The sequence below is a fragment of the Chelonia mydas genome, chromosome 7 (assembly GCF_015237465.2).
Source record: "Chelonia mydas isolate rCheMyd1 chromosome 7, rCheMyd1.pri.v2, whole genome shotgun sequence".
Lineage (NCBI taxonomy): Eukaryota > Metazoa > Chordata > Testudines > Cheloniidae > Chelonia > Chelonia mydas.
The window spans coordinates 85,402,354-85,546,532 of record NC_057853.1 but is presented as its reverse complement, the minus strand read 5'-3'; the positions used below and the strand labels follow the sequence as shown (position 1 = coordinate 85,546,532).

The 144,179-nt window shown below is 40.4% G+C and overlaps 1 long non-coding RNA gene across 1 annotated transcript; it reads left to right on the top strand.

Annotated features, from left to right (window-relative positions):
- Positions 1-1,466: 1,466 nt before the first annotated feature.
- On the top strand, positions 1,467-8,809 carry LOC122466639. The gene is made up of 3 exons (XR_006292314.1): positions 1,467-1,478; positions 6,677-6,679; positions 8,640-8,809. It is a non-coding gene; the product is annotated as an uncharacterized LOC122466639 (long non-coding RNA).
- The last annotated feature ends 135,370 nt before the right edge of the window (positions 8,810-144,179 follow it).

The following is a 144,179-nucleotide window of genomic DNA, read 5'->3' as shown; positions in this document are numbered from 1 at the left end:
CTCTTTGATAATCTGAATTAGTTATTTTAAAAAATTTCACTTGTAACAAATGAAAATAAAAGCAGTCCCTACATTTGAAAGCAGCTCTTCCAGCATGCATTTTTTCTAGTTATATTTGTATCGATTTTTTGTAAAAGGATTTTGAAATTAATGTTGCCTTTCTGTGTGATTAATTAAATTGAGGAGGAGCGAGGAACTACCTAGTTATTTTTCAAACCCATTATTGAATAAGTACATTAGATTTTGTAATGGGATTTAATTAAGCTGTGATTGTTCTATTCCCAACTTCATGCTTTTGAATATATAACCATAACCTACGCAAGTTTTAGTGAACCAACATAGTTCCGAACATTAAGTGAATTGAGCCTCCTTTTCAGAACTGCAGTCGGAATGACAGAATATGTGCCTCTTTCTTTACTTTTTTCTATTAAATATGCTAAAAAGAGATCTCAAATCAATTATAGAATAGCTAGATAAAGGTGCTAATGACTTTTAACAGATGGAGCAGCATTTTTACTCAGAAGCATTTGGTAGTACTGTTTTGCTGTCTCCTTTCCACTGCCAAGATAATTACATGTGAGAACCATTTTGTATGGTCTATTCTACAAGGAATCAGATTCAAGTGTTAAATTGTAGTACCTGTTAAACTAATCTTTTGTCTGTGAATCAGGTTTCTTTTTTTTAAATGAAGCTCATATCCTCAGCAGCCTGACTTCTGGCCAGTGGTGATCATTAGTGTGTTTTGTGCCACAGTGCTCAGAGTTAGTCCTAGTCTATTTTACAAATCTCAAAGAATGGCCTTCAGTAAGAGCTCCAGTAGTGGTCTTTCCTAATCCACTGCTAGTTTATGATAGTTTGATGGAATGGTAGACTTTTTCTGTGACCTTGATCTTTTGATATTTTTGTTCTCTATCAATACACACACTCTTTCCTTTTTAAAGGACCTTAAGAACATCTTTATGCTTGATGCACTACAGAAACCAGTCTCTTGAAGCTACCTTGTCAACCTGTTTAGACTCACAGTTGGATGACCAATTTTGTCCAAGCAATGTTTTTTTTAGACCTTTCAAATAGCAATATACATGTGCCACATTGTTCCTACTATCAGTGATAAATTTTTAATTCATGGACATTTTCACAAATAATTTTTCCAACCATTCTACCTGCTCGCTCTCTCTCTTTAAGAGATCTCTTTCTTCCTGGATTAATGAAGAACAGGGGATAGTTACTCCAACATGTTTTGTTTCTTCCTTTTTTATTTCAGGATCCACTCTTCTGGATCAGCTGCAGTATCTAGTCCTGCCTCGCTAATAACATACTCCCAGAGTCAAAATCATCCCCATTGTATATCTACTCATCTCATCTCAATCACAGCAGGCATGAGTTTGGCCCTTTATTGTTTCAGTCATATGCAACCCAAAAAATAAGAGTTACTAGGCTGAATAATTTATTGTCAATAATGCAAATTGCAGTCTATGGTGAAAAATATGCAAAACGACACAACCAAATACGATCCACCACAAGGAGAGAAGAATACCTAATAGTATCTGCAAGTGCTGACAAACAGCAAATCAGTTCACTTTGAAAAACATTGCTTATTTAGGAAAATTTCATTATGTTTTCAGCTCAAGGTGACGATGACCAGAAAGACCAAAGAAGAATCTTGAAATATGGTTTTTTTCCATAGCATCAGCTCCAGCAGAGTGACTTCACTAAAAGATCAGATTTGTGGAAGCAACTTCTATTTCCTAGAAACAGCAGGGGATTGGAAGCATTTATCTAGTGACCCTAATACAAACGCATCTGTTGTCAGAGACTGTAATGAAAACAAAATAGGGAATCTGTTGTTGTAGTGGGATGACAAAGCTGTTAGAGAGTAAAACAACAAAAACTGTCTTGAACATAAAAAAGGCAAATCATTCTGCTGTGGATGAGACCCTACACCTGTTTTCCTGGGGCTATTCTCTCAGATCTGAGATTGTTCTTTCTATATATATCAGTGACTGCCTCCTTGTGTTAAAAGGAAAATTGATGAACTGGTTTTAGCAGAATAAGTACTGACCCATGCCTCCAACCAGAACTTCATCAGAATGTATCCTTTCCTAATATTTGTAAAAAATGGGTTCATTTTATTTTAAATTGTTTTTCATAGTTGCATGCATCTCCACATGGGCCTCCTGGAAAACAGCAGAAGAGGAAATGGAAAATTATCACACCAATGGCGAGTGTTGTCACCTTTCTAGACTGAGCAGAGAAAGTAATAGGAATCTCCCAAGAAGGCCTGCCCTCCTAAAAACCTAATTTTATAGTCTCTAGTGTGTTTGGATCAGTATCTCATTTTTTGCATGCTCATCTGAAGCAAACCTTAAAAATCTTTGGCTATGCACACAACTCTAGTGAAGACAATATTCCCATCTCCTACTGGTTTTATCAACACTTCCACCCACGCACACCAAATTATCAATAAGACTTGGCAGAAGTGAATTTGCAATCAGCAAAATAATCTGGTTGGTCCATGCCTTAATGAAAATACCTGTCCTTTGTCTTTCTGACTGGATTAAAACAGGGGAAAGCTGTCCATATTAAAAACTGGAGGGGAGGGAGGGGGGAAGGAAGGTAGAAGAACTGCAACTTTTGTACATCTTAACTTTTAATCATAGCTTGCAGTGTAAGTGGTCTGTACTCAAAACAAATTTCTTTATTCTAGTTTTCCAAGAACTCTCAAAGAATTAGAGAGTATGGCGTAATAGCTTCTAAACCATGAAATTAGGAAGCAAACAGAATTCCCCATATTTTCATCACCTGCTCCTGCTTTCACTGATAATGGAAAATCTTCCATAGACATCAATAAAAGCAGGGTCAAGCCCTCCCTCTTCCAGTATAACTGTCCTTTGCCTGCTATCTCTGATGCCCAAGAAGTTCACTAGCCATTTATGACTGGTTAAGATGACAATTCCCTTCATGGCCAAATGTTTAGATGTATAAGTGCTATGTGCTTAGTATTTCTGAAAGTCAGGCCACTTATTTAGGTGGCCAAATATGGATTTTAGGATCCACATTTGAAGTTTTGGCCTAAGTGCATTATAAAATATATTACATAAAGCTCAATGCTAATACAGTTTAAAATAGGACAAATCAAGGACTACATCCAAACTTTCAAAAAAGATGCACAGTTTTATTTGTTATGAGTGTGTGTCAAATTCAGATGTTTATTTTTAAATTATATTGGAGATACTAAGGTTTTTAAAAACCACCAACTTATTGAAAAAGACTTTTGTCATAATTAGGTATCTTAAAAAAACCCAACCAACCAACCATTATAAAGCAGGTTGAATAGTTTTCAATCCTCTTTCTTGCCCTTAGTTTCTGCCTTGTATTTCTGTCAGTGTATACAGCGTACCAACCATGGCAGTGACGCTCAAAACGTAATAACTCAATCCACTGCAACCATAGAGACACTGCAATTCATCTCATACTGCTTTGCTATGTTTATGCCACCGTGCTTATCAACATGATGCTGGTGCATCTTCATAACTCCATGATACTGTGTATTGATTCAACATCAGCAAGTAATAGCTTCGTGAATCAACAGTGTTTCTCTGCTCTTCCCTTGCCAGGTGAGAGGAAGAGGTTCTTCCCTCACACTCTTCCTCCTAGAAGGAATCTCAAGTGGGACCAATGGGTCTTGAAAAGTATCCTTGTTGCTTATTCAGTTTCAAAGTGATGTTCATACTATCATGCAGGTATCAAGCCAGATACAGAGTGCTTCTGGTAATCCAGCGTTCTGATCACTCTGCCTGAGTGAGATCCAGGCGGAGCAAGGTGGGAGATGATCAGAACTGTGATGTGTCTTTGTGACACCAATAAGTGTGACCCTGCAGATTCCCAGGTCAAGTACTACTTATTGACAGTACACATTTGCTAGGTCATATAAATGATGATGGGCTTGATCTTAAGCTCACACAAAACTATTTTATGGTTCAATATTACTCTCATTGTACTTGCAGTGGAAGATGTCAGTAGCCGAAAAATGAGGACCTATTCCTTTATATATGAGGTTAGCACCAGCATGTTTGCTTGACCTCTCTCAGCTTTAGTTCTGCATGATATTTTGTCATCATAGCGTAGGAAGGTTCCATCTACTTCCTGCTAAGGATGTGCTATAGAATTTTTTCTCATACATGACTGAACTGTTTATTATATAGTGACACTATAACAATGGAATACTTCATTAATCCTAATGTAATTTTTTTAGTAGTGTCCAAGAGGTCTACATCCCATTGACTTTAGATGAGATTTAAGCTTCTAAGTACCTATCACTGAACCACTTCTAAAAAATGCTTACCCCTGGATTTTATGGAACATACCCACTCAACTGTTTAAGAATAAATGGCTTAAAATTGACCATTGTTTGTCTACAACACAGAAGAAAAAATGGACACGTTTCACTTAGAAAAATAAATGCAGTAGTTTGAGAACAAAAGGGATGAATGTGTGGTCATGCCCCTTTCCCTCCTATTCAACTCTAAAGTTATATCCTCATCTGTAGGAAATAAAAACAGAAATTTTTGTTTTTACAAATGAGACCAGATAAAGCATATAGTTATGTGTGCTTCAGCTGTTTTCCTAAAAGCTCTTCAGTGCCTCAGGTTCTGAGAGTTAAACTCTGACTCTTGTTCAGGAAAAGTGAAAGGACATCTTTTCAGAAGCCAAAGAGCATTATACAAAGGTAGCTTCCAAAATTTGCAAATAAAAAGTGAGAGGTGATTTTACTTCATATGTGATAAAAGAATACAGTCGACTTGCAAGTGCTACCTGTCCTTGAAGTAAGAGCAAGTTTAATAGACTGAAAAATATACACAATGCTATATATATATATATATATATATATATATATATATATATATATAAAAATATAGTGGGGGAAAATATAAAATATTTTCCCCCACTGTACTTCGTGTGTCGGCTCACTTGTTCCTTTGAGGCACTGCTTCATATTCGAAGTGCTACAGAATTGCTAGCCTGGTGGGCAGTTTGGGAAGCAGCAGTAGGGACTGCTACTGTTCCTGTTAAGGGGTGACATCAGGAGCTCTGTTCCACAGCTGACTAATTACTCAAATTAGAAAAAGCTAAATGGAAATATTTTTAGTTATTTATTGCTTTTTCATTGATGTCCCTTATTGATTTAATAAAAAATATGTTTCCACTTTGAGCAATGTGTATGATTGCCATTTCTTACCATTGCATTCCATAGCAGTTTTGCTATTAATGACTTTACATTTCTAGATTCTATTTCTTTCAAAAAAGGAAGTGGCAATTAAATGCATATAAAATGCAAGCTGGCTTTTAAAATAACATTTTCACTAGTACTGCATGTATTATAAACATAAGGCTTGGGAATCAGTACTAGGCAGGAGTTAGAATGAGACTTGGCAATGAAAACTACGCCAGCAGACTCTTTAATGAATTCAGTTTTGTGCCCTTCAGAGCCCTCATTCATTGTACATTGAGATATACAGTTGGGTAGTTTCCAGGAGACAGGCCCTTGCATACTCCATTGTATCACAATTTATCTTCTAGCACATTGTCATCAGACAGCCAATAGAATCAACATTAGAAGTTTTTCTCTTAACAAAAGATTATAGAGGCACTGGTAAATTCAGGCCAGATTTCATTGGACTGATTTTTGAGGCAAAGCAAACAATCTTGTCTAATTTTCTGTATATTGTACCTATAGGTTAATATACCATTCTCTGCGACCATCTGTTTAGCAGCCATCATAGAGAGAAGCCAGTCATCATCCATTAAAAACTGTTTTGTTTGTTTTTCAAATGATACATATTGTTGAAAGGTGAAGGAGCCATTCTTTTCATTTGAGGGATCTCCATTCTTGTACTTGATTGGTAAATACATTGTAGATGGACAGTCACTGGGACGAAACAGTTTCTAACTCTGAAAACCATTACAAAGACAATTCTCATTAGGGCGGTACTTCTTGGAGAAAATTGTCAAGCATGCCCTGAAGAACGAGCAGACTATGCTTTTTTAACAGATGAACAGCTGTTTGTGGTACACAGTGTTGTTTTCCCCTCTCCTCCAAAAGCCCTTAATGCTTCAGAAAAGTCAGTAATTCAATGCCACTGGCATTTCTTCCATCTGTGGAATCCTTCAAATTATGCACTAGATATTTCATGAACAGTTTTTATTTGTACTTTTATATGGAAATAATGCTTTTCTCTGTCCTCTGAAATCCTAGAGGCCTGACAAAGGGAGAAAGAGAAGTCTCAATTTGTCACACCATTAAATATTCTTTATTAAAATGTCTGCTTCTACCAGCTTTACTAATGTTGAATAGTTGTTTTACACCAGGAGTCATCTTATAGGACACAATCAAACTATTACTAGCAGAAAAAGGTAATACTCCATGTGAGTAAGAGTGGTAGAATTTGGCCTTTTAGAAATAAAGAACTTACAGCTTTATTCTTTTCTCTTTACTTGAGATTTCTGAGACTTATTTTGCACTGCCTATATTGTACAATTTCAAATTCCGTTATCTATCCTCAATACACAAGTTAGTGTCTCATATTGTGTACGCTATTAAGTACATTTTAAAAAATGGATACCATCAGAACCTTCAAATATAGAAAAAAACATAAAATTTAGTAGAAAATTTCAGTACGTTTTGAATCATGTAGAATTCAAATGAAAGTTAGAGCTGTTTTAGAATTCTATAATATAGTTCAACAAAGCAAAACCAAAATCACAGGTAAATTCAAATGGATTTTAGAGTAATTGCCATAGAGCCCCATTGATTTTACCCTGTTAAGTTCTGTAGAACTTTTCCATAAGGGTTTTTAGATGTATTCTTTTTCTAGTGTATGCTTGGGAATTTTCTAAATTGGGTTGATGTTTGGAAACTGCTTTTTTTCCCTTTCTTCTATTTCTTACTAGAGAGGAAAATAGTATGGAGACCTGAACAAAATTTTTCCAAACAAAAATTTTTACTGTCAGAAAACTCAAGTCTGCCAAAAAATTAAGTTTTCAATGGGAAGATATTGATTTTAATGACATGTTTTTTCATTTTCCAGTTGGAGAATCCAAAATGAAATATTTGAGTCAACATTTTGGAATAAAACAAAATTGAGTTTTGTTTCAGTGTGATGTTTCCACGCCTGCCTCAGTTTCTCCTTTCAGAGTCCCCACTAACTCCATATAAGCTTATCTTCTGTCAATCAACATGGTTTATTATGAAACACAGGTCATTAGAAGTCCCAAATGTAGTCCAGTTCCCACACCCAGTAAACACAGTCCTTAAAATCCTGCTTCCCCCAGTAGGCATCCCCATCCCACACACTGGTGGGAGTCCTTCCATACCACAATCCAATGCATTCTGTCACATGTAAGCTCCTCACTGGTCTTCTTTTGTCCCTTTGCTAAGACAGCCATCTCAGCCCTACCAGCTGCAATGCAACTGCACACTTCTCTGTGGAAACCCCCCACAGCCTTTCTACAGGGAAATCTTTACCAGGGAAATGGCCATCACTCCCCATGAACTTCTCACTGTTCCACTACATCGAGCTCTCCAGCCCCAAAGATGTCAGAGGATAAGCCCCACACTGCTCTCCCACACTCAGCCTTCTCTAGCCCTCAACTCTGGCTCTCAGCCAGCAGATATGTCTTTCTGCAGCTCCTCCTGCCTTCAAATCTCTCCAGCCCTCTGACCTGGGGAAGGCAACCAGCAATCCCCACTTGCGGCTCTCCTTACCTGTAGCCTTCCCTCAGCTTCCTTCCAGGATTGTCCACAGTGCCCGGTCTCTGATAGCTCCCATCAGCCCCTGATAGGACTAGGCAACACAGAATCACTGGAACTCTCCACTCACCACATCTCTCCCTGATCCTTGATAGCCCCTGGGTTATGCTCCACTTACTTATTTGGCCAAGTGAGAGCACTTACACTGGCACAGAGGAGTTGGACCTACTTCATTTACTGGGATCAGCCATTCCCTGGCACCCCCCACTTACCAGCTTTTTTCCAGTTGGTAAAGAGATTTTTTAAAAAACAGTGTGAAAAGTGGGATTTGGGCAATCAAGCTGAAAGGGGATTCTTTTTCATGGGAAAACTAAGTCTTTTGACCTATTTTAGTAACATGGGAAAGCATTTAAAAGTGCCCCCTTTTATAAGTTGAGAGAAATTTTAAAAATGTATATAGTATTGTGATGCTAATGTTAAAAGGAATAGAAGAGGACTCTGTGCACCTTTTTGGAGGGTTGGTTCCTCTTTATGTTCCTATTGATGCATATCATATATCACCTTAGGGGATAGTTGATCACTTGATGTTACTATGTTAACTTGATGTTACTTTTGGCAGAGTGACTCTGCTTGGACTTCTGGGTGTAAGGAAGCTTAAGTGGAGCACTTTCCACAGTGCAGAGCATCCTTAGTTAAGAGTCCCAGCAGTGTGGAAGCTACTGAGTCCTGTAGGAGGAAAGAACCATGGAATAAACATCCATAAGAAGTACTCCATAGATCCAATTGTCCTTTTGGAAAGAAATATTTTCCTGTGATTGTGGGGAGGAACAGTTGTGGGTTTTGAGATGAGTTGAATGAAGAAAGAAGCTAGGAGGGAAAGAGGGGAGAGATGTTGTGATGTTCCCCTCTAGCGTTATCCGGACCAGTGATCTTCTAGGCAACTCCAATCCTTGACTCTGGGAGCCAGCCTTACCCTGCTCTGCTGTGAGAACCCTCACTCCAGGGCTGATCACGCACAGCCTCTGGCACGTAAGCTGCTCCCAGCTATTTGCAAGCGAATGACACTAGCCAATATCTCTGGTCCCAGACACAACCCTAGGAACCTCCATCTTGCAGTGTCCAGTTATGCCCGCTGGAGACTGCAAGCTTATATGAGTTCATCAGTTTAACAAAGAAATGGACATGTACCAGGCTTGATCTCCAAAGGGGAGCCTCTGACATGCTTCAAACCAAATGCACTGCTTCAGGTAGAACAAACAAGCAGATGTATTAACTATAAAAATAGATTCTAAGTGATTATAAGTCAAAGCATAACAAGTCAGATTGGGTCAAATGAAATAAAAGCAAAATGCATTCTAAGCTGATCTTAACACTTTCAATGTCCTTACAAACTTAGATGTTTCTCATCACAGGCTGGCTGGTTGCTCTTCAGCCAGGCTCTCCCCTTTGATCAGTGCTTCAGTCGCTTGGTGGTGGTGGTGGTGGTGTCTGTAGATGTAGGTGGAAGAGAGAGAGAATGGCAAATGTCTCTCCCTTTTATCATGTCCTTTCTTCCCTCTTGGCTTTTCCCCGCCCCCTCTTCAGAGTGAGGTGAGCATTACCTCATCACAGTTCCAAAAAAGTAACTAACCAAAGGAAGCGGAGTGATTCCACTGAGAGTCCAACAGATTCTTTTGTTGCTGCCTAGGCCAGCGTCTTTTGATCCTGTGAGGTTGGGCTGGGTTTGTCCCATACACGCCCTGATGAGGTGTAACTGCCTCTCTGCTCTTGGAGAGTTTTTTCGATGGCTTATTTTAAGCCATGAGGCTACATTTTCAGCCTCATAACTACATACATGAAATTATAACCTCAACCTTACTATGACATTACTGTAACAACAATGCTTAGTGCATCATGAGCCTTCTGAAGATACCCGACATGACAAACTTTGCATTGGATACACCACCATCATTTTAAAAGGTGGAACATGGCGGTGCTGGGTGTTCCCCCAACGTACAGAGCATCACGTTGGGGAGGAACAGTTGTGGGGTTTGAGATGAGCTGAAAGAAGCTAGGAGAGAAAGAGGGGAGAGACGTGTATTTTAGGTATTCATAAAGCTCTTATTTTTTTAGTCCTAAGGCACAGCAGTAGAAGTGGAGTCCTAATGTCCCGTCCTATATAGCAGCCACCAAAGAATACATCCCGTCAGTGCTGGAAGCACTAGGATATTTTAGGTTATAATGGTTAACCCTTCATTAATTTAATCTATTCCCTCCATATATTGTATTTCAGAGATAAAAACACTTACTTCTTTTAGTATCTGTCAAATAACCCTCATCTACTTCTCCCATCCTTTTTTTGCTAAATATAGTATAATTTAGATGAGACAGTCCCAACTTTCTCCTTCCTGATAAAGCTCAGTGAAGACTACTATACACAAAATAATTCTCCATTAAGTACCAGCAAAATACGTTGTTGGCTTATGGAGTTTGTTTTTCCTGTTGTAGAACTTTCATAATGTAATTTTGTGAGATGTCAGTGGAAATGCACAGCCCTATCTTAGCAGGAACTTGAACAGCCAGATGGAATGCCAGATGACTAGGAGAGTCATTCCAATGCAAAAATGCTTCCTGATTTGGGGGAAGAAATATTCCATGATGATGATTCTGATTACTTCTGGGGATTGTCAACTCTGACAGCATCTGTGCCAGCAGATCTCTGTTGAATCTACTACAATGGTAATCAACTGAAAGGCTTTATTTGACACTGGGGGTAGGGAAAGATAGCTCTGTGGCTTCTGGAAGCCTTACAAGGCATTTTAGTCTTCTTTATACAATGCTTTAAATAGTATTTTACTCCATTAGCATTTTAACCAATAAGACTAATCTCTGACTAGTAAAGTAAGGCAATCCTGACTAGTGACAAGGGATGCAAAACTCATTTTGTGTAATTCCAAATCCATTGAAACATCATGGGTTCAGGAGTTCAACTTGATTATTGAATTTGCATTGCACTTAGAAAAGATTGTGAAAAAGGAGAGTTTACTTTACTTATTGAACAATCACTAGGAAAAACCCCAAACTAAATTACAGGGGATGTATTACAAACAAACTAAATTTGCAAGCAATGCATATTGAAAAGATAAGTTGAGAGATCTGCACAGTCTCAGAAAGATCCATGAAATGTATTCATCCCAAGTTGTAAGTTATGTACATCAATTAATGCTGTATAATGAGTTAACTCGTTCCATTGCCAAAGCATGAGATGTCATTATTTCTGAAATACAAGTATAACATTTACATAATCCATCTGAAAAGATCAACTCCTGAGGCCATTCTGAAGAAGGGACAAGTTTTGAATCTGGCTTCTCAGAATTAACTGAGGAGGAGTCTCTAAAACGTGTCTCATAACTGGCATCAGTTTAAGCCTTCAAACAAAATAAGAAATCAAGAAAAATGAGACACAGGCAGCATATTGGTTTTGTGATTTTTGTCATCTGTTAATGGTCACAATGTTATCTTTTCTATAAAATCCACAAAGTGATCATCTGCTTACACTTACACTCCAACAATCCTCCATCTGGCCTCATCTCCTACTGTGTGACAAGAAGAGTCCTCTAGCTGTCAACCTCAGTATGAAAGAAATATCAGGGTTTCTTTCACGCCAAATCAATTCCTCCCTCCTTTTTTACTGCCCCCTTAAACAACAACACCACCACCACACAAAACAAGGATCTTAGCACAGTGCACTGAAAGGGAAAAAAAACCATGAAATTGATTTTACCCCCTTAGCTTCAGTGAATCACGATGTTAAAAAAAACAAAACACAAAACCACACACAACCTCCCAAATACAAAGCTATAGTAGAGGCAGCTCTCAGCTATAACCAGTGGTGAGCTGGAGCCGGTTCGCTAGAACCAGTTGTTAAATTTAGAAGCCCTTTTAGAACCGGTTGTTCCACAAGGGACAACCGGTTCTAAAAGGGCTTCTAAATTTAACCGGCCAAAAGGGGCGCCATGGGTGCTCCAGGGCTGGAGCACCCAAGGGGAAAATTTGGTGGGTGCTTGGCAGCTCCCTGCTCCACCCCCGGCCCCTGCTCCGCCTCCTCCCCTGAACGCACCGCCCCACTCTGCTTCTCCGCCCCCCAGGCTTCCCGCAAATCAGCTGTTCACGCAGGAAGCTGGGGCAGGCTGAGAAGCAGGCCGCAGCTTCCCACTCAGGCCCAGGGAGGCAGAGCAGAGGTGAGCTGGGGTGGGGGCGAGGAGGGCTGCCCGCGCCGCAGCAGGTAACCCGGGGGAGGGGGGCACGTAGGGGAACCGCTCCCCGCCACAGCTCACCTCCGCCACCCTCGACCTGAGCGTGAAGCCGCCGCCTGCTTCTCAGCCCTCCTAGGCTTCCCACCGAACAGCTGATTTGCAGGAAGCCGGGGGAGGGAGTGGAGAAGCAGAGCGGGGCGGCACATTCAGGGGAGGAGGCGGAGTGGAGGTGAGGTGAGCTGGGGCCGGGCGGAGAGCTGCTGAAAGAAATAGAGAAATTTCAGCTATTCCCCTCCCACATCCTACTCCTAACCCTGTTGTGCATTGGAGCAATGGTAGTGAGGAGAAAAAAAGCTTTTCCATCAGAACTGGAATGACATTTACAACAGAAGCTAGACACAATTGTAAACAAAAAAAACCTACCCTATGAGAGCTTCCGATAGCCCACAAAGGCAGAAGACTCCATCGAGTCCACTAGGGACTTTACTGTACAGATCTGATTATACGTGGGAAGTGCTTACCAGTAGACATTCCTGTAGTCAGTACTATAGAAACCCTTACAATCTTAAAAAAATTCTTCCGGCTAGCGGCCTGCTGCAAGATGTGTCAAGGACTGTTGAAGCAGATTGTACTTTTAGTAACTTTGCTCATCTGTCTGATGCAAAATAGACTGTTTGGGCTTTTTAGATTCCAAATGATCATGTGATGGAATGGATATGAGCATGTGACTGGGCCTCTTCTGGGCTCAGGACAAACTACCACTGATTACCCAGTCACGTGTGAGGAGACAAAGATTTCTTTTAGCTCTTGTCCCATTTAGAGAGGACCACCTGCAACAGGCTTACTCAGCACCAGCTGTTAAATTACTGACCAATCAAACAAAATCTCACATCAGGCCTACCTTCCCTCAGTGAGGCTATAGCAGAGAGCAGTCCCATCAAGCCATCTTTCTTTCCATCCATTCCTTCGTTTTTCATTCATCTTTCTCTCTCTGAGTGAGAGCTAGAAATCTGGTGGTCTACTTGATCAGCCCCCTAATGAGCTGTGCTCATCCCTTTAGACCCCTCCTTCCAAGCCTGGCATCTGATGCAGTTGTAGAATTGTGGAGCTGATTAAGCCTACAGCAGCTCATTAACCCTAAGTCTCCTGGCCCGGGTGGGGTTAGTAGACCCCCATCACAGGGTATAAATATCTTTAGCTGAAGAAGCAGCAATACTCACTTAAGCAAACTGGAATCTAAACATTTAATCAAAAATAAGCCAATGAAAGAATGACAAGGACTGTGGGCACATGAAATGAAGGGGGAAAAAATTCCACCAAGTATGCCCACGAGTTGAAAATGTTGCTTTAATCCAAGGTCCTGTAAGGAAGAATGAAGGGGTTCTAGTCAGAATTTTAAGGTCATTGTGGATTAAATAGAAATCTATTTCTAATGAACAGACAAAAGGATAGACTATGCAAAACATGTAAAGTTCAGGAAACGATAGATCATCTCTTTTGAAATTGTAATTACTATGCCAGTGAAAGGAAATATTTATCTGAAAAACCCAGAAGTCTTAGAGAAACAACATTTTATTTGCAACACCTAGCAAGAATTTGAGGAAAATGGGACCCAGTTAAAAATGGTAATATGTCATGCTCTAAGAATATTGGTTAAAGGTAACAGACTGTAGGTCATAACCTATCTACTAAACCCAGTAAATGGCAGTCATAGACTCAGGAAGTGAGTATGCTGTGCCATGAAACCCAAGAAGAAGCTGTCGACCTATTGCTTAGCGAAGTTAAAGGGGAAAGAGTGCCCAACCACTTTCGGAAAGCCATGACAGCAATAATATAATTAAACTCTTTGGGTACTGATGAACTATTTATAAATATAGCATGTATAATCAGTAAAGGCTGGAATACCTAGTAAGATAAATGCCTGCTGTTCGAATGCTATTTTATTGCCAGTAGAGGCATTTTCACATTTTTAGAGGTGGCAGCTGGACAGGAATTTAACCAGATCCCTATAGGATTAGATGTACTTTCTTGTCTAGCTATGAAACCACAGGTAGTAATGAACCTGATATACATTTCAACTAGTAGCATGATGGTTTTTCCCACCACTGGGATTTAATTGCATTTGCCAGTGGATTTAAAAGGAATGGGGAAAAAAACCCTACTTATAGTTCATAAAAAGAAAATAGCTGCGTTGTGAAACCGTGGTTGTTTTTCAGGGGGAAAAACATGCATTTAAACTGAGACCAATTATAGAAACACTATAGAAGCTCAACTCAGTTACTAAAATTTAGAACTAATTATCAATGCAAAAAGTGTCTTGACTTTATCAGTACGAGAGAACAGTATTGCAGAGAATGAAAGTGATACTAGAATCACAAACTGATTATTTTTCCATATCCTGTTTTGGTTCATTTAATCTGCTAATATCATGTGTTAATCTCCAAAGAATCAGACAAGCAATCCATCACAAAGGGATTTTATTAAATTAGTCAGCTTCACTGGATCCTAGAAGACTAAGGTGTTAACATGCACTTAATACTTTAATGAGGGTATATCTACACCCTAATTACTATTTGTTGTGACTCTAAAAGACACATTTGGAGAATAGCGTTGGCATTGTGAGAGAAAGTCCTCCATGGAATTGGTCGAAATTACCCAAGAGGCCACCTGTCTCCCTCTGATGATGATGATCGAGACAGCTACATTCCTTTGACACTATGAAACTGTCATCCTGGAGGGTGAAACTTGTGTAAGCAAGAGACAGAGCTCTCCCAAAGGCTAGTCTATGGCTATGAAACTCACTTCCAGAGGAGATTAGAATGAACGCAAGCGTAAAACCCACTCCACATTCAATCTAGCCAAATCAGAAATAGCAGCAGAGAGGAAACTGAACTTTGAAACAGTCTGCCAGTTTCAGTGCAGGGTTGGAGGACAGTGAATGTACTTATTCCCTTTCTGTGTCCCTGACTAAGCAGTCCAGCTGTCACTCAGCCAGACAGACCCCACCCTGGAGGTATGGATGTCAGGGAAGGCACTACACACCTACATGACTTCCTGGCAACCTCATTGCACAGATGCTAACTTCGAGGGGAGGTAGGGTGTGCTGAGCAGCCATCAGCCACAGTGGCCTGTGCCTACTAGAGGCAACTAACATGTCCTGGCTGCAGAGCCCAGAAAGGCCACCGAGCTGCATATGTTGTCTGCAATGAAGAGTGCCAGAGTCACAAAAGCAGGAAGAGATTGCAATGTTGTGATTGATGTCAGCAGTGCACCTGTTGGAGAGTCAGTCTGCTCCCTTTCCTTTTGTATTATCAGGTTTATCACTTACTGCAGAGCCAAGTAAAAAGCTCTTTTCCTAAAGAAACCAGGTGCAATATATTTTCAGCCTCATCTGAATCACAAGCATTGTTTTTAGTAGGTCATTTAACTCTGCTCTGATGCAGCTGTTACATTTAATTGCCCTTTTACACAAATTTTTCTTTGCTTTGCGGAGCCTATTTCCATAGACAAGCTCACTTGCTAACTTTGCTTCTCACATAGAGCCTCTGCATCTGTTCTCCCTGAGAGGGCTGACTCCCCTTCTGTGGCTGTGGCAACAGCAGCAGCATTGTTAATCACAGGAGGTGACACAATCACTCTGTACAAAATTTCACTTGGTTTTGAACCTGCCCCTGACTATTCATGAAGGTCAGGGTGATTAAATGGCCAATCTTAGTCTTTAAAACCCAGGGAACTATCGTTTGCTTTGTTATGCTTAGGGTCCCAGGTTTCTTTTGTGTGTGGGGGGGTGGGGTAGGGTCTTATGTTCCTTATTTGCCCTGGCCTTCACCCCCACCAGCTGTTCTATTCCATTTAGGAATGGGTTTCTTCCTTTTCCTCCAAGTCTTTTCCAAGGACACAGGTCTGCTTCACAATCCCCAGATATATTTCCTTTGGTGATGTGGGAGGAATGAATCCCTCTAGGATTTCCTTGGGAGCTGTGGCTATCATTTACAGGATAATGGTGGTGGTGGCAGCTGGGGTGTATTGAAAAGTGTGTTGACATTATAAACTATCACTTTAACTTTCAGGGTTTGTTTCCTTGTACTTCTTGCCCACTAGGTGGGCTCTGTAGGGAAGTATGCATTTTGGGCCTAGCAGCAGTCAGTGAGGAAACAGCCAAACTATAGGGAGCAGCCTGGTTTCTCTCTCATAGTTGGGAGTCCTTGGTTGTTTTAATTCTGAATTCTGCGAAATAATGTAGTTTTGCATTACAAACTTCCAGCAAGGGTATTTTTGTTTTTCATCTAACTTCAGTGTATACGCTATGAACATAACAGTGGAGGTGGCAATGAGAGACAGCTGTGCATTTTTCCCCCTCTCCCTGTTTTCCTAGGACTGCTGCCATTACAAGCAGCTGCATGTTCTTCAAGCTGCTATGGATGCACCAAACAGCCTCACCCTTATACTGTAAAAGAGGAAAAGAAGAGAGAGATTCAGACAGGGGAACCTAAATAGACAAAGTTTATATTCAGCTACATATTTTATATTATGCTTCATTGTATTTTTTGAAGTGCTGCAGTCCTGGAGCTGAAATATCTCTTTGTAGCAGTTATGAAAAAGAAAGCCACTGCAACCCAAATTTATTCCCAAAAGGAAAGAAGAAAGGAACAAACAAGATGCTCAGATGAGAAATAAACAAAAAGAGAGAAAATCCAAAAGCAAAAAGGGAAAGGAATAGGAGAGCACAATTGTTACTTGTAGGCATCTAGAGGCAGAACTTCCTTGGGCATGCTACTAAGGTGACAAGGGCCCAGGACTGTATCACAACAACCTCATGGGGCATAAGAGTAGCTTCAGCTCTCTAATGAGAATAAGTGGATAAACTTGTCTGAGAAACTGAAGTGTGCACCACTCTACCCATTTTCTCCTGCTTTTATAAGCTGATGGAGTGAGATGTCTTCCACAAGTTTCTCACAATTGTTCCCACCCACAAAATGTAGGTGAAGGCCTTCTTTAAGCTTAGCCTTTGTGGCAGGCTGAGTGAAACATAAACATTAATAAAAAGAAAAGGAGTACTTGTGGCACCTTAGAGACTAACCAATTTATTTGAGCATAAGCTTTCGTGAGCTACAGCTCACTTCATCGGATGCATACTGTAGAAAGTACAGAAGACGTTTTTATACACACAAACCATGAAAAAAACCATGATCATGAAAAAATGGGTGATTATCATGGTTTTTTTCATGGTTTGTGTGTATAAAAACGTCTTCTGTACTTTCTACAGTATGCATCCGATGAAGTGAGCTGTAGCTCACGAAAGCTTATGCTCAAATAAATTGGTTAGTCTCTAAGGTGCCACAAGTACTCCTTTTCTTTTTGCAAATACAGACTAACACGGCTGTTACTCATAAACATTAATAGAAATTTCTTATTGCAAACCGCATGAAAATAAGTGAAATTAGCAAATATGCTAATTCATGGAGATGAATGACTGCAGACAAAAAACTAATAAAAATATGCAGATAATTGTAATAAAACAAAGTTTCCATTCTCTCCCTTATCTTTGATTTTTAGCTGGAGGAATACCAACCTGAATAATAGAAGGTTAGAAATAAAGAGTGGGGGAAAAAAACAACTGCATCATTGTCGTTTTTAGAAAAAGACAGATGGTGAAGAGTATGAAAGTTGCCTCTGCTCTGTGAAGGATGTGTCACTTATCAAGGAGTTATTTTGTCAGTACAGTTCAGTAGGAAGCGCTCATCCTTCCATGTAGTCCAGAAGGCCACAAGCTCAGGTCCAAAGCCAGAACCTTGGTTATTACTTAAGGGGCTTGTCTCCCATTGACATATAAGCATTGACACTAATGGAAGTTATGTTGAGACAGGCCCAAAAGATACCAGCTGTGATGTGGTATTTTGCTACATGACCACTTGTATACTAAAAACTGGATTGAGACCACCAGTTTATTTCAACAAGTCCACTTATCAATCAGGCATTAACTCTTCATCGCTACCCACTTCCTGGAGTTGAACCATTTAACCTGGTAAAAAGCATTGGATAAGTTATTTATCCAAGGAACAAGAACAGTCTCCTTTTAACCCTCTTACAAAGATTGCCAGATGCTGATCACCTAAAAGGGTAGTGCAAAACTCCAGGAGCCCCTAATCCTGGAGGGTAGTACAAGGTCTCATCCTTCACCTGTCCTCTAAATGTGCATGTGAATCCCATAGGAGGAAAAAGATTAAGGTGGTTTGTCGTACACTGTCATTAGTATGCTAACACCACTCCTTTCTCTATCAGTTTCATTAGACCCAGACATGGTGCAGTATCTGTGAATTTAGCAGTATCTGACCACAATCAAGATGCTGACTGAGACTCAGTTCAAATAAGACCGAAGAGATACTGATGGGTTTGGGAACTATTTTAAAATAATAGTGTATATTTTAGCCAATTGTGTAAAATGAATAATGATGTTTGAAAAAGACGAACATAGCATATCCGTTATAGACAAGGTTAAGAACGGTGTTTTGTTCACTGCTGGCCTGTAGTTCACCACACAAGATGGAAGAAAATGATAGAAAAAATCCTCATAGGGAGTATATTGTTTCCACACTTTTCCTCTTTAAATTTCGTATTCTCTATCTTCCACTGATTTTAGTTTGACAAACTGCTGTCCTTTGAATCTATGGTGGATTAGTGTTGATTTTACAGATGTTAACATACATAAGTCGTTTCATTGTGGGAAATTTTCATTAAGGCATACTATTGCTGAATGACCTAGGTTTAAAAAGGATGAATTCAAACTGGAACAGGTACAGAGAAGGACTACTAGGATGATCCGAGGAATGGAAAACCGGTCTTATGAAAGGAGATTCAAGGAGCTTGGCTTGTTTAGCCTAACCAAAAGAAGGCTGAGGGGAGATATGATTGCTCTTTATAAATATATCAGAGGGATAAATACCAGGGAGGGAGAGGAATTATTTAAGCTCAGTACCAATGTGGACACAAGAACAAATGGATATAAACTGGCCATCAGGAAGTTTAGATTTGAAATTAGATGAAGGTTTCTAACCATCAGAGGAATGAAGTTCTGGAACAGCCTTCCAAGGGAAGCAGTGGGGGCAAAAGACCTATCTTGCTTCAAGATTAAGCTCAATAAGTTTATGGAGAAGATGGTATGATGGGATAACATGATTTGGGCAATTAATTGATCTTTAACTATTCATGGTAAATAGGCCCCATGGCCTGTGATGGGATGTTAGATGGGGTGGGAACTGAGTTACTACTGGCTGGTGAATCTTGCCCACATGCTCAGGGTTCAGCTGATGGCCATATTTGGGGTCGGGAAGGAATTTTCCTCCAGGGCAGATTGGCAGAGGCCCTAGGGTTTTTTGCCTTCCTCTGTAGCATGGGCCAGGGGTCACTTGCTGGAGGATTCTCTGCACCTTGAAGTCTTTAAACCATGATTTGAGGACTTCAATAGCTCAGACATAGGTGAGAGGTTTATTGCAGGAGCGGGTAGGTGAGATTCTGTGGCCTGCATTGTGCAGGAGGTCAGACTAGATGATCATAATGGTCCATTCTGACCTTAATGTCTATGAGATAAGAATGAAAAATAACCCAACAATAATTGTTCAAATTTCCTCTGCCCATCTTAATTTCAGAGAGCTAACATGTATTAATGTGACCTGAGCCCATGCCAAAGAGTTTATTTATGGATATATCGCAATGGTGATATTTTTTTCATTATTAATGTCTCTCATAGTGATTCTTGCCTGAGGGAGAACAGCAAGACATCATCATGGAATCAGTCCAGCTCATGGGGCATTAAATGACACTGTCAAATCCTAGGCACAGTATATTTGATTAGAAAGATAAGGGCAATAGCTGTTTAAGAATAACTCAGACATCCATTTAACTCCTCTTATGCAAGCTTCGGAGTGAACACTACAAAATAAATAGACCAAATTAATATTTATTTATTTATATATATTATATATAGCTAAGTAAAATAAGTACAGTATCCATTAGCTTTTAAAATACCTAAGATATCAAAGTTTCAGTACGAGACACTAGATTTCATTACGAAAGAACAAATGCATAATTCATACCATAAGATATCTCCATTTATATACATAAAGAAAAAAAACACATATTGGCCCTGGAAGACCAAGAGAAACAAAAGAATAATAGGTTTCAGAGTAACAGCCGTGTTAGTCTGTATTTGCAAAAAGAAAAGGAGTACTTGTGGCACCTTAGCGACTAACCAATTTATTTGAGCATAAGTTTTTGTGAGCTACAGCTCACTTCATCGGATGCATACTGTGGAAAATACAGAAGATGTTTTTATACACACAAACCATGAAAAAATGGGTGTTTATCACTACAAAAGGTTCTCTCTCCCCACACCCTACTCTCCTGCTGGTAATAGCTTATCTAAAGTGATCACTCTCCTTACAATATGTATGATAATCAAGGTGGGCCATTTCCAGCACAAATCCAGGTTTTCTCCCCCCCCCCCCCCCCCCCCACACACAAACCCACTCTCCTCTTGGAATAACATTTGAGTAAGATATCATATATGTCAGAGAGCCAGAATTATTAAAAAATATCCTAAGTGTTAAGAATGTCTCACATAGTACAGATATCTTTTGAATATTTTACCCTACTAGTGCTGTGTGACTATGATTATTTTTTGAAATCTCATATTTTAAATTGATTTTTTTTAAATATAAAGTGTACATATTTATTATTTCATGGTTGGTACACATTAGTTTCACACATTTTGGAGGTTAGGATGAGCTGTATTCTATTGTCTAAAATATTTACAGAAATGTATGAATATTGTGTGAAGCATTTATGTAAATAATATATTAGAATTCAGTGTTTAAGTTATTCAAATTCATAGGCTACAGATGTTGTAGTGCTATTGGTTAGACCTTCATTTTGTGAAAGGAGAAATGTGAAAATACTGTCCTACCAATGTGCTACCTTGTTCAGGTCACATCCACACAAATGCCTCAGACCATTACCCAACACTGAAGACAAGATGAACTTTGAGAATCCCTGGCAATGGACAGTGATGCTTTCATTAACCGCCACAGAATCCTGTTCGTTCCTAGTTACCCCAGCTAAGAGATAAATAGGATTGGAGTCTCATTTTATTGGGTGCTATACCAACATAGATAGAGCACTTCAGCCTCAGAGATCTTAGAGTCAAGAGATGCAAGAACAGGCAAGCATTAGAAACAGGGATGTAATACACAAGCACACAAATATGGTGACGACTAGCAAACATGCTGGCTAGTCGCACATGTTGGGGGAAAAAAGAAAGGGAAGGCCAAGATTATCTAAATGAAGACATTCAGGGCCAGATCCTTTCTCTGGTAGCAAAAAGGAATCATAAATCTGCCCTAGCTGGGAAACTAAGGCTTCCTCGTTTCTACCTTAATATGCTTGCCCTTCAATTTCCTTCCTCCAGTTCCTTTCTTTTAGTCCTTTGCTCATCTGCCAGACTTATCCCAAAGTGTCCCCAATTTTCCTTTTCCGCTCCCGCTAGCCTCAAGTCACCCTTTCTCCTCTCCTGTTTCTCTATTGTCCCCTAATTTATCTTCTCTAGATCTTTGGCCTTCAACCCCTTTTTCTGCACATCAAACGAGACTGCTATCATCACATACTGCGGACGTGTAGGATGTTCAGGCCCTCTGAAGCCATTACTATATAAATTCTGGTAAACTGAAATTGGCTTCTCAAGCCTGCCACAGATCGTCTGGAGTAATGTGGAAGAAGCCCTGTAGAGAGTAGCCTGAACAAGCCACATTGAAATACCATTCATATTATACCAGCAAGAATGCAGAGACCTACAACAGTCAGAAAGACCATTAAAAATGGTAATTTCACAGTTGAGAGTCTTGTCCTAGACAAGGAGTGGGTTCCTGCAGAAAAGTCTAAGTAATTTGTGGATGCAATGGCAGATAGCAAGTACATAGGAGCTGGGAAATATGAAAGGGGGAAAAAATCTGTTGATATTAGCCTATGATGTGCTGTGGCTATGTAGTCAGAATAAATAGAAGGAACCCTGGACAGGCTGAGCAATAGCGATAGAGATGCAGAGAGTGTGGTTGATTTAAAAACAAAATAAAAGTATAATAGAACTGAAAATTTGCAGTAAAGATCTTTTTTGTCTATTTTAATACCTGCAGAATACAGACAGCTTGAGAGTATAGGAAACAACAATAAGTGTTATTGCAAAAGTAAGCCTATTCTTCTTAAGGCTCCACAGTGGCCAATGAACCTTTTGTGTATTTTGGCAAGTGAAAATACATAAAACACTTTCTTTTGCAAACCCCAGGAATTTATGTCTGCACTCAAACTTAGACCTGCAGTGTCTGCACTGTAAAAATGTGGCAAGAAATCAACAATCTGTTAAACTTGTTAAACAGTACCTTTTATTCTATGCACAGTAAATATCAAGATCAATTAGAATCCAAAGTTTACTGCACAGACTCAGAAAAATTGTTTTATGTTACTGTATGACTACCAGCTTTGTAGCCATATTGGACTCTCGCACACAGATCTACAGAGGAACAGTGCTAACTCATCTCTGTGTACCGATAATTTTAGCAACAGACTAAAATTTGGAAAGCAAGGAAACTAATATACAGGCAATTTAAGCACGACACCCAAAAGGACAGTAAATTGTACACATTCGTGATATACACAATGGAATGACATTTATTTTATTTGAACAGAAATTAAGTTTAGTCATATTTTACATGTTTATTTATTGCATTGTATATATCATGCATGTATAACATTTATTCCCCTTTTGGATGTCATGACATGGAGAGTTAATACTTCGAAGTACATGAACCCATTTGTTCTTGGATTTGTTTTTTCGCCCTCAATGTTAAGAAAGAATGTAAGATACATTAGCCCTTAGCAATGGGATAGTATCTTTATTATTACCACTGGATATTAATATTGGACATTATATTAATAGCCTGATATGAATAGATTTTCTTGTTACACCACCAGGCTCTGGTTCTGTGCCTATTGAAATCAGTGACAAAGTTTCTACTTACATTAGTGATGCAAGATCAGACCATTAGTTTATAACTTCTTTAGGGCAGGAGCTAAGTCTGTCTCTTTTGGTGCTTTTAGGTTAACTAGCACACTTTTGAAACTACTAGTACTGCTAATAAAAAAATAATTCACATTCCACAGGTTTGTGGAGGTCCTGGAAGTTCTCCCGTACATGGGTTCCAGTTCAAGGAAATATGCACCTTCACACCAGAGTTGAGAAGACACTATTTGAATAAGAGCCACATTTGTCCTGTTTGCTAAGGTCAGAAAAATGAAGATTTGGCATTAATGACAGGGTAATGATAACTAATATGCTATGATACTCATTAAGATGACATAATGTGTATCTAGGATAATTATATAGTTCCAGATGTTTTCCAAAAGAAAGGGACTACCCTTTTACAGTAGAAAGTTTTAGAATCTTATGGAAATGAACTAGAGATTTATAAATTCCCTATAGTGACTCATGAACTGGAGCCCATAATTAATGTATTTTGTCATAAAAAGGGAAGATATGTAAGCAGGATCGATATAGGGAAAACCCACTCAGGATACAGTCAGACGGAATGATCTGTAAAGTGCTGTACTTGAGCCAGGTAGTGAAGCATTTAAAAGGAAGCTATTTAACTTTGCTGAAGGACCTTCCTCTCCCCCACAACCCCATGGTCTAGACCAGATGAGGAAAGGACAGGGGCATTCTTTCCCATTAGGGTGTAACAAAAAGATTTGTGGCCAGTGAGCACAGGGCAGAATCCCAAAAGCCAAGGAGAATACATGTATTAGCAAGGATGCGAGTGCAATCATGAATGCAGCAATTTGCCTTCTCTGGCTTGTGAGAGCACTTCGCCCCATGCTCTGTTCAGTATGCTGGCTTCTTACTAAATACTGGGTCAAATACCCATGAAATTGACCCAAACTACCAAGGAGACGTCTCTCTCCATGACAACAATCTAGCTCAATAGTTAAGGTTCCCAGGAACTATGAAACTCAAAGACAAAATTCACATCATCATCAGAACACTTTCTCAATAGATGGCCCAAGACTTGGAGCACACTTCTGATGGATATTAAAATAATCACAGACCTCTGCACTTTCAGAACAAAGTCTAAAACTCACTCTCTTGACATAACTTTCCCAGAACATCAGAAAGGACAACAAAGAGAAGAAAGAAGCCAGAGAATGAGAAAAACATTTCAAATGTAAGCCTTTATATTGTGGTGGTGGTCAACTTTGTTGCACATTCAGATACTGTGGTGATGACATCATTTAAATGCTTAGACACAAAGCCAGTTATCCATCCAACAGCACTGTGCAATTACATTCTTTTGTAGAATCATAGAAATGGAGGGCTGGAAGGGACATTGAGAAGTCATCAAGACCTCCGCCCTGAGGCAGGACCAAATAAATCTGGACAATCCTTGACAGGTGTTCTGAATTTCTAATGATGGGGATTCCACAATCTGCTTTGGCTTCCTATTCCAGAGTTTAACTGCCCTTGTAGTTAGAAAGTTTATCCTAACATCTAACCTAAATCTTCCTTGCTGAAAATTAAGCTCAGTACTACTTGTCCTATGTTCAGGAGACATGGAGAACAATTGAACACAGTCTTCTTTTTAACAGCCCCTAATATTATATGAAAACTTATCATATCCCCTACTGATATCGTTCTATTTCTATTTTTTCTATTACAAAGCTTATATACTATCATTTAGTTTTTAAATATATTTTACTTTTTAAAGGCTGGTAAAACAAACTGCAAAATGTATTCTGTGTTGTCTGGGACTGGTAGGTAGGCCTGTTGTGTTTTGGTTTGTTCGTCAGTCAACAAGGTTAATGTTCTAAATATTCTTTTTCTCGTGAGCTAGTAGGTGAAATACAATCCATACAGGCATTTTTTTTTGAGAGAGAGAGAATTGATAGTTGCCATGTCTATGTATTTCCTGCAGTACTGATGTCTTGTTTCCCATTAAAATAAAGTGTCATTAAGAATTCAGTGAGATAATGTATCAACATTAATTTCCTTTCTGTTCTCCACATTCCCGATGGAGTACAAAGATTTGGATTGGTCAGTCACTGAAATCAAAATACTGCAAAGAAATTGACTAAATGTAACCTGTTATGCTTGCACTGAATGCAGGTCACTGTGTGCAGATATGAATTTTGTAGACTGGCAAAGCTTGTGGTACAATGAAGCATGCAGACATACTATGGAGCTGTCACTACAACAGGTTTTCATGTTTAGGCTTCAATTCAGGAAAAATATATAATCACATCCTCATTTCCCATTGACTTAGATGGGATGACTCTTGTCCTTAAAGTTAAGCATGTGCTTTAGTGTTTTGCTGAACAGTGCTGAGATTACTCGTGTGCTTACAGTTAACACAGGACTTAAGTGCTAAGTAAGAAGTAACAGACAGTGAATTAGTGCACAGACTTTTCGCCTGGATATACCTGAATTCAAACTGCAATAAGGATCACAAGTGCACATAAACTCAGTGTCCTAGTATAGGCTGTATTTGTGTACACCAGAAAAGCGACCACACAACAATGCAATTTTTTCTTTCTGTTCAAGAGAAAAATAAGGCATGATTAGCATGTTGGGGTGAAGTGCAATGACAGCATGAATAGAACTTGTCTGAGCAATGTCTACTTAGACTGATGTTAGTTTTTCCACTTTCGTAAACACCAAATTCATTCACATTCTATTTAAAAAACCCATAGAGGTTTTTTAGTCTAGAACATGCAAACTAGAAAGATAAGTTTCTCTTTCAAGTGACAATTCAGATAATTATTCTTTGCATAATCTGAAATGTCATTTACATTTTGGCTTGAAAGCTAGTGTATTATATTTAGCAGACACCCTTTATTTTAGTGTCTTGCAGCCTTCAATATAATCTGAATTTTCTTTATCAAGAATATAGGCTGATTTTGCAGGCCTTTCCTGATCACACCCCTTCCCCTCTCCCCCGCCAGGTGTCCATTAAATGTGAAATTCTCTCAAATTAAAATCCCAAGAATTTGCAGAGGTTGTAGAAAGAATTAAATATGTATTTGTTTGTATTCTTGTCATTCTTCAATATGGTTTGCATTAAGTTCAAGAGGATGCACATTAATAAATGTTTAAAATGGATTGATCTATATTAAAATATGTAACACAAACATAGTACTGTGATTTCTGCAGCCCTTTAAAAAAAATTGAAACGTCTTTGAGGAGATAGATGTAGCAGATATTTAGACTTCGCTCTGTGCCTCTCCAGAAAGAAGGGATGTAATGTCTAGAAAAAAGAAATGTTGGAAATATTTATAAAATCCTCAAGGGGGAAATTGTTTTCCTTTTAGTGAAAAGTCTCACACTGCTCAGAGCACCAGTGATTACAGAGAGCCTGTCACTGGACAAACTCTCATCTTTGTGGAGAAGACAAAATTCCTGTCTCTCTCCTCTCTAAGCTGCTTCTCTGGAAACAATCTGAAATTTGAACTATTGAAATGCAAAAGTAGTAGTAAATAGGCGGTGCTCTTCAAATCCCTCTTGAGTCCTTTACTCTGTGGTGAGCTCCCATCTGTGCCACCTCTACAAAATGCGAGGCACTGTCCCCTGGTCTTTTCTTTTTTGGTATACCCTGTGCTCTTGATATATCCCCTCAGCCCTCATCCTGTTACTGGCAGGCTGTAAGTACTGAGCTTAGAAAAATAAATGTGTTATTGCACTGAAAAAGCAAAAACTTCATCTCACATTCCTCTCCATTTGGAATATGAAGAAGGACCAGCATGACACTGCTGTAATTCGCACAATGAAATGCACCTATTGAGGAAGAGCCTAGCTTGCTTGAAAGTTTAAACTGAATAGAAATATACTATAATTATTACATAATAATGCTGAGAAGGAGAAAGACTGTGTGGAGATGGGGAGTATATGTAGGAAAGTGGTGAGAAATCAGGTCAAAAGAGCCTTCAAAGAAATATGGGGAAATTAAAATAGTGAAAGGAAACCTTAACTTTACAATAAAGGTCATCAGATTTATATACCAACGGTTAGGTCAATACAGGGGATTTAGGGTTGCTCTATATTGCCCCGCAGTTCAGATTACAGAGTGGTGACTAGCCGTGTGCACCAAAGTTCTGTGTGGTAACTCCCTGTGTGGACGCTGTGGGCATGAACTAAAAGGTGCCCAGTCCACATCCTCTTCAAACAGGATTACATTAATATGATCTAGGAACCGTTTGGTTCGCACCCCCAGCATCTACATGTGGGAGTTACACCACAGCACTTTGATGCACATTGCTCTGCACACCCCCATGGTCTAAACTGTTGGGCCAGTGCAGACATAGCCTTTAGACCATCATTGTAACACCTAATGTTTAGACACCCTGTCACCCAGAGGAATCCACAGGCCTGAGTCAGCTCCCAGGCTCCCTATACAATGCATGGGGAGAGCTAGGCAGCTAAGAAGGGAATTCACAAAAGCCAGCATGTGGAGTGGGGATCTGCCTATGCTAGCCAGAAGGAAATGCTGAGAAGGAGGATGTGGCTTAAGTCCTGCCCCTGGAAGAGAGTTAGGACCTTATTCTGGGCTTGCGGAAGGTACCTTCCTCTACTCAGGATCCACAGCCATGAAATCTCTCCTGGAAAGGTCAGTCCTTTCTTGGGGGGAAAGGGGGGGGGAGCGATGACAAAACACCAACAAAACACCACACAAGGACCAGGAGGCTAGAAGTTTCTATTCTGAATCAGCCATAGGAGGATTTGAACTCAAACCTAACCTACATCCCAGATAAGTGTTCCAATCACTGGGCAATAAAAAGGCATGGGGGTCATCACCACCTCCTCTGCCGTTCTTTGGGCAGGGCCTGATCCAGTAGGCAAGCTTCTGAGAAGACCCTGCAGGTGACATAAATGGGCAAATGCCTAGTTTAAGAATGCTGCTGAGCTGCTTGATGGCATCAAGATTTAGGCAACTTAGCACATGGCCATTGGCAGAAGTTTAGGCACCTAGGGGACTTTACCTGTTCAAATGTAGCACCTGCAGGGTAAGACAGCCGCTGACCAGGGGTTTATAGGATCTACATTTTGGACTTAAATCCTGATTTTTAAAGCAATTTAGGCACTGCTGCACTCAGATTTGAAACATCTAACTGATTTAAGCAGCCTTTAAAAAGCCTTCAAAAGTGATTTAAGTACTTAGGGGCCTAAATTCCATAAATCAATGGGATTTAGGCTCTGAAATCCCTTTTGTAAAAGAGATATAGTCTTCTAAATCAGTTAGATGTTGCATTGCTGAATGCAGCAGTGCCTAAATCACTTTAAAAAATCTGGGCCTTAAATCCCTTTGTGGCTATAGCCCAAAATTTGCTGTAAAGTCAGGTAATATTAAACATCGGTCACACCCTTCTTATGAAGACAATTATTTTTCTAAAATCTCCTTTGGAGCAATGAGTCATCAACAAAATACCTGATCTCATCAGTGGTATGGCAGCTAGTTTACAAGAACTGTCATAGCTCCTGCTCAACTATAATGCAGCAGCTGGAATTTGTTTTAAATGTACAAAGGAATAACACATGAGAATCGCTGCAGGAGAAATATGAACTACCTAATCTATTTATTAGTAATTCTGAAAAATCCTGAACTGCCAGTCACTGACTCACTATATACCAAAAGTGTGGAACTCTGACTTTTCTTCTTAAGTAAAACAGAGTTTGGCTATAAAGAACTGTAACAAGTCAGGATGTTCTGTCTCAGATGTTGGAATCAGATTGTCAGTTTGATTAGATTCCTCCAGCCACTGGAAACACAGCCAAGTGAAGCTAGCTGCAATAACCCACTACCCTTAGCCAAGAAATCAGGTGTTTTTAATACTTTGAGCGATCAAATTAAAATCCACTTTAAAAAAGAAATTACTAAGATTACTCTAGCAGAAGTCACGGTCTCAGGTTCTGTTTTCACTATGGAAGAAATGAAAAAGGATGATGAAAGGAAGAGCATGTGTTCGCAACACTGTCAGATTCATATTTCAAGAAGGCAATGAATCTCCAAACCAAAGTAAAAGTGAATGACAGAAATGGAATAAAATGGTAAGTGTTCACAGAATCTATATAGCACAGAGTATTGCACTCTGCCAGCTGCGTGAATTATTTACAGATCGTTTGACATGCTTTCCTCTGCTGATTGTATACTATCCTTTTTAAAAGCATTGTAAATGAACAAAACTTCCATCTGTAACGCCATGATGCAAACTTTTCTGAGTCACTTGGCACAATAGATATTGTGGTACCCCTTCTCCCCACCTCACTTTTTCCCTAGATCTATATCTAGATTTTATGTTTTTGATATTAACAAATCAGCAGAAACATGAAATTCCAGTAGAGGATTTTGTTCCAAATGCTGATTTGTGCATTTTAAAACTTCTCTATGATAATGGGGGTGTGGGAGACCCCTGGTAAATCAGAATATCTTATCTTTTTAATATCACTGTCTTGAAGGTTGCAGTGATCAAAGGAATCATCAGGTGGCATTTGAATCCCTTTAGATTAAATGGCACTGTCAGCCTGTACTCCTTAGTCTGTCTGTCAGGACAGAGAGGAACACTGCATGAAATCCCATGTGGCAGCACACTGATGAAGTGCACAGCACAAAACAGCAATTCTCAAAAATCAAATAATAGGAACAAAGGACACCAGCATCAATAGACCTCTGGTCTGAGCTGGTATGGCAATTCCTATCTCTGACAGTGGTCAGAGCTTCAGAGGAGCATGCAAGGAACTCTATTATATGCAATCAGGGGAATAAACTACTCACAGAGGAAGTTTCTTGCTGTCTCCCTCTGTTAGTGATTGATTTGATTTATGCATTGAAGCTTGAGGGTGTATGTGATGGTGCCCCCCATAAGACTTTGTGGAAATATACTTATGAATGTAAATATGACATAACTAGAATATGTTTTATGCTACATATGCCATGAAACATAGCTCTGTAAAGGTTGTGGTCTACCGAATCTATTAATCCCATTTGTATGCATGTATCATTTTTGTATTCAAAGTTATGAATATTGGCTGCATACTTGTTTGATTCTGAGTAGGTTTTAGTGAAGCAGTTGGTCAGCTTACTGAGAATAGTCTTTTCTCAGAAAGTGCCCAATCAAGAAGCCCTTAAGTCAACAATGAACTTGGAGACGCCAATCCACATCTGGGCTTTCCCAGAAATGTGGCTTGGCTTGTAAGGAACTCAGTCATGCATGGACATGTGACTTGCCCAGGTGACTCCAAAACTCCATTTTGTAGCTGGACTTTGCATAGGAGAGAGAAGGGGGGTCTCCACCCACAAGAGGAAGTCTATTTAAGCCCCTGGGAGACCCCTCCATTTTGTCTTCAGCTGGCAAAAGAGAGAGCCTCTCCACCCCCAAAGATACCTGAAAGAAACTGGAACAAAGGACAGTAACTACAGTGGGTGTGAGTGATTGCTGGACCCAGACTAGAAGGAGATTAGTCTGTAAAAGAGAGCTTACTGGAACTGGTGAGGTTTTTATCTGTATTCGGTTTGATTAGACAGACTTGTGTGTTTTATTTTATTTTGCTTGGTAATTCACTTTGTTCTGTCTGTTACTACTTGGAACTGCTTAAATCCTACTTTCTGTATTTAATAAAATCACTTTTTACTTATTAATTAACCCAGAGTATGTATTAATACTGGGGGGGGGGGGAAGCTGTGCATCTCTCTCTCTCTCTATCAGTGTTATAGAGAGCAAAAAATTTATGAGTTTACCCTATATAAGCTTTACACAGGGTAAAACGGATTTATTTACAGTTTGGACCCCATTGGGAGTTGGGCATCTGAGCGTCAAGAACAGGAACACTTCTGTAAGCTGCTTTCAGTTAAGCCTACAGCTGTTAGGGGACATGGTTCAGACCTGGGTCTGGGTTTGCAGCAGCCTAGCGGGTCTGGCTCAGTGCCCTGCCTGGTTTGACGTCCCAAGCTGACAGGACAGGAAAGCAGGAGCAGAAGTAGTCTTAGCACATCAGGTGGCAGCTCGCAGCGGGTTTCTGTGCTCTAACCTGTCACAGTGTCTGTGCACAGCTGATTGCTTTGAGATACTGGTAGTGATTTTAAGTGAGTTTTAAGTGTGGTGGCTGGAGAACAGACAAAGTGGTTACTGGTTTGTTATTTTCTGTATGCTTATTTTGGGTAAGGGAAGTAGGGACAAAAAAAGAAGCAAAATAAGTAAGAGGGAAGGTCAGAAGAAACTAAAACTGCACAGGTTGCAAATTACCCAGAAAGTCTGAACACTGGGCGCTGGGAAAGTCTCTGTTAACTAAGAAGCCCCTGAGCTGAGTGCATCCCCATTTCAGTGAACTGCAGATGGGGTGTGGCCCAGCACAGGAAAGCAGGAAAATGACTACCAGCGAAGCAGCTACTAAACTAGAGCTGGCTAGACAGAAAGCAAAAGAGAAAGAAAATGAACATAAGTGACTGATGGAATTAAGACAATTAGAAATTAATGTAGAGGAGGCTGCCCACAAGAGAGCTATGGAGGCAGAAGAGGCTGCCCACGAGAGCGCTAGAGAGGCCCAGAGGGCGGCCCAGAAGCATGAACTGGCTGTTATGGGATTGAAGGGACAAAACCCTTCAGCTGCTGGCTCCACTTCCCCAAAAATCCACAAATGGGAGCGACTATGTCCACAGTATGACATCTCTTAACTTTGATCATTTTGACCCTTGCCATCTCTCTCATTTTTTTCATAACCAGTTTCTAATCCATGCCAGTGTTTAACCTCTCCCCCCAAGTTATTTAGGCCAAGATCCACAAAGTATTTAGGCTCTGAACTTCCACTGAAATTAGCAGATGTTAGAATTCTACATACCTTTGTGGACCTGGGCTTTAGTCCCTAAATGTTCTCCTGTGATGGTCTTTTTCGAGGTTTCCCTATCTACCCCAAATGCTAAATAAATTGTTTTAGCTCCTTTACTCTATCTTGTTAAAGAATTGTAGTAGATTGGAGAAGCATAATTAGCTTATACAGAAGCTACATCTTTATCATATCATTCAACTCTGGAAGAATAGATGTTTGATAATTCCATTTTTAATTATCAGTGACACTGAGGACGGTTCCTTGGTCTCTAAATCCCTGGATCACCCTGATTATTATTTTTAAGATGTCGTATGCATTATTTTCTGAGAGTGGTATAGTGTGTTTAAGTTTAAAGACCTTAAATTAATAACTTTTGGCTCCAATTTCTTTTTGACTAGCTTCCACATATTTTTTGAAATCCTAAATTTTCATGTCACATTGCTAGTTTTTGGTTTGAGTCTTCCCTAGATGTCTAACTCAATGTGGTCACTGTTACTTAGTGGGTGGACTATTGCTACTTTTGTTTACTCTTGGTTCATCCCACTACGTTTATAATTCAATCTGAAATGAAGTTTCATTTCAATTTTTCCATTGGGAATATTGATTTTTTCCCCCCCAAAAACTCAAAGTTTTCACATGGAAACTATTGATTTTGCAGAAAGTGCATTTTCCATTGAAAATTAATTCAGACAGTAAATTCCCAACCAGCTTCATTAAATACCTCTGAAAATCTAGCTCTTGGTGTCCAAGAACACACTAAACTGTCCCTAAAGCATTCCAAGCCCAGGATTGCTTTGGAAGCAAAAGATAGGGATGAAAGAATAAAATCATACTTGGGGCTCATCCACAGTGGAGCAGAGAATAATTCTCTGGCCAAGGCTTGATATGGTTTACCATAGCTAAAAATGTAGAAAAAATTAGGGTTTTTCCCCCTCTCTTTTATTTTAGGAAACAAAACCATGACTAAAACTGAGTATGTTAAGAGTAAAATACACTCTTAAGCTTTCTTTTGAGTTACACATTAATCATTAAGCTTTTTTATTGATTAAGCCAAGAAGGTAACATTGTACATTCACAGAACTACTACTAATCAGGCTGCATTCTACAACTGTGTTCTTCTTAAAGTGGTTTTCGAAGGTTAACAACTTGGTTTATCATTCTCATAAAGTTAGTGGATCTCAGTCACATGGTATCTCATGACAATATATGCACTAATGACATGAATGTTATAAATGCATAAAGAAGTAAATACAGCTACATTTTTTCTACCACTTTAAAGGATTTTTGCCGTTCAAATCATTGGGTTTGATCAAGGTCTGAGTGTAAACACTAAGGTAAACTTATCTAAATGAGTTAGTCTATCATTATACCTCAAGTCAAAACTACAAAAGTTGGCACTCACATTTGCTATAGTAGTACATTACATAACCGTCCTTGTTTACCTGAGGTAGCTAATAGATTCTTAAAATTTGAATTGTGTACTAACCTCAGATAAGTGAGGGGAAAATGTAATTTGTTCAATTACCAACAGTAACCTAGAGCTTGGCAAATATTTCCAAAATATTTTTATGAATATTCCTTTGAATAATTGTAGTAAATTTTATTCTCCTGCCGTCATGTTTCCTTTTTTGTTGCACTCTGTGAACATTCATTTTACTGGCAAAATGTTGAATTTCAAAGTTATACGTGCAAATCTCAAACCAAATTTTAAATGCATGTAGTGTATTCACCTTGAAAAGAAAAACTATGCATTCATTAAAGAGCAAAAATACCCACAGATAACTTGAACAATTCCAAACAGGCAACAGTTCTTGCATTGGCAATATTTATAATCAAGCCATAGGACTTTCTTTTAAAAAGAATTATTTACCAAATAAACTCTAGAGAATAGTGATCGGCTCACAAATGTTCTGCAAATAAAGAGGTTAGATTTCATTAAAATTTAGCGGTCTTTTTGCTCTTTACAATTCTAGTGAATTTTAAATGGTACAGAATGTTTTGTGAATCAGAGAATGCAGCATCAATTTAAGCAATGGTATGCTAGTTAAACATACTGCCTGCACTTTAATGGTAGCAGATTATTCACCTATTAGTTTTAGCGATAAAGATAGCGTAACAAAGTTCCTCCTCTGCCTTGGTGGGTCCTGCACTTATTGGCGGATTTGCTCGCCTCAGAGGTTCACGGCCGCCCTCAGTTTGGCCACTTTTGTGGTTCAAATCTGCCGTTCACTCAATTAACCTCATCACTGGTCAGCATGGGGAAAAGGAAGAAGAACAATTCCCCACAGTCTCTGCTTATCCACCTAGTGGATCGGGGAACAGGCCAGAGACCTTCCCCTCTGGTGGAACCCACAGTCCAGTTCAACTCCTCCAGTATCAAGTAGTGAGTTGGGGGATGGGGGAACCCGGGCCCACCCTTTACTCCAGGTTCCAGCCCAGGGCCCTGTGGACTGCAACTATTAGGTGACTGCCTCCTATAGGTATATAAAACAGAAGAAACTGATAGAGCTCAGCAGATCAGTGAAGCCCAAATGCATGCAAATATCTTCGTGTCTACGAATTTTACAGTTATTTTGTACATTGTCCAATAACCAGTTCTCTGTGCAAATGCATGCATGTGAACTTATTAAACCAAAAATTACTTGGATTGGTTAGCTGAAAAGAAATTCACAGTATTATTAACATGTTATTACGGTTGAGAATTTCTATTGAAATCACAGAGTCACTGTTCCTTGTTGAGTTTGTGAGGACAAAGAATAAGGCTTCAAGAGAACCTGTGAGAATGTTAACAGTATAACTTAGAAAAGATAGGTGGTTTTTTGAATTGGGACTGGACTTGGAGTTGGGAAATAGAATCAGGTTTCCTAACTCAGTCACAGACTTGCTGTGTCACACAGTGCAAGTCATGTAATCGATCTGCACCTTAGCTTCCCCATTTGTAAAATGAGAATACTTCCCTACTGCACAGAGGTGTTGTGAAGATGTAATCCATCATGCTTACTGATTCTATGGTGATGAGGGCCACAGAAGTATTTAAGATAGATCTGGAGAGAGGGTGCGTCTGTGGAACTGGCATAACTAGTGGAACCTAGAGGTGTGTAATACCCAGTGTTTATAGTTCAGAGACTTTCAATTAATGCATGTTGATTTTCAGATTCGAATGCTAAATGAAAAAGTGAAACTCAGCTGAAATAATACTTAGCATTTATTTAGCTATTTATAAATATTAAGCCTCATGAAACCTCTGTGAGGGAAGTATCAGTGTTGAGTAAACATCACAAAAAGGTTTCCATGAGTGTTCACTCAGCTATTTAAGTGAGTTATATTTGGCCTTGTCCACATGCCTTTTCTGTGACCATTCAAGCAACCAAGTTCTCTTCAAGTACGTCTACACTACAGATACGAACGTGCTTCCCAGTGCAGGTAGGCAGACATGCAATAGCTCTGCCTGAGCTAGTGTGCTAAAAATATAATTGTAGGTGGGGGTAGTATGAGTGGCAGCTCAGGCTAGCTGTCTTGGTATGTGCCTAGGTATTTGTCTAACCTGCTCCTAAAAATCTCCAATAATTGAGATTCCACAACCTCCCTAGGCAATTTATTACAGTGCTTAACCACCCTGACAGTTAGGAACATTCCTAATGTCCAATCTAAACTGCCCTTGCTGCAATTAAGCTCACTGCTTCTTGTCCCATCCTCAGAGGTTAAGGAGAACAATTTTTATTTTTCCTCCTTGTAACAACTTTTTATGTACTTGAAACTATTATGTCCCCCTCAGTCTTCTTTTCTCCAGACTAAACAAACTCAGTTTTTTCAGTCTTCACTCATAGGTCATATTTCTTAGAACTTTAATCATTTTTCTTGCTTTTCTCTGTACTTTCTCCAATTTGTCCATTTCTTTCCTGAAATATGGCGCCTGGAACTGGACACAAAATACTCCAGTTAAGGCCGAATCAGCATGGAGTAAAAATCTTAGACAGTCTGTGGACCCTGAGGGTCCACAGACCACAGGTTGAAAACCACTGCACTATTGTGTTTACCCAGGACATCTGAGAGAGGATTTCTGTAAAAACAAAACAAACCCTACAGAGTGGTTACCTTAGTATTAAAAAATCTCTTGTCTACAAAAAGAACTTTGCTCAATTTCACCCTTTGTTACTCCTTCCAGTTAAGAATTACTATAATCTGAACTAACCTCCTTTAGGTTGTTCAAAGGGTTTGATGTTGGCTATAAACAAAACAAAAAACAAAAACACAACCCTACAATTTTCATTACTAGGGATTCATGCATTTTTATTTATAGTATATTCCTTTCTAAATACACAATGCTGCATATTCAGATATAAATTATAAACACATAAGGTGGTCAGGCACTTGAGAGGAAGAGAAGGTGAGGTGGTAATGGAAGATGATAGGAAAGCAGAGCTGCTCAATGCCTACTTTGTTTCAGACTTTCACAAAAAAAATCAAAACACATGTGACCAGACGACTAATGAACTTACCATAGACAATAAAGGGGAAGGGATGCAGATCAGGATAAATAAAGACATGTCGGAGATCTTTTGACTAATTTGAATGAATTCAAGGCAGAAGAGCCTGATGTTATTAACCCCAGGGTACTGAATGAATTATCTGGAGACATCTCAAAGCCACCGGCAATAATATTTGCAAACTCATGGATGACAGAGTAGATCCCATAAGACTGGAGATGGGCTAACATAGTGGCCATCTTTAAAAAGGGGGAACAGGAAGAGCTGGGGAATTATAGAATGGTCAACCTGACCTCAATACCTGGGAAGTTACTAGAGCAATGTATAAAACATTCAACATTCAATACCTGTGGGATGAAGGGGTGATCACTAGCACCCAGCATGGATTTTATAAGAACAAATCATGCCAAACCAGCTTGATTTTCTTCTTTGACAAAGTAACTGGTTTGGTGGATAGGGGGAATGTGATGGACATAATATACCTGGATTTTAGCAAAGCATAGTCCCACATGACATTTTGATAAGTAAGCTGGAGAAATGCAGGCTCAGCAGAACTACCGTTATGTGGATACATAATTGGTTAAACAACTGCAAACAAAGAATAGCTATTAATGGAATGATGTCAGATTAGAAGGCAGTCTCAGCTGGTGTTCCACAGGGATCTGTTCAAGGTTAAGTGTTATTTAACATCTTTATTAATGACCTGGATGTAGGAATAGAGAGCATACTGAACAAATTTGCAGATGCACAGACGTGGGGGGATGGGGATTGCAAACATGGAAGAATGGAGCTAAAGTTCAAAGTTAGCTTGATAAACTGGAGAACTGGGCTACAGACAACAGAATGAAATTCAGCAAAGACAAATGTAAGGTGCTACACTTAGGGGAGAAAAACCAAATGCACAAATATAGCATAGGGGATAACTATTGAGAAGGATCTTGGAGTTGTGGTAGATCACAACTTGAACATGAGCCAATAATGTGATGCTGTTGCCCCCCCCCCCCCCCCCAAAAAAAAAGAAAAAAAAAAGAAAATGGAATTTTGGGGGTTGCACTAACAGAAGCATAGCATACAAGTTACAGGAGGTAATAGAACCAGTACTGTATACAGTTTTGGTCACCAACATATAGAAAGGATGTAGAGAAACCGGAAGGGATCCAGAGGCGAGCAACAAAAACGATCAATGGGATGAAATGCAAGCCATATGAGCAAAGATGGAAGAAACTGGGTATGTTTAGTTTGGAAAAGAGGAGATTAAGGTAGGCGGGGAAAACAGGATAGCAGTCCTAAAATACTTGAAAGGCTGCCATAAAAAAAGATGGAGAAAAATTTGTTTTCTTGCCACAGAGGGCAAGACAAGAGGCAATGTGTTTAAACTACAGCATAGCAAATTTAGATTAAATCTCAGAAAAAAAAAACCCTTCATAACTGGAAGAACAACAGGACAATGGAACAAATTGCCTAGGAAGGTTGTGGAAGCTCCTTCACTGGGGGTTTTCGAAAGGAAGCTGGATAGCCACCTGCTTTGGATGGTTTAGATATAACAAATCTTGCATCTTGAAAGGGGGTTACCCTACACAATCCTTGTGGCCCCTTCTGACAACTATGGTTCTGTGATTCTAGTGACACCTCTATCTGGGACAGTTCCTCAGATTTGTCACCTAAAATGAATGACTCGGGTGTGGAGATCTCCCTCACATCCTCTGCATTTAGCTCCTCTGCAATGGCCTTATCTTCCTTAGGTGCTCATTTAGCATCTTCATCACCCTGTGGCCTCACTTGTTGTTTGGCAGGCTTACTAACAGTACTTTAAAAAAAAAAGTATTAGTTTGCACTTCAAATTCTTTTTTGGACTCCCTAACTATACTTTTACACTTGACTTGCCAGAGTTTATGCTTCTTTCTATTTTTCTCAGTAGGATTTGATTTCCATATGTTAAAAGTTTAGAGAATGTTAATCAGGTGTAGCCTGCTCTCACATCCCCTCACAGTTCTCCTGTTAGTTGCTCCTATTCGCTAGCTCCTCTGGTCACTTAGGAGCTGGCTTTTTAAACACTTATTCTCCTTGAGTAGCCCCACCCCCTGGTTAAGAGTTAATGGATGCTAACGGGATTAGGGATCAAAGCCGCTTTATAAAATTCTCAGCCTTGTCAAGCAGACCACGAATCTGAGCACACAACCTCCCAAACATACAGACCATACTACATGCTTCAGTCAAGCTGCAAGGAGTGTCACAGAATCATTCCTCCTTCACTCCAAATGTTGTCTTCTCTCATTGCATTCACAAACTCTCTTTCTGCTATAGTAGCCTAATTTTTCATATGTGTTTCTGAGGAAATGCCACTTTGTCTCAGAAAGAAAAACATCTGTAAGGGTTTCTAAAATTCTTAATGCTATTTAATCTGCTTTCTCTCCCTAAATTGCTGCCTTTTCTTCTTAAAAGCCTTGCTCTTGATTATGCATCACACTGATGCAATCAAGGGACAGAAAAAATCCTATATAATTTGTGACTAATTACAATGAACCACACATCTTAAATTTCAAATATTGACTGTTGAATATAGCAAATTTTGCATTAAATCCAAGAGGAAAACGTTCCATGCTTGATCTAGCCTGTGAGTTAGGCTTCGATATTAGAGATAGTGCTGTTTTCATCATTTGTCATAGTCAAATAGCCTCCTTTAGTTCAAGGTAACAGTTCACCTCACTGGCTTTATAATCCCATGTAGAACAGAACTGACTTTTAGAACTGTGAGGAAGAACAATGCTCAACAGATGAACCACTCTGTGGGTTACCAACTTGAACACGATTTTCTTTAGTTCTTGGCTACCGATGTGGTGGGTTCTCAGAGATCAGTATCTTATACAGACAACATGCAACAAAATGAAGCAGGAATCAATGAATGAGGCGGGAGCACTGGTGACAGAAACTGTGCTGTGAACCAGACTATTTGTAACAGATATTTAAAAAAAAAAAAAAAAAAAAAATCTTATGCTGTGACTTCATCCAAGAGTTAGGTACCCCAGCATAGCCGCCATGAACAGCTGATTTCTGGAATTATTTTTGGGTAGTAGATGGGCTAGTGAATCCAAAAACTCTACTTGGATATTTAGTCAAATGTTACAAGTGGTAAATCATTTTCAATGTACTTTAAAATCTCTGGGACTCAGACTTAATTGGTCTTCTACAAGATAGCATTTCTGTATCAGAGGGGAACAAACGAAATGTCGTCTCCACTTGAGCGTTAGCTATTCTTGAAAATATTTGGAGAGGTTTAGGTAGCAACTTGTGATTTGGATGTTTGTCCTTCATGGCAAATGGAAATTCTTGGGAAGACATTGGGTCTGCTCTTATGGAAGATTGTAAATGGACTTGTTAGGGCAAAATGTCTCACCTCAAACAAGTTATTGTTACGCCTTTTCTCAATAAGTAACTGAAAGTGCTAACAATGTCACTAAATATTTGCCTCTAATTTACTAGCGAGAAAGTTAAAGTAAAAACAATTCTGGTAGTGCGTAGAGGGGACAGATTATCTTGATCTGTCAATGTGGCTAAGCCTGGGTATGGAATCAACTGCTCATGTCTTGTTGGGTGAATAACTCTCCTTAGAAATAGGCTAAGTAGTGAGTTTGATAGCAGCCTTTAATACTGTGGGCATGTCAGTAGATACTGGCAAGGAAAGCTATAGTTGTGGTCAAGTGAGTCCATTCTTCTCTTGTTAAGAGGCCCAAAAGAGCAGCATCAGTGGTGATTGCTCATCTGCCACAATTTCTCCCTCTTGGAAGGTACCACATTCTTCTATTCTGATACCTCTTCTGTTCAACATTTCTGCATCCACTAAGATAGATAATGATATTGTACTCCATAAAATCTCAGCAATACGCACCTACCATTTCTGGGTCTGATTCACCCCATCTCAAAAAATTATAAATTGGAAAAAGGTACAGAGGTGGTCAACAAAAGTGATTAGGGGTATGGAACAGCTTCCATCTGAGAAGAGATTAAAAAGATTGGGATTGTTCAGCTTGGAAAAGAGACAGACAACTAAGGGGGCATATAATAGAGGTCTAAAAATCATGAATGGAGTGGAGAAAGTGAATAGGGAAGCATTATTTACTGCTTCCCATAACACAAAATCCAGGAGTCACCCAGTGAAATTAACAGACAACATGTTTAAAACAAACAAAAGGAAGTACTTCGTCACACAATGCACAGTCAACCTGTGGAACGCGTTGCCAGGGGATGTTGTGAAGGCCAAAATTGTAATAAGGTTCAAAAAAGAATTAGATAATTTCACAGATGATACATCCATTACTGACTACAGCCAAGATGATCAGGTATGCAACCCCATGTTCTGGATGTTCCTAAGCCTCTGATTGCCAGAAGCTGGGACTGTATGACAGTGGATGAATCACTCAGTAATTGCCCTGTTCTGTTCATTCCATCTGAAGCATCTAGGACCAACCACTGTCAGAAGAGAGGATACTGGGTTAGATGGATCATTGGTCTGACCCAATATGGCCGGTCTCATATTCCCATCCTGCCCCTCAAAAAATAAAATAATCTTATGTTCTGAATGAAGTCCATTTATAGTAAACATATATAGCATTTAACATTTGCTGCACAAACATTTTGTACATCATATTAATAATGCTTCATAATCAGTTCTTCAAAGTAGAAAAATGTGTTTATCATTCTCCAACATCAACTTTTAACAATGTGATGTGCTTCTGTGGTTTCATATTTGTCTTTAAAGAAAGCAACAGAAGTTCTGTGGGAATAGTAACATCATTTATATGGTGATTATTCACTCTGAAAATGTAAGATCAAGAGATAAATATTAAGAGTAAGCTATATATGGAATTCAAAATTACTTGGGAGCAATGTTTTCCTACATAATTTAACACATGGCTCGATCACCTTATTAAGTGTTATTGAGTTGGATTACATTCATTTGCAAAATCTGGGGGGGGGGAGGGGAGAGGAAATAAAACTCAGTAATTAAATGAGGTCCAATAAAGTTATATTCTCCTAACTACTTATTCAGTTACACAAGTCTACAGGATCTGCAGTACATATCAGACAAAGTGTTTCCTCCTGTTGTAACTACTAATATTTAAAAAAAATTAAATTAAATAAGCCACTGTATATCTAAGGGACAAGATTCTTAGCTGGTGTAAATTGGTACTGCACCACTGACTTCAATGGAGGTATGCTGATTTAACCACTGTTTAGAATACGTTCCAAAGTGAAGGAGCTTCCCTTGCTTCCCTAGGCAGTTTGCTCCATTGTCTGACTGTTCATACAGTTAGGAAGTTTTTCCTGAGACTTAATCTAAATCTGCTATGCTGTAGTTTGAACCCATTGCCTCTTTGTCCTGCCCTCTGTGGCAAGACAGAACAATCTTTCTCCATTTTTTATTACAGCCTTTCAAGTATTTGAAGACTGCTATAGTGTCCCCCTTTAAATTGCCTCTTCTCCAAACTAAACATACCTAGTTCCTTCAGCCTTTCCTCATATGGCTTGCATTCTAGCCCTTTGACCATCTTTTTGGTGGAATGTAGGGTGATTTACTTCCTAAGGGCTCACCTTTAATGAAGTATGTGTATTTCATATGAGCTAGTGAACAAGGGCCAGAAAAAGAGGGAGTTTGAAAGGGAGTTTGTAACAAGGCATTGTAATAGTATCACTACGGTTAGGAAAGGCTGCGTGGCCAGCATAAGTACTGCTCCCGTCTCCTCCCCCTGCACCTGAATCCAGACAGAGAACCTAACCCTGGATGCCTCTACCCAGATTCTGGTGTGGATTTGCAGAGACAGTGGCTGGCATTGCCCTTTCATAGAAAGCCAGGCTGGGGCGACCATCCAGCGTGAAAGCTGTCTGTTGGTGGAATTTCTCAGGAAGCAGGTGGGAGAGCTCCTGGAGGAGGTGGCTAGGCTGAGAAGAATCTGTGCACACAAGGAATTCATCAGAAGTATTCATAAGGAGACCTCCAGGGCTGAGGAGGCTAACCAGTTAGAGAGGACTGCTGTCACACCAGGGGAGGAGGACACAGCCCTGTCATAGGACAACACTGGCTGCTGTTTACTTCTGGTGGCAGGCAGTGCTCCAATCCGGCTCCCAACCCACTGAGCACAATGATGAAGAACACTTATGCTGTCCTGGCAATGAGGGATGAGGAACTGTGCCCCCAAAGGTGGAGGAGGAAAAATGCTGTACTCCCAAGGTTGGGAGGATCATGGCCACCACTCCCAAGAGGAAACATAAGGTAGTGGTGGTTGGTGACTCCCCTTTGAGGGGACAGAGGCACCCATCTGTCGGCTGACATGGCATCGCAGGAGAACATTGGGGGGGGGGCGGATTTTCAAGGATAATCTGGCCCTCTGACTACTATGCCATGTAGGCACTAATGATACTGTGAGGTATGACCCTGAGCAGGTCAGAAGTGACTACTTGGCTCTGAGAGCCAAGGTGAAGTAGGCGGGGGTGCAGATGGTGTTCTCTCTGATCCTTCCAGGCAAGGATAGGAGTCCAGGGAGATACAGGTGCATCCTGGAGGTGAATTCCTGGCTACAAGTCTGGTGTCACCAGGAGGACTTCTCTATTGAAAAAGGGGAAGAGCATCTTTGGAGACAGACTGGTTGACCTAGTGAGGAGGGCTTTAAACTAGGTTTGATTGGGGGCAGGAGACAAAGGCCCACAGGTAAGTCAAAAACATGGAGACCTGGAAGAAGGGTCAGAATCTTGGGGGGGAGGAGCATACACAATTATAACAAGGACAAGAAAGAGACAAGTGGGAACAGGGGGAAAATCAAATCAGTATCTTAAATGTCTGTATACTAATGCAAGAAGTATGTGGAATAAACAGGATGAACTGAAAATGCTAGTTAACAAACACAACTACGACATTGTAGGCATCACACAGACTTGGTGGGATTAAACACATGACTAGAATATTGGTATAGATGGGTACAGCTGGCTCAGGAAGGACAGGCAGGGAAAAAAAGAGGAGGTCTTGCCTTTTATCATCAAAAATGTATACGTTTGGACTGAAGTTAGATGGAAATAGGGGAATAGTTTAAAGTCTCTGGGTAAGGATAAAAGGAGTAAAAAATACTAAACCACCTCAGGTGATGCCATGATAGTGGTCGTCTACACTAGTGGTCCTAAAGCAGGAAGAAGAGGTAGATGAGGCTTTTTTAAAAAACAATTAACATAATCAGCAAACCACAGGACTTGGTGGTGATGGGGGACTTCAACTACTCAGACATCTGTCGGGAAAATAATACATCAAGGCACAGATTATCCAAATTCTTGGAATGCTTTGGAGACAATTTTTTTATTTCATAAGGTGGAGAAACCAACTAGTCGAGAGGCTGTTCTAGATTTGATTTTGACAAATAGGGAGGAACTGGTTGAGAATTTGAAAGTGGAAGGCAGCTTGAGTGAAAGTGATCATGATCCGATAGAATTCAAGATCCTAAGGAAAGGAGGACATAAAAATATCAAAACAAGGACGCTGGACTTCAGAAAGGCAGATTTCAACCAACTTGGAGAAATAGTAGGCAAAGTCCCATGGAAAGACCAGCTAGGAAGAAAAGGAGTCAAAAGGGGGCTAAATGGATGGGACACTTTGCCAGTGTGTTTCACAGATACTTGCTGACATCAGAGGAACGGTAAGACTCAGGAATCTTGGGTTCCCTCCAGAGCCTGGAATGACAGTGTGCTGTAGTAGCCACAAATCTATTCTCTCCAGCTCATCTCTGTCACACTCCAGTCTTTTCCTCCATACCCTAGCTCTTCCGGCCAGTCCTGGCCTCACCATCCAAGTCCCAATTTCCTGCCCATTATCCTGCCTTCTGGGGAGAGCAGCCCATGAGAGCTGCTGCACATGCTGGACAGCCTGTTCCCTTAGCATGTGAAGCAGGCACTGCTCCCTCCTTTTTGCCAGTCAGCTCTGAAGACAGAGGGCTAGTAGTGCTACTGAAGCCCTTTACCCTTTTATCACAGAAGCAGCTGAGGATCAGTTGCTGCCTGCCAGCTCTCATGCCCATTCTTACCCTATGTGAAGATTCTTGTACTGCCCCAACCCATTGGGCTGGGAAAGAGTAAATACCATGATGCTACCCCACACCCATATAGCCCGGGAGGAGAGGGATGATTCCTGGTTGTGCCACTCTCCAGGCCTTCATCTATCCCTTCTCAATCAATCCACACCTCAATAACATTGCTCCATGAAGAAAACACACACACACAGTAATAATGGATTAGTTGATGTTTAAGATGAATTCAAGTGCTGACATAATACAATACTTTTGGAAGTACATTCTTCCAGAGACCATACTACAGGGAATGACCATGCATGAAGGTCAGGACATCCCCTATGCTGGTAAATAATGGCTCAGGTAACAAGAGTCATCCAACCTGTTTCTGAGACCCCACCTTCAGGAGTCATCTGAAATCAGCCTCATACCACGGAGGCACCTTTATTTACTGGAGTACGTATCTATCTAGCCAAAAGGAGATTTTTACTGCAACTTCTTAACTCTAGAAAATCCTTGAGGCCATTTAGAACATTAACATTGGTATTTTCCTCTCATGATTTCATGTCTCAGAAAATGAAATTCAGGAAGCAGTCATCCCTTTTTGCTTGAGATCCCAATTTAGCAATCTACAAACATCTTTGAAGGCTGCTGTATTCTAAGATTACAGCAACTAATGTTTGAATTTCTCAGTAACAGTCTACTTAACAGTTAACAGTCAATTTACAGATACAGTAATTCTTGTCATTTTTCTTAAAACGGTCTTTATTACCAGATACTATAGCTTCATTTCTGAAATAGAAGTGACAAAGCAGATGATAAAGTATCTGTGGCATTGGCAAACCAGCAGCTATCCCAGTGCTTTGATCTTCTAAATTATTTGTAGGCAGTTCTTAATATTTTTAGTTAATATTCTTTGAGTATATAGCTAGATAAGAGTGTTTTCTGCAATCTATCTTCAATATTCTTGAGCAGATAAATGGGAGAGTCAAGGGAAGGCCTTTTTGTGAGTTATTTTGGCCACAGGCTAAATTATCTTCACGTAGATTTAAAATTACACACACACACACACACTCCATAATCCATCCCAGATCATCTCTTTTCAAGCCTTAGTACACTTGATGCCATCTGAAATCTCCTTACAAGTCTCCTTTGGGGTATCGACCATATTTACCTGTTTGTCGGAATAGCGCCTGGAACAATGAGGCCTTAATCTCAACTGGGGTCTTTGAATAAAACAGCAAGGTGAAAAAGGTGGGCTAATCATTTCAGATAAATAATTTTAATTTACATGCTGTGGTCACAGAATTTAAGACGCTTTACACAGAATTTTAGGTCCATCTTACCCTAGAGAGCCCTTAGACTTAATCACACTTTACACTGCATTGTAGAGACAAATCTACAATCTGAAATTCATGCTGTTACTAAGTTACATAATAGTTAAATTATCTGCAGGTCAAATGTTATTCTCAGAAAATGTTTGTGAATAATTGCTAATGACTAGTTGAGAATTATCCAATGAATTTGCAAATAGGAAGGAAAAAAAGGAAAAACATCACACAGTAAGTTAAATTAGGAGTTGTTTACTTGGTCACAAACAATGGATGTGGCCTTCTACATTTAATTCTCACTTTTGTCATGATCTTTCCAGGGTTCCATGTGTTGTAAAAATGGTGCTCTCCCTAATAGATTTTCAGCATTCAAGGGATCACTGTGCAATGAGCTCCTTGACAAGCAACTCAAGTACTCATCTGATGCCAGTAAAACTGGCTCAAGTGCCTTAAAATATGCAACAAATACATCCTTCACTGTATTTACCTTTGGCACCATTGTTGATTATTCTTAAATATAATGTTGACTCTGTTTCAGGGCTCATCCTGTCATGTTACATTCTCTAGAAAGAATGTATTAAGATGGGGCATGTTCATCTAGTCTATTCTGGTTTGTCAGTTTATTCTTATTGCAGATATATCAACAGCTTTGGATATGAAAAGATACCAGTCTTTAGCCTTGAAACTCATTGAAATATAGCTAAATCCATATTTTCTCTACAATATATACTACAGTGAGAATACAAGTTCTGGTGTCTTTCTTTCTTCCATTTTGTCATCCTTTCAGTAAGTTTTGTAACATCTATGCAGGCTAGAGCAGCACACTCCTTTTCTACCATTACCTCTTCAGACACAGGAATCAATAGTGTATATTCTGGGGATTTATACTGTGACATCGTACAATCACTTAGATTGCTGGAGTAACTATGCTGTGCACATATTGAATTTTCCTTAGCTTTTGTTGTCTTTCTAAAGGCTTTCCTTGGAGTTTTAAAATGTTCGTTCAATGAAGCAATAGCAACACAAGTTAAAAGTGAAGCCTATGTTGTCTCTTTTAAACCTGTCCAGATTTATGGTGAGAAGACATGGACATTTATTTGGTGATCGGAAAGGCTACACTGTCACATGAAGGCAAAATACCATTCTATATTTGGAGCTCCATTATCTGAATTTTGTTAAGCAAGTTTGGTACAGCTGCACCAGAAAAGAGTTTAGAGAAAAACAAGCGTCTTAAATCAACAAAAGGAAAAACGGAGCAAATGGAACCCATCACAGACTGATGTATCTGAAAGTGATGCAGTCATTAATTAGAGTAAAATTCACCCCTTGAAGAACAGCACAAGACCTATGCACTACCTAAGTCCTCTTTGAAAGGGTTGAGGGAGACTTTTGCGCTGTTCTCTGTAGAAGGGTGAATTTAATCCTTAGTGAAATGTCTTCACTATACTGCCACCCTGGAATTGCTTATAGTAAATATCCTATCGATTATTTAATATTTTTAGTGCAAATGATGTAATTGTTTGACTACTTCACACACAGTAGCAGTATCACTAGTATCATTCTACAGCTCTGTATTGTTATTAACTCTGTAATAATGTCTAATATTTATAAAATATGCATATATTTAGTTATTTCAACTTGCTAAATTCTATTCTATTAGACTATTATGGACACCACCCCCAAAGTGCTGCAGAAAAGGTGCCCCAGCCCTATACATCAATGGATCATTCAACAGACTCTGGACATCACAGAAAAAATGATTTGTGGCTTGCTGAAATGGTAACAACCAAGAATGTGGATGCCTCAATATCTTACGTATTATAGCTTTAAAGTAGGCTCTTGTGATGTTTTGGGCAAATACAGCTCAACTGATAGAAGCTGCATCAGCCAGAAACAACTATGAGGCTGTCTATAAAGAAATGTGCACCTTAAAAGCCAGTCCATGGAGCAAATCCTTGCTCAGAGCTGGATGTAGTAACATACTGAACACCAAGGCAGAAGGTTTGAGTAGATGGAAAGAATGCTTTCAAGAGCTTCTTAACCACCTCAACGCTACAGATCTGCAGTGCCAGTAAGATGCAAAGAGTCCAGTGACCGCTCCCTGCCCTAATGTAGAGGATGTCACTCTTAAAGTGATTCAAAACACAGCGGGTAAACTCAAGAATGCCCATGCTGCTGGTATTTGTGGGATAGCAGCCAAGTTGATCAAGCATAGCAGGGATTCTGTCTTGGAATAGCTGACCCATATTAATCAGAGTATGGATTCATGAGAAACTACTATACAACTGGTCCCGTGGGATTATTCTTTCATTCTGGAAAGGGAAAGATGTTCTGGTGTGTTCCAGTCACCACGGCATCATGTTGCTTTCCATTCTAAGCAAACTGTCCACTACTGCTTCTTCTTGAGCATGTTAAACCCACCTAAGGAATGTGCAATTTCTACAGTAAGCTGGTTTATGCCCAGCTGATCAACCATGGAGCAGATTTTTACCATTAGACACATCACTGAAAAAGCCCAGGAATTTCATCTTAGGAATAATGAGGTGTATATAGCCTTTACTGATTTAAAAGCTGCCTTAGATTGTGTTGATTGTCACTCCCTTTGACTCTGCCTGCAAGCACCTGGCAAGCTCTTCAACCTTCTTGTAGAAATGCACGACCAATGTGAGAGCTGTGTCCATTCAGATCTAAGGATGTCTAACTGATTTGAATACAACAGCAGCGTTTGTTAAGAGTTCAAGGCTGCCGCATATCCGTTCAACACCGTTATTGACTGAATGATGGAAACCATCTCTAGCTGCATACTGGGGGTGGTACTTCGATATATCAGACTGGAACGTGCAGATGACAGCTATATTCGCAACTCATGAACTAATCACATCAATGCTCTGAATATATTTATGGAAGCAGCAAGTAAGCTTGGTCTTCAAGTGGAAGAAGACCAAACTGATTGATGTGGCTGATGGATCCCTACCCTACACATCACAATCGATGGACAAGAAGTTGAATTAAGACCACCACCACCACCACATTGGGTCAGACCAAAGTTCTATCTAGCCCAGTATCCTGTCTTCCAACAGTGGCCAATGAGTGGGCCAGGAGCCCCAGAGGGAATGAACAGAACAGGTAATCATCAAGTGATCCATTTCTTGTCACCCATTCCCAGCTTCTGTCAAACAGAGGCTAGGGACACCATCCATACCCATCCTGGCTAACAGCCATTGATAGACCTATCTCCATGAATTTATCTAGTTCTTTTTTTAACCCTGTTATGGTCTTGGCCTTCACAACACCCTCTGGCAAGGAGTTCCACAGGTTGACTGTGCGTTCTATGAAAAAATACTCTGTTTTAAACCTGCTGCCTATTAATTTCATTTGGTGACCCCCTAGTTCGTGTGTTATGAGAAGGAGTAAACAACACTTCCTTGTTTACTTTCTCTACACCACTCATGATTTTATAGACCTCTATCATACCCATTAGTTGTCTTTTTTCCAAGCTGAAAAATCCCAGTCTTATTAATCTCTCGTCATACAGCAACTGTTCCATACCCCTAATAATTTTTGTTGCCCTTTTCTGAACCTTTTCCAATTCCAATATACCTTTTTTGAGATGGGGTGACCAGATCTGCACACAGTATTCAAGATGTGGGCATACCATGGATTTATAGAGAGGCAATATGATATTTTCTGTCTTATTATCTATCCCTGAATGATTCCCAACATTCTGTTCATGTTTTTGACTGCTGCTGCACATTGAGTGGATGTTTTCTGAATTCATCAACTAATTTGAGTATCTTGACCATTGTCACCATTGAGGGAGGCTACCTTCATGACATGAGCATTGAATCAGCAAGGCTACTAGTCCTATGTACACTCTTTGGAAGCCCCTGTGGCATCAATGCCATATATCAACTCACACTAAGATATGTATCTATCGAGGAACAGTGACTTCTGTAATGCACCGGAACCTGGGCCACCACAGACACAAATATGCCAGCTGGACACTTTCAATATGAAACAGCAATGACACATTGAAGGCACTGATGGTTTCATCACTTTATGAATGAGGCTGTCAAGCATTGGACCAGCCAGCCTCCAAGGTCTTCCCAGATGGCTCAATGATGGCTCAGGTGTCTTGGCCATCTGCATGCCAGGCTGCCAGCTTTGTGTGTTTAAGCCATGGCCTCATACACACTGGAAGGATGCTGTAGTTTGAGCTTCTCTGCCTCAGCTTTAATATAGAGCAATCTGCAACACTGGCTGGAGACAGGGCTCTCTGGAAACAGGTGATCTGAAATGTGCACTCTATGAACAGGAGACTTAATGAATAACTAATGAACCTGCTACAATTTTAAGAGGAGATAGTGTGGGAGTAGGATCAAAAAGGAAGGCGATTAGCCAAATAAAAGTGCTGTATAAGTGTCTCATTTCTTTTATATTTCCATATATTTAGTATATGCTAATAAGAGTGTTATTGGTGATAAAATAATCAGCAACTGTTCTGCAAGTGAATATGATTTTAAATTAACAAATTATCACATTTAAGGGGTATTGTCTCCTTGCTGCATTAAAAGTTCCCATTAACAGAGAGCAAGCTCTAGTGATAAAAGCAGGAGATGGGGAAATAAAGAATCCTTGGTTCTAGTCCCAGTGCTTCCATGTGCAAATCACACGTAAGTACCCCATGGCTTAGTATGGCCATCTGTAAAACAGGATAGTTGTACTTACCAGCATCACAGAAGTTTTGAGATCTGAAAGCACTTTTCAAACTTTCAGATGAAAGATGTGATAAATATTATTTTACAGTTCTAATAGAGTTGCATAGCGCTTTGAGGAGCAAACTGACATCTTTTTTCCCCCTCACACAAAGTATATATACTTTTGCCCCACAAAACCTCACAGTTATTAAAAATTGTAATTGTTATTTGATATTGAGCCACTGCTGTGTTGGTACCTGTTAGTAAATATCAAGTTTTTTTAGTCCTCTTTTGTTGTATATTAATTTGCATATTAACTGTTCACTCAAAGAGTGAACTCTAAAGTCAGAGTGCTGGCTTTTAACCTGTGAGTGACTCGTATGCAGGAACTTTATTTGATCAAGTATTGCTGGTGACTCCAAATCTGTAGGAATACACATGTCTAGGGAAAAAATGCCCCTCAGACTGATACCTCTGTAGACTCTATTTATGGTGTAAACATGATTGGGTGATTGTTAAGGGGTGACGATAAGTTTTATGATTGATAAGACGCACAATGGAATGAAATAAGGATCCATTGAAAGATGCATTTTTAACTCGTTAAGAACTGACGGGTGTCACAGCTGACACAGAGCCTTGAAATCTTGAACTTTTTCATTTGGTTATTTGTAATATAGAATGGAATAGGCAGATATAATCAACAAACTAGAGTTTTATTTTATGTATAGCCAGGGTTGGTCTGGTTGTTCATCTCGTACCACTAGGAAAAGGAGACATGTTAGCAAAAATGAGCATGTGACAAAGGAGAGAGTCTTATGTGATTCCTGCAACATGCAGGAATGTAGTCCACGGATGTGTCTTCTTTTGATAAATTACATTTCCTTTAACCAAGTCCTCTCTACAGTAATAGAAGGTTAAATATGTTTTTATCCTTTTATACTACATGTGCCATCAGAATTAATGCTTAAAACTATAGTAGCCTATAAGCCTATGTGTGTGTAACATTATATAGAGGACATCAGCATACTTCTAAAACCTAACCCTATTTTCTGCACATTAGAGAAAGATTAATTTCTTTAGAGAACATTTTATAGCAAAAGCTTGCAAATATGCAATATTTACTGTATTTTCTCCCCCACTCCTTTTTATTATCCCACTGGAGTCATCTGGTACAATCATTTTAGTGGAAAAAAAACAGGAGTGGAAAAATGTGTTTAGTCATTAAGGTTGCTGGAGCATTATGGAGTATACATTTAGAATCAAAACAAAGCTTTTGGGGCAAAAGGTCTGCTTACTGCTAGGTAATGAAAATATGGCTTATTGATGAGATTACAAAGACTCTCTTGGCTCTCTCTGGCTTCAGCATGACAGGATTTAGGACCTTTTCTGGGTTGGGGAGGGCAGTGGCCTCCTTTCCCCCTCAGTATCCCCTCCTTTGGCATCCACGGGCAATTGGCCTTCTCTACCATAGCAAGAATTTAGGGGTGAGGGAAATCAGGCCAGCTAGTTCAATCATACCCCTACGAGGATTTTTAGGAGTTGAGCATAATGCCCGCAACCCTTCAAAGACAAAGAACTAGGAACATGTGTCACTGCTGCTTCCTCTTCAGGACCCAGCTTTCATGAAGTGTTTTGTTTTTTAAAAAACTCAGAGGGAAAGACACAAAGATTCAAGAGGGAGCTCATTGTAATATTATACTAGTATTAAAGTAGTCTAAAAATAAGTTCAGATTCTCATGTGTGGCTAAGCTTGAAGTATGACCAGACAGAGGGTCGGCAAAGGTACCTTACTTTATCTCCACTATTCTAGGATACTAGCAAGTAGCCATTTCTGCTTCTGGTGTAAAGTTATCCTCAAGCCTGCCTTTACTTATACCCAGCTGCTTATGGCCTTAAGTGGCCATTATGGCAGCAAGGAATAGCTAGAGTGCAGTAGGACTCCAACTATACCCTCTTTAACTCAGCCATGTTCTCCACATTTCCTCTATGCCAGAGGTGTGAGAGAGAGAGGAAAAGAACTCTTATGGCATGAAGGGACTCCTGTATGTTGGAGAAATTCCTTGATGACCAGATCCTCACCAGGTGTATGGCCTTTTTATGCTAGCTCTGCCATCACAATGGATCTGTAATGTGACAAAGAATCCAGCCCAGTGTCTGAAATTAATTTGTTACAATCTTGCTTAAAACTAAACAAAAACCATACACTTATGGAAAGCTACAGGCACTAACTGCTGAAATGCACACACTTAAGTAAAAAGTTAGTTCTGAGACTACATAGGGTCCTAGGGCTTAATGCTATGGTTTTATCACCACCTTCGGTCTTGAAACTGGCATCCATAAAATTTTAGAGTCTAGTATGGGAAATGGGTGAATGTATTTGCTCTCCATTGATTTTAAAATGTGGCTATGAAAACAGTTGAAATGTTCTCAAAGAAATTTCCTGGAGAATGATGACTAAGGAATAAGAGTAATCAATTCTTGAGGAGACAAGGCCATAGGAAAGCGGAACAAGGGTCAGGAAAATTTGCTTCTCAGATGGAAAGAGGGGATAATTTCAATGCGACTTAAATAAGGACTATCACATTCCTAACATGTGGTTGTCAATGAGCCCCATTTATTGGTTGAAGAATCTACCTTTAATTCCATATATTCTTGGCTAACAAAGAGACTCTTAATTTTATTAGAATTAGAGATGGCAGGATTTAGGTTCCCCAGTGTTGTGGGCATATAACTATTTGAATGAGAGGACCTCTACACAGCCACTTTGACCAGTTGGCAGTGAAAAATGGATCACCCTGACACCAAACCAGATGTTTTTCAAAATGACATTGTACGTGTGTAAAATCATGGTGCGTGTTGCCTATTTCAACACTATGAGCTCAGTTCTCTGGGTTGAGTGGAAATGGGGGCAGTGGAGATTGTTGTATTTGCCCTTATGTTCAACAGTCTCTGAAAGAAGTTATTGCTACTGTGCTTCTATCTATATCACCAGGGTAAGGCACCTCAAGAACCTTACACCAGTGGACAAGTTCTACATCCTGCCCAACCCCAAAACATGCCCTCCTCCATCCCTTTATGCCAGGCAGGGCTGGTGTGGAATGAAGTAGTCTTAGCAGATTCGGGAATCTGGCCCAATAACTTTTGCCTGTAGATTTATGTGAAATATTGCACATTAAGATGCTATCAGATCTCTCAGCAAAGGATGAAAACCCTGGGAGTACAAACAAACCCCTATATCATCTTGAAGACATTCCCATAAAGTCTCACTCTCTAGTCTACTATTTTAAAAGTTCATTAAGATAAAATAATCTTAATCTATCCATATAAATGACTGCCATAACAAATATTAACTGTAGCTCTTCGAAGGCTCCCCCCCCCCCCCGCCCTCGCAGTCAAAAGCTTGAATACATTGTTTCAGAAAAGAATCAGGCTGGTGGTGGTTGGCGTTCTTATGCCATTTTCGAATATTCCTTTGCCAGGAAAGGCATAGAAGCAATCATATTAACCAACAAAACGTTCTGAAAGCTATTTGTTTAAGGAGTAAAAGTTAAAGAATGTTGGGAATTTCTACAGTGCAAGTAAGACGTTAACCCTGGTGATGAAGCAAACACTCCCAAAATTGTATTGTTTCTACCAGTTGAGCATCCTATATCATCTTTAAGGTGAATCAACTCTTGCCTGCAGCTAATTAAAAGTTTAACACATAACTGAGGCTTTGGAAGAGCAGGCTTAAATGTAACTGAACTCTAATAAATACCACTATTTCTGAAACATTTCAAGAATCAGTCTTCAGATTTAAAAAAAAAAAAAAAAAAAAAAAAAAAAGGAGAGTTAAGATCGTGGCACTGTATACAATGTTGTCTGCCATTCGAAAGATTTAAGGACTAACAAGTTTCAATAGAAAGAGAAACCTAAAAAAAAAAAAATAGTTAACTGTTGAGTACAGAGAGAATGCTGAAGGCAACACAGCCAATCAATTTCTGCAAATATCACTGTCAGCTATAACTGTTAGACTTACAGCCATGCAAGGTTGTTAATTAAGCCATGGGGAACAAGAGAACTGCTGTAGCAAGAATATAACTGCACAAAGGAGCTAATTTAATAACAATTTGAGCAGCATCCCATTGTAAAGAGACAATGCCGTTTTGACAGAAGTATGCAGGGAGTTTATTTGGGGTTAGTAAAATGCCAGTTGAGAAAGCCAAGATGTCATGTAAGTGACATCTAGGAGAGTCAGCTTTCTGAAGTATTCTGGGGAATGAAGAAATGATGTGCTGTTGGGAAAGAACATTGTTACCATGAAAAAAAATACAATGCAAACTGGCATCTGGATAGTGTCATATAATCTATGCTCCTTAAATTATGAAGGGGGTAGAGACCTACACCTTGGAATTAGCCACTTTCAGAGCATAGTAAAATTTCTTTGAAAGTGATCTAATTGATCTGTCAAATCTGATGCTAGAATCTTTGCAGAATAATGATTTTTGAGGAAGCAGACACAAATAAAGGTACAAGATACATATCTGAAAAAAAACGATTCCTTCTTGGTAAGCTATGAAATCTCTAAACCAAGAATAAAGTGGGGAAAAACCCTCTAAAGCAGAAGAGAACATGATGGTCAAACTTATAAATGCTGAAGATGAATGAGGATAAATCGGGTAGAGCAAGGATGTTTTATTGTTAGTCAAACTCATTCTTCTGGACTTTTTCCTTGGCACTATTCATTAATCTCCACTTTCAGAAGCTTTATTTCTACAAGTGTAGTGAGTTACTTAAATTAGAAACACCATTGTCAGCATCTCCGTTGCTGGATAGGTTTATGCGTGGAGGAGAAAATAAGTGTTGGAAAGGTACAATGGTATTTTTAAAAAAAGATATATTCTTGGCCAGTGTAACCAGTGCTGCACACAGTTTTGAAAGCCATGGTGTATTGGTATCTAATAACTAGCAGCTGTTGTTTCTGTAAGAGTGTCAGCTAGAATGGGTAACATGAGTTAATCCTCTTCTGTCCTAGGCTTGTGATTTGTTTGATGCCTCTTAAATGAAGGACAAAAATGCATGCAAATTTGTGGATGCTATTGACATGCATGTGTATCAGATTTCTCTCAACAAACAGAATTATGTACAATCTGAAGATTAGGAGGCCCCAATTCTCCTCTCACTAATGTTTGGTCTACGCTTAAAAGTTAGGTTGATGTCGCTACATTGATCAGGGGTATAAAAGTAACCCCATGTCCCTGACTGGTAATTATACTGACAAAAAACCCAGTGTAGATGCAGCTACATGGTGCAAGAATGCTTCTGTCAGTGCAGCTGACTTCATTCAGTGAGGTTATGTTCCTACACTCCTTCTGTCAGTTCAGCACGCATCCACACTGCAGAGTTATGTTGACAGAGCTACAATGACAAAGCTATGCCCGTATAGTCTCACTAGTGTTGTCACAGCTGTAGACTAGACATAGCCGTACACCAGTGTCAAACTGAAGTAACTCCATTGGTGTCAGTGGAACTATTATGGGATAAATGATGAGACAATCAAATCTTAACATATTTAAGAAACCCAAGTATCTGCAACACATAGACCAGCTGATTTACTTATATTGAAGACTAAGAGGAAGATCTATTAGGGAGATGCTACATGAGAATGACATTTCCTGTTTTTCCTTCAGTAAGTTTGACCTCAGCTTCTGAGACTATACTAAGGCTAATCTGCTTTTTCCCAATCATATTTTAAAAAGAGGTGCTTGCTTTCTAGACAGGTTTTTCCAGGTTTACTATTTCACCAAAAGTTTATTTCCTCTATCCCCCAACCCCGCAATTTTTCCCCTCAATAAATTCACTGGAATCAATTAGACTTTTGAAAAGATCATCTGTAGCATCAGGTCTTTAATTGCTGCTAGTAACATCAGTGCTTCAGCAGCAAATTCAAATACAAATGAGAGGAAAGAAGATAGTGTCCCTGCATTCTCCAGAGTATTCATTTGCATTGTTTCCATACTTACCCATGCTACACACCACACTGAGTTTTGGGGTGATCTGCATTAGATCCAGGTGAACAACTCGTAATGAGTAATTTTGATGTTCTTAAAATTGCCCATAAGACTGCAAACTTCTCAAGTGTGTTTGAATTTGCCAACTTTCTTCAAAAAATTATTAATCTGCAGAATGCCAATGAACATTCAAAATTTACAGTGTGCTACTTAGTGTTGTTTGTGTTCCCTGGTTTGATATTTCAAGCACAAAGCAGAATGGATTTTAAATTCAATACTCCAGTATCAAATTGGAAATTGGTACTGTTGCTTGGTTAACCAATTCAGAATTCACTTTCTGTTAAGTATTTACACTTTCTGTCTACAGTACTTACGGAAAGTGAACACAACTGTGCTGTGAACGCAGTAGAAGATAGAAGTATTTATTTGAATATGTAAACTAAACTGATCTTTTTGTTTTGCTTAGCAGCATTCACCAGTCTCAGCCTCTGTTGAAATTATGATATGTATTTCAAAGCTTTAACTGCCTAATCTTAGAGACTGGTTGAAATATAGTTTTCACTATTTGATCTTTTTACTCCCTCTCTTGTTTTCAAAACATGAGATACATGAATGAACATAAACATGTCAACATATAAAGTGCCAGTGCCTTTAGTTCCCATCCATTCTGTGAAAAAGGATGGTGTTTTTTTTTGCAGGCATTCCATGTTTTTCTAATAGAATTCACCTGCAGAATAGGTAGATTACATTTCTATATTGTAGATCACAATCTATCCAAATAGGGAAAAGATCAAAAAACAATTCATGTTTAGTATATACCTCAAAATAAAGATCTCAGTAAATTCCTGCTATTACATACTAATGTTTAAAAAGTTATCTGAACATGGCCATCAATTTATTTCAGCCTTTAAGCCAGTCCTCTCTTAGATTGGGTTCAGGGAAAAAAAAATATGTATCAGAGGGATAGCTGTGTTACTCTATCTACAAAACAACGATGTGTCCGGTGGCACCTTAAAGATTAATAGATTTATTTGGGCACAAGCTTTCGTGGGTAAAAAACCCCACTTCTTCAGATGCATGTTCAGTTGCATCTGAAGAAGTGGGTTTTTTTTAACCCATGAAACCATAGTCTTTAAGGTGCCACTGGACTCCTCTGTTGTTTGAGGAAAAAAAGTTTTCCTGTTACATGCATTTCATTTGGAGAGTATTTTAATATTGTGTTTTGGTTCTGTCTAACAAGTCTAAAGAACTTCCGACGACTCGTTTATGTATAAATTAAAAATACATTTAGTATTTTTAATAGTAAAGGAAAACTGCAGTGTCAGTCTTTAAGTAATATATCTCAGAGAGAAAGACCTTATGCTGATCAGGCATGCATTTCATACATCCAAATCCTTACTTAATTATAGGATTTTCTTAGCCACTTGTTTTTTGAATGCCTCACAAATATTAGTTTGTACAGCCTTACAACATCCCTTTAAGTAATGTCCTAATTTTACAGATGAAGAAACTGAGACACAGAAAGATGAAGTGATTTCTTCAGGAAGTTTGTGGCAGAGCTGGCAATAGAACTTAAGGCTTAGTCCCAGGTCTTAACCACCAGGCTGTCCTCTCACTTCTCTGAAGCCACTTACATGAGCAAGCGGCAGAATTCAGCCCCTCAACATTAAATAAGTACTATGTTTTTCTTGCTATGTTCTCTCGACATAAGAGGGGTCAAGGAGAGGGATTCTCAAAATGGAGAAATAGGAAACCTAGATTTGGTGCCCTCATGTGTAATAATTTTTCCTCCATTTTCTTGCCCAGTGGAGTTAAGCTTAATACATTGACTTCAGTGTGATTCCGTGTGGGTGCAGCAGTCCATCAGTGTGCCAGAAGTTGCAGGATCAAGGCATTAGTTGTTCCTACATTTTGCATTTGGAGGACACATAGTATGGTTTTTTCTAAGGCTCCTAGGAAAGTGAATTCAAAACCAATTTCCTCAAAAATGAAGGCTCTGCACTGCTTTTTCAGTGAGGGTTATTTCCATGCTCAATTTTCGCTTTTTACCCCAAGCACTTTCATCTGTTCAGCTATTCCAAAAAGGTTGCACAGTTTTTCCTTTTGCAATGGGGAATGTACTGGTAGTTTCTCTATTTATGCTGAAATGCTCTAACTTGAAAAAAAAAAATCATTTGGGCAGAGACCAAACCTAGAAAAAGTTTCTGCAAGTTACAACTTAGAACAGAACTTACAATGGGAGGCTGTCAAGTAACTTTTTACTATTGCAGACTGAGAATCAGAATCTTGCTCATATGAAGTGCAACATAGTGAAGGTTTTCTGTTTCTCCAGAGTCCTCTCCTTATCATCTGCTCACTTTTCTAGTCCCTTGGAGTAGAATCCAGGAAGGGTTTTTGAGCATCATGGTACTCTAACTTTTTAGTGCCTAGAAAAGTCACAGAACAACACTGTGATCCACAAAGCCAAGTTAGGTACCCTTTACAGGCAATTAGGGCCAATAAAGGAAGTCTACTATACAGTTTCTTCCATAACTCAGATCACCAATTGTGGTGCTGAGCAAGGGGAAGAATTTCCTTTCAGATACATTTTTGCAGTATGTTTGGATTTCTCTTGTCCAAATTTTGTTTGCCTGAACTTTGGGTATATGCAAATTTCCAATGTATTTACACTGTATGTATGTAGTGGACAGAAACAAGTTCTCTGTCTAGCTATACATCATAATTTACAAAGGCTTCTCTGAAACGGATACATTTCTTCTAAATCCTAGTTAGTTACTGGAAGCCAGCTCTGTTGTATTTGCATAATTGACCATGTCATAAGGGAAGGATACTGGGATACATTGATAAACTGGTTTAAAAACCTGCCTGAACAGTGCACAACACTAATGCTTGTTCAACTGCAACTTTCACTAATGCTGATTCTCAGCAAAGGGCTATTTTCAGAAGTGTAGACAAGACTTTACAAACAGAAAGCTGCCACATATTGAACACAGCTAGTTATAATTCACTTTAGAGAGGGAGATATGCTCCTGATAAAAGATGCAGAGAAGAGGTCCTGCTGCTACCACCTGTTATAAGATTCAGGTCTGAACAAACTCACTCAGTCAACGAAAAATTCAGCTGAATCCACGAAGTTTCACAGTGAAGCTACCTACAGCACAGGAAGGTACATCTCTGCATTGGTAGGAAGGTTGATTGGATGGTCTTTTCCATCTCTAATTTCTACATTTCTGACACGATGAATTGTACATATTTCTAACTGAACACCATAAGTTCTCCTTGGTTTGTTCAAAACAGGCTTTACTTGCACTTGAAAGGATTGTGAGCCTTAGCAAGTCATTGGAAATAACAATCTGAGTTCCCAGTTTTTAACAAAGGCCCAAACTAGGTGATAATGTCTTGGGGTTTCACTGAATTTTTCACAGTCCTGGCAAATATGCCTTGTTTAAAATAAATGCCAGGACTTAGGTACTTTCATATTTTCTAACATCTCTGCAAGGAAAACACTTGGTCTTCCTCCTAGTGCACAGTAACCATGGTTTTATCGTTGTTGCGTTGAGGACACCAATATTCATTTATAAACAGTACTGTAGGTCCCTCATCTAATCTCACTCCTACCTCTGGTATAGACTAATACCAAAAGACTAGATAGCAGCATTAAATCTCATTCCACAGTAAGGAATGGAGATGGACCTGCACCATTCCAGAGGTGACAGTGTAAAACCAACAGACCCTAGTCATCAGCAGGCAGGATTGAACCTGGGGCCTCTGGAGCTAAATGCATGAGCCTCTACTACATGAGCTAAAAGCCACATGGCTGTTAGTAAGGCTATAGAGCAGACTCATTAATTTCCAAGTGGTCTCAGTGCCACTAAATGGGACAGAACATCACACCCAGGAGGTGCATGGGTTACAACAGCATGCATCTTGAAGCTTCCCAAATGTGCTGGGGGCCCCTTTCTAGGGGTATATTGGTCCCCTTATACCTGGACAGCTCAGCTGGCTGATACACTGGGGACTGTAGCCATGGCTTTGCCTTCTCCCTTCTATGGTGAGTTGCTCTTAGGGGCCACTTTTCCAGGAAGGTACAGTCCACACAATGGTTCTTTATTTTCTCATTCCTTGACTGTGTAAGCACCACCCACAATCTAGGCTATAATGTTAATATGTAAAGGGCTTTTAAAATTCCATTGGACATTTTACTGATGTTTGAATGGCTAGACATTCCAAATCTCTCACTGTAAGAACTATAAAAAGAGTAGAAATGTTTAGCAAATTTACAATAGCAACAAATACAATATGGTTAACTTTAGTTATGTGTAGGTACCAAGTTTTGTATTTTTATTTGTAACCCTTGTCTGTTGTAAAGTGTCACTAATGCCACTTTTACAAAATGTGGAATTAATAAGGCAAATGACTTAAGGACAACTATTTTACATGCAAATGCAATTGCTGAGGTGTAGAGAGGCAGACCACCACTGAGTCTACGGCTCTGGTGTCGTATCATCCTTACTGGAATCACTGACTTGCACAGTCAGGTTCACAAGGAATAAAAGAGCTTCAACCCAAAAGGGACAGTTTGTCTTTTTGTGAGAATTGTGAAACAAATTTCAGCCGCACATGGAATTGACATCAATTATTATTCTGATATGTAGCCTTGACAACCAAAACCCACCGTTGGTACTTGTGCTTTATTTGTGTTAGGGCAGATGTCGCTTGTAGGCTATTGGACCAACTTTTGTTGGTGAGAAAGACAAGCTTTCAAGCTTATACCTTCTTCAGATCAGCTTCAACAGTGGAACCCTACAGATAACTATACACAAGAAACCCACAGATCACCATACCTACCTTCACAGATCCAGTAACGACCCCAAGAAATCTGTTGTCTACAGCCAGACACTCAGATACCGCAGAATATGCTCTGAGGAGGAAGTCTGGGACATACACTTTAACACACTTAAAACTACCTTCACCAAACAAGGGTGTGCCACCAGAGAAGTAGATCCCATCACGAAATAGGCCATCCATATACCTGCTTCAATACAGAAATACCACGCCCACCTCTCTGACCAGACACCTCTAATTGTCACATACCATTCCACACTGGAACAATACAAAGTATCATCAAATAAAATGCATACTAGGTGGATACCACATCTTCAAAGATGTCTTTTCTCAACCCCCTCTTCTGACCTTCAAATAACCTGCCCCAACCTCATCACCACAAGCAAGTTCCCCACACACCAGGGCACTCTAACTCAAAGTGGCACCAGATCCTGCAGACATATCTCCACTGCTATGATCATCAACCCCCACTCACCCCCTCCTGCAACATACCTTTCAAGATCCCTGGGTCCTACACAGGTCTATTACATCATGGACTGAATAGGGACTCTGGATTTATGGCTTATTGCAACAATCTATAACCCACTTACACTCCTTTTTGTCCTATGACTGCAGATGTATTGGTGGGTCACTTCATCTTGAGTGGTACTTTAGAATGTGTGTTAACTACTTATGCTAAATAACCTGCTCCACCTTGTATTTAGCTGTGACACTTGGAGTATGTTTCCCAGACGCAAAGAGCAGCTCTGTGTAATTTCAAAAGTGTCTCTCTCACCAACAGAAGTTGATCCAATAAAAGATACTACTACTAGTCTATTGACTGTTCTACTACTAGAAATTGTTTTTTAAAAAAACCTTTTGCTTTTGATGCTTGTGCTTAACAGATGGCATTAGTGGTATATTGTAATTCTGCATAAAAACAGCAGTAATTTGATAAATAAGTACAAGATTGTTAATTCATTATAAGTTAATAAATAGAGCAAGGCCATTCTGAGGATTGTTTTTAACCAGACAGAAGAGAACACATTGCTTGCCAAGACTGTAGTTTAGCAGATTATTCTCTTTTATCTTTTATGTAGTCTACAAGGGAGTCTCAGAGACTATACAGGTCTGAACATCATGAACTCTGGCTGGATATTTGAGGACCTCCTGATTTATAACAACATTGCTATGTCATATCCAAAGACTAGTGGATTATTTCCCCTTTCAAAACAAAGGCTGGCTATCCTGATGAAGAGCAATAGCAGGTCAATATTATTACACTGTGCATCAAAAAAGTAATTATTTTGTCTGGATTTAGAACACGGATACTTCCTAGCATTTTAATCTGTACTAAAGCCTCACAGCTCAACTTTATTAGGCTCTGAATAGTTTGAAAAAGGAGAATGTGTAAGACCACTGCAACATAGGGGTATATAGAAAATACACAGAATATTGCTGACAGCAGGGAATCTCAAATTGACTGCAATGACTAGAACTTTACTAGTTCTTCCCAGTATCGTCCTAACATACTTTTCCTGCCTTCCCACTCTAAGTGAGAATGCCAGCAGAACCACAACATGCCCTAAACAGAATCTAGCTTTTACAGCAACTGTCCTAGCAGCCAGAGATGTGTGTGCATGCAAATTACATCCAGACTTTGACCCACAGGAGCAAATAAATACCCCCACTTTTAAGATATACATTAAACCTTTAGTAAGTTGATTTGTGGTGTAATGGGTTGAACACAGAGCCAGGAGTCAAGAGACCCATCCCTAGTAACTAGTCTAGCTAGGAATTATTTCTTCGTCTTTGATGTCAGCGGTGTGTCATATTAAGCAAATTGCTTAAACGCTTTTTGACTCAATTACTTTGTCTGTACTCTGTGGTAATGTTTTACTCACCTTTATTAAGTGGTTTGAGATCTACAGGGGAGGGGGAAAAGACACTGCATACATGAAAAATAATATCAGCAATTATTTTTCTGAGTCAGTCTCTAAAGTATAGCAGGGAGATCTCTTTCAAGTAGAGTATATTCCTCATGCACTGAGTCTATGTTCCTCAAACATTTTTGTTGGCTAGAAGATAAAGCATATTAGAACTAACTAATACCAAAAAAGCAGGGCCGCCTGTGATTTTGTTACTTCAGGACTTGTGACAAATCACTGCCTGGGCTCAGGAGGGACAAACCAACTGGTTTATTGAGAGCAGTCGTCCCTTTCAGAAGTACGTGTCAACTGCAGCAGTCCCATTCAGACCATAATCAGGTCCAGGTAGACTAGACGATAATACCCTATATAACAAAGTAAAACACAATAGTCCTGCACCAGGCCTACCTTCCCTCAAGAGGGGGCCCTACATCTAGGAGTCTCTGGGTGGATCTGGCCCCAGCCAGGCATTCCTGTATAAGAGATCTGCTGTACCTCCCAGATTCCTCCCAACTGAGCTGGTTCTCTGCTTTTAATGGGCCCCTTCCAAGCCTGACAGCTCTTGTACAAGTGAAGTAGAGTGGGGCTGACTGAGACCACAGCACCTAATTAACTCTTCCCTGGCCAGTATCAGCTTTGTACACCCCATCACCTGCTCGTATTTTTAAATTGGTGTCTGTGTAGATTTTATATTAAACTGGCGACTTGGATCTGGATCATAAAATTATCTTCATGTCTGCGCAGGCATTTGAGTGAGTGGAGTCAACTGTAGGATTGAGGCCAAAGTTAAATCTAAACCCCCTCATGCAACTGAAGCAAGCGTAATACGTGTAAGATAAATACAATACCATTAACTAATCACTGCCCTAAATACACACCACAGAAACTAGAGATGTCTTACTTTATGGACATATTTGACAGAATTTTAAGGAGACCTGCCCTGCTGCTCTCATGGGAAAGAAATCACAAGTCAAATGATCATACATAACAATCAACTGAGTTTTAAAACATCCTCTTCTCAGTAAGCCTCAACTCCTTTCCTACAAGTTTTACTATTACAAAACATATGTATATACACATACTCTTTTCAGCTTCTTGTCTAAAAGAATGTAAAAGGAACTTCAAATTTCCATGGGGAATAATGTCCCTCTAATATATTCAGCAAAAATATGACTATCAGAATGAGTATTGGAGATACAGCTTCATCCAATGACAAATCAAACTGTTACCAAGACAGAAAATAATAAATATGCAGTCAGGAATAAATTATACTTTACAAGAAAAAAAAATGTCCTGTATAGCTACAAAATTACGTCAGATAGTAGATATAATTACCATACCTATGTATTTTGACTTGTGTTTTTATCATTCTCAACATATTTAAGTATGGGGATTTAGTAGCTGGATCCTCTAAAAGATACTCTTTAAAAAAAAAAAATCACTTTTGCAGTAATCGTTTCTAGACTAAATATCAACTGTTATAAAAGTATGATGCAGTGCAGTTGCAGTTAAGTTTAGCTAAATTAATTTCAGCATCAACTGCTGAAGTTTCCCCCAGAAACGTACATGAATGTTTTCTAATACACTGGTGATGATTAAAGCCAAATTCTGCTTTTAATACACCCGTGAAGCAACCTGTACCTATATTCAACACTTACATTAGAGTACAGAGTCTGTCAGTACAAAGGTATGCCTTAGATTAGCCAAAAAAATAGTTCCAACAGCAGTTACCTCATTAACATATGTTTAAATTCCCATTTCACATAGCAAGCAATAGTTCGGTGTTGGTTCCTATTTGCGTTTGTTGGCAAGTACAGGCTCGGTTTACCTGGAAACTAATATAAGTAAAGTTGTGAGTATTTTAAGGTGTCTTTTTAAAAAAAAACTATTGAATCCTATTAAAAAAGAAAAAAGGGAAGGAAAGCTATTGTTATGGGATGAGCAAGCACTCTGTAGGCCATCAGCAAATGTAGTTAAAATAAATGAGCATCCCAATGTTGCACAGACAACCATTGATCCACAGGCTCAGAAGTGCTAAGTATTGTTCCTTATTGGAAGTCTATTTCCCCCAAGCTCCTTTACTTGGTTCAACTATAACAGTTTCTTTATTATAACTGTAATTATAATCCTTTTATACTGCATTTACTTTGTTCAATCATCTCATATGTCAGGTGACTAAGTTATTGTTTAATCACAAAGAGAACACTTGGTGAACAAGGTTTGGGGAATGATTACAGCCTGTGTGAGAGTGCTGAGTGAATAAGGCAATGGAGACTTGAAGACACCCCTACCCTCTTTCCTCCCTGCAGGGCTGTTCTAACTCTGCAGCAATATGGCAATTCTGGAACATGTAGCAGGTAATATTTCTAAAATGTTAAAACATTAAGATTGGGGTGCTGATGCAGTATTTCCCTAGTCCCATCCCACTTCCAATGAACAAACATATAGGAAGAAATAGGAGCAGATTCGCTGGTATTGTTCAAGATGCTGGGAGGACGTTTAATTTGAGGTTACCGATATTGTTCAGAAGTCAGTTCTCTCTGAAAGTGCAAGCATTTCAACATAATATGTTTGGGAGTGTTGTTAACTTGGAATCTGAAATCAGAGCCCAGTTTTGCACTCCCTATGTATGTCAGTAGAAATTCTCCCCAAGTAGGAATGCAGGACTGCTACTTGTATCTCACACTTATAAAAAGATTCAGTGTTTGTTACTGCCATAGATGCATGGCAGTATCCAACTCCACTGCCTGGATTGCAAAAAATACATCTTATTTAACCATAGGAAGGATTATTGAGAGTTGTGGGAGGGCTTCCATAGCAAAGGGCCAAGTACATTTCATACCCTTCACAAGACTCAGATCTGGGACCTGCTGTAATAATTTGGCCTACAAATTTATCCTAATGGTGAGCTCAACATTAAAAAGTGTGAGAAAGCTCATTTGATGTCACAATAACTTATAACAAATATTAATGAAAAAAGGTACAAAGACAGAAATACTGAATTAATTTAAATAGAAAGGGTTTTACTAATACCACTCAAGGAATATGTTAAGATTATAATTTGTACAGCTGGAGCACCCAGGGAGAAAAGTTAGCAGGTACTTAGCACCCACCGGCAACCAAGCTCCCCTCTCTCCCCCACACTCTTGCCTGCCTGCAGCTCCTGCTGATCAACTTCTCCCCTCCCTCCCAGTGCCTGCCATGGAACAGCTGTTCAGCGGCATGCAGGAGGTGCTGGAAGGAGCGGGGATGGGGCGTGCTCAGGGCAGAAAGAGGCAGGGAATAGGTGGGGAAGGTCTGGAGCAGGGGTGGGGGCGAGGCCTGGGGCTGAGCAGGAGTTGAGGACTCCCAGAGAAAATTAGAAGCTCGCACCTGTGGCTCTAGGTGAATCCCAAACACTGCCTGAAATGTGAGACTTCATCTCCTCCCATCCCCGTGTGTGTCTTTTTCCTTCCCTACCTTATTTCTTTTTTTCCTATCCTTCTCCTTTTGCCTTCTGTTTAATAAGAGTCCGGCTTAGCCAGTCAAGACTGTATATTTTGAAACAGTGCTGTGAACGTGGGACCAGAGAAGCAGCTAAAGGCAATGCCCTAAACAGTCTGACACTGGTGTAAGTTTGCCAGGTCTCTGAGTGACTGATAAGACTGTGTGCTGGGCCTGGGTTCTTCCAGCAGTGAGGTTGCAAGTGAAAGTCAACACCAGAGGCAGAAGGAGAATTTTCTATCTTTGCTATTCTTATTTCTCCCCTTTTGTGTGTGTGTGTCTTGTTTTGTCTTTTTATGAAATGGGATCAGACTTTAAGAACTGCAATAACAGCTCCAGCCGATCTTCACTAATTTCGCACCGTTTCCTAAAACAGACACTTATTACCATCTTTAATACCACCTAAGAGACTGCCAAAACAAAGGCTCCCCCCCCCCCCGCCTTTTCTAAAATCTCTCTCCAGATAAAGGGAAAGGGAACAAGGTATGCTGTTAAAATGAAAACCTTATTTAATACTTTACATTAAAATGCATCAACTGTTTTTCCCCTTTTCTGTATCTTTAATAAAAGTTTAAAACTAATTTAATGGCATGTGTGCCATAGTACTAAGCTGGCTGAGGTCTCTGTATACCAAACTTCAAACCTTGTTTAAAACTGTTTAATGTTGGATAGTTAGAATCATTTTAGCACCTTTAATTCCTAGGCTTTATTAATCCCATCCAAATGAATACAACAGCCCACCTCTTATCTTACTATTCTGTGTTCAACCAGCAGCGCTGGCTCCCTGTGATCAAAAAACAAAAACTTTTATTTGGAAGAATAGTTCATTTTCTCCCTTACCTTAAGATGTCCCAGTCAGTCTCTCTCACTCACCAAATGGTCAAAGAGTCCATTGACTGGACCTTTCCTTCCTCCCATAGAATGCTCATCTCATGACCTGGTCACAAGTCTCCATCCATAGGATTCAGTTCCAACCAGGTTTAAGGGAGAAAGAACCTCCCTCTATCTGTGCAACTGATTCTTTGAAGAACTCTGCCCCCACATGTGGTACTGTATATGCAGTTGGGCCATGCTCTGGGCCCAAGCAGTCAGAACCCAGGTTGTCTTCTTCCCTGCTGCAGTGGCTCTGATAGGTTCCAGGTGTTCCCATTACAGCATCTGCTGATGGTGTTGCAAATGCATTGTCTATAGCACTGGAAGACTGGATTTAAAACTTTCACAAACTAAGTTATTTGCTTCAGTAAACTGTCAAAGTTTTCCTGAGTAAAGTAAGCAATATAGAGAAAAGGGTGGTTTATATCTCAGAAAAACTAAATGGAATTTGGGGCAAAGAAAAGGCATTTCCCTAGTGTGGCAAACTGCTGGCACGATTATGATGGGTCCCACGCTCCCTATTCTTGTGGTGGGGGGAGGGGTTCAGGGTGCAATTTCCTGCCCCTGAACTAGGGTATCTACTGTCCCACTAGTAACCCAGAGAAGGGTAGTGGAGAGGGAGGGACCCGGGCCCACCCTCTATTCCGGGTCCCAGCCCAGGGGCCCTAGGGAAAGTGGCAAACCACGTGAACTAGTGCTTCCTTCCCCTGGGCTACTTCCCTCTCCTGCTCTTCAGCTTGTCGGCTTCCTGCCCTCTCTCTGCACAAGCTGGGTGTCTCTTTACCTATGCTCTTGGTCTTGGTCTTGCAGCCAGCCACAGCACTTCTCCAAACTCTCCTCTGCTCCAACTCCTTCCCCCTGGCTGATTGAAGCAGGGGTTTTTTATCATGTGACTGCCTTCAGGTGCTTTTAATTAATCTATAGAAAGCTTTCTTCCCTCTACAGGGAATAAGGCTTCTCCTCATCCTGGGACTTACATATCTCTCCTTTATCACTCTCCTGCTGCCTTCTGGCCATGCTGTATCACGCTAGCCTAAAGTTATCCTTCCTGCTAAATGTCATGGCCTTCTGCAAAGTACATAAGTGATAAAGCATCTCAAAGATAAGGTAGCAAGAATTCTTTATAATGGAAAATTTTTGTCAACCCAAATATAAGGGTTGCTAGCAGCTCCCCCTATAAAGAAAGGTAAAGAGAAGGTAAATCAGGCAGGTGTTTCTGTTTACCCTTTCAGGCTTTAATAGGAGGATAGGACAACATCCAATGAAACTGAAAAGTAGCAACTTAAAACCAATCAAGGAAAAAGGTGAGGTTTTTTACACAACAGATAATTAACCTGTGAAGCCTATTGCCAAGGCATAAGTGAGGTCAAGAGTTTGGCAGGATTTAAAAGAGGATTAGACATTTATGTGGGTAATGAAAATATCCATGGCTATATTTTTTTATAGTATTAACATTTTATAAAGAGATATAAATCCTTATGCTTCAGGGTATAAGCAAGCATTAACTACCCAGTGTTAAAAATAAGAAAAAAGAAGAAACGTTCCTATGGGCAGGTTATCCCATTATTGGCTACAATGGGGTTTGCAACACTTTCCTCTAAAATCTGGTACTGTACTAAGCACTGTTCCAAGCTGGATACTGGACTAGATGGCCCACTCTGTTAAAACAATTCCTATATTCTTAGAGCCCATACCTCTGTTTCCACGGGGACTAATTTTTTTGGATTAAGCAAATCTGTTACAAGCCTGAAATTTGCTTTACACAAATATTGGTATGATTCAATTTTTTCTTACAGAGATAATCATTAACTGGAATAAGATCCTGAATTTACAAAAATGTTTTCAAATAGTAACATAAGAATTGTCATACTGGATCAAATAAACGGTGCATCTGGGGCATATCTTGTCTCTGACTGTAGCTAGTATCAGAAGTGTCAGAGGAAGGTGCTAGAAACCCTAAAGTACGCAGGGATAATCAAGGTCCTTCATTTCTGGTTTTCATTTTGTTTAAAATTTCCCAAGAATTTATTACAAAAAATTAAAAAATGGCAAATATAATTGAAAAAAAATTAACTTCCCAGTATTCGAAGTAAAAATCAAGGTTAATATTGGGGGATGGGAGGACAGATAAAAGCTACAAATAGAGAAAAGAAGGAGTATTAAAAGTAAAGCAGTTTAATGCAGTGATTTATTTAATTATACATTATACAGTACACACAGACATGCATGCACATGCATGTATATGTGTGTATCTTTTACTATATTGTCATACTTAACAGACTTTACACCTAGACTAATTTATTATTAACATTAACACATCTACTTAATGTAATGTATTGGATTTTCTTAACATAATCAGCATTTCTATGTACTTGTGTGGTCCAAATTTCAGGTAAAAATCATTAAAAATCAAATAAAGATTTTGTAAAACTTGGTAACTTTTCAGTAAAAATCAGGAGAATCTGAAAAATGAAGGCCCTTAGGGATAACCCACCCCCGGAGAAAGTTTCCTCCTAAACTCCAGTAGTTAGAAGCTGGCTTATGCCCAGAGGCATGAAATATTTTATTCCACTCCTCATTATTCATCCAGCTCAAGTACAGACTAATGAGTTGACTTCTATCCTCCTTTCTTTTTAATTAGCACTGAAATGATAGAAATTTATATTTTAAAAAATATGTCGCTGATAATTGGAAGCATAAAGGGGTGATCTACAATATAATACAAAAATAGACAAGATATGGAACTGGATGTTTACAGTAAAGAGCAAATTCTATTTATTTTATCAAGAAATGAAACAGACATGCACCATTATCTGAATCAAAAGCCTTCATTGATTATGTAGGAAACGCAACAGACTTGCATACCAAATTATTTGTGACACAAGCAGTAAAGAACTTCTGGTCAATGTACTATCTTTATTTGTTGCAGAGAAATCCAAGTTTTAACTTTGATTTATGTACATTGTCTTTGATTTTTCTTTAGCAGCAAAAATAATCCCCCTTGAAGCAAAGCAGAATTTAAAAAAAAATCCGTCTAAACAAGTCACCAACAACCCCGAGGATGAGACTCACTTCCACAGTCTGGGAAAGTTTCATGTATCAACAGGACTGCAGAATCTGTTGGTACAATTTCTGGAAAAGTTTTTTATATAGCAGTTCATGTTAATTATATACTGTACATTCAAGTGGCACTAGCACGCGCTATGGGGCAGATCAGAAAACAATATAGTAGCAAATGAAGGCATTGCAGCGCAAAGTATCTAGTCTTTCCCCTTTCCTCTCTATTTTTGCAGCTACAGTAAGAGACAACTCTTTCCACTGACACAACCGCTGCCTCCGGAAACCTGCATAACATTGATTCTCTATACCCCTTGACATTAATAATGTTATCCCTGAAGTGCAATAGCCCTGTTATCACCCATATGATCAGTTATAGGCTAATTGCATTCACTACCTTAAAAGGAAATTCCTTGAATTTCTTTGGTCAAAAGACATTTCCTTTTCTGCTCACCAAAGGGTAATGAACTATTTCATTATTATAATAATTAGGAATCCTCTGTAGATTAAAATCTTTTAAAGTTGCTATAATCCTTCCGAGCACTGAGTGTGTTTTCATTGTCTTGCATTAGTATTCTGACTCTTAGGCATGAAAGAAACCTTTAATCTCCTCAACCCCCAGGGATCTATCATTGTATACTAATAACTAGAATGGTCTGAACCTGTCTAAATATTTTAAACCACTTTAGCAAAGTAATTTCTAGATAACTTGACTATAGGCCTTGGGTCCTCTCCACAGGTGGCCAGTAGCACTTAAATGGGGATTAACCTCTTGGGGAGCACAGGTAGAAGGATGACTGCTGCCCTCAGGTGGAGAGGGCAGTTTTAACTTACATCCAGGGCTCTTTAGGATCCCAGCAGGGTTCCTTATGTGATCTGTATTGACATGTCCTTTTCCCAGCCAGTTTTCGATGCCTTGGCTCAGAACAGGGCTGGCTCCATTGTTTTTGCTGCCCCAAGCAGCAAAAAAACCAAAACAGAGCCCGACGTCCTGCCACCCCTTTATATTTGCCACCTCAGGCACCTGCTTGGTTCGCTGGTGCCTGGAGCCGACTCTGGCTCAGAATGATAGATAGCTTATGCCATTGCTCCCCCACTCCAGACAGGCTTTCCACTATGAGCCCAGAGCCAGAGTTTTGCTAGTAGCAGCCTGGTACGGGTTTAACGTCAGAAAGATCCTTTGTAAATCTAAAAGTTCACGTGGACTCTGTAATGCAATGCTTTATATGACCAAGGGCCAAATTCTGCTAAATTTACTCACATACAGTGGTACCTTGTCACAAGAATTCCCACTGACATCAATAGCACACTCAAACCCTATAGCACAAGGTGCTACCCAATGTCAGGGTATTAGAATCTGGCCCTAAGCGAGCGAGTGAAATTGCATTAGTATACATTAATTAGCACTAAGAATAGGTGTGTTTATGCCAGTCTTATCACACTGGGCTATGGACAGAAGAAACAAATGCATATAAGAGGCCAAGCTTCAATTCCTCGTGTAGAATCTTAAGGGCCCAATCCTGCAGTCCCAATGTAGGCCAAACTTCCCTCAATTTCAGTGGAAGTCTTGCCCACACAGGGACAGTACAATAAGTACCGTAATATTTTCTGTAAAAAGAAAAGGAGGACTTGTGGCACCTTAGAGACTAACCAATTTATTTGAGCATGAGCTTTCGTGAGCTACAGCTCGATGAAGTGAGCTGTAGCTCACGAAAGCTCACGCTCAAATAAATTGGTTAGCCTCTAAGGTGCCACAAGTCCTCCTTTTCTTTTTGCGAATACAGACTAACACGGCTGTTACTCTGAAACCTGTCAATATTTTCTGTGCAATTCTCTTTGTTTCATGCCATGTGTTCCCAGTGGTGGGGAGAATGTCAGAGTTATTTTGGAGAAATTCTATGGCCTGCATTACACAGGAGATCACTGGTCCCTTCTGGAGTTCAAAGCTATGAAAAGTCTCATTCACCATGTTGCGGCAGTCAGACTACTGTGCATTACAGCAAAATATACCATCACATCATGAAGATCTTGGGAGAGAAGAGAAATAGCCTACATGTGCTTTTGTCATATGTTGTTGCACTAGAAAGAAAAACTAAAATATACCACCACTGAGAAGTTTCACTTTTTGTTGGAAATGGTGATCATACAATCATACCTAATACTCCTCCTGCATTACTGGAAAATTACCAAAGTAATAAGCTTGCACTGTTTTTTGGACAGGGTCAATTAAGTGTCAGAGCTTATGACATTGTATGAAATAACACGGTTTTAGCAGTTTAAATCTAATCCGCTTCCAAATTCTTCCAAGTGTCTAAAATGGATTTATGGGGAGAAGTTTAACCATGTGTTATGAATAAGGATTTATTGTAAGTTGACAAAATGGAGCATTATTATGAAGGCCACCCACAAAGCCCTGCTCTACAGCTTGCAGAGCAGAAGGGGAAAGAATTCACCATGCGTGTGATCCCTACACAGCCTGGATGTCCCACAGCACTGGTTCTACTGTGTTTGAGCACTTCTGTTGATATATCACAACAGGGAAGATTTTTCCTTTAAAGAATAAAATGAAATAACTTTTTAAAAGAAAACGAACAGGTCTTAGGACCAATTTCCACACTCAAGTATTCATAGGTGATTTCCACTGACTTCCTAGGACGTCTAAGGGTATATTCCATGTGTCTTTAGGCTGTAGTAAACTAAGCTGCTCTGATTCTTACCAATGAATTGAGGGAGAACTTGGTTTTCCTTCTGGGCACACAAAAGGAATTGTGTGGAGGCACTGGAGGACTGTAAGCATTCAAGTGACTTAGCCTGCATCCTTACTGCAAAGTGGATAGACTACCAGCCCAAGTGTAAGCAGCACTTAGGTTTTAGCTTATCTTTTAGCCAGTTAACCAGCTACCTTGGCTGAAAAGCACCACCACACTCAGTAAGAGTTTTCTTTGTGTGAATAGGACTCAGGTTAGGGAAACACCTGAGTATGAGCCCAGATTAACTCTGCAGTGAGGATACACCCAAAATCACATGATCTAGCGTATGTCTCAGTTTCCCATCTGTAAAATGGGGATAATACTTCCCTCCCTCACAGGGTTGAGGAGTAAAAAAAATCCATTAACAAGTGTAAAACACTCAAATATGGTGGTGATGAGGGCCATATAAGCAGCCAGATAGGTGTGTGAGAGACAGTGGCTTAATATTTAGAGAAGGTACTAAACCATTTGCAGAGGATTTCATTATATCAAACCGAGTTAATAGTGGACTCAAGTTATGGCTGCAAATTTTATTCCTATTCTAGTTGTAAAGGCATAGTGCTATGCAGTACAGAATACTAAGAGCCATTTACATTTTGTCATGTCTGTAATCAATCCTATTTAGTCCAGAATAGAATTTTTGGGAATACCATCGTTTTACTATGACAGAGTTGTTAGCCATCTGAATAGAATCGATTAACAATGTGATGACATATAAAAGGCTGCAAATGTTCTCCAATCATCACTATTAACTGACAGGTTTCAGAGTAACAGCCGTGTTAGTCTGTATTCGTAAAAAGAAAAGGAGTACTTGTGGCACCTTAGAGACTAACCAGTTTATTTGAGCATGAGCTTTCGTGAGCTACAGCTCACTTCATCGGATGCATAGCATATCGTGGAAACTGCAGAAGACATTATATACACACAGAGACCATGAAACAAAACTTCCTCCCACCCCACTCTCCTGCTGGTAACAGCTTATCTAAAGTGATCATCAAGTAGAGCCATTTCCAGCACAAATCCAGGTTTTCTCACCCTACCCCCCCCCCCCCCACACACACACATACAAACTCACTCTCCTGCTGGTAATAGCCCATCCCTCTTTGAAACCTCTCTTTATAATGCGCATGATAATCAAGGTGGGTCATTTCCAGCACTAATCCAGGTTTTCTCACCCCCCCCACACACACCCCCCTCCAAAAACCACACACACAAACTCACTCTCCTGCTGGCAATAGCTCATCTTACAATGTGCACAGCAATAATCCAAGTTTAACCAGAACGTCTTGGGGGGGGGTTGTAGGAAAAAAACAAGGGGAGACAGGCTACCTTGCATAATGACTTAGCCACTCCCAGTCTCTATTCAAGCCCAAATTAATAGTATCCAATTTGCAAATGAATTCCAATTCAGCAGTTTCTCGCTGGAGTCTGGATTTGAAGTTTTTTTGCTTTAAGATAGCGACCCTCATGTCTGTGATTGCGTGACCAGAGAGATTGAAGTGTTCTCCAACTGGTTTATGAATGTTATAATTCTTGACATCTGATTTGTGTCCATTTATTCTTTTACGTAGAGACTGTCCAGTTTGACCAATGTACATGGCAGAGGGGCATTGCTGGCACATGATGGCATATATCACATTGGTGGATGTGCAGGTGAACGAGCCTCTGATAGTGTGGCTGATGTTGTTAGGCCCTGTGATGGTGTCCCCTGAATAGATATGTGGGCACAGTTGGCAACAGGCTTTGTTGCAAGGATAGGTTCCTGGGTTAGTGGTTCTGTTGTGTGGTATGTGGTTGTTGGTGAGTATTCGCTTCAGGTTGGGGGGCTGTCTGTAGGCAAGGACTGGCCTTTCTCCCAAGATTTGTGAGAGTGTTGGGTCATCCTTCAGGATAGGTTGTAGATCCTTAATAATGCGTTGGAGGGGTTTTAGTTGGGGGCTGAAGGTGACGGCTAGTGGCGTTCTGTTATTTTCTTTGTTAGGCCTGTCCTGTAGTAGGTGACTTCTGGGAACTCTTCTGGCTCTATCAATCTGTTTCTTCACTTCCGCAGGTGGGTATTGTAGTTGTAAGAATGCTTGATAGAGATCTTGTAGGTGTTTGTCTCTGTCTGAGGGGTTGGAGCAAATGCGGTTGTATCGCAGAGCTTGGCTGTAGACGATGGATCGTGTGGTGTGGTCAGGGTGAAAGCTGGAGGCATGTAGGTAGGAATAGCGGTCAGTAGGTTTCCGGTATAGGGTGGTGTTGATGTGACCATCGTTTATTAGCACTGTAGTGTCCAGGAAGTGGATCTCTTGTGTGGACTGGACCAGGCTGAGGTTGATGGTGGGATGGAAATTGTTGAAATCATGGTGGAATTCCTCAAGGGCTTCTTTTCCATGGGTCCAGATGATGAAGATGTCATCAATATAGCGCAAGTAAAGTAGGGGCGTTAGGGGACGAGAGCTGAGGAAGCGTTGTTCTAAATCAGCCATAAAAATGTTGGCATACTGTGGGGCCATGCGGGTACCCATAGCAGTGCCGCTGATCTGAAGGTATACATTGTCCCCAAATGTAAAATAGTTATGGGTAAGGACAAAGTCACAAAGTTCAGCTGGTTAAACTTGGATTATTGCTGTGCACATTGTAAGATGAGCTATTGCCAGCAGGAGAGTGAGTTTGTGTGTGTGGTTTTTGGAGGGGTGTGTGTGGGGGGGGGGGGGTTGAGAAAACCTGGATTAGTGCTGGAAATGACCCACCTTGATTATCATGCGCATTATAAAGAGAGGTTTCAAAGAGGGATGGGCTATTACCAGCAGGAGAGTGAGTTTGTATGTGTGTGTGTGTGGGGGGGAAGGGTGAGAAAACCTGGATTTGTGCTGGAAATGGCTCTACTTGATGATCACTTTAGATAAGCTGTTACCAGCAGGAGAGTGGGGTGGGAGGAAGTTTTGTTTCATGGTCTCTGTGTGTATATAATGTCTTCTGCAGTTTCCACGATATGCTATGCATCCAATGAAGTGAGCTGTAGCTCACGAAAGCTCATGCTCAAATAAACTGGTTAGTCTCTAAGGTGCCACAAGTACTCGTTTTCTTTTTACTATTAACTGAGCAGCAAGATGTAAAACAGAACCATCAACAGAAGTGGAGTGACAGTAATAGGAGCTTAATGGAAAAGTAAGCTCTACACTGTCTATCGTAATGAATGATTTTTAATTACAAAGCATGACAAATATTGTACTTTGCTACACTTATTTGAAAAAAAAAGTTATATAAAACTTTATGTAACATCAGCTTTAACATTATACCTGGAGTATTTATAGCCTTAGATATAAAGTAGAGCTTTGCAATTGTGAGGCTTTGGGCATTTGTGAACATTTTCAAAAATACCTGGCAAGTGTCCAAATATTTAAGAATAATGAAAAATACTGAATTAGTTAATACTTAACTTACTTTCCTTTTATTACATTATTTCATCAGTAAAGCCTGGGGATGTAATGCATTGACGGTGCCTGGTGCTGAAGGTCTTATTCTAGAAGGAAAAATGTATTTGATCTTCAAATTGTTTAACCCTGAGAATGTTGATGGCAAATAGTTTCAATCCCTTCCACACAAGGCTTCTTCTGCCTCCAACTCCCTATTAAGTGCCACAAACCAACCTTGCCCATTGGCTGACCCCTTTCAGCTTTTCCACCTCTTACCCCTCTGCTACTAGGGCTGTGTCTACATGTAAATCCCTACAGTGGCACAGGTGCAACACTGCAGTTGGACTGCTGCTGTGCTTCAGTGAAGACACTACCTATGCCGATCGGAGGCATTCTCTTGTTGGAGTAGGTAGTCCTCCTCCCTGAGCAGTGGTAGTTAGGTTGACAGGAGAATTTGCCCGTTGACCTATCACTGTCTATTATCTATCACTATCTGGGGATTAGGTTGATTTAACTGTGTCGAGCAGGGATGTGGATTTTTTACATCCTTGAGGGACAATGTTATACCGATGTCGTTCTTTCCCTCCCTCCTTTCCCAGGCTTGTGCTTCTAATGATTTGCCCCTCCCTTGCCCAGTGTTTCCAAGACCAGTGGCAGAGCCAGTAGCAGTGCAGTTCAGTCACTTTAGGATTGTAGCCTGGGGATGTGGGAGAGTGTAGGGGACAATTTCCTGGTGCAAGTGCTGGAGGAACCAACTAGAGGCAGAGCTCTTCTTGACCTGCTGCTCACAAACTGGGAAGAATTAGTAGAGGAAGCAGAAGTGGATGGGAACCTAGGAGGCAGTGACCATGAGATGGTCGAGTTCAGGATCCTGACACAGGGAAGAAAGGAGAGCAGCAGAATGCAGACCCTGGACTTCAGAAAAGCAGACTTTGACTCCCTCAGGGAACTGATGGGCAGGATCCCCTGGGAGAATAACATGAGGGGGAAAGGAGTCCAGAAGAGCTGGGTGTATTTTAAAGAATCCTTATTGAGGTTACAGGGACAAACCATCCTGATGTGTAGAAAGAATAGTAAATATGGCAGACGACCAGCTTGGCTTAACAGTGAAATCCTTGCTGATCTTAAACACAAAAAAGAAGCTTACAAGAAGTGGAAGACTGGACAAATGACCAGAGAAGAGTATAAAAATATTGCTCAGGCATGCAGGAGTGAAATCAGGAAGGCCAAATCACACCTGGAATTGCAGCTAGCAAGAGATGTTAAGAGTAACAAGAAGGGTTTCTTCAGATATGGTCCTGCTTTGAGCAGGGGGTTGGACTAGATGACCTCCTGAGGTCCCTTCCAACCCTGATATTCTATGATTCTATGACAGCATCCAGCAATAAAATATATGTCACAGTTCCAGACGTAACTGCACACCTGGACTGCTTTGTGGACTCCTTGAGAAGTTCTCAGGTCTCTAGCAGTCACCTTGGGATGTAGTCCCACAACTCCCTCGCTCTGTACCAGGAATTTAGGCTTCAATTCCCTGTGATCACGTGAGCAAGTCTGACTTTAGTTCAGCACCTGCCCATCCTGTACTCTGAAGGTAAGTCAACACTACATTAAAACATCTGCAGCTGACCTGAGTCAAGTGAGTCAGGAGGCGGGGAGGGTCCCAGACCTCAGACTCCAGTCTGAGCCTGGATGTCTACAGTGCAATTTTATAGCCCTGTAAGCCTGAGTCAGCTGACATGGGCCAACTCCAGGTGTTTTATTGGTGTAGACATACCCTCAGAGACACTGACAGGCAGGCCTGGATAAACCAATGTGCATTCAATGCACTTGCATAGGACCCCCACCTCAGATGACTCCTTGGCCACTCAGGAGAATAAAAACCAAAAATATAACCCATGGCTGTGAATGGGGTGGGGGGAACCTCGCCCGAACGCTGCTGCAAGAGCCTATGGGCCAGCCCTACGGGACAGAAGCTGCTGCAGAGTCAGTGCAGGGCAGGCTTGCTCCTGAACACTCACTCCTGCGGACTCTCCCACCCGGGGCCTCCCACTCTTGGGCTTTGAGAAGGTGGGGGACATCCCAATTGCATAGTGCACTGGGCCCCAAAATTCTTTAATTTAGCCCTAATGACAGGGTTTACGAGTGACCAGCCAGCCTTCGTAAGGCAAAGTAGTATTTATTCAGAACAAAAGCATTACAGAGAAAGCATATCTTAAAAGCAACAACAGCTTATGCTGTTTGTTTATCCTGATACCTTTGTTGTTAGTTTATTTCTTGTTTTAATACTATGTATTTGACTGATTCCAATAGGACTAAAGTTGATAATAAAGCTTCATCTTGCCTGACAATTAGGTGCAACTGATTAGTACTGAAAAAGAGTTAAGATGGGTGAAATTTTGCTGGCATCCTGAAAGTTATTCATAGTTTCTTTAAAGCCAAAAAGAACGTAAGCAACTATAATTATTACAGATCAGTTTCCATGTGAGTTTATGCTGTCATTTAGTACATTTTATTTTCTTGACATTTCACAGATTCTATTACGGATGCTATTCTGAGAGAGAAAAAACAGCATGTGGCTTTCTCACAGATCTGCTGGCCAGCTTTTTATGGAGGTTTGAACAGTTTAATGGGTTGTAAGTGGTGTAAATCCCCTTAGAAATGGTTCTTATTCATACATCTGCTCATCTGTAACCTGATAAAATCAAAACAACCACAGCATGGCAACAATTGAAATAATTAGGTAGGATAACAGGCATGAAGAGTGATATATGGTATGCTCACTTGTGCCTGTATGTTTCTTTTGCATATAGTAGTTTCCCATGATACTGTGATGTAGGTATTTGAAGACTGAATTTGACACATAGATATATATTCTTCTCTGTGGCAAGCTGGAAAATGCAAGCATTGCAGGAACAGAATACCCATTGATATACCTTAATATGTGAAGAAAAATGAAATTGGAATAGGGGGTGCCCAGTTCTCCTTACGTGAAGATCTGCTGGAACACCTTTGCCTTTATGGGACACTTGAAATGTGTAGGGTGTTACTGAGAAGAGTTCAACTCCACACAGGAGAACAAGAGAACAATTCCTTACTTGGGTCTGGTTTCTCATGCCACCTACTGGTTCAAATTCATAGCTACTGCCATCAGACTTATGAGACCATTGTTTCCTGTGATGAGCCTTCTGGATACTAAGAAGGCCAGCCTGGCAAACCACAGCTGCAAGGCTTTTATACGGGACTTTCCTTCCCTTAGAAACTGCATTTCCTATATGAAGGACTATGGGCTTGTCTACACTACCCGCTGGATTGGCGGACAGCGATCGAGCTGGGGGGGGGGGTCCAATTTATCACGTCTAGTATAGACACAATAAATCGACTGCTGAGTGCTCTCCTGTCGACGCCGGTACTCCATCAGAACGAGGAGCACAAACGGCGTCGACGGGAGAGCGTCGGCTGTCAGCTTACCACAGCAAAGACACCGCGGTAAGTAGATCTAAGTAAGTTGACTTCAGCTATGCTATTCACGTAGCTGAAGTTGCGTATCTTAGATCGACCCCATACAGTAGTATAGACAAGCCCTATGTCTACATTGCAGCTGGGAGGTTAATTCCCAGCCCAGACATGTCCATCTGAGCTAGCTCTGGTCGAGTTAGTATACTAAAAATAGCAGTGTGGTGTGGCAACACAGGGTAGCTTGGTCTAGAACCCAAGTACAACCCCCTCCAGGGCCTTAGATAAGTATTTGGGTGGCTAGCCCAAACTGCCACCCATGCCGCCACACGCACACTGCTATTTTTAGCACACTAACTTGACCAGAGATAGCATCTGTCAGTCTACCCCAGTTGAAAATTACACCTCCCAGCTGCAGTGTAGATAGATCCTGAATGAGCTCCCCATTCCATTAGGTTTCTGTTTGAGGTGATCTGCCCGCTAAGTGTGTACAGACTGACTGATACCTTCCAGCATAGAGACAGCTACATTTTGGTGGTACCATATTTAATGTAAGTGCTTTGATAGCCTTCAAGATGAAAGGATAAAACACAAATGCAAACATTACCCCCTTTATACTTTAGCCAGCTTATTCAGCTTAGGCTGAATTTAAATTGACAAATGACTTTGTTTATTCTGCATCAGTCTCCTTCTGGGTTGCAGCTATGCAAAGAACAGTGCCTGGATGTGCTATGTACGCAAGAGTTATGAGTCATGCTTGCTTTGGAAGACAGCACTAAATAACTGTCATTCATGTCTGAAGGACAATAGTTCATGAGTTTTTGTTGGTATTTATGAAAAGTGAAACAAATAAATTCACAGGAAAATACAAATATATTATCATTTCTCCTTGAAGATGAAATGCTGGAAAAGATCACATGATCATAATCATCATCAAACCTTAGAATTAACATTGCATTTGAAAAAATAAATAAGCCAATTACGATTGTTAGGATAACAAGGATGTTAGAATAACATGGCAAAGATGTTCAAACATAAGTGCCTAAATTTAGACACCTAAATAAATAGTCTGATGTTTTCAGTTGCTGAGCACTTTTTGAAGTCACCTCTGAAATTCTAGACACTTAGGGTCAGATCCAATGAGCACTGAAATGGAAAAATATTCATTGATTTCACTTACCCCTGGGTTGGGCCCTTACTTAGGCACCCATGTTTGAACATTTTGACTTACATGATAGCGTCTTACAGAAAACAGCTTCTATAAGTACTATTCATTTTCCTTTTTAAAAAGACTTTTCTTTCAATAGACATTTTAAAGAATGAATATTTATTTCAGTTGTGTCATTTAGCCAATTACTCTTATTCAATCATAAAAGGTTGTGGTTGTTTTTTTTTTAATTGCTAATGAAGGCCAGTTTGAACTCTGTCTTTTACAAATCAGGTACAGCAAATTCAGCTTGTTCGTTCTGCCTCCAAATCAAAATGACCATCATAATCCGAGAGCCAGGCCTTTGGCAAACTATTCTTTGAACTTTGATCACACTCCAACACAGCCTACTTCCTTGACATGCCTACCTCCCTAATTTCCACTTGCTGCAGATTGACCCCAGAAAAGACCACGTCTCTCTCAACAGCATTAAAGACTAAAAGATGCTATTATTACACAGAACCTGTTATTATTGTAGTGCATGTAAGTTAACCCCAGAAGTGCTTTGAAACTACAGTACAAGTGTATGCTTGATGTTAGCAAGGAAACACTAATGAATATAACAGGAAAGGTTTAAATGGCACAGTCAAGATAAGTCCCAAAATTTACCTTTTTTTCTTTCTAACTTTATCAAGTCCAAGTGATTCTATATACAACATTTATCTGTTTTTAAACCTGTATTTCTGTGGCTATATATATATATATATATTGTAAAATAGATTATTAAATGTGTCAAATGTTAACAGCTCTTGAACATATACTTCCTTGCATATATTATATTTCTACTTTGTTAACTTAATATCAAGCATTTAATACTGTCCAGAACCGCCTAGAAGTTTGTATTGGGAGGTGGGGAGGAGCAAGATCGTGGCAATTATTATTTTTTAAATTAAGGAAAAGAATGAGCATTCAGGACAACCAAAGTCTCCAAGAGAAGATGTAGAATGGGCTTGTCACTCAGTAAATGCCTTAATTTTGAACTCTCTCACACCCCTACCAGACAGGTTTCTTACATTTGAAGGTGCAGTACACAGAGGAAAATCATAGCTACATACCCCACCTAAAATACACAGCATGATGTGGGGCTGTCTGCATGTGGCGAGATTACACATCACCTCTGGAATTCTTCTGGGGTGGGTTCATGTGTACAGCCTGTTGTGTATAAGCACACAGAAGGGAACCGGTATGGAACTCTGACTCCCAGTGGAGCTAGAGTCTGCACATTCTTTCTCACCTCATCACCCCCACAATCTGCAAAGCTAACAGAGCTGAAGAGGGAGTAGACCCAAAAAGGCAACGGGGTCAGAGAGTCAGGGCTCCAGCTCCAACTCAGCTGCCCTTATGTCTCCTTCGTGCTCACCTGCAGCCGCCATCCTCAGACTTGGCAGGACTAGTAAAGTGGTCTCTTGCGCTATTGGCTGAAGTTCTTCTGCTGTGCTTTAACTCCAAAGAGGATAAAGCAAGAGATAATGCTCCCACATACTGCATGTTTTCCTATGCCTTATCTGCAGTCAGAGTGAGAGCGGATAAAGGAGGGGAGGACGGAAACATGTAGTGTAATGCTGCTCCCCAATAATGTGAATACTTTGTGGAGGAAAAGAGTGGCTAAGCAATTGGGAAGCATCCCTCTTAGCTAACATCGCCTTCCAGCACTCCATGCATTTGATGCACTGAGAGCAGTGACTCTAGAATGGACATAAAGTTAACGGCCCATATGCTTCAAAAGCAAAAATAAATCATTCAGATTATATACAAACTTAACTACACTTTGCTTCTAAAGCAGGTCAAATTGTGAAGTGCCACAACAAGTGGAATTCTAGCAACAAAGGAGAATTTTCATAAAGACTAGCAGTTCCAGCTACTACTATCTGTGATCTGATGAACAATTACTTTTGGGCTAGCCAGCTGGCTCCCCACATGGTTGGCAATACAGCTACTCAAAATATTTATTGAAACAATTTATTCCTCTGATTTGGCACTTTGCTTAGGATTTCTTACTTTTTTTAAATTTTCATTCTTCATTTATTAGGTTTTATGATCATATTTGCGACTATTAGGTTTCGTGAACTTATTGAGAGCTCTCAACTGTACTCCCAACCAGAAATTCAGTCTCTGATGTGTCAGTTAAGTCATATGGTTTCTATTTCCTGACTGGTTGACAAAGTGCCTTGAGAAATTATTGGGCCATTCAGTCAGGGAGTATTTCAGGGAGAGGAATAAACAGGCCTAGGAAATATTAGGCCATTTATTTATTTTACCAGAAATTGGAGATTTACCAAGGTTCCTTTTCCTTAGTTCAAATACAAACACAAAGTAAGTACACAGTTATTTGTGCAGTGTAGTGACCTTCACGTCACAATCCTGCATTCCTATCCAGCACATAAATTGTGACAAGTTCTCTTAGGGTGGTCCAGAACACAGTCTCAAGGGGTCTTTTTTTAAAAATGGCATCTTAGCCTGCCTTTACCAAGTGGTGCCCGTTATTGCCAGGCTTTGTCTTTGGAAGGACACAGTGGTCTCCACTATACAGTAGTCTGCTTTATACCCTAGATCAACTGCTATTCTGTCACAGTTTTTCAACTACTAAATATATTTACTTTCTATCTAATTTAACTTGCAAAAAGATTAGTTTTTAGTAAAATATACTCACCCCGTGGGTGGAAGCTGGCCACAAATGTTTCTTCTGATAGTTTGAGTCAACTTCAAGAATTACCTTATATGGTATACAGTCCCAACTATTTTACACTTGCTTAGAGATATTTTACTTCATTTTCCTTATAGTTGCTTCAGAAATTTTGACAGTTACCTAAACTGTCCATTGTGGAAGGACAGGGAAACCCTTGCCAGTTCTTCTGATTTTTTACCACATTTCCCTATTTTTAATAAAATTTCTCTCCATTTGCATGTGAAAGGTAAAGTCCATGGGCAATTTTCATATGAAAAAAGGAAACCATCTGTACTGAAACTAACTATACAGAAAGTGTTCTCAATTGCACAAAGTAAAAAAAACTGAGAAAAACCCCAAATAATAGGCTGAGTTGTCAGTCATACCCAATAAACAGCTGAAGGGAGGGGGCAGCAGCAGATAAACCATTTGTGGCTCTGCAATCCTGGGGCAGGTTTTATTCTTCAAGTCTGATCTAAACTCCAATAGCTATAGCTTCTATGGGCTGGTATGCCAGCAAGGGATGGCTGGAGCATAATGGCTATTTGTTCACAGCTTTTTCCTCTTGGCCATGAAGGAAGTTGTGTAGGAGTTGGCTACATGTCATTCAGGGCTTCCCTCATGCCTGGGAAGAGCCCAGATGGCTAGTTATGCTGGTTTTCTGACTGATGTTGTTCTTGTGATGCAAAGGGATCAGTGAATCTGGTCCAACAGGTTTTCCTCATCTCTTCCAGTTGATTCTTAGCAGATCTACAGTAGTAGTAGTAGATAAGGAGTTTTCAGACAAGAGTGTTCAAGTTAATGGTGCCCCTTTAACTCATTAATGTAAATATTAGACTAAATTTTCATACTATCACTGCCTTAATATTTTGTAAGGTGCCTTTACCCCATAAACACTTGGGCCACATTCTGCTTCATTACATCATTGCACCAGGAATATAAGAGGAGGAAGAGGATACAAGGAAACTGATCTCTCGCTCACCTGCCCTACAGCAAGACATGATTCTTATCTGGTACACAAGGGAGTGCTAGGAAGGAGACCACAGCTCAGCCCCAAGAGGGTGTATGGTCTGAAGACTAGCCCTGGGCTGGTTAAGGTGTACACTGTGTTTGGCAGCACATGCCTGTGAGGAATGCATATTGCTCTCTCTCTGCGGGGAGGATGGGGGGAGAGGAGTGCTTAGCAGTAGAGTGCACTTGTAATCCTCCCTCCCGCCATCTTGTGCCAGCAGAGTGGATCTTGGACCATACGTATGGCCAACACCAGTCTTTCTGGTTATAATCTTCTCTGGGCTAATGGAAGTTTTCTGTGTACTTCAGAGGGAGAACACAACACACTGGGAAATCTGTAGGGGACTTCATACAATATTTTAAATTGTCTTCATCTTCCAGTAAGAAAATATTCTCCAACTCCACCTGTCTGGGGTTATGTTAGTGAGCATCAGATGATGACATTGTGTGGATATATGGGACTAATAATTAAAGTGGCATGTCTGCTCACTGATGCTCTGCTGGCACAGGAGAATAGGTACCTTACTGTCAGAGTGCCATCACTCTGATGATGTATTAGTGTAAAACATCAGCAGAGAGACCTTTCCCTACAGATGTACTGTTCACACAGTCTCACGTACCAGGCACAAATTCTAGAAACTAAACTTACAGGAGTGTTTGTACACTAACAAAAACTCAGAACTTTGCTTTTTTAACCTTATTTCAAAACTCAACAGCTGTGATGCTAGTGAGTTAGCAGTCTCAGTAAAGCTTTAAGACATCATACATACTGGATTTTTAATTTATGGAAAGGTTTTCCACTTTTCCATAGGCCTATCCCAAAGAAGGTCCAGAGTTGAGGCAGGGTGAGCTGTAGTACCAGAGCTATACTCAAATTGCAATCCACAGCAATTTATGAATACAAGTCACATAAGCCTTAAGAGAATAAGTCTCAGAAGTATTCATAATTGCAAGACATTAAGAGATATCTCTGAAAGCTTCTTATCTAGAAAACTTTAGGGCTGAACTTAACCATCTCATTCTCGAGCTGAATTTCTTCTTTGCATTTATACAGTTTTGAAACCTCCTCCCAAGAGGCTAATGTTATCGTTTGCAAAACAAAAGCACCCTTACCCACAGCTTGTCTTTTTAAATAAATAAGCAAATACTCCTTATCTATTCATACACTAGCATCAGAGAATGGCACTACTTAGAGAACAGTGATATAGCTGCTAATAACTGAGTGTTTATTCATCCAAGAACTAAAAATGCTTTACAAACTTTTAATGAATTAAAAATCACAACAGACCTGTGAGGTAAACAGATACACATCTCAGCTAGTAGTATTTCTAGTAGTACAACTTTATTACTTACAAAACTCTTTACACATCACTTAAAGTTTAAATTCAAACCACTAGTTTGTGCCCACTTTGTTCATGGTACCTCCTTATGCTTTCCCACGTCTCATTTTGAATACTACACCACAAGTGTTAATAAGCCACAAGCAGTCCCTAACTGTACTTGGCAAAAAGTATTCTTGCATCTTTGCTCTAACAAGATTCCTATTTTTCATGGCAAATAGGACTTCAGCTTTGCAAAGTGTTGTGGGATACCTGATGTGAGTTGACAGAATTGTGGGAAGAGCATAATACATTCAGTTAACATAACTTCCCAACACACACACACATATATATACACATATACATACACACACACACACACACACAATGTATATTATATTATTACAAAGCACATAATACCTCTTAATGTGGTGTATACTATGCCTAACATATATGGACTATTATTATATAACTGTTTAAACCACAACAGGTACACATTTGAGATTTTCAAAGACTAACGGTGTTAGGCGGTTGAGTCCTATTGAATCCAATGGAACTTCTTAGGCTCTTGTGAAAATCTTAGCCACATAGGGAAAACATCTAAAGAACTGGGAAAAACTTTCAAACTAGTGTGTCCAGAGTATTTGATGAGGGTGTGTAGCAGAGTGTTGCACGTCCCCATTGTCTTCTGCCTCTGCTAGTTCAAAGTCACACGGAGACACTGGGTTTAGTAACCACTGGTGCACTTTAGTCTCAGGCTTGTTCCCACCCCTGTTTTACCATGTGCAAGTAACCCTTCACTGTCTGCAGGTGGGAGGGAGGGGAGAGCTACCTCCCTGCTTCCATTCACTGCCTTTTTTCTTTTTCTCCTTCTCCTCCCTCATGCTTCCTTCCCCTGAGGTTTTTATGCAGCCCCAGGCTAGTTAGGAAGCAGCTGTCTCCGCCTCCCCAGTTAGGGCCAGGTTACCTTCAGCCCACTCTAATTTTTTCCCCTAATGAGGGGCGGGCATGATAGAGGGCTAAATGTGCAACCTTTTGCCCAGCACCCTGTCACAAGGTACTTTAAATCAGGCATGACCCAGGAAGTAACTGGGTGCCAAATGCTGATGCAAGCTCTTCTGAATGGCTATTTATTTTCAGTTTCTTCTGGAAACTCATAACTCTGAGGCCACAAGTGATTTTATCATGTGGTGCTGAGGGCATGTTTTATAGCCACACCAATGTTTTTAACAAAGAAGCAACATTTTTTAAAAGGCAGTGTAAAGCCATAAACCTTGTATTTCACTTGAGGTAAAACTCAGGATCAAATTCTGCCATCAGAAAGTGCATATACACATTCACGATAGTGGCAATAATGCACTTACGAAGACAGACTATTCCACTCTGACAGCTTTTATCCTTTTCGACTGGTTTAGTGTGTATAGTACTGGAACATTTCCATAAACTGAACTCCACCCTACCCTGGGGAATCCAAAATAATTAAAGCACAAATTAATAACTTCAGATGAGAAAATAAATCATTCAACACAGTTTTAATTTATAAAAGCACTTCAGAAATAGATTTCAGAGTGGTAGCCGTATTAGTCTGTATCAGCAAAAACAACGAGGAGGCCTTGTGGCACCTTAGAGACTAACAAATGTATTTGGGCATAAGCTTTCGTGAGCTAGAACCCACTTTATCAGATGCATGGAGTGGAAAATACAGCAACAGGTATATTTATACATAGTACATGAAAAGATGGGAGTTGCCTTACCAGGTGGGCGGGAGGTCAGTCTAACGAGACAATTTAATTATCAGTAGAATACCAAGGGAGGAAAAATCAATTTTGTCGTGGTAAGGAGCGTGGCCCATTTCAAACAGTTGACAAGAAGGTGTGAGTAACAGGAAGGGGAAATTAGCATGGTAAAATTAGGTTTTATAATGACTCATCCACTCCCAGTCTTTATTCAGGCCTAATTTGATGGTGTCCAGTTTGCAAATTAATTCCAGTTCTGCAGTTTCTCATTGGAGTCTATTTTTGAAGTTTTTTTGTTGAAGAATTGCCACTTTTACGTCTGTTATTGAGTGACCAGGGAGGTTGAAGTGTTCTCCCACTGGTTTTTGAATGTTATAATTCTTGATGTCAGATTTGTGTCCATTTACTCTTTTGCGTAGGGACTGTCCGGTTTGGCCAATGTACATGGCAGAGGAGCATTGCTGGCACATGATGGCATATATCACATTGGTAGATGTGCAGGTGAACGAGCCCCTGATGGTGTGGCTGATGTGCTTCGGTCCTATGATGGTGTCCCTTGAATAGATATGCGGACAGAGTTGGCACCAGGGTTTGTTGCAGGGCTTGGTTCCTGGGTTAGTGTTTTTGTTGTGTGGTGTGTAGTTGCTGGTGAGTATTTGCTTCAGGTTGGGGGGCTGTCTTTAAGCGAGGACTGGCCTGTCCCCCAAGATCTGTGAGAGTAAGGGATCGTCGTTCAGGATAGGTTGTCTAAACCTACCTCTCCCATATTCACCTTCCACCAGCACTATAACCACCAACACACATCCTTCTGGGTTTTGTCTTTGTTTTGTTGTATGGGGCTGATCTTCACTATGGGGAGATCGACACTGCTGCAATTGATGCAGCCGGGATCGATTTAGCGGGTCTAGTGAAGACTCACTAAATTCATAGAATCATAGAATCATAGAATATCAGGGTTGGAAGGGACCCCAGAAGGTCATCTAGTCCAACCCCCTGCTCGAAGCAGGACCAAGTCCCAGTTAAATCATCCCAGCCAGGGCTTTGTCAAGCCTGACCTTAAAAACCTCTAAGGAAGGAGATTCTACCACCTCCCTAGGTAACGCATTCCAGTGTTTCACCACCCTCTTAGTGAAAAAGTTTTTCCTAATATCCAATCTAAACCTCCCCCATTGCAACTTGAGACCATTACTCCTCGTTCTGTCATCTGCTACCATTGAGAACAGTCTAGAGCCATCCTCTTTGGAACCCCCTTTCAGGTAGTTGAAAGCAGCTATCAAATCCCCCCTCATTCTTCTCTTCTGCAGACTAAACAATCCCAGCTCCCTCAGCCTCTCCTCATAAGTCATGTGCTCTAGACCCCTAATCATTTTTGTTGCCCTTCGCTGGACTCTCTCCAATTTATCCACATCCTTCTTGTAGTGTGGGGCCCAAAACTGGACACAGTACTCCAGATGAGGCCTCACCAGTGTCGAATACACTATTGATGGCAGAGTGCTTTCCGGTGTACCCCAGTGCTCCAGCTCTCCAAGAGGAGTAAGGGAAGTCAACCAGAGAGCGTCCCCCGTCAATACAGTGCAGTGAATGTAGTAGTAGGATTTTATGTTTGTATTTTGTATAATTTAAAATAAAAAATAATAATGTAACGTGCATTAAATGCAGTGGTGTATGATTTAATCATATCCTGCCAGCCACCCTTTTTCAATAGCAAAAAAAAAAAAAAAAATGGCCTAATGGGCCATTGTAAAAATGCATCAGCCAAAATCTGTGTCCGGGCTAATTTCACTGCAGTAACAGACCTTTTAGGGTCACCACTTTGTTGTAGGTTTAGCATTTTAAAATAAGTAAAAAAAAATGCAATGATTGTTTTTCTTTTGCATTTCAACTTAGTGTTCCTGTTCAAATGTTCGATATAAATCATTTCTGTTTTATATGTGTATAAAAGCCAATACCAAACCAAATGTTCTAAAACAAACCCCCAAAACAAACGCAAGAGCGCCCCATTAAAATATTTTTTTAAAAAAGCAAATTAACAACTCTAAAAATAAGACAGGCACCTACCAATGGGGACAAAATAGCTGTAATCAAAACCAGCATAAAATAACTCCCTAAAAAACTTAATAAAAAACAAAATTAAAAATTTAAAAAAAATTTTAAAAAAATAAGCACTTGTCAAACAATAATTAATTACAGCATAATGGTGCATCGTGCTGCAACAGACAAAACCCGGCTCCTACCTACCCGTGATCAACCTAACTGGCCACTAGATTGATCCAAACTCTAAACTGGTAATTATCACATCAACTGGCGGAACAGTATGTATGTATGTGTGTAATTAAATGCATATGCTAATTGTTGTATTTCCAATAAATACAGTGTATTGCCTTTTCCCCTGAAAAAGATCCCATGTGCTTCTTAGAAGCATAACATTTTTAGTGGAGAATTGAACATAACATGAAGATACCTGGGTAAGTCAACCTAAGCTACGACCTAACCTAAAGTTATTCACGTAGCTGGAGTAGGTCGACTTACTCCCTTAGTGAAGACAAGTGTGTGTGCACATGGGTGTCATTTCTGACTAGCCCCCTTGAAGATTTTCGGACCCAAGAGATTACTATTCTAACAATTGACCCTTTTCTGTTCCCTGGGAAGCTTTTTGTCCTTGAAGGTCTAAGACTCTATTTGAAGAGCTCGTCATGAAAAGACATTTGAGATTTCAACATTTCTTAGTGCTCCTGATCTACTACCCTCCACTCCTCATGAAAGACTGTATTAAAATCCTGAGCTGCCTCTCTTGTCTCAGACAGTTGTGACGCAAGACAGACTCAGCAACCAGGACAAGGAGAAAGAAGCAATTCTGAAAGCATTAAAATTCCCAGGAACCTCCCAAGAGATTTTGACTATCAATCAAGAGGGTGGGGGAGGAAAAGAGAGAAAGGTTTTTCCCAGACCTAGTAACACAAAAATGTGAAAAGTGCTAATGATCTGCTAACCCTTCATTTGCCAAGCAGTGTGGGCGACAAGGCCCGGGAGGGGAAATGTGGGTGAATTTCACAAGATGTAGTGGTTTTCCAGGTGAAGTATGACTCACATAGTGATGAATCCCTATATCTACTACTACTGAATGTCTCCAGTTTAGAGAAAAGGAGTACTTGTGGCACCTTAGAGACAAACAAATTTATTTGAGCGTAAGTTTTCGTGAGCTACAGCTCACTTCATCAGATGCATTCAGTGGAAAATACAGAGTTAGCTTTCAGCCAACTACAACACGAGTCTTTATATCTGCATTCCCTTAGAGCCAACCTGAGCATAAATGGCCAAGCAAAGTATAATCTTGCAGGGAGTGTAAATGGCCCATAGAGTATAAACCTGCAGGGAGCGGGCTAGGAAGGAGAAGGGAGCAGATACATTTTCCCTGACTTTCAGGCAGATGACCTGTGAGTGTAATCCAGTAGGGAGTAGCTAGGGCCCTTCGTAAGACCCCAGGTCAGGAAGAAGGGGAATGATTGATTCGCTGAGCATTTGTTATTCTGAAGAAATAAAAATGAATCCCTGAAGAAAATAGACTGGAATCCTGTGGCGGGAGAATGCTCTTTGGTGCACGGGCTGGGAAGATAGCTTGTGTAAACCAGTAGGCTAGTAGCAGAGGGAAAATAAATGAAACCCAGCAATGTTCTTGTATTTCAGTATTATAAAATATGTTAACATGAGCCCTGTGGGGATTTTCCTGCATCATACTCCTTCACCTTGCTTATATGGTATGACCTTACTTGTCTATTTTGCTATTTTAAGGGGAGACTTCAGTAAAAGAACAATTTATGAAAGTCACTGGCATGTACACTGTTTTGGGGTACTTACAGGGTGGCATAGGAGGCAGCTAAGCGGGAGTTGTGAGGATCTACCATTTGGACTTAGGCACCTAAAATGACAGTTCGCCTTTTGTGTGTCTAGCTGATGGCTAAGCTATAGCAGGATTCTCAGACTAGTTGTTCCCCTGCTTACCTACCCCAAGGAGCCTGCTCTGGTGGGTGTACTAAGAGACTGCCTAACAGATTGGACCCTGTACAAAATGCCATAAGAGGGAGCAGGAATGGTAGGCCCCGATAACTTTTAGCCCAGTGATTCGAGCGCTCATGATTCAGGCTCTCTGCCTGAAGTGAAGCAGGGATTTGAACTACATCTCCCACTAGAGTGCCTTAACCACTGGGTTTATATGGGCTATTCTGGGATGGGGCTTTTGCAATCTCTCCTGTTGAAGCTAGTCCACTCTGTATAATTAAATAGTCATTGGAGCAAGGACTTGAATGTGGGTCTCTCCCATCCCCAGTGAGTGTACTAACCACTAGGCCATAGTCATTCTCACACTTTCTTTGACAATTTATACAATGTGAAATGGCTTCAACAGGAGAAATTTAGGAAGATTTTCCCCCACAAACACCCCATAGCCCAGTGGTGAGTACACTCACCTAGCAAATAGAAGATGTGTGTTCAACTCCTAGTTCCCCATCAGGGGATTTAATCCCAGTGTTTTCCATATCCTGGGTGAGTGCTCTAACCACTAGGCTAAATGCTCCCTCCTCCTAATTTTTTGTGACAAAAGGCTTAGGCACCTCACTCCAGGAGAAGGTTCACTGCTGTGAATACCAAGCAGAGATAGACCCCTAATTCCCTTTCAGGGGTGGGGCTTAGGCCCCTCACCTCTGCAACTCTGCTAACTTAGGCAGCTCCCTGTTCCTAGTGCTGGCTTTCTTAGGTGCCTAATTCTAACCATGACTTGTATAGGGAGCCCTGGCACCTAACTTGGGAGTGTGGATTCAGACATGCAAAAAGCTGCCTAAACATTAGGCACTGCAACATTGAGTCTAAGTCCCCTTTTGTGGATCTAGCCCAAAATGACCACAAGTTTGGCGCATGTATGCATAAAATTACTTGCACTTATAAATCCCTTAGTTGCACATGCATATCAGCCATTGGGAGCTCACCCTTAAAAAATATGGGCATATGTGATGGATTACCAGATGTCAAAGCTCATTGTTCATCACAGAAAAAAAAAGCCAAAGGTCTAAAATACATTGTTAGGATTGTCCACCCAGTACTAGAGATAGTGGGGGGTTCCCTCTCTATAATTTTTGCCATATACAGACACAATTATGTCCAGGACTCCTGTGAGTCCCTTTCGCATGGTCAGGGTACACAGCTGAGGAAGGACCTAGTCAGGGTAAGGATGACCTTCATCATTTTCTCCCAGACACTACAAAAAAGCCAGCAAAGAGTTAATGCAAGCTGTACTGACTCTTCTACAGGCTCTCTCCACAGTTGGAAAGCCCCCCACTCCTTTGAGGGAAGTTGTGGTGGCTGGATATGGCTCTCGTAGAAAAACCTTGTCAGGGAGAGAATTCTGGCTGTAGTGGGGAAGAACAAGGCACCCGCACAGAAGGGCCTGTTCTGCAGCAGTTCTTTCAGGTTCCCAGGCTCTGGGAACAGAAATGCCAGCCAGTTCACAATAGGGGTATATGTAGGGGTGCAAATCCTGTCCCCACATCCAATAAAGGGGGCATCTGAAGCTTTGTCATCCAATATACGTTAAGAATCCATTTCTGATCTGGGACAGGCATCTGTAAATCAGCTCTAGGCTCATAGAATATGAAATGCAATAACATTTCTCCTCTATTTAAGATGAATTTATAATTTACATTTGCCCATCAGTCATTCTAGTAGGCATTTGTAGTAAAAATGACTAATAAAACAAATTCACATTACTAATTTATGTCCACGTTTACAACTAACATAAAAGGTTTAAGATGCCATTTGGATTGATAGCATAGGCTGCATGGAGAGATTATTACTGAAAATAGAAATATGGGGAAAAGGTTATTGAGAATTTATGAATAAGGCAATTTTCGCAGTCTTAATAAGAGTAACTCCATCACTTTTAGCAAATGGGAAATTGCATGAACGTCATATCACACTTGGTGGCATCAGATGTATTTTATGACATAATAGCAACCTCTGTAGCAACTGATGGGTATGTGTCTCCAAATTATTGTCCTGCTCAAAACACTGGGACTCATGCCTTTCTGTATTTGGTTATTCCCTCCATCTCCAATTTTCTCCATGAAGTCACACCTCTATTTTAGGGTATTTAGTAAAGTAAAATAAAGCCAGTTTGGAAAATTGGACAGCTAAGAAGAATGCCAAATTAGAGAAGTCTAATGAAATCTAGTTTAATTATTTATTACAGTGTGATGGGGTGACCACCCCACACAGGACTGAAAGGGGTTATGGTAGCCAGGTGGCCAATTAACTCCATAGGCTGCACCTGGAGGCGGAGCCAGGGAGCGGAGAACTAATGAGAAGCAGGTTCCGCTGTGCCAGAACAGGTGGGGCTAGGATAAAGCTAGGTAGCTGGCAATAGACAGGGCTGCTGTCAAAGGCTGCAGGAAGGCAGGCAGCAATCACTCCCTGGGGAGAGAGAGGAGGCTTTTGAAGCTGGCAGACCCAGAGGTGAAGGGGAACCAGATGTGGTAGGAAGCAGCCCAGAGAAAGAGCAGTGAGCGTTGACAAAGGAAAACCCACAATTGCTGAGTTGATGGTCTCTGCACTGGAACCCAGAGTAGAAGGCAGGCCTGGGTTTCCCTATTATCCACTGAGGGAGTGGCCCCATGGGACAGTGAAAGGCAAGACTGCCTAGGACTGCTAGGAAAAGGGACTTTGCTACCCCAGAAGAGGGGAATGCTGAGTGATGCAGCTGGAGGCCTGAGTCACAAAGAGTGGTTCCTGGAGTGAGAGAGGGGCTGCAGACCAAAGGAAGAGAGAGACTGATGGCATGCAAGCCATGGAAGGGGGCGTTGACCTCAAGAGCTAATCCCCAAAGTGACCAGGAGGCAGCATCAGCCCAATGGTGAGTGATCCACCATGTGACACAGAGGAATCTATTTACCTGTCTATCTAAGTACATTGTGAATGTTACTGAAGGTATGATTACTTGGCTATTCCTGCTAAAAATCAAAATGTATTAACAAAAAAGTAAGCTGTAAAAGTTGTTCACTTACACTGATCTGTTGATTACATGAATATCCTATAAAAATCTTAATGGAATAATTTATTATTTTATTCCAAATACTGGATTATTCTGGAAGCCTGTCCTCAATCTGTGTATGCAACTCTTACTGATATCAGTGGGAACAGCACAAACTGTTGAGAGGCTGAACTGTAAAGCATCCATTGAGAGTATTTGAGAATATACTAACCCATGTATTGTTAGAAAGACACAGGAACTTGTTTTCTCTTTCACAATAGTTCCATCATGTTTGCAGTTTGGGCAATGCTGTCCCACATCGTTTTGATGTCACCTGACATGTATGCCATTATATCAATACAAAAAAAACAGGGCGCATGGACTATGCATTAATACGTGTATCTTTTTTCATACGGCTGTCAATGAGTAAATGTTTCAAGCAAACCAAATGGACTGAAATGCAAAGACTAATGGTCCTGCATCACCTTTAGGGACAGTGCAGAGACGTCTATTAGACACACACTGTTTTTATGTTTGCAGTTATAAACCCATAACAATTAAACATACTATGAAAATCTAAGTACCCCGTCAGCTAAAATACTGGATTAACCAATCAGTATGGTATCAGATGGAACAGCTAAAAGGCCTGGATTCAAACTATTTAAGAGCTTTCTCTCTCTCTCTTCGGCTATATCTACACTATGAGAAGGTTGATTTCCAGCTCACATGCACAGATGCGCACTAGTGCTCATCTGAGCTGGCACACTAAAAACAGTAGGGTAGCCACGGTAGCATGGACAGCAGCACGGGCCAGCTGCCTTGAGTACAAACCCACCTAAACTACATGGGTGTACACTTGGGGTAGCTACTCGATGCCACCACTACCCATACAAACCATGCTATACTACTAGTTTTAGCATGCTAGCTCAGATGAGAGCTAGCACAAGTCTGCGTACATGCGCTCGGAATCACACCACGTGCTTGTGGTGTAGCTGTAGCTTCACTGACCCATTATAGCAGACATGATAAGATCAGTTAATTCAGATGGAACTGTCTGTCCCCAGAGCTGAACTCTTGGAAGTTGGTAGTGGGCAGGATGTGGTTGGGGCTCTCAGAGGGTACACATCAGGGTAATGGATACTTTGGGGGAGATACTTGGCTATGGAGTTAGTTGTCTCTTGCAGTTCACTACAGCAAGAGCCTTGCAGTGTTTAAGATGCCCTGTCAGACATTTCTTCAGTATGATTGTCTTTAGGCAGCGTGGGTCTGAGTACTGATGTGGCGGGAGCAGGTGGTTCTGGCTTTTTAAATTAAGGGATTTAATGTAGGAGGGTGAGAAGCTGTGGAAACAAAGGCCAGGAAGCCGCTCCACTTTTGTGAGCATATTATTAGACTTTAGGTATTAAACCCCATCAGGGTTGCAGTGCTTCTTTTCTGTGGACCAGGTTTTCTAAAGAGCTCAGCACTCAACATGCAAATGCTAGTCATAAGGCTCACAATGGGAGCTGCTGGCTGCTGAGCACCTGGTCCTAGTGTAGGTTCCTAAATGGGAGCTGAAAGTCCAGCTACACTTTATTGAAAGTCCAGCTCCAATTGTGCATGCCGAGTACTGGAAAATCTGGCTTTCAGCACCTATGAAAATCAGGCCCCTGGTTTGTACAGCACCAGCACTCTGGGGCCCTAATCCCAATTAAGGCTTTTATTTTAAACTACGATTGATCTTAATACAGTTATTATTTCCTTTGTGCCCACAAAATGGGCTAATAATAATAAAAATGCTATCACATATGGGATTGTGTTGCTAATTATAAGATCTGAATAGTTACTACTGTAATATTCTTAGGTGCATCTTTCTATTGAAAGAGAGAGAACAGATAAATTCTTCCCAGTTCCTGTACAAAGTAGGTAGTATTTGACAATTCTGAACTATAAATACACACACAATAAAATGGTGTGTATTAACTTGAAAGAGTTGCCAAAATAGGACAAGGTTTAAAAAATACAGAAGAGAGTGTGAAGAATGTTGGTAAATCATCATGATTAAAAGTAATGGAAGTAGCTCTATAAATCTCAGATAATCAATTTCTTTATGTCATGGCTAAAAAAGCTTTATTTTTATTGAAGAAACATATTATTTGTATGGCTGAAAGAAATTTAATATCCTTAAGAAACTTTCTCTTTCCAAAACATCTTTCTGATGGAATATTTCATTATAAATCAGTTTGGGAGAATGTAGTTTCTTATTGAAAACAACTTTTATGATCTAGATAATGAAAAGGCTGGTTTGAAATATTCCCTATGGACAGACACTCCTCAGGAATCATGTTTACCTTCGGTGTGTAGCACTTCAATATCATGGTAATGAGTATGGTCTAATAACTTAGAATAGATAGAGCCAAGAAAAAAGGAACTGGTTAGCTGATGCTTAAATCACAGAAGAGAAGAGTAGCATATTCCTCATTCCCACTAGGAGAGGCTCATTGTGAGCATAAATATAAGGGATGGAGACCTGGAGCAGCTGCCCTATGTGGCATGTTTACCTCAACTGGTGGATTTCCAAGTGGTAATATTCATAAATATTAATACTGCTCCATGCAGCATTGTTTTCCCCCCATTGTCACTTCTATCTCACCTAGTGGAGATGATAGTGCTTAGAAACTGTGAGGAAGTCAATGACCGCACTCCTCCGGAGAGTGAGCCATCCTGTCAAAGGAGGGACCAGTGAACAGTGCAGAGGAAATGGCTCCCTATGTAGATGCCCAAAGACTGCAGGGAAGGAATCTGGTTTCCTGATCTATCTAAAGGTATCAGCAGAATTCAGCTCCCCTTGCCTGGCTGTGAAGTGAGGGTCTGTTAGGTTATTTTCGTATGCTATTCCAGTTAATTATCTCTCTTACTTTATGGATATTTCTTTCACAAGCCAATTGCTTTTTCTTCCTCCTTCTCTGGGGAAATCTGATACAGTATTGCTCAATTTGTGACATCAAAATAATTTCCAGGGCTACAGAGTATCTTGTCATACTTGCTCAAGCAAAAAGAGAAGCTAGGTGGTAGAGAAAACAAAACTAGCAGGGAGACAGGCTTATTGGCAGTATATAATATTTTGTGTATAAATCATTAGTTCAAAGTATGCTCCGGTAGGAAAACCCAAACTTTGAGTCACTGCAAAGTTGGAAGTAAAGGGACAGATCTTCAGCTGATGTAAATTAGTATATGTCCCGGCACTTCAATGGACCCATGACCACTTTATACCAGCTGAGGATCAATACCAAATATTTTAAACCGCAAACACATTTCTTTACCTGTGAAACTCACTAACAGCACACAATAGATTATCAAATTGAAAGAATGTTTTAAAATCTGATTTTTCCGGTCCCTGTTAGTTTGGCATATTTTGTTTTTTGCAACAGCTTTTCCACAAATCTCAGACAGTAAACGAGACTGGTCAGTTAGCCGTTTGTCTATAGTCAATGAACTGAACATGAACTGAATTTCCCCCTCACTTGTGTCACATAATGCAAACTAAATATCCCTATTTCAGCAAGATCCCAAGTGCTGAGAGGAAAATCACTCCTTAGCCATACTGGCAGAGGAGGCTAAAGAGATGTACTGTATCAGCAAAATAACCAGTTGCCCTAATCAATCCATTCTTGCCCTCCCAGGCAGCTGCACCTGGTTTGAGGTCTGTTTCAACTTGCTTTGCCCCTACCCCACTCTGGAGAAAGTTATAGCCACTTTCTGCTGCTGCAGTCTCTCCTAGGCAAAAATTGTGCTAACCGGGCTCTGCCAGCACAGACTCCATTAAATCTGTCCATGTTTTTATTTATATTCTCAAAGCAGTCAGTTTAAAATGCTCACTAAAACTCTGAGCAAACTTTTGGGTCAGGGATCTCTCTTGACACTGACACTGGCTTTTCAGCATGTAACTCTGCTCTCAGTGCATGCTCAATAAAGATCTCTTTCCTGCAACTGCCTGCCTCTGAAATCACTTATTCTAATGAAACAGCAATAACTCTCAGCTAGAGTTGATTGAAACTCAGAATTTCTATTCTACAGGTAATTCCTACATGTTGAAATGTACCCCAGACACACACCCTGTGGGGAATACCCCCATGCCCACAGACAGAAAGAACTACCCCAGCAGGAAAACTCTGCCAGGGATCAGGGAACAAATGCTCACCCAGCCCAAGGGCCTGTTTCTTGTGTGGGCAACTTGGGCATCTGCACCAGAATTGCCCCTTGATTGAGTGTAATTATGGGAAGGTCTGGATGGCAGAGACTTGGGCTAGGGGAAAAAAACCTGCCAAGCTGGTGGTGGCAGTATAAATTAATGGGAGAGAGGTTACCAGGCTGGTCAACTCAGGGCATAAGCAGACACTGGTGAGGAATCAGTTGGTTAGTCTCCAAGGTGAGGCAGGGGAGAATATTTACCTGCAATGTGTCCCCGGTGATGTAAAGCCATACCCCACCAGAGAAGTACAGCTCACTATGGAAGGTCATACAGTGACCCTATGTGTGGGACTGACCTCTACCCTCACCTATCTAGTAATATTGGGGAGAGACTGGAAATACTTCGGTAAAGTTCTGAAGGAATGTGGGGAATAGCCACCTGATGAGATGGAGTCCAACTCCCTGAAGAGAGTTCAAGAAGAACTGACAGAGTTAGTGAGAATGGGAGAGGAAAAAGGAAGATGCTGGAGAGAGAACTTCTGGCCATGGTCAACAAGCCAGCAACAAACAGCACCTGAGATAGTACAGAAGGTGCTTGACCCAGGAAGCATATATCCTAGCACCAGACTCCAACTTTTCTTGGGAACACTCAAGCATGCCTTGGAACAATCTGCTGGGGTAAATGGAGAGGTGCTGTAACCCAGGCAGCTGAGAGAGTGGCCCCGCTTCGAGCTCCAGGCTGAACAGTTCTGCCATCTGGAACAAGATCAGGAGACAGAGGAACATAAGCCCCTATTGGCTGGGCCTACATGGGAACATAAGCAACTATTGCTCCTCCTGCCCGGCATGCCTCATGCCTAAGGGAATACCAAATGCACCACTTATCTTGCTTCCTCTTGCTGACACCCCATTTGAAAGGATAGGCATGGACTAAGCGTGGCCCCTAGAGAGAAGTTCTTCAGGGTATCAACATATCTTAATCATCCTAAACTATATAACATGATACCTCCAAAGCCATTCCCTTGCAATTCACCAATGCTTCTACAATTGCAAAGGAACTTATTAAACTTTTGTGGATGGGAATACCCCAAAGAATTCTTTACAGATCAAGGATCTAACTTTACTTCCTGATTGATGAAAGCTGAGTCAGCTACTGAAGGTGAAGACATTAAGGACATCAATCTACTGTTCCCAAACAGATGGCTTGCTAGAGCAATTTAACAAAACTTTGAAGGCAACGTTAAGGCAGTTTGTAGCCTCAGATCCCAAGCACCAGCTACTATCCCCACTCTTTGCTATTAGGGAAGTGCCTTAAGCATCCACTGGGTTTTCTCCTTGCAAACTGCTGTATGGGTGGCAGCCCCGAGGCATTCTAGACCTGCTTTTGAGAAACGGGAGAAAGAAGGGCCTCAGGTGACAAATGTAGTCTGGTACATTCTTCAATTATGAAATCACCTCAAGACTTTGAGTGTTCACTAATAAAACCTGTTAAATATACAATAGGTGCAAAAGAGAGCCTATAACAGGGGGACCTGACTGTGAGTATTCAAACTAGGTGCTCTTGTTACTACCCAGCTCAGAGTCCCAATTCTTGACAGGGACCCTTTGAGGTAGCGAGGCAAGTGGGCCCCATTGACTATGAGGTTCAGCACCCAGAGAAGAAAAAGGAGACCCAGATCTATCATGTGACTATTAAAAGCCTGGAAAGACCAGGAGGTACTCCTTATAACCCCATAACGGCCAGAGCCCAAATCTATGACCTCTAGGAGCCCATAGCACAAATGGAGTGACCAATACAGATGAAGTGTTGCAGGCTGAGCAAAGGATCCAGGTGCAGAAGTTGGATTCCTTTCCTGCTGTGTTCTCAACTTTACCCAGGCAGATCCACTTAACATATCACCATACTAAACAGCAGTGGCTCAGGGAAACGCTGCAGCTGCTCCCTTGTGGGACACCATGCAGGGTGAATGCCAAGCTATGTTAGACTCTGGAGTGGTTGGAAAACAACATAGCAAAATGGAAATGTCCCATTGTACTAGTGCCAAAGCAAAATGGTACAATTTGTTTCTGCATCAATTTCCAAAAGTTCAATGCAACACTGAAGTTCGATGCCTACTTGTTGCTGAGAGTGAATGAACTATTAGAACATTTGGATACAGACAGATATATATCCACTTTAGACCTCATGAAAGGTTACTGGCAAATACCATTGATGCCAGAATCTCAGGAGAAGACCTCCTTTTCCACACCCTTTAACTTGTATCAGTTCTGGACAATGCATTGTGTTCTCCATGAGACAGCAACTTTCCAGAGGCTAAATGACTGCATACTACAACCACATTGGCTGTATGCAACAACCGACCTGGACAACATCGTTACCTACAGTTCAGATTGGGGGAGCCCCATAAGGCAGATTGCTGCAGTGCTCCAGGCCTTCGCAGATGCCAGCCTAACAGTTAACTTGGTGAAATGTAAAATAGGGAACCACATAGTCATTTATTTGGGGTACACCATGGGAGCAGGCCAGCTGCTGCCACTACTCAACAAAGTCCAAGTGTTGACACTCAGTCCGGTGCCTAGAACAGAGAAACAAGTCTAGCACTTCTTGGGTCTGGCAGGATATTATTGGTGCTTTATGCTAGGATTTGCTACCATTGCAGCTGCCCTCATGGACCCTTTAAAGAATGGACACCCAAGTAAGTTCCTGTGGTTGGAGGCTTGTGATAAGGCCTTCAGAACATTGCAGGAGTGCTGGTCCTTTTCAAAAGGATTCATCCTGCAAACTGTAGAACTAGGTGCAGTCCTTTTGCAGGAGATTGAAGAAGAACACCCAGTACTTTATAAGCGGGAAACTGTTTTCTAGAGGAAAAACTATACTTCTTCATAGAGAAGGAAGAACTGGTGTTAAAATGGGCTGTGGACTCACTATATTTGCTAGGAAACACCTTTCCTCAGGTCACAGATCATGCTGTACTCAAGTGGCTACATATATGGAAGACACTAACCGTGGATAATGCTCTGGTACCTATCATTACAGCTTTGCAGTTTCCAGGTCCTTCACTGGGCTGGCAAGGAAAACCAAAATGTGGATTTCTTTTCACAAGAAGGTGGAGCACTAACTCTGATTACAACACTGCTACCACAGTCCTGAGGGGGAGGATATGTGATGGGTATATAAACCCAGCACTAGCCTGGAAGGAGTTAAGAAACTGTATTGGGCTGAAATGATCAGGGAACAGAGTTGAACCTTTCCAGCCCTGAAGAGAGAAACAGCAGCCTGCAGAGCTCCTACCCTCATTGAAGGGGGTGCAGGACTCCCAGGTTGAAGAGGAAAGAGAACTGATACTTCCACTGGATCCCCAATGGACTCTGAAGTGGGTAGTGATATTCCCAGGCCCCTTTGAAGTAAGAGGCCCATATCCTGGAGGGAGCAGCTTACAGGTTTTTCTCTTCCTTTCTTTTCTTTAATCCTGTTAATTGACTGTGGGCTGTTTAGTGGTTTCACCTGGAACGCCAAGCGGGAACAAGACTCTGGAGGCCTCAGCTAGAGTTTTGAATGCTGGCCCACTAAAAAGACATCCAGTAACATGTGCTAAGGTGGTGAATAATTGGACTCACTTGTACACTACCCAGGTAGCTCCTAGAGCAGGCACTACCACAGACAAATTCATCACATGGATCAAAAACAGATGCTAACTAATAAGAATGCAACTGGTGACCATTTTAATCCTATACTCAGATATTATCAATGCAACACTGCATGAACTCATTTTACAAATGTATTTCTTCCTGGCAGTCATTTCTGTAATTAGTGTATTGTTTCATTGATTATGACAAGGCAAGTCATAGCAGACCAATTGTTAAACAGCAATTTTTGAAGAGAAGTAATAGTGAACTCATATATGGGCTAGTTTGCTGCCACACAAACTACTTCTATGTACATGCACCTTGAGCAGTATTTTCAGAGAAGTTACTAACAGAAACCCCTTTTAGGAAAAACAAATCTGGAAAAGGCCAGGAAGAAGAAAATACAAGACAATATGGTTCAATGCCTACAGAGAACAGTGAACACTATTAGCATCTGAAATTCACATAGGCTCAAATCCCCAGATTAGCAACTCACAAACTTTATTGAAGTTTGGATCAGGCAAAAAAGATGAGAAGGATGGCCTTGCAGGTAAGGCCCTAGCCTGGGTCTCAACAGATCTGAGTTCAGTTCCCAGCTCTCCCACGTGCTCTGTGTGACCTTAGACATATTATTCCATCTGCGCTGGCTCATCTAAATGACAAGTTAGTACCTGGTAAACCAGCATGTAAATCTACTGCACAGTAATTTGCTGTGTGGACACTGCTACTGTGCATTACAAGTGTAGTAGGCTAAGCCACAAATCTAAGCCTTTTAACTTTTAGGAGCATCCACATGGCATGTTGGTGCACGGCAAGCTGGTACACTGTAGATTCACACCCTGGCTTGCTGCACAGTAATTCACCCTTTAGACAAACCCTATGTCCCTTCGTTCTTGCAGATGGGGGAAAACTAATTATTCATTTATCCCACCATGTGTCTAATAGACTTTGCCACCAAATCTTTTGGATCTCACATATCGCTGACTGGGTAGTGGCATTCCTTGGTGTTCACACACAATAGGAGGGTGTGGTTAGCTGTTTCAGACAATGTTTGAATTTTCCAGGCACTTGTTTTACATTTGCTACCAATGCACAAGATACCGGAATGGACTTTTTGTGATGCTCCATTGGTAATTTTCGACTCAGCAGCAGAGAAACTCTTGTCTGTTTCAGCTACATGGACAATTGACCTGATCATTGCAGGTAGTCAGCTTCAGTATAAATATACTCACTATGAACACGCTGACCCCAGAGGACAGTAACTAACCTGGCAGAACCCTAACTTTCCCTTGACATCTCTAGCCAGATATTGGCCTATCCTGCACCTGAATAGCTCGTGGGACCTGATGACTAGAGTTGGGTGAAAACTCAACTCTTGTTTGAGTTCATTAGTGATTCTGAAAAAAAAATGGTTTCGGGTCCAAAAATTTTTGGTGAATTGAAAATTTAAAAATCATTTTAGGATGAATATTTGATTTCATTTTGATGAAATCAAAACATCTTGTTTAGATTTTGGGTATATTTAAAAGTTTTGATTAAAAAATAAAATTAAAGGACACTTCGAAATGGAAAGTTTTTCATACTGAAAAATTTTTGTTTTGAAAATGTCAAAACAAGTTATTTTGAATTGTTTGGGACTTAAGCTTTTTTTCTCCCTAAATAAAATGCAGCAAAAGTGACATTATTTAAGAAAAGTTTCAATGTCATCAAATATGCATGTTTTGCTTGAAAAAGTTTTTTGTAAGAAATATTTCACCTATCTCTACTTCTGAGTTCAAAGTCCAGTTTAGCATGGAAAAAATTTCATATTCTGGTCTGAAAGCAGGTACAGAAAAGGGAACTATCTCTAGGTAACATACCAATGCACCATTTCCCTTGTATTCCTGGGAAGGAGAAACTATGAACTTCTTTGCATCTGATGATGATGATAACATCTGTGACTCCTGGTGTCACTAAATTTTCAGTGGAGACAATCATAAAATTCACTTCTACTTGAAAGGATCACAATCTCAATAGTTCATAAACTCCTCTGGCAATGGGCTGACTTTGCTAAGTCCTTTGCCATTTCATAAAGATGTCTACAGTTACTGTGAATTCACTGCCCTTCTTGTGATCAATTAGGGCAGCAATGGACAACTTTAGCAGATAAGAACAGCTGTGGCCACACTGGAAACAGGTGCACACAGCTGTCTCACAGGTTTTGCTCTCTCCTTTCTAGCTACTTACAGGGAGAGGTTTTTCTTTTTTTGTGGGCCCGATTCACTTGTGTCCTGCACCTTGAGTAGCTATTTACAGTGGTACAAAATTACCGTAAAATGCTACCAGATCAGAAGAGTAGTCACTTAACCCTTAGTTTGGTGTAACTAACTAAACGAGGTGCAAGGCAATGAAGAACATGGCCCTTTGCCATGTGGCTGCTGGGAATCCAATTATCACTTGACTGTTAAAGGGTTGGGAGGATTCAATGTGTGTTGCTGGTGCTCAGTGCCTGTCAGAATCGAGCCATATTCTTGATTTTAATACAGTATATTTAATAGCACATAACTGATTAAATGAAGTCTGATTTTGATTCTCTGCTATATTTTAGATTGAGAGTCTGCCAGAAGAGGTCTCCATGCCTCTCCATATCCCCATTCTGGACAGTAATGTGTAGGTGGAGCTGTATGTCATAGGAAAAGCAGTGAGAAGCAGCAATGGAATTAAAGTAGGAACAGGTCTAGATGCCACAACTGAGCAGTCTGCTACTCTCACAGAAGGGGGCATATTTATCAGTGCTCTTATGTAAAATAGCAGTAGGGCATTTGTATCTGTTTAACTCAACTATTTATTAAATGTTCTAGAACACACAGGTATAACGTCTCTCCTCTGAAATTAATTTACATTTTGTTAACACAAATAGCATTTCAGAATCATGGCAAAACACAAATGAACCCACACTGTCATAGCTACTGAACTCAGCATGTCTATCCTGTGAAGAGAGTATTTTACTAGTGGCTTGGCTGAATTAAAAATTTACCTTCAAGAGATTAAATCTTAGAGGTGATGAATTGGCAGAGTTGGAGAAAATGACAGAAGAAAAGTGATGGATGAGGTATTCTGAGAATTACTAACAAAAGATTATCCTTCTTGAAAAATTCATTGTTTTCCTCCTCATTCTAATGAGATAATAATAAGTATATGAAACACATTGATTGGAGAATGGGGACCAATAATTAAAATAGCAAATCAGAGTTTATTGCTAAAAGACACTATTATCTTAAATGACTTTTAAGTGCTTTTTTTATTAGGTATTAATGTTGACTGTCTAGAGAATAGCTTTCAATAAGAATATGTCATACATATGGATGGAGCTCTGGAGCAGGGAAAGCTCTCAATCCAGCTCCCCAGCAGAAATTTGAGGGCTGGATTAAAAGGGTCGTAGTCTACCCACCCCTGGATTAGATGATCACTGAGGTCTCTTCTGGCCCTACAATCTGTGAATCTCTCTGAGGAGTGCAGAACTGTACTCAGTATATTCTCCCACCCCCAAAGAGCAACTCAGTGTGAGGGTAATGCTCATAACTAGGGTGCTGAATCACCCCTACCTCCGCACAGCAAGGGCCACTGACCTGCACCCCAAAAGAAGCTGTCACACACGACTCTCTTCCCCACACACCCCAGTACATCTATGGGAGGCCGTGGTCCAAGAAGTCCTCTGAGGAACAATGCCTTTGCCATCTGCCTGTGGCTGTGCCTAAAGGCACAATCTAGCCTGAAAGCAATATTGAGGCACACATCCCAAAATATGAGAACAAATGTTTTTTCTCTGTACTTAATACTATGATTTTTAAATAATTTACTATAGAATGTGCTTGGTAATGCATTTAAACAGGGGAAGATTGAGAATGAGCTCTCAAAACTGGAAACTCTCCAAAAAAAAAAACAAAAAAAAAAAAAACCGCAATCTTCCACACAAACTGCCTTGTGGCTGGACTTTACAAAAACTAGACAAGCCATTTACAATACACACTTTGCTTCTCTACAGAGGAAAAAGGACACTAAACCATCTAAACTCCTACATACCACAAGGGGCCACAACAGCGGTTCCCTTAACTCACCCAACAATATTGTTAATCTATCCAGCTATACTTTTAGCCCAGCAGAAGAGTCTGTCCTATCTCGGGGCCTCTCCTTCTGCCCCACCACCCCCACAAACATGATACAGTTCTGCGGTGACCTAGAATCTGACTTTCGCTGTCTCCGACTCAAGGAATATTTCCAACACACCACAGAACAGCATACTAACCAACAGAAACCTTCCCACCAATGCTACAAAAAGAAGGATTCTGTGTCGACTCCTCCTGAAGGTCAAAACAGACTGGATTTCTAGATAGAGTGCTTCCGCTGACGTGCACGGGCTGAAATTGTGGAAAAGCAGCATCACTTGCCTCATAACCTCAGTGGTGCAGAACACAATGCCAGCCACAGCCTCAGAAACAACTCTGACATCATAAACAAAAAGGCTGACAAAGGAGGTGCTGTCGTCATCATGAATAGGTTGGAAGATGAATGAGAGGCTGCTAGGCAACTCTCCGATACCACATTCTACAGACCATTACCCTCTGATCCCTCTGGGGGTTACCACCCCAAGAGCCCCCACAAGGGGTATTCTATCTGCTACCCAAGATCCATAAACCTGGGAATCCTGGATGCTCCATCATCTCAGGCATTGGCACCCTGACAGCAGGATTGTCTGGCTATGTAGACTCTCTCCTCAGGCCCTATGCTACCAGCACTCCCAGCTATCTTCGAGACACCACTGACTTCCTGAGGAAACTACAATCCATCGGTGATCTTCCAGAAAACACCATCCTAGCCACTATGGATATAGAAGCTCTCTACATCCAAACATTCCGCACAAAGATGGACTACAAGCCATCAGGAACAATATCCTCAACGTCATGGCAAACCTGGTGGCTGAACTTTGTCCTCACCCAAAACTATTTCAGATTTGGGGACAATTTATACCTTCAAGTCAGCAGGACTGCTATCGGTACCCACATGGCCCCATAGTATGCCAACATTTTGATGGCTGACTTAGAACAACGCATCCTCAGCTCTCGGGCCCCTAATGCCACAACTCTACTTGCGCGACACTGATGACATCTTCATCATCTGGACCCAAGGGAAGGAGCCCCTTGAGGAATTCCACCAGGATTTCAACAATTTCCACCCAACCATCAACCTCAGCCTGGACCAGTCCAGACAAGAGATCCACTTCCTAGACACTAGAGTGCAAATAAGCAATGGTCACAAACACCATTCTATACTGGAAACCTACTGACCACTGTACTTACCTACATGCCTCCAGTTTTCAGCCAGACCACATCACATGATCCATTGTCTACAGCCAAGCTCTAAAATACAAACAGATTTGCTCCAATCCCTCAGAGACAAACATCTACAGGATCTCTATCAAGCATTCTTAAAACTACACTACCCACCTGGTGAAGTGAAGAAACAGATTGACAGAGCCAGAAGGGTACCCAGAAGTCACCTACAACAGGACAGACCCAACAAAGAAAGTAACAGAACGCCACTAGCCATCACCTACAGCCCCCAACTAAAACTTCTCCAGCGCATCGTCAAGGATCTACAACCTATCCTGAAGGATGATCCCTCACTCTGCCAGATCTTGGGAGACAGGCCAGTACTTGCTTACAGACAGCCCCCCAACCTGAAGCAAATATCACCAGCAACTACACACCACACAACAAAAATACTAACCCAGAAACCAAACCCTGGTGCCAACTCTGTCTGCATATCTATTCAAGGGGCACCATCATAGGACCTAAGCACATCAGCCACACCATCAGGGACTTGTTCACCTGCACATCTACCAATGTGATATATGCCATCATGTGCCAGCAATGCCCCTCTGCCATGTACTTGTTCCATTGCTTGTGCAGGGAAAGCCCCTGGTGGGCTGGGCCGGTTAGTTTACCTGCCGCATCCGCAGGTTCAGCCGATCACAGCTCCCAGTGGCCGCGGTTCACTGCTCCAGGCCAATGGAAGCTGCTGAAAGTGGCACGGGCTGAGGAACATACTAGCCGCCGCTTCCAGCGGCTCCCATTGGCCTGGAGCAGCGAACCGCAGCCACTAGTAGCCACGGTCGGCCGAACCTGCAGACGCGGTAGGTAAACAAACCGGTCCGGCCCGCCAGGGGCTTTCCCTGCACAAGCGGTGGAACAAGTTTGGGAACCACTGCACTAGAGCATCTTGAATTCTGCAGCAATTAATAGGGAGACTTAGATAATTTACTTTAATGGGAATCTTGATATGGATTTTAATAGTACAGGTAGTTTGTGGAAAAATAATGAGCAACACTAAAATAGATGTCGTTGAAGACTGGAGTGGGCAATCTAAAATAACATCTACAGTTTTTTCATTCTATCTTTTGACCTCTTATAGGCTCTTTGCAACCAATCATACTTCTTCCTTGGTAAGTCTTTAATCTTTAGCACAATCCTTGATACCATCTCAGTTATAGTGTGGCAGAAGCCTCAATGCATTAATATCCTGAGTTTGCCTCTAAAGCTATCAGAACAATTACTTTTTAACAGTACAGCCTGGATTCAGAAAAGAGGGCCAGGGTGATTGGATTTACACCTTTTCTGAACCAGCCTGGCCCACTGAGCCTCAGGAAGAATTCACTCCAAGTGAAGACCAGCTGTGTTATTACCACCTCACTCAGGGTTTCTATTTTAGAGAGGTGCAGTAGCTTTAAAGTGTAGCTAGAGTGCCATAAGGTTTTAAGTACAAAGGCAATGATCACAGAATAAAGCCCAAGGTAGTTGCATTAGATAGTAGCTTTCCCCCCACCCCTGGCAGAAGCTATTCAGAAGATGTGCTAAATCAGTGCATCACCTCACAGATAGAGACACACCACCAGAATAGTTCATTTCTTGGGATGCACTGATACAACTGCCTCCCACGTAGACTTACTGTTGCTGGGGACCTTTTCAATGGCTTATCCTGGAATAAGCTAGCCCAGACTGAACCTGGGCATCAGTTCACAGTATCTTAAATCCCTATACACATGGAAAATGTAAAGAGCCACATTAGCTTTTTATAGAAAACTATTAGGGTCTAACAATTCATTCAGTTTCCCAAATCTTGTATCTTTCTTCCTATATCCCATTTCACAGAGCTTCCTATTCAACATCACATGAACTTTAGACTCTCTTCACTTCTAACAAACTTATTTCCTAGAAATAACATGTAGGTGCATTAGGTATCTATCCAACAGTCCCATGCATGTTGCACAACAGGGCCCATGAGGTGGCTGACTTCCAGTGCAAGTATGAGCCGAGGCTATCCATGGACACCAGTAAAATTAAGCAGTATGGCTTAGTCCTCTGCACTAAGGAGTCTCAAGCTTCTGGGGTGAAGGTATAGAATGCATATATATCTGAAGAAACACACATGAGTGAGGCACTTCACCATGCATTCTTTACTCCTGCTACTGACTATCCATCCAGGTTCCTACATTGACACCATTATCTTAGTATTTTTGTGCATAGTGGATAGGAGTAAACTGGCAGCTGCATGGCAACACTTTCTTTCATGCAAAAATAGGTTTTCTTGTGCGCCCTCTCAACTCAATATTTTCCTTGTGCATATATGCCAACACTGCATATTTGTGATGGGTATGTACAACCCTAACGTTCTTAACACATATGTAGTTGCCATAGCTTATCCTAAATATTAATGATAAAGAGTCAGGGGGGTGGGTGGGGGAGGGAATATTGTTTCCTTTCCATGTAGGGTAAGACTGTAAATTCTTTCCTTATTGTTAATTCGGTTCTAAAGCATTAAGGAAAAGTTCTCCTTTCAAATTCATATGGTTGATCACTGACCTTCAGCATAGATTTGTTGCATATTATTACGTGTTCCATGTACAACATTTCCATTAAACATCAGTTACAGTTATGTTTACTGTATGTTAATAAGGGCCTAATACTGAGTATTGCTCAGCGCCTTCTGCTCTGGCCTTTGGCAGTCTGGCTGCTTCACCTTATAATTCACCTCCCCCATGGCTTCCATGAGCTCTTTGGGTCCATGCCAACTGGCCAGGAGTTTACTTTCTGTTGTTGGTACCAGCACCACCAAAGGACTTCAGCAGATGTTCAGCACCTCTCATAATCAGTCTTTAACATACAAATTACAACTCCAGAGAAGATCACAGACGAGAGGTTTCCCTCTTAATAAATATTTTGTCTATTCAGTATTGAGCCCATGCTCACAAAGCAGTCTTTTCAAATATCAAACTCTCATTATACTAAACTCAGAAGCAGTGTCATTTTTGCTGACACTGCTATAGGTTTAGTGAGTGCTAATCTTACTCAATCTTTTAAATCAGTGTTATTGAGGGTGCTAAAGCAATTTTCTTGTTATATCAGAATACATATTTTCTGTTCATAGTGATTTGTCTTAAACAAATAAATGCATGCCTTGATTGTCTAGCAGACTCCAGTTTCCTTCAACACCACATTTAAAGGTGGAGTTAAAATTATTCAAAGAGAGGCATGATGTTGAAAAGCAGATGGAGATATATAAATTGGGTATATCAGCCATCTCTGTTTATTCCCTGAATTGGCAATCTCAGCATCATATAAAAACCTTTCTCTAGTAACATGTAACTGCGGAATCTTGGAATTTTCCTGGAAGGCTGATGTTTTTCCATACTTGTGTAGAGTATGGGTACTTTTTTGGTCCAATGAAAAGTATCATGTGAAGTTTCTCACATAATTTTATTTCTAAAATGTTGTTTATTAACAAACTCTAAGCATATATATGGAGATTAAAACATAGACTGCTCACTAACTCCATGCACCCCTGCCATAAGTAATCCATATTGCTACTCTACTTGGGCACAATACTGAAATAATAGAGGAGCCTCGCACAGAAATCTGAGCAACAATAGCCTCCTATTCACAAGGAGCTCTGGAGTTCTAGTATTAAGGACCCTTCTCCAAGAATGTCATGCCTCCATTCTCCAGATGTTTAAATAGAAGGATTGTTACGTCAATAGACCTCAACTGTTACAGAGGCTCACAGAAAACAAGGCAGTCTCCCAACGAGCCAGGACAGAAGACATACAGATCAAAAGCAACGTTTTACTGGGCCTCAATTTCCCCACCTGTAAAATGGTATATCTATATCAAAGTAGAATCTTTAATCACCTTTGTAAAGCACATTTGATCATCCAAAGGAAGGTGAGCTCTGAGTGTTCTAGAACTAAGCAGGACCAGATGACAACCAAAAAACATCCAAAAAGCATGTTTTGATAATTAATTAATGGTATCCCTGAACAAAAGTAAAAGTATTCTAGTCTGTTTTGCTTTTAGTGGTTGAATTTTCAATTAACCTGGTACATTTTCACTTTCTTTTTCTTTTATATTCCTCTGGTGAGATGTCTCAACACCTCTTTCTCCCTGCCCCCTTCAATACAAATAAATCTTAGAATGGAGATATTAAGATATTTTCTGCAATAGCTTTCAGAGCTCCTCCCTGTCTATGTACTGCAGGATATTTCTGTTAAACAGACACTTCTTGTTCAAATACATATTATTACACATTCAGTCACATGGAACAAAACACTGTATGTCATGACAATCTACAGTGCTGATTATGAAAATTGTCGACATATGGTGAAGAATCCTGAGGTTTTGGTAGCTGTACTTTGAGAAGTCAGACAGTGCATTTTACCACACAGTTCTGCGTTTAGGTGTACCAGAGCTAAATGTATATTCTGTTCTAGTTGTGCATAGAGAACTTCTGATTACATCAGTGGGAGTTCTGGGCAGAAATTGAATATGCATAGAGATCCACAGTTCAAATAAGAGATCTGCGGTGCGGATCAGAGAGGAGACTATATGATCTGATGCAAGCTTCGACCATGAACACAAATATTAGTTTAGGCACTCAGATCAACTGTATCTTGGACTAAGATGAAAGAAGTAAGAGAAACATTGTTTGATAGGCATTCCAAATTGGAGGTAACTCCCTTTCATGGGGAAAGTGATAATTTCTAATTCACTTGAGCTAGAGTTAATTTGTAATGCTAAACCTCGTTAACAGTAAAGTAATTTGTGAGACCTTCACACTCACATTACTTATATTTTAGCTTGCAGATTCTGGATTGTTTCATATGAGAAGTTCTGAAAGTTACCCTGTTCATATACTCTTTAGCTAATTGTTCTATCTTTTTGGTTTTTAACTGTATTTTTCAGCTACCAGAAGACAGGTAACTTCAAAGTCAGTTTGCAAAATGGTAAATATTGTTTTAGAAGATTTTTTGTAGTGTATGGTAACAAAAAAAGGTGCACAAGACTGTCTTAGAGCTCTAGTGAGCTGCCCACCAGAAATTCAAACCTCTTGCTGAAGAAAAGTGAACTTTATCAGACTGGTGGTCACATTATTAGTATTCTCCAACTAAACCGACCTATATGTATTTATTTCATGTTTATAGATCATGTTTTAAAACATTGAACAACACCTCATTCTTATTGGCTGCAGCATAGTACCAGATGGGGAAACATGATGTATCTCACCAGGGAGCCCTTCATCATCTTTCCTGAAAAGGCATGCCTTCCTGTGAGAAGGGAAAAGGATACCTCTGCTGCCTCATGACAGATAAATAATGCAGAACATGTTTTGAAATAACTTGCTCTACTAAAGTGCAAGAAATTGTATTGGGTATTTCAGAATTCTCCATGGAAGAACTCCCTGGACGCTCTATTTTTATTATTTGTTTGTACATACAGCATGGGGTTACTCTATGCTGGTAAAAATCAGGTAGGGAGCATCAAGGATACGCTCCTTACATAGGCACATACACATACTTTGGCTTTCCTAGCTACAGATCTTGAGAACAGGAATTACTTTCAGATCCATCTCTCCTCAACATCATTGTCTTCTCCTTTTTGCATTCTACTACCACCAGACAACATAGTGCCATATCACCACTTAACATCAAGCTCTGTAACAGCCACTCAGGGCTTGTCTATTTATACCAATATAATTCCAAAATAAAAGCATCCACATAGGAAGTATAGCTATAATGGGAAATTTCTCCATTCAAAACCAATGCCTCAATATTTCAAAGCATCTTATGCTGGACACTAGTCATATATGACTTTGAGTAGATTCAGAATGAAATGTAAAGAGTTTTTTCAAAGGAAGGTGGGTTCAATACAGATTTTGCTGACAACAAACCAGGACAGCACTTAAAAAAAATCATGAAATCACAAACTATTCACTCTGAAAGCTATAGGAGAACCTGTCTTTATTTGAATTTGTCCCAACACCACTCAGCAAGTTCTGAAGCATTATATTCAGATCTAAAATTTATATTCTATTTTTTCTTAATGCCTATATTTTTCTAGTTCTTTCTATGCTTAAAAACTTGGAGAAGATTTTCTTTAAGCTCTTACATCTCTCATCTGTATTAAGATTTTTAAAGGTATAAAACTAAAGTACATTTAATGGATTCATTTTGGAAAAGGAACAAAACTCCACCAAAATGCACCCAAGCTGAACATTTCTACAACTTTCAGCTTGACACAACTTGCAACTCTTCATTTTAATTTGAGGTTTTAAAAACGTTGACAGATCCAATACTTGTGAAAAATGTACCATATCTCCTCAGAAGCAAGAAATGTCAAACTGAGGGGTGAACTGTCATAAGAGTTAATACCAGCTAGGAGAAAGGAAAATTCAGTAAGCAGCACCACTTCCAAAATGACCACTTTAGGGCTGTAGCTACTTGGTTCTGTCAAATTTTACGGGACAACTACCAGAAAGGCATGTTCAGGGCAGCGGGGCGGGGGGGCTTATAAATAAAGCAAAAAGAAAAGGAGTACTTGTGGCACCTTCGAGACTAACCAATTTATTTGAGCATAAGCTTTCGTGAGCTACAGCTCACTTCATCGGATGCATTCAGTGGAAAATACAGTGAGGAGATTTATATACACACAGAACATGGAAAAAAATGGGTGTTTATTATGCACACTGTAAGGAGAGTGATAAACACCCATTTTTTTCCATGTTCTGTGTGTATATAAATCTCCTCACTGTATTTTCCACTGAATGCATCCGATGAAGTGAGCTGTAGCTCACGAAAGCTTATGCTCAAATAAATTGGTTAGTCTCTAAGGTGCCACAAGTACTCCTTTTCTTTTTGCGAATACAGACTAACACAGCTGCTACTCTGAAACCTATAAATAAAGCAAGCGTCTGGTGACCTATGAGGAAAAGTTAAAAAAAACGGATAAGTACAGTCTTGAGAAAAGATGAGTTAGTGAGAATCTGATAACAGTCTTCAAATATGGTAAGGTCTGTTACACAGAGGAGGGTGGTCCATCGTTCGCCATGTCCACTCACAGTAGGACAACAAGTAATCAACTTAATCTGCAACAAGGGAGATTTAGGTTGGATATTAGGAAAAAAGCTTTCCTAAAAAACCCTATAAGGATAGTTAATTACTGGAACAGGTTACCAAAGGGAGGCTGTAGAATGACCATCATTGGAGGTTTTTAAGAACAAGTTAGACAAACACGAGTCAGGGATGGTCTAGATATACTGGTTGTAAGGATGGACTAGATGACATCTCGAGGTCCCTTTCAGCCCTACATTTCAATGAGGAGACATAGTAGGAGCTAGGTGCGCCTAAGGAAAAAGAGCTGCTTCTGTGTGCTATATGCAACCACTGCTCTAAAATCCTCTCTAAAATGTTTCTCTTATCATTGATGTTTAGCGTGATACGATTAGGAAAACTACTTCCTCGTATATAATAAAATTAATGACACTCAGGCACAGTGATGGAGCTCTTCCTTCCCCTTCTCTGGTGTAACAGTGGACAGCAGGACCAATCTCAAGCATTACAACCTCTTCTGGAAATATAAGTTCCTCTTGGACAGATAAAACAGTTGCCATAGATCTCTTCCCTTTTTCCTTCATCTATAAAGTTACAGTTCTGAATTGTTTATCCAGAAAATCTCAAACTCTCTGGTGACCAAACCCATAGGATTTTCAAATCAGGAATCTCACTGTCCTTCGGTGCTGAGAGAGGACTGTGCAAAAGTGAAAATCCCAGGTCTTTGGGTTAATTGAGATCATGTCCTACCTTCTCGTCCACTCTGTGTAAATATCCTGAAACACATGAAGAATACTGAACGGGTACAATGCAGGGGGTATGGCTTCACAGAAACATCTAGTCCCTGCTCAAGGCAGGAAGAAGGAGACACGCATCTTGAGAACTCCCTCCATATGCAGATCTTGGAAATGCAATCACTCCCTTAAAAGACAAATTATTGTACTTTAGGATCTTTTAACCAGAGCTACTAATTTTTCTCATAAGAGTGTTGCATGTAACAAATCCCTCAGCTGGTAGTTTATTATGTCCAGATTCCTTCCCATTCCCTGGAAGATAATCTACCCAGACACAGTGCAAGCAATTCAGAGAAGGAAGTTGTACAGCGAAACCTCCCTCTCCTCGTGCCACCAACAGGCGAAATCCTGAACTGTTACCCCTACATCTATCACTTCATGAGCAGCGAACACTTTGTTTCAAAAGCAGTTGTCAAATGTACTATGAAAATAAATGAGAAATGTGCACTAGACTTCCCTCTAACTTATCAGTTATTAATGGTCTTCTGCACCAAGACCAGCATAATCAGTATGATATATTACATATACAGATGTGCTAAACATAATGAGTAGTTGATGCCTGCTTGAACTGAAAATGTCATCTTTTTAAAAATCAACTGTGCATGCAATATCAATCTCCCAATAAATGCATGTGAAACACACATCCTGAATTGACTGTCCTGGTCACAGGATGTCACTATTGTTGCACAGAAACACAGATGCAAGCACACTAAATGGCAATAAAAAAAATGTCTCACTGGTGTAGAAAAGGAAGATCATGACTGTTTCAGGACTTTTGTATATATTTGATTTGAGTGATATTTATGTTTATTTGATAAATGTTTCATATTGTTGTAATACTGTGACGGAATACACCCCTCTATTCACACCCTGCACACTACTGTAATGTTCTTTGTACAAGGAATACCTTCTAAGGTGTCATTGGAAAACTCATAATTTGCTGCCCAGTATTGTCCTGATAAAAATATGTATGGCAACACTGTATGTGAAGTTATAAGATCCCCCTCTCCAATGTTATTAACACATGTTCCAAACCCCATAACCCTCCCTAGGCAGAAGTTGGCAAACAGGTCTGTCATAAACAAGGGAATTTGTGCATGCCTTAATTTGCATTTAAGCAGTAAATAGAGTCATCAAGCAGGAAGGGAAAACAAAGGAAGCTCAAACAGGTGGGAAAAAAAACCCAGCAGGGAACATCCTTCCACATACATTCTGTATCTTGGTTCTCAGATGGAAATATTTTTCAAGAGAGGGACTGGAACTACACAGAGGTAGGGGAAACACCGCCTGGCACCCCTCTCTTTCTCTGTCCATTGTATTCTCCGCACCTGAGAAGATAACAGGAAACAGCCGTTGGACTTTGGGGAGTGGTCCTGACCTGAAGAGTTTGGTCAGTGATCCTGCTGGAAGCATGTTGTGAGAAATTTTGCTTGAACCTAATATAGTTTGCTAAGTTAAGCACTAGTAAGCATTTTATTTTTAATTTTTCTTGTAACCATTTCTGATTTTTATACATCATTACTTATATCATTACTTGTACTTTAAAATCTCTTTGTTGTTAATACATTTGTTTTATTATTTCATCTAATCCAGTGTGTTTAAGATGAAGTGTCTAGGTAACTCCATTTAAGATAACAGGCTAGTGTATACTATTCCCTTAGAAGAATAACAGACTTAATATGTTTGAACTGTTCAGGAGACGGCTGGGCAGTACAAAACATATATTTGTGGGGGAAAGCCCAGGACTCGAAGTGTGTTGCGGTCACCCTGAAGTATAACTGAGGATGGTGACAGCCAGAGTGTAACAGACAGGCTGCAGTGACACAAACACATCTGGGAGTGACCTACATGCTGATGGCTGGTTGTGAACAATCCAGGTTGAAGGCTAAAACAGCAAGACATTGCAAGGCACCCCAGGTTACAGGGCAGGGGTGACAACTCCCCACTAGTCTAGACTGTATCCTGATATGTCACAAATACATTTCAACAAATAATTTCTAACCTATAGAGGCAGTTATAACAAATAGTTTTGCACGCTGAATATGAAATTCCTGGATATTTTAGAATGCTTGTGTATAGTTAAATATAATTCCCTACACTAAAACTTCAGTTTTGAGCTATAATAGTGAAAGGGAACTTTGAATAGAATTAAAATAAAGCTTTATACAATAGGGAACTGCAAGGGAGTTGAAGCTGACAATTTAATAAACCTTTTCAATTTTTAAATTCTGAGTTTGTGGGTAATGCTGAAAGATAAATTATGGCCCCTGATTTGAAAATAGATCCAAATCAACCATATCAGATCTTCATCGACTACACAGATTTCAGATTTCAGAGTAACAGCCGTGTTACTCTGTATTCGCAAAAAGAAAAGGAGTACTTGTGGCACCTTAGAGACTAACCAATTTATTTGAGCATAAGCCACAGTATGCATCCGATGAAGTGAGCCGTAGCTCACAAAGGCTTATGCTCAAATAAATTGGTTAGTCTCTAAGGTGCCACAAGTACTCCTTTTCTTTTTACAGATTTCAAAAGGAATCAAAATAGACATTAGTGCAGTTAACTGGGGATGAATTTGACCCATTATGTCCAATAGATGCTGCTGATTCTACTCTGCCCTCCACTGATAGCACAAAATCTACAAGCAGCAAAAAAAAAAAAAAAAAAAAAAGATTTTTACAACTCTTGCGGATTAGTGGTCTCAATTCACAGTGACTCAGGCAAGAGAGGCTCAGTTTGTGCTCTGCCTCTGAAGCTAGTGGGGGCAGTTGAGACCAATAGGGGGTTGGCTTCTGGGGAGGATCGATGGTATTGCTGCCATCCTCCCCCAAGATTTCTACTAGGGAGGGAAAATTTAAATTTCAGTAGGACTCTATTTGAACCCCCTATCAAGGAGTCTGTATGGGAGATGTATTGAATTAATATCTCTCTTGGCCTGCCTCGCCCTCACCCAGGGCTGGATTAACCATTAGGCTAATAAGGCTATAGCCTTAGGTCTCCTATTTTTTAGGCCTTACCAGTCAGGCAGAGGGCGCGGCCGGGGCCAGGTGAGGGGGGAGCAGACTTGCTCACGTAGCCCTGCTGGAGTACTTCTGCCTGCAGGAAAGGCAAAGAAGTCCCCTGTGGCTTGGAAGGAGCTCAGCCAGCAGCCAGTCAGCAGCCTGCTGAGTCTCCCAGAGCTGCGGGAACACACTGCCAGGTATCCGGTTAACACTGGTGACCAGACCCTAAAAATCTGGGAACCCTTGCCAGCTGTGGGTGTAGTTTGAGCAGGCATTGTCCCCCAGCTCCCCCACCCCCCATTTCTCAGGAGCTCTGCTTAGCTGTCAGGGAGGGAAGAGGCTCTCTCTGTCCCTCTCCTCTGCTGACGCTGGCAGGCAGCTCCAGGATGCTGCCTCCTGGGTCCTACTGCCTGTCATCATCATCTTCTATGTGTGCTGGGTCCCGTTTCTGGACAACTGGTGCCTGCCTGTGGGAGGGCAGGGCAAGAGGGTCGCGGGGGAAGAGGCAGTACCAGAGAGGTAGGGTGGGAAGCTTGCACAGAATCTGCACACACTCTATCCAGCTCCAGCCAGAACTATTGCCCCTCCCATGTACAAGCAAGGAATGCTCATACATTTGTAGGAAAAACAAAACAAAACATCCCATTCTGGATGCTAGTACTTTAACTTTTACAGTACGTTCTATCAAGGGGATTCAGATTTATGATGCACTGTGTTCAACACTGTATTGAACTGTACTAAATATCAAAGAAATCCATTTTTTTTCTTTGATGTATTTTTCTGTACTGGGATGCACAAGCAACCAATATCTTTCCTTATGCTCAGCCTAGTTCCACAGGCCAATGCATCTTTGTTCTTTTAAGGGGTTGCAAAAGCACTGGAGGAAACTCAACATACAATGTTGTAGGTTTCTCCCTCCCCTCTCCCTTAAGAATTTTAAATCCACTTCTTAGCAGGCTATGATAGAAAGACTGGCTGAATAGACTAAAGGCAGGTTCTGTCCATTTGCTGGTTCTCTAACAGTTCAATCCATCATAAAAGTACCTCGCATTTGATTTCTTTTGAGTTTCATTCCAAAAACTTAAAGCTACATAAACCTGAAGTTAGTCCACATTTTTCTGCCCCAACTCAAACTAACTTCTTTCCCAAGTGGCAAATGTTGCGTAAGCATGGAATGTGATTAGAGGAGGGAATGAGAACACAGGCCAGTTCCTCCTGACAGTACACCTGTGTAGCCCAGTGGTGGGCAACCTGTGGCTCATCAGGGTAATCCACTGGTGAGCCACGAGACAGTTTGTTTACATTGACTGTCCACAAGCACGGCCACCTGCAGCTCCCAGTGGCTGCAGTTAGCCATTCCCTGCCAATGGGAGCTGCAGGAAGCGGCGTGGGCCACAGGGAAGTGCTGGCTGCCACTTCCCGCAGCTCCCATTGGCTGGGAATGATGAACCGCAGCAACTGGGAGCTGCTGGAGGCCGTGCCTGTGGATGGTCAATGTAAACAAACTGTCTCACAGCCCACCAGCAGATTACCCTGACAGGCCGCAGGTTGCCCACCACTGGTGTAGCCTTATTGACTTCAGGGAGAACAGAGTTTTGCACAAGAATAGATTTTGGTCCTTTCTGCTTTTTTCACACCTGGTATAAGAAGAATCTCATTCACTTTCCTCCCCTAAACTCTGAGCACTTTAAGGAAAAAGAGATCCTTAACAGTTCTTTTAAGATGCTGATTTTCAATGAAGTCTTTTTGTTCAGGGGGGCAGAGACCAGAACAGGGAATAGGTCTGTTTTGTCAACTCCTCGTCATTCAAAAGCTGAAGGGCTTTAGATTAAGTTTGTTTAATATTTGTACAGTGATTTTGAAGAGCTAACATAGTACAGAAGTGCTAAATACTATGACTGGGCTGGGCAACCATCGAAAGATCTGTGTCACTTCTAGTTGTTACCTTTTTCTTACCTTAAAACAAACAAAGGCAAACCGCAGGGGATGGCACACACAGAACTCATGCTTAAAAAACCTCATGTCAGAGCTGCTGATCACACATTCTAGAATTGATAATACTTAGTCCTGTGACTGCCATGAGTGCAGGGGACCGGACTAGATGACCTCTCGAGGTCCCTTCCTATGATTCTATTCTATTATTCTAACTGTGGAAGAGCTTGGTGACAGAATGGCCTGATGTGGTAAATCACTGGAGATTAACTACACAATCTGGGTATCATCCCACAAATATTTGGGTTCAATGTGAAAACAGTCATTCAGCCAGCACAACATTGGGAGGCAGCTTTCAGCGCAAGACAGCCTAAAATACAATGCCACCCAATGTAATGTTCCCACTACTACTTCCTCTACTTCAGTGGATTTTACACCTGAGTGGTTTTCTTGTACATAATAAATGCTGGCTGCCTCCCAGACTGCAGTCAGAGCGAGATAGGGATGTGGCGTAGAGTCCGTAGCTTGGGGAAAACACCTGCAGGGCTTGGCTTTGCACTGTGTCGTGTGGAGAGCATAGGGTAGAAGAACAAGGTTGAAAGAGGAGAGCTGGATGGGGAATGTTGCAGTGTGCATCCTCATACAGATGAGCGCTCCACTACCTAGGAAGAAGGAGGCCTAAGAGAATGACATTGTAGCGTCCCTCATACTACGTCTTACTCAGAAGTATCTGTTTGAAGAATTGAGTGTAGTGAGAGTAGAATAAACTTGTTAATTTTACATAAATGAATAATATATAAATATATATGTAGATAAATGTTTGATGACTTCATAATTTTTTTTGCAATATGTAATTCATACTTAGGCCTTTCCCTCCCAATAGCCTTAGGCCCCTCATAACTTTAATCCTGCCCTGCCCTCACCCCCTTTCCTGGGTTATTCTTTAGCTCTCCCGCCCTTCCTGTAGAAGAGGAGGTTGCGGGTGGTTTGTGCACTTCAGGAAGATTTTCAGCTAAGGTCTGCAAACTTGCTTCTGCCAGCACAGTGAATAGGGTCTATTTTAAATGTGTATTTAGATCTTCAGATCTAAGTGGTTAGATTCATAGATTCCAAGGCCAGAAGGGACAATTGTTATCATCTAGTCTGATTTGCTGAAAAACACATTGCATAGAACTTCCCTAAAATCATTCCTACAGCACATCTTTTAGAAAAACATCCAATTTTGATTAAAAAATTATCAGTGATAGAGACTCCACCATGGACTTGGTAAATTGCTTCAACGATTACTCTCACTGTTGAAAATGTACGCCTAATTTCCAGTCTGAATTTGTCTAGCTTCAACTTCCAATCATTTAATTATGTTATACATGGTTCAGCAAGAAAACTGTGAAGTATTTTATTAAAATCTCATTGTAAGAACTCACATAGCCACCCTAACAACTCTCATTCTCACAATTGAAAGCAAAAGCTCCTATCATGGGTCTTCTTTAATTATCTTGTCATCACTGGGTAAAGCTCCTAATTCTATGAGCATGTCAGGCATCTACTGATTTACTAAGTGTGCATAATTTCTACAGTTAGTGGTGCCAATCTGAGCCCATGAGCAGGGCTGGAGATAAAGAGCTTTACCTAGGGAAAATGGAAAGAAGCTGGAGGGGAGTTGGGGGCATCTGCACCCATACCCTGAAGTAATACTCAGGGCATCACAACAACCGGGCAGCAGCCATCAGCTGCTGTGTATGGAGCAGAGTAGTAGATATGACCTAGTTCTCCCTCCCCTACGCTGGTTTGTGGGTCTATAAATCCGTGCTGTGCAGAAACTCACTGTCATATCTCACACCCATCCATAATATGTCTCAAACACTCCTTTTCCATCATGGGCTGCAGGCACGCACTGCAAAGCCTAGTCTCCAGAGTTCATTGGGGAATACAGAGCCCCACTGTGTGGAATTCTGTTACTTTGGTCCCCACACACACCTCACAGCAGACAATTCTTTTCAGATGCTTTTGGTCCTTCTACAGGCTCCTCAAGGTTTGCTTTATTGGTTTGCTTTTTAAGAGTTCGGCAAAGGCACTTACCATTCTCCTTATATTCCAAGCCAAAACAACAAAATAAAAAAAGACACATATCAAATAGTCCATTTGTATTACAAGGTGGCCCGTCTCATTGCCCTTTTACATCCTTAGGGAGCATTATCACAAGTTCAATATTGCCCAAAAGTCTCAGGCACTGGTCCAAGTTTTGAAAATCTATGATTTTTCCAATGGCCTATTTTGTCTGCTTCTATATGAAATTAAATTGAAGCCTGTTAAAGTTTCAGCCTTGGTGTCTGTGTTGCTAATGCCATCAACCTCATGTTGAACAGAATTCTGCATAGCTCAGTGACACCTACTCAAACTTATTGAAAGTTCCATGACTTCTGTCTGGTGAATCACACTAGTAATATAAATACATTGTAAGTAATGCCATATGGCATTATGAATGTCCTTTTAGAATTGGATACCAATAATTTTCCTACAGTGATACTAGGCCTTGGTCTATACTAGGACTTTAGGTCGAATTTAGCAGCATTAAATCGATGTAAACCTGCACCCGTCCACACGATGAAGCCCTTTATTTTGACTTAAAGGGCTCTTAAAATCGATTTCCTTACTCGACCCCGACAAGTGGATTAGCGCTTAAATCGGCCTTGCCGGGTCGAATTTGGGGTACTTTGGCACAATTCGACGGTATGGGCCTCCGGGAGCTACCCAGAGTGCTCCATTGTGACTGCTCTGGACAGCACTCTCAACTCAGATGCACGATTGTTCGCCGTTGCTCTGACGCAGGGAGGGGTGACTGACGACACGGCTTACAGGGTTGGCTTACAGGGAGTTAAAATCAACAAAGGGGGTGGCTTTACATCAAGGAGTATTTCAGGCAGGACTTCGCGGAGGGTTCCAATAAGAAATGGTGCACCTAAGTTATTGTTCTTATTAGAACAAGGAGGTTAGTCTGGCCTCTGATTGATACATAGCTAGATTTACCTCGCTGCACCTTCTCTGTGAGTGACTGCAGTGTGACCTAGAGGAATGAGTCCCCTAGACGGGGGGTGGGGGGGGGTTTGCAAATGAGTACAAAACAAATCTGGTCTATTTCTTGTTTTGATACACTCCATCTATTCTTTACATCTTTGGCTGGCAGCAGACGGTGCAGAAGGACTGCATGCCATCCACATCTCATGGCTGCTCGGCAGAAGATGGTACAATAGGACTGCTAGCCATCCTCATCTCTTGCCTGCCCGGCAGAAGATGATGCAGTAGGACTCCTAGCAATCCGTATCACCTGCCTGCTCACCATAAGATGGTTCAATAGGACTGACTGCAGGACGAAAGAGAATGACCTGATCAAGTCACTCCAAATTTAGTCCCTGCACCCATGTCTCCCCAGGCGCTCCTGATCGACCTCACAGAGGTGACCAGGAGCACCTCGGACATGACGATGACGACTACCAGTCCTATTGCACCGTCTGCTGCCACAAGGCAATGGGTTGCCTCTGCTGTGTAGCAATGCGGTACCGCGTCTGCCAGCACCCAGGAGACATACGGTGACAGTGTGCTGAGCGGGCTCCATGCTTGCGGTGGTATGGCGTCTGCACAGGTAACTCAGGAAAAAAGGCGCGAAACAATTGTCTGCCCTTGCTTTCATGGAGGGAAGGAGGGAACGGGGGCCTGATGATATGTACCCAGAACCACCCGTGACAATGTTTTAGCCCCATCAGGCATTGGGATCTCAACCCAGAATTCCAATGGGCAGCGGAGACTGCGGGAACTGTGGGATAGCTACCCACAGTGCAATGCTCCGGAAGTCGACTCAAGCCTTGGTACTGTGGAAGCACTCCGCCGAGTTAATGCATTTAATGCACTTAGAGCATTTTCTGTGGGGACACACACACTCGAATATATAAAACCGATTTCTAAAAAACCGACTTCTATAAATTCGACCTAATTTCGTAGTGTAGACATACCCTAGGTTTGTCATTACTTGTAGTTCTAATTGTGGGACCAGATGCTTGCAGCAAGTATCTTCAATAGCTAGTGGTATTATGACTTTTATATTTGTTTCGTGAATAAAATATTATTACGTAAATTGTACAAATAGAAATGCTACTAATATTTTTTAAAAGGGAAATCTGTGTGAATTTACAAGTTCTGCAGTTTTACAACACACAGGTGATAGTACTGCTTGTGTGCCCCTTAGAGCTTTCTTTCTGAAATAGAGTTATCGTGAGTTTTTATATAAAAAAAATCTAGTCACTATGGTAATTTGCACATTTTACTTAGGTTAGAAAAATACCAACTTCATCAAAATAGGAAATACCCCATGCCCCTGCAATCTCCCCAGAAATCTCATTCAGCGTAGCCATATCAGTGGATAGCAGCCATAAGTGATGGGAGATTCCCAGGCCTGCAGTTAGTGGAAAGCTTGAATAAAAGGATGTGTAAGACATCTTGCAAAAAACGCTCTTCCATAGATAGAGTCAGACCAAATTCCAGAAATTTTACTAGGAAACAATGCCCTGCCTCTAGCTTCTGCAAGCCATACATGTGGCACATATAGTCAGAGAATTCCTATAGAGCAAAGTTCTTACAGTAGAACAAACTGTTTGAAATCAGGACATTTTGGATGAATCATTCCCTGGAGGCATCCAGGGGGAAAAAAAATCTGGAATTGTAGTCTCTGAGGGATAATTCAAAGGGGAAGTAAACAAATGTTTTGAAACAATAATAAAGGAAAAATCCTGTGGGTATGTCTTAAAAAGAGTATGCCATTGCAGGAATTGACTTTACATTCTCATCTGGCACAATGTATTTAGTTTGGTCACCCCATCTTAAACATAAAATAAAAAAGGCGAAAGCAGAAATAGAAAGAAAGGCCCAGAGAAAAGAAAAAAAAAAGACAAAAATTATTAGAGGCCTTCTACAAGAGGAGATATTTCTAAAAATTAGGATTATTCAATTTAGAGATTAATAAAAATCAACTAGCCACTCTTATTTAGCTTTCATAATAATGCAAGAACATGAAATTAAAATGCAACACTATTTACAACTGATAAAAGGAAATACTATTTTTACAGAAAGCATTTTTGATTTGTGGACTCAGTACCACAAGTTACAACAGAAGTTAAAGGACCCAGTAGAATTTTAAAAGGAACAAAATACCCTCATTATGCTATCTAGGAGAAAAACAATTACAAAAGGATATAGGGATATTCGTCAGCCATTAAGTATGTGGGTTAAGAAGAAAATTCCCCCATACATATTTCATGGCATAATTGTCAAGTATGTGGGTTTTATAGGTTTGAAGCATCTGATTTTTGCCACTCTCAGAGACCGTACACTGGACTAAATGAACTATTAGTCTGAGCTAATAATGATAATTCTGATATTCACAGAAATTATTATTATTTCATAGGGTCCACAAAGTATATTGGGTACTTCCCCCTAAACACACAGAAGACATGCTCTTGCTCTTAAGAGTTTATAATATAAATGATAGAGAAGTGAGGATACAAAGACTCAGGTCACAGAAATATAAGAGTGGCGTAACTCAGTCTATACATATGTACCTTTTAGTTCCCATTACTGTAGAACAGAGGTGGGCAAACTACAGCCCGGGGGCCACATCTGGCCCACGGGATCGTCCTGCCTGGCTCCCGGCCAGGGAGACTAGCCCCCGGCCCCTCCCCCGCTATCCCCCCTCTCCTGTAACTACGCCACCGTGCAGGCAGCGCAGCTTGAGCCCCCCCACCTCCCAGGCTTTTCAATAAGCCTGTCCTGCTGCTCTGAGCGGCATGGTAAGGGGGCAGGGGGTGGTGGTTGGATAACGGGCAGAAAGGGGACAGGGGGAAGTTAGATGGAGCAGAGGTTCGGGGGGTGTTGGTCAGGAGACAGGGAGCAGGGGGGGTTGGAGTCCTGGGGGGGCAGTTAGGGACGGGGGTCCCGGGAGGGGGTGGTCGGGGGACAAGGAGTTGTGGGGGGGTTGGATAGGTGTGGGAGTCCCGGGGGACCTGGCGGGGGTGGGGGTGTGGATAGGGGTTGAGGCAGTCAGGGGACAGGGAGCAGGGGGGGCTGGATGCGGGTGGAGTCTCGGGGGCGTGATTAGCGGCAGGGGGTCCTGGGAGGGGGCGGTCAGGGGACAAGGAGCAGGGGGGGTTGGATGGGTCAGGGGTTCTGAGGCGGGCAGTCAGGGGGCGGGAAGTGGGAGGGGGCAGATAGGGGGCAGGGTCCAGACTGTTTGGGGAGGCACAGCCTTCCCTACCCAGCCCTCCATGCTGTTTCACAACCCCAATGTGGCCCTCGGGCCAAAAAGTTTGCCCACCGCTGCTGTAGAATGATGTTCACTTTTGTTTTAACAAGCTGGACTAATCAGAGTGCATCAGTACTATATTCAGGAAACATCATTTTACAAACAAGGTATTTTCTGGAAGAAATAACCTATTACAGATTACATTTGAAGGCATGAGATCTTTTTTAATATGTTGATTTAAAATGAATTTATAAAATGTCAGTTGAAAGATATCAGCATTTTTCTTAGGATGGCAGCAGCTCACTTTTGTTCTGCTTATTTTACTATATGCACACAAGAGGTCAAAGGCCTAGGGTCTTATATTGCATTTGATCTGCATGCAACACTTCCTTTGTACACTGAGTCAAAGAGCACTATAGTGAATGGTACTTAGGACCAGGATTTTGACAATCACACAATAATTGTGTTAGGTGAATTAAACAATAGAAAATTATAAACTATCCACTCAGGACCTTCTCTAGGTCAATTATTTTCTCTTCAGACCAGCAATTCGTGTTCTCAAGGACTCCAAAGAGCATTGGCTCGGGCCTTAGCAGAGTCAGCAGTAAACAGTTAATACATTTCCTTTCTATACACTACTCATTTTCACTGATTTTCATATCATACAGAAAGGAATAACTGGTAGTAACGTAATCCCAGAAGGTTCTACCATCTGTCAAGTATTAGGTAGTTTACACTGGCTCTCTAGCACTTTTTTATCCAGTAATGCTAACGGAACAAAACATTATAAAGCTTTTTTATTGTTTTTATTGGGACATTACTTTTCTTGAACAGATTTTAAGCTGTAGGCAATGTTGTTCTATAATATCATGGAATTCCCGCTGGTCGCCTTCTACTATATTAAAAAAAACACAATAAACAAAGGTCACTGGCTAGATCTTTTTACATAACAAATAAAATTTACATATCACAACAGGAAGTATACCCAGTTATCCCTAGGCTGCCTGTAGCATTGGATGCTACCAAGTAACTGATTTGCCCCACTCAGCTTTTAGAAATATCCCATAAAGAAGTGTTATCAAAGTCTCTGTGGGAGGAAATGAGCAGTATCACTTCTAATATTTCCTGACAGTTTATTCAGCTCCAAAATCAACTGGCTCTTATTGACACTTCCCCAAGATGAACAGATTCTGAAGCTAAAATTCATAATTCCAAATCTGGGCAACAGCAAATGCTGGCAAGAAATGCCACTGTATAATTAGTATACTATTTTGAGATGGGCCTACACAGAACAAGAGAGTGTGAGGCGCCTCTGTAACTGCTGTGTTAGATAATTACACCGTCTGCATAAGCCAGCACTGGAAAAACCTCTCAGAAAAACAGCCTATAGACGTCTATAACTCCTGCACTCTGTCTCTGAACCAGGTGACAGATTAGTGCCTTCTGTTGACCTGGCTCTACAGGAAAAATGGCATGCTCCCCTCCCCACCAATTTCTTAAAGGCAGGCAGTGAAAACCTTGCCTGAAAGGCTAACTAGGGCATTGGTGCCAAATATGACAAACGGCAATGTAGTGTATGAGAAAGAACCCCCAAACAAGCAGAGAGCCATTGAGTGCATAATAATGGAACTTATGACCAAATCAAACCAAAAGGAAAAGAGAAACATTTTAACAGACATCTGTGTCTCACTTCTCTCTTTTCTCTTATTTAGGACCCAAGCCAGCTCCCATAAAGTCAAAGGGAAGTCCCTTTATTTCAGTGGGATCTGGATTAGGTATATCCTGACCAATGGCCCATGTCATAAACATATTACTGTTTGAACCCACTTCCAGTTTGATATAATATTTAGCACTTACAATTTTCTCTTACACCTTCAAAGCACTTTATACATATTAATAACTAATTGTGATGGGATTTCTGACCTATTAGCTTTGTGTAGATAGCCATTTATATTTGTCACTGACTAGAGGCATTATTCATCATAGTTGCAAATTTTTGAAAATTCTAAAAGAAAATCAGAGTAGCAAGGCACTAAACAGAGACTACTCGATGAAAATATAACAAACAGAATAAAAAGAAAATAAACTGATAAGTAATTTTGCCATTTTTGTAAAGGTTGGGATGAAGGGCATTGGGAGGAAGGGATGTTAAAAACTAATACTTGCAAATGACAGTTGTGTCATGTTTATCCTTTGGGATTTTATTTGTAAAATTCAGTCCTTTTAAAAAAAAAAAGTAGGAGACAAATTCATCCATATGTTGGAATGTCAACAGAAAAATCAAGAATGATTTCAGGAAAGATCAAAGAAGATAAATAGAAGCAAGAAAATTCAACCTAGCAGTAGAACCTTAAAGCAAAAAGGTATTATATTTCTTCCATGGCTAAAAATTGAGACAGACACTTATTGATTTTAAAAAGAAGCCTGCAAGCTAATCTTTGGCAAACACTAATTTTCTACTTTTAAGCGACAGAGCATCAAGATCACTTAAGCTCCTCTGATAACTCACTGGTAGAATCATTCCATTCAAGATGCTCTGCTCAGTAGACTAGAAACCTCATTTTGACTGATAGGTTGTCCTTATGAAAGGTGATCCATACTAATAGTGCCAGCCACCAATAGGAAATGGTAAACTGTTTCCACCCTATTAAAAAACACTGAGTAAAGTGAATATTAAGACTAACATGGCATTGACTACACTATGGAAATTTGCTAAAAGTTTTCCACTATTGTTAACACTAGTTTAACTGAACTGCTGTTTCCAACATTGGGATTAGAGCTGGACAGGAAATGGAACTTCCTTAATGCAACATTTTATTTAAAATTTTTTTTTCTCATTCTGAATCAGAATGAAAAGTAAAAAACTTGACATTTTTCACAGGACTTAAATTATTCAGAAATATTTTGAAACACTGGGATGTTCCTAAAACTTCTGGACTGTTAACGCTGATTTTCAAGAAGCCTTGGAACACTTGGGACAGGAATTTGATAATAGAAGGCTCTTCTGTCTAGCAGACAAGAAGGCTCTTCTGTCTAGTTCCAATCGCTGGAAGTTGAAGCTAGATAAATTTAAACTAGAAATAAGATGCAATTTTTTTTACAGTGAAGGTAATTAACTTTTGGAACAAGTTATCAAGGGCTGTGGTCAATTCTCCATCACTAGAACTAGACAGATGAGAAGTCAGTCTGTTGGAGAACAGAGCTTTTCCAGGTAGTCTAAGGATCTGGGGAGCCATCTGCCTATGGAGCTTCGGAACTGGGCAGCCTACCTACTTGCCCAGCAGGGCTTGGGCAGCCCAGGGAGCTCCCCAGCAACCTTCCAGGCAGAAGGCAGGCAACTGGGGAGTGAGAAAGCCCAGCAGCCAGTAAGCCACACATCTGGCTCCCGGGTAGCCCAGGGAGCTGACTGTCCACAGAGCCTGGGAGCTAAGCAGCTGCCCATCCACCAGGCCCATCCACCACTGGGGGACCATGCAGGTTGGCAGATAACGCTGATTTCCTCCAAAGTTTTGACATCTTCCCACAAAACAGTTAAATTCCATCAAATGAGCATTCTCCAATGGAAATCTGTACTGCTGTAAAAATTTCAACCAGTTCTAAATGGGATATTTTTTGTTGAAAGGCTATAAGTGGTCAACACTGTTTTCAGTATCAGCCTGACTGGACTTGTTCCCAGAAGGGTTAGATGACAGCACTGAAAGTGCTGTCTACAGCTGGCATACTGTTTACACTAAGGATCCCAACACTGCTGGTAAATATTAAAAATTGTCCCTAGTTTAGACATGGCCCATGACTCAGAGTCCAGATTCATTACCACATGCAGTTCTGGTGTAAGCAGATACAACTTCTATTTCTCTCCAAGAAGAATTTGAGAATGACATAGATATCTGGAAAATGAGGTAATAATGTAAACTGCATTTCACCCTTATCTATAGAGGGTCTATAATATCACCACACTGAAATACCCCAGAATTTTCATGGGGAGCAGAAATGCAGCATATGCAGCATGCTCAATCAGTCGAATATATCAGTGTGAGTGGGGCTTCTTTATACATTCCATTATCCTGTTTTCTGTCAGTATTATATGCCTGAATATATCATCACTTAAATTGTCTCATTTAAGAAAATAATTAATGTACAAAACCAGCCAATTCCAAAATTAAATGTTAAGTATTGAAACATGTGAAATCTATATCTAATAAAAGCCATTTAATTGGCCAGGTTAAATAAAAAATTGCCTTCCTATTTTATTCTTAGGGCAAGTTGGCCTAAATTGCCCCAATCTTAACTGAATCTGACTAAATTTAACTAGGTGATTTAATTGTCTAATCCTTTTTTAACATGATCCTTTGTAGAATCAGTAACACACTTGTGTATTGGTGAGAGCTTTTTTTTAACCTCAACTGCTTCCTGTAGCTGTTAGTCTTCTGCTTAAAAACAAAGTCTATTACATAAACAACTGTGCTAAATAACTTTCTCATGATTCACCACGAAAAATTCCAGAAGGAGATCATCAGCTTGATTCCATTTAAAATTAATGACAGTTCTATAGCTAATACTCTTTGTACCTTAATGAAAATTGCCCCACAGTGTTCAATAGCCCTCGACATTTCTCATTTCTTACCTGTAGTACCAACTGCTGATAATTGGACAGTGCCACCTGCTTCTAATAGGTACTTATCCAAAGAAGAAAGGAGAAAAACAGAGTTTATAGAAGAGAGCAATTCCCTTCGTGGGAATTTAGTTTTATTCAAGAGATCCAGACTACTTTTATCTGTTTCTGTCTTTGCAGTACAATTTTTGGGCTTTGTTCTGCCCTTGTGCAAAATGAAATATAAATACGTATTGCACAGATTTCTTTCAGGTTGAGTATATGGGCTTATATTTATTTAAAACTGTCAGGGTTCCCTCCCCACTCTGAACTCTGGGGTACAGATATGGGGACCTGCATGAAAGCCCCCCAAAGCTTATTTCTACCAGCTTAGGTTAAAAACTTCCCCAAGGCACAAATCCTTTGTCCTTGGATGGTATGCTGCCACCACCAAGTGATTTAGACAAAGAATCAGGGAAAGGACCACTTGGAGTTCCTATTCCCCCAAAATATCCCCCCAAGCCCTTACACCCACTTTCCTGGGGAGGCTTGAGAATAATATCCTAACCAATTGGTTATAAAGTGAGCAGAGATCAACCCCTCTGGGTCTTAGGACACTGAAAAAATCAATCAGGTTCTTAAAAGAAGATTTAGTTTTTAAAAAAGGTAAAAGAATCACCTCTGTAAAATCAGGATGGAAGATAACTTTACAGGGTAACAAAAGATTCAAAAATACAGCAGAACTCCCTCTAGGCTTAGTTTCAAAGTTACAAAATTCAGGAATAAACCTCCCTCTAGCACAGGGAAAATTCACAAGCTAAAACAAAAGATAATCTAATGTGCCTTGCCTTACTTACTCTTTTCGCAATACTTAGACTCATTTTAGGATGGTTTATAGAGGAAGGAGTTTTCTGACCTGTGGCTTCTCTGATTCCCAAGAGAAAAAACAAACAAAGACTCCCTCCCCCCCAGATTTGAAAGTATCCTCTTTCCCCATTGGTCCTTTTGGTCGGGTGCCAACCAGGTTATTTGAGCTTCTTAACCCCTTACAGGTAAGGAAGAATTCTAGGCTACTCTTAGCTGTATGGTTATGACAAAAACATTTCTGACCAACTTCTTTAATTTGAATATGAAAAGCAGGAATAAAAGTCACTTGCAACCCTGTTATTCCACCCAGCCGAAAAATCTATATGCGTCTCAGGCTTTGTGGTGCTTTGAACGCTTCAAGGTGGAAAGGAACCTAAGACCTGTGAGTGGAATTCCTTCAGACTTAAGTCCAAATTTTACAATCTTCAAAACAAAACTTGATAATGGACCACAGAATATGGCCCCTAGATATGATGCAGAAAAAGTAATCCAGGGCTCACCTCTTTTTTGAAAATCTGAAATTCCAAACCTTAAGCATAGCCCTTCACAGGTCATTCTACACAGCTGCACTGATGCAGTGTTTTGCCACTGTAGTGCTTTAGTGAAGAGGCTCTAAGCTAACGCAAGAGAGCTCTCCTGTCAGCACAGTTAATCCATCTCCCTGAAAGGCAGTAGCTGTGTTGGTGGGAGAAGCTCTCCCACTGACGTAGCACTATCTACATGGTGGGTTAGGTTGGTATAACTACGTTGCTCAGGGGGTGCAGCTTTTTCACACCTTTGCGTGATGTAGTTACACCAATATAGGTCAGTAGTGTAGACCAGACCTTACTCTGACCTCACCTCAGAACTGATGGGGGGGGAAGGGGGCTGAGGGCAGAACTGATAGGGGTAGAGCAGATGTGGGGCAGAATAGACGAGGTTCAGGGGGACATGGAGATGTGAGGATAAATGAACTGAAGATGACAGACCCCCACACACTTTTTTCAGATCACTTTAAACACTGAATACAACCAGGCCAAATGCTACCTTGACTTGCACCCTGTGGAAACTCAAAAAGAGACAGAGAACATTAGAAAAGAAAGGACAATCTGTCTCTGGTACTCTTTTCCATAGGCTCTAAGTACCTCATAATCATTAACTGATTTTTAACCTCAAGGTTACACAGGAAGTCTGTGACTGAGCCAGGAACTGAACCATTGTCTCCTTCACGCTAATCCAGGGCCCTACATACTAGACCCTTAATCCTGCCAATATAAGAGTACATAAAGAAAACTGGAAGAATAAGAATGTAGAGAGTGGCAGATTCTGAATGGTTTCTTTCTTCAGAAGAAAGAACAGCTAAAAAGAGAACAGTCTTACAGAAGAAATAGATGACAATATTTTAAATATTCAGCTTCAGGTGTGGGGAAAATTTTAGTATACAGTAGTTGCACAAGTTAGTCTATTAAAACCACATCATTCTCTCATTAAGGAACAATTCCACTATTCACAGGACTATCAAGAAGCTGCCACTTTCAGTGAAACTATTAATATTCTTTGTTTTAGAAATAAACCTGATGTTGTTCAACTAATCAAGTTTTTCAGAATACATTTAATAAAAACTGCAAAGCGTATGTTTCCTAAGGTGTTACTTGAATTAGATAATGAAGTGTTTTTCAAGTTCTGGAGCTTTATAGTTATCATTCTGTAAAACGCCAGCAGCTTTAAGAATACATTTTGTATCCAACACAGGACAGGGTTTAGGAAATCTATACTTTTGAAAATCCTGCTTCCTTATATTTGACAATCCAGAAATGTTACTCTAATTTGAAGCCAAAAAACCAACTAAGGTTGTTTCCATAATCTGAAATATATTGACCTTGATATAGCTCACTATTATGCTTACAAGCAATAGATTACATTACAGAATAATTATCAAAATTAATTGTACAGGAGACAATTTAAAATGTTTTCAGTTTCTGCATTAATACACTGTAAAGTAAAGTAATTCTTACACCCTCATTTCTGCCTGTCCTCACTCTGGCCCACCCATACTTCCTTAGGGCACTGATTGGAAATTAAGTTCAAAATCTGTGCCATTCACAAAATTATACTGAAGAGGTTTTCTCTATGAGGTACTGTCCAATGACAATCTCCTGCCTACCAGTATAGAAGCTCCACTTCCCAGTGTTTCAAATAAAAGCATGGATTATTGGCCATAACAGAAACAAACACATAATAATAAAGTAAAAGAATATATACAGTTTATTATTAGTAGACATTATTATTTGTATAGTACCAGCGTATTTGGAACTAAAAGTCCCTTCCCTGAGGCATGTATTATCTATAACACTGGCCTGATGAGATACTACGGAAGGCTTTACTAGGTAGGTCATTAATTTATGGTACAAAAGTATTGTTTAAAATACCTGAAAATCTTACACGGTAGAAGAAAGGTCATACTTGCAGCCTAAATTAGGTCCACTTTTGCTGATCATCTGAGAGTTTCCCCCATACATCCACCAAAGGGTGAATGTGTGACCAGAGAGGTTTCTTCCTCTTGAGCTATGGACTTTCATAAGAAGATTTTTACACTTTTGGTTTTCATGATAATAAGTATGAACTGGCTTAGCTTGGGCTTTTAAACACCTCTTCATTTAGAGATCTATCTGGATGAAGATAATTCTGCAGCTGTAAGAATGGGTGCTCAGTTTTCTAAAGTGATTTCATATCATCAGTTTATGACCTACAATGACACTCCAGTTGGCTATGAATCCTAAAGTGGTGTTGGAAATATAGCTGCTCCATTGATCAGTGCTGGTTTTTGGCCCTCAAGTCTCTACAAACATGAGCCTAGTCTTCACTAAAAAGTTAGGTCAGCCCATCTACATCACTCTGGAATGCAAAAAATTCTACACCCCTGAGTGACGCAGTTAGTTTGATCTAAGCCCCAGCATAGACAGCAGTAGGTGGACAGAAGAATTCTTTCATTGACCTAGCTGCAGCCTCTTATGGAGGTGGATTACCTATGATATTGGGAGAACCCCTCCCATCTGCGTAGGTAGTGTCTGCACTGAAACTCTTCAGCGGCGCAGCTTTGCCACTGAAGCATTCCAAGTGTAGATAAGCTTTCAGAATGATTACAGAAGAACATTACTGAACCCAAAAGACATATCATCCTAGTTTTCTACTGTGATTATAAGCATGTTCAAAGAAAGAAGGTGATTACTTTTGTGTTAACCTTCAGAGAATGAGCAAGGTAATAATTCCCAGTAAGCACCTTCTAAATACAGCAATGAATTGGTGGCTCTTTCTGTGTGCCCTCAATGTTACTTCAAGTGCAATCTGATTAATCAGATTGTAAACTTTGCAGCAGAATTTAGATTTATATATTTGTTCTGTAGTTGTTTAAACTATAGGCAAAATATTCTTTACTTAGATTTACTAGGTTAATGAAAGCTATAAAGGCAAATTTGCAGATGAAGACAGAGTGAGCGATGTCAGAATAGAAGGAGGGCTGCCAAAAAACACACAAATTCTTAAGCAACATAAAAGTCCACTCTATCTTATATTTCATCCTACCTACACTTTGGTCCTAAATATTAATTTATATTGTAAGTTTCATCAATACAATACAATTTGAAATGGTAGTAATTGAAATCATATAAAAGGTTGACCATGAAGCTATGACAATCTTAATTATTGCTATAATAGGTATGATTATATAAAATTACAAAATAAATAATTTAAGATACTATTCATTGTTCTAAATTGCTTCTCCTGTACTCCCTAAATAAATAAATAGTTTACAAATATTTTTGGTAGAGAAAAGAGCTCTGCTCAAAAACATACAAACATCCAAAGATAAATGAAATCTTTTGCTTAATCAATTCTTTTCCCATATAAAGATTATTTTTTCAACTTCCAACTCGTTTATGCTGCAATAATTGCAGAGATAGTGTATGAGGCATATTCATGCAAAAGTTAAATGTATAGTTTAAACTAAAATGATCACTTTTTCTTTCCCTTAGCGTTATTGGACAGTTGTTTCTAAGTTACAATAAATACACATATGACGCTGAGTTTTAATGACCTGTTACTGAAGAAACAATCTAAAGCTAGCATGAAATTAAAACACTCAGTGTAAGGCTGCTACGACATTATAATTTGTGTAAGCGATCTGTTCGCCAGAAATTTCAACTGCAGTGTACAAGACCCTCCGGGTTTAGGCATACAAAGCTGCTGTGGTGTCTATCACTGTTAAGCTTGTTATACTGGGCTCATGAGGAAGAACTAAGACTCAGACCTCACTAGCTTTAAGCTGGAGGCTAAAATATAACACACATTCTTGTACACAGCTAAAATCACATCCAGAACAGGATAATGATACAACCTAATGATCTGAAAGCCATTCACATGATTGCATGCTGAGCAAATGAGACTCAGAGAAGGAGAGAGAAAGTAGAGTTTGACACAGGGAATGAGCCTAAAGAGAAGCATTCCAAAATACAGCGGGGAAAAAAGTAAAGATTAAAAAGACCTGCTATTATGAGTAATAATTTTGGGGAGGTCTTATTCTTCTTATAGTATATACTGGCCCATTAAGGTCAGAGGGGGGATGTTGGGAAACCAGGCTACCCCTTTCCAGGTGTTCTAGAGGAGAAGAAAGCCCAGGGAATAGTAAAGGGAAGAAGTGGTTCTGGGGTAATAGTTAGTGTCAGGTTAAGGGGGGGAAGAGGGAAAGGAGGGAAACAACCCAGTCTACCGTGTCTTTGGGTATGTCTACATGCAGCTGGGAGTGGGCCTCCCACCCCATGTAGACAGACTCATGCTATTTTTCATTTGTGTATGTAATTTCCATTCTGTGGGAAATTCTACCATTATGTAAAAGATTTTATCCTGAATTGGAATGAAAACTAGAAAACCAGAAATTTCAAAATTTTCCACAGAAGGGAAATTCTGAAAAAAAATTATTTCAGAAAAATCAAAGGCACAAAACCCTGGAAGCCTGGGCTCCCTAGCAGTCCATCAGGTGAACGGACAGGAAACCAGCCATGCCTCAAATGGAAATCTTCCTGAAACATTTTGGTTTTGATGCGCTGACATTTTCCAATGAAAAATACATTTCACTGGAAAATTCCCAACCAACTCTACTGACAACCCCACCCCTTGAAAAATATACAGTAATGGCAGCCCACCTATTGGTCATGATTTTATTAAAGACGTTACTAAAAATGCATATAAAATAAACTAGAAAGATTGTTTTGATACTATGGAAATGCTACATGTGTAATCTTTAGTGCACTGTCAGGAACAAACTATCTTGTATAAAAAAATACATTATTATGATTCCCTGTAAACATATATGGAGGAAAAAAACAGGCACAAAACAATCTGAGGAATTTAGCTAACTGAAAACCTACCATTTAAAAGCAGATGCTCAAGTGCCAGAGTTCTATAGTGTCACCTGTTGCATTCACAAATATGCAATCTCATTATATTACTCTGATGATTTCCTCTACCAGAAAGATCATTCTTAGTTCAAATGCTCCATTCAAAATAATTCTAACTAAAAAAATAAAATATTCAAAATTCACTGTATTTGCTGGTTTTAGAGTGGGCTCTCATCAATTACTAAAGAATAGCTTAAGCAGCATTCTTTTTTTTGGGGGGGGGCAAAGAATGAAAGAAAAGGGAAGAGTTTAGACGGGGTATTATTACAAGAACCAAGCACAAGGCTAACTTATGGCTAGTGAGTTAAAAAGCACAGTTTCTTATGTACAGCAATCAGCAATCATTCATATAGCTCCAAGATCATTTATTGCCTTTACTGGTCTTGTGCAAACATGTGTTTTTGCATAAATGAACTCCCTCACCTCCCCTGAACATTCATGTGAAGAAAACTTTATTCACATACTCTTATATAAAATGTATCCAGATAGGTACACCAAAGAACCATCTTGCTGACTCTCCCAATAATAGTCAGGCCAGGTGTGTGCCTGGTAGCATCATCACAATGGAAAGGAATCAGTTACACTGGAGCTCATGGCAAAAACTTGTTTTTAAGGCTCAGCCAAATGTGCTAAGGCCAGTTCTGATTGAATTTCTAATGATTCCAAGGGCTTATTCCTCCAGAATAAAAATAAAACAACACAGGGTTTTGGGGTTGTTGGGTTTTTTTGCCATTATAGAGTAAAAATAATGCAAAAAAGTCTGAAATATAAACTTGGTAGGTCATGAACAACTTGTGGCATAAAAGCGAAAACAAAATCTTACACTTCTCTTTGGGGCATTTCCTCTGTGTTTGTCAACCATTTAGATAATACTGGATGCTACCTACCATAATCTAAATATTAACTGGAAAATGGAGTAACCTAAATAACAGTGTGACCATATTGTCACTGTGACACTGACTTATGGGGTCTGTCAGTAATTTATATTTCATGGCAGGGAAAAATTGATAAATCCATGCAACCTCTGGGCTCAACTAAGAAAGAGCTAAATACACACAACAGCAGGGCATGATCTAATGGCAAAGATCAATGCACATGGAAATCAAACTCAATTACCTTGACTGGTGAGGAAAGTCTAAGAATGTGGAGATCAGAAATTCTGGACTTGGACATAGGAAGGTAGGGGACCTTCCCAAAAGGGGAGACAATAATCCTTATATGGAGACAAAGGCTGTGTGTGTTTGCTCCAGATGGTACTCATTAGTGCTAGTCAGGAGTTTTTTGACAAACCATTTTTTCCTCAAAAGGTGTTTGATGAAACCAAGACTATTCGCAGGAAAGGGTAAATTTTGATGAATTTCTCGACTTCAAATTTTTTTGAAAAGTTTTAGAATTTCATTTTGACATTTTCAAAATGAAAAGTTCATATTTTCTGTTTCAAAATGACTTTTTGTTTTGAAAATTAAGCTAATCATATTGTATTAAAAATATTTGCAATTAAAATGAAATTTTGGATTGACCTGAATCAACTCCCCCCCCCCCCCCAGATTTTGGGTTCATGATAATTTTGAGATTCTGACTTTTTGCCCTAAGTCAGGACAGGAAGAAAGTCCAAAATCTTGAAATATTTCTCAGGTTAGGAAAACTTTCTCACTCCACTCTACTCCTGGTAACATTTCCCCAGAGGAATGTTTTAATGTAACCTCATCCTGACATACTAGACTAGTTGGGTGACGGGTAGGGAGACTTTTCAACACATCAGAAAGAGGCTATAAGACTGACCAGGAAATGGTTAGAGAAGGGAACTTGCTCTTTAGAGACATAAGACTTTCTTTGCTTTTCTCTATAACTAAGCTAAGAAAGCCTACCTACCTGAGCCTTACAAAGTATTCAGATCAGAAATGTTATCCAGACTGTTTCTCTAGTTTTACTACCCTTTTCTCTGTTTTGAATAAATTTTATTTTTAAGGAGTCTAGTGCTGAATGGATAATTTCACACAGGCTGCCACAATGGGACCCCTCAAACACTAGAGATAAATGTTGAGGGGTAAGGAGTTCAGGCGCCTAACTCTGCACTCCTTGTCTCAATCAGATGGGAATGAAAATAAGTGTTTTTTCCCATTAAGATTCATAGATTCATAGGTATTTAGGTCAGAAGGGACCATTATGATCATCTAGTCTGACCTCCTGCACAACGCAGGCCACAGAATTTCACCCACCACTCCTGCAAAAAACGTCACACCTATATCTGTGCTATTGAAGTCCTCAAATCGTAGTTTAAAGACTTCAAGGAGCAGAGAATCCTCCAGCAAGTGACCTGTGCTCCATGCTACAGAGGAAGGCGAAAAACCTCCAGGGCCTCTTCCAATCTGCCCTGGAGGAAAATTCCTTCCCGACCCCAAATATGGCGATCAGCTGAACCCTGAGCATATGGCCAAGATTCACTAGCCAGATACTACAGAAAATTCTTTCCTGGGTAACTCGGATCCCACCCCATCTAATATCCCACCACAGGCCATTGGGCCTATTTACCATGAATATTTAATTACCAAAACCATGTTATCCCATCATACCATAGCCTCCATAAACTTATCGAGTTTAATCTTAAAGCCAGATAGATCTTTTGCCCTCACTGCTTCCCTTGGAAGGCTATTCCAAAACTTCACTCCTCTGATGGTTAGAAACCTTCGTCTAATTTCTAGTCTAAATTTCCTGGTGGCCAGTTTATATCCATTTGTTCTTGTGTCCACATTGGTACTGAGCTTAAATAATTCCTCTCCCTCTCTGGTATTTATCCCTCTGATATATTTATAGAGAGCAATCATATCTCCCCTCAACCTTCTTTTAGTTAGGCTAAACAAGCCAAGTTCCTTAAGTCTCCTTTCATAAGACAAGTTTTCCATTCCTCAGATCATCCTAGTAGCCCTTCTCTGTACCTGTTCCAGTTTGAATTCATCCTTTTTAAACATGGGAGACCAGAACTGCACACAGTATTCCAGGTGAGGTCTCACCAGTGCCTTGTATAACGGTACTAAAACCTCCTTATCCCTACCGGAAATACCTCTCCTGATGCATCCCAAGACCGCATTAGCTTTTTTCACGGCCATATCACATTGGCGGCTCATAGTCATCCTATGATCAACCAATACTCCAAGGTTCTTTTCCTCCTCCGTTACTTCTAATTGATACGTCCCTACCTTATAACTAAAATTCTTGTTATTAATCCCTAAATGCATGACCTTACACTTCTCACTATTAAATTTCATCCTATTACTATTACTCCAGTTTACAAGGTCATCCAGATCCTCCTGTAGGATATCCCTGTCCTTCTCTAAATTGGCAATACCTCCCAGCTTTGTATCATCCGCAAACTTTATTAGCGCACTCCCACTTTTTGTGCCAAGGTCAGTAATAAAAAGATTAAATAAGATTGGTCCCAAAACCGATCCTTGAGGAACTCCACTGGTAACCTCCCTCCAGCCTGACAGTTCACCTTTCAGTAGGACCCGTTGTAGTCTCCCCTTTAACCAATTCCTTATCCACCTTTCAATTTTCCTATTGATCCCCGTCTTATCCAATTTAACTAATAATTCCCCATGTGGCACGGTATCAAATGCCTTACTAAAATCTAGGTAAATTAGATCCACTGCGTTTCCTCTGTCTAAAAAATCTGTTACTTTCTCAAAGAAGGAGATCAGGTTGGTTTGGCACGATCTACCTTTTGTAAAATCATATTGTATTTTGTCCCGTTTACCATTGACTTCAATGTCCTTAACTACCTTCTCCTTCAAAATTTTTTCCAAGACCTTGCATGCTACAGATGTCAAACTAACAGGCCTATAGTTACACAGATCACGTTTTTTCCCTTTCTTAAAAATAGGAACTATGTTAGCAATTCTCCAATCATATGGTACAACCCCTGAGTTTACAGATTCATTAAAAATTCTTGCTAATGGGCTTGAAATTTCATGTGCCAATTCCTTCAATATTCTTGGATGAAGATTATCTGGGCCCCCCAATTTAGTCCCAGTAAGCTGTTTGAGTTTCACTTCTACCTCAAATATGGTAATGTCAACCTCCATATCCTCATTCCCATTTGTCATGCTACCATTATCCCTAAGATCCTCTTTAGTCTTATTAAAGAGTGAGGCAAAGTATTTGTTTAGATATTGGGCCATGCCTAGATTATCCTTGACCTCCACTCCATCCTCAGTGTTTAGCGGTCCCACTTCTTCATTCTTTGTTTTCTTCTTATTTATATGACTATAGAACCTTTTACTATTGGTTTTAATTCCCTTTGCAAGGTCCAACTCTACTTGACTTTTAGCCTGTCTCACTTTATCCCTACATGTTCTGACCTCAATAAGGTAGCTTTCCTTGCTGATCCCTCCCTTCTTCCACTCCCTGTATGCTTTCTGCTTTTTCTTAATCACCTCTCTGAGATGCTTGCTCATCCAGCTTGGTCTACAACTCCTGCCTATGAATTTTTTCCCCTTTCTTGGGATGCAGGCTTCCGATAGCTTCTGCAGCTTTGATTTAAAATAATCCCAGATGTTCTGTAAAGGGCTGGGGCCTGCAAATATATGAGAACAGGTGAAGATCAAGGAGAACACACAAATTGCGGAGGGTACTCTTACCCCAAAATCTTGTTTGTATTATTCTCCTTCATTTTGTCACATCTAAAATGAGACTAAGGTCTTTGAGGCATATTATCATTGACTTGTTCTGTAAAGTCTCTGGAATACTTTAGGGCACTATAAAATTAATTTTAAAAAATTGATTAAAAATTAATGAGTTAGTAATTTCTTGCCCTTGTATTTTCTCTCTTAATATGCCCTATGGGGTCTTCTAATGTCACACAGCTCTAATTATAATAAGCTTATATAAATACAAGCCAGTGTTTGGCTTTTTTTTTGCATATGATGGGGTTCAGTCACCTCTAGTGAGACCATGTTTCAACGCTGTTTGTCTTTTGGCTTGTAGATATCTGTTGGCTCTGGGAGGGATGATACTGTAGCACAAGCACTAAGAACCACCATGCTATGCTGACTGTTAATTGTGTCTCCTTTAATTAACACATTTTTGCACAAAGGATTATGAAGTAATCAAATTTAGAAAACAATTGCATGGGAGTGAAATTCGTTGGTAGTCCTCCAAATGTTTATGTTTATATGACCTATAAAATGGGATTTAAAACTGTTTCATCACCAGCTGTAGGCAATTCACATTAGTAAGTCAATGAAATCAAGAGGTTAAAGTACCTTTCTAAATAAAAACAACTTTAATGGAAGGAGCATTATTTTAGTACTTGTAATTTACATAAGAGCACAGCAGAGCTATCAAAAACTCCATAGAAACATTAGTGTCTGTTGTGGTCTGGTGGTGAGAAATCCGTTATATATCGTTAAAATCATGATATTAAGGAGGTTATTTCATAAAGTTGAAGTTGGAATTATAAGATTCTGAACTAAGATTTTATTAAAGAGCATGAGTTGTAAAACCAAAGTGAACTACTGTATTTACAACTATATTTAACAAAATGCTGATCACTGAAAAAAAAAAAGAGAATGGCCTTATTGAGGCTGAGATGATGTCTCACAAGAAGAGTTGTGAAAAATAAATCTATTTTTGTCTATAAAAACAAAATTTCATGAGTTTTTAATGACAATTTATTATAGTCTACACTAAAATTTCACAATTTCTGCCTCTAAACTGATTTTTCATATGCTGAAAATCTAACTCAGAACAGCCTTCAAATTCCCACACATTTTCTCCAAATGACCATGTCTGCAGAGTCCTCACTGTGTTCACAGAGGAAACACGGCCCTTCACCTTTGAAAATCAATGTCAATTCCTGTGTAAAATTGCCCATTTTCAAGTAAACTGATACATTC